This window comes from Lepidothrix coronata, unplaced genomic scaffold, assembly GCF_001604755.1.
Source record: "Lepidothrix coronata isolate B3197 unplaced genomic scaffold, Lepidothrix_coronata-1.0 Scaffold21, whole genome shotgun sequence".
Taxonomy (NCBI): Eukaryota; Metazoa; Chordata; class Aves; order Passeriformes; family Pipridae; genus Lepidothrix; species Lepidothrix coronata.
This window is the reverse complement of record NW_016690201.1, coordinates 6860447-7004625: the sequence shown is the minus strand read 5'-3', so window position 1 is coordinate 7004625 and position 144179 is coordinate 6860447. Positions and strand designations below refer to the sequence as shown.

At 37.4% G+C, this 144179-nt stretch overlaps 2 protein-coding genes across 2 annotated transcripts; one reads left to right on the top strand and one right to left on the bottom strand.

Moving 5' to 3' along the window:
* The first annotated feature begins 39046 nt into the window (after window positions 1-39046).
* On the top strand, window positions 39047-66708 carry CHODL (chondrolectin). The gene is made up of 7 exons (XM_017807879.1): window positions 39047-39095; window positions 54710-55022; window positions 55761-55918; window positions 59965-60012; window positions 60392-60475; window positions 62036-62138; window positions 66168-66708. The coding sequence occupies exons 1-7, from the start codon at window positions 39047-39049 to the stop codon at window positions 66250-66252; spliced, it is 840 nt and encodes a 279-aa protein (XP_017663368.1). The 3' UTR covers window positions 66253-66708.
* A 3815-nt stretch (window positions 66709-70523) lies between these two features.
* On the bottom strand, window positions 70524-124052 carry TMPRSS15 (transmembrane protease, serine 15). The gene is made up of 28 exons (XM_017807883.1): window positions 123908-124052; window positions 121657-121787; window positions 121297-121364; window positions 120408-120452; window positions 118067-118209; window positions 116284-116325; window positions 113965-114006; window positions 113561-113596; window positions 111512-111631; window positions 104374-104482; window positions 101737-101846; window positions 100761-100898; window positions 99526-99675; window positions 97171-97273; window positions 96548-96698; window positions 95327-95468; window positions 91427-91516; window positions 90030-90155; window positions 89423-89554; window positions 86934-87044; window positions 83894-84026; window positions 79498-79593; window positions 76446-76495; window positions 75862-76036; window positions 73756-73937; window positions 73430-73525; window positions 72402-72541; window positions 70524-70679 (listed from the first exon to the last, which is right to left on the bottom strand). The coding sequence occupies exons 1-28, from the start codon at window positions 124050-124052 to the stop codon at window positions 70524-70526; spliced, it is 3162 nt and encodes a 1053-aa protein (XP_017663372.1).
* Between the last annotated feature and the right edge of the window lie 20127 nt (window positions 124053-144179).

The following is a 144179-nucleotide window of genomic DNA, read 5'->3' as shown; positions in this document are numbered from 1 at the left end:
ACCTTCTTTCCTGTAGCAGCACAATCCTCCTGACCTGTATTTTGACTACATACCTCCCATGGTTTTGAAATACATTCACTAAGAAAGTAGATGCTTGAGCTGTGACTTTCACCTGGTTGCTGCCACCCCCTGTGTCAGAGGGTACACCCAGTGCAGGATTGTCTGGAGAGAGAATGAGACAATCACAGAATGCCTTGTGTCAGAAAGGACCTCAGAGATCATCTCTTCCAACTCCTCTGCTGTGAGCAGGGATACCCTCCAGTAGACCATGTTGCTCAAAGCCCCATCCAGCCTGGCCTTGAACACTGCCAGGGATGGGCCATCCACATCTTCTCTGGGCAACCTGTTCCTGTGCCTCATCGCCCTCACAGTAAAGAATTTCTTCCTAATATCCAGTCTAAACCCTCTGTCAGTTTGAAGCCATTCCCCCTTGCCCTGTCACTACATGCTCTTGTAAATAGTCCATAAAATGAGTTTTCAGCTGCTTTTTCTGGGACAGTTTAAACTAGGCAAGCGGAGCATATAATGAAAGAGTATAGAGAGAGAGCTAATGTTCACCCATTTTACATGAACTCACATAAATGACCACAGCAGGAAAGAAACCAACTTTTTCTTTTGGGTTCAAAAGCCTAGAGTTCAAAAGTTTCAGACTACTCTGAAGTGTACTGCCTCTATTCAAGTCAGCATGGAGACTCAGGAGCAAGGATATATGGGGAAGACAAATCCTCTTGGATCTGTCTTTCAGCCACATACACTTTCCCTGGCATTTCAGCTCTCAGGACAACCCGGCCCTTGACAAAGTTATACACTGATCTGCAGACTGACAAGTTTTCCTTACTGCTTCTAAAACTGCATGTGAAGCAGTGGTAATAAGCTGTAGATTTGCTCAAGTCCTTATCCCATATGGGCAGTAAATGAAAGAATTCTTTCAGTCCCATCAGTAAGAGAGAAATGATGCGAAAAGTAATTTCTTGTGTACTCTTCAAGAGTTGTCTGAGCTGTGACCTATTCTGCTATTCTATCTTGAAACTTGTAAATAAACCAAAGCCTTCCCAAGCAATTAACATTGCAGCGTATTCTGTACATTCTCCTTAACTTATCCCTCTGTGGATCAAGTGTCTAAAATGGGACATTTTAATTGATGGAATCACAGAGTGGACACGACCGTCTGTTCTGAAATAATTTTTTTACCTTCTTTTTTCTTGTGGTTGTGGTGGATCTTGTGGAACTTCATTTCATCTGAAAAATGTTTTGGTTTAGTCCTATTAACATTAACTTGACATCCCAAGTTTCTTCATTATCAATACACTCTGGTTCTTACTTATAAGTGAACTTGTAAGGTACGACCACTATAAGGTTTCTAAAGATGAATTTAAATGTGTAATTAAAATTCAGCTTTACTAAGCTGAAGAGCTGGAAAAGAGGATGCTGGACTTTATGCTTCTAATGGTTTTCAGGGAAATCCATACTGAACAAAGAATTCAGAAAACAGTACAGAATAATCATCTAGTGCAGACTGATGTTATCCAGAGGCACATCCTTCCCTAAGCATGCATTCCTATGGTCTTGGATGGACTTAGTAACTATGGCTCTGTGCTCTACCGATTCAACTATATTACTTCTGGCTCTGCTGCAAGATGGAAATGCTCCCACCTCCTTTCATTTTAATTTCTGTCAAATTGCCAGTCCCTTTTTTTGCTGCACTAAATTGCTATCCCAATCTCTGTTGAAAGACAGTGAAACTAGGACTTGTGGGAATCCACAGCAACATTTATGAAAAGCAGGATGCAGAAATTCTTATAATTGATACATGAGAAAGTTCCCTGAAAATATGCAGTAAATGGTGCAAAAGTAAGCAATATGGGCATTGTCATGCTTATGCTAAAGCTCATGTAACTCATTCAGTCAGGAATTCAAGAATTTGTGAACTTTTAAAAAAGTGTATTCTCTTTCTGCTTAAATCATTAGCATAGATCATGCTATTCTAATCACCTATGGTAGAATGCAAATAAAATATGCAGTTTCCTATTCTCTTTCTCATATTCCACCAATACAGATTTGCAAATTCACTCTGGCAGAATACCAGGTGTCCCATTGTGTAAAGATGCTTTTAGTCATAAGGTGAACGAAAAGTTCAATTTCCCATTGCTATTTTTCCCATTATTTGTTTGTAGTATCATATTTTGCTTTATGCTGCTCTTTCCCACAGCATGCTTACACAATAGCCCATCTGCAATGCATAACTAATGACAGGCAAGGTGTTTCATTAGAGTGGGCCTTAGTTATAATATCATTACTTAGCAAACAGAAATGCCCTATTTTATCAGTTTATTTACTGATACTGATTTCTTCCTTACTAGGTTACAATTAATGGAAAATAGAATCTCTTGTATCCCTCTTACAGGAGACACCAATCCTGTGACATCTGAAAGACTGCTTGATACTACACAGTAAAATGTACAGTAACCAGTGATTTTACTCCCTTCCAAACTCTTAGATAGCCACTTCTTGTCACAAGTTGATGTGGCCTCTGGTGGCAAGTCCTGAATTTCCTCTATATGAATCTTATTTTTCTATCCACTGTCCCCCTCCAGAAATGCTTCCCCTCTATGAACAGCTTTGTTACCAATAACAATGTTATTACCAAGTTAATGACATTGTTAACCAGGTTAACTAACAACAATTGTTACCAAGTTAACCAGCCTTTAAGATATAATTTTTAAAAAAAAACTTTGCAGCAAAAATCTGCAGTGCAAAAGCTCTCGCAGTCAACCACAGCCAAAATAAGCTGTTACTTTCTGTCTCTTGCTCTTGCTGTGCTCAACCACACCACGTGAAGGAAGGGGATAGATTTTTAAATTTTTTAATTTCTAATTTTTAGAACTCAACACTTCTTTTTGAGATAGAGATGCCCAAGGCTTTAGTTAAAATATTTTCATTCACTTTGCAGTTATGTCAGACTGAAAAGAATGGCTTGGGCCCTCAACTTGAGCTCGTTACATTTACAGAGGGAAAAAAAAAGGGATGTGAAGTACAGATAGAGCCACAAGGTGCCATTTAGCACTCCTGTAATTTTTTCACCTTCTGCAAGTATGCTAGGAATCACAAAAGACTAAAACCTTATTACAAACTTAAATATAATATCTAAAGTGGGAATATCTAAGATATCTGTCACTGTCAAAGGTTTTAAGAATGCTGTAATAGGAATTCCATTCAGAGCAAGTATTTCATATTCCTAGGAAGTGAACCTTGATCTGTTGTGGGACAGCAAATCCCCTGTTTTTGACCCAAACACTTGTGAAAAGTTCCCTTATAGTGCATTCATTGGTTGAAGAACACTGGAGAAAGAGGGCCACTGCCTGTAACTGTGCAGATGCTGCCTGTATCTACAGGATTGGTAAAGTGTTTGCACAGCTACAGTGTAATTTTATGGTGGAAGGAGACCTCACTACTCAAGTTTCCTCTAGGAGGGAAAGCTAGATGGATAGGCATGGAGGGGGCAAACACAGTTTTCCCAGGCTGCTTGATCCGGGAAGCAGGGTGTCTGGCTCCATCACATACCTGCCCTACAGACGACATGAATCATCCTCCTGGATGTCTTCCAGCACAGAAGTCGACATTTCTTTTCACTGACAGAGAAGAAAACAACCAGCAAACTAAACTGTGCTGTCACTCCTCTGTCTCCAATACTCTTTGTTTCCCTTTAGGCCCCTTGGTTGCTAAAGCTTCCTTTCCATTTCTCTACAATTTCTTAGACAGAAACGTCAATAGAAATCTGTGCTTATTTGTAAAGGCAAAATAAATAAATAAATATAAATAAAGCTTTATTGATCTCTGCTTGGGCAGTTCTAAGAAACTATTTAGGATTCAACTGGGAATGGTGCAACATTCTGGAAAATGCCATTTTGGCCTGCTCTGAACTGCCCACACCACCCAGCCAACATAAGGGAAAAAGGGAGACAGGGGGTACAGTGCCAAGTTCGCCCATCCAAGTCATATCTGCTGCTCAAAGACAGCAACCTGCCTTTTCTGTTATTCAGCATGAGGCATTATGCTTAGTGTATTTTAACATGACAGGTATCTCAAGAGACTGAAAACACACATCATCATCTTGCTCTGTGAATCCAACTACCTTACTCTTGCATCTGTAGGGGTAGGTGGATGACATTTCCAGCATTTTTCCCTGTGGAAAGAAGGCAAAAGATATTAGAAGTCTTAGGGACATTACAGGCAATCTGCAAGCTGAGGAATGTGTATAAAAATGAGTCTGGTTAGTAGTAACTCCAGGCAGCATCATTCCCATGGACCATCAGAACTAAATGACATAAAAACAGGATCAGGAAAGAGTTCTGGTCTTACATTATGTGTTATTACAATGCTGTCATTAGAAGGGCTCTTTAGTACTAGAAAACTTGTTCAAATTTACATGATTTATTGTGATTGTTGTTACAATCATTATTATTGGTACTGTCTTGCGTATTTTCTATCTGGCTTGGCTTGCTTATCCCCAATAATTAGCAAAGTAAGCTGGCTTCTACTTCATACTAACTAAGTACCAGAGAACCTTGACAGTCAATTTCTGAAGTGACTGAGTAACAAAATTGCACAGCAAGCATATATATTGAAATGGGGATGATTTGTGTAGCTTGTAAATCATACAGACAAAAAAAAAAAAAAAAAAAAGAAAAAGAAAAAGAAAGAAAAAGAGACTAACAGTCCATCATTTCTTCTATCAATTTAAGATGAAGAACTCAGATTTGACCTACAGCCTGCCTGAATTTACAGGCTTTTTCCTATAACTAAAATTTTGCAAGCACAAAGTGTTGAATGCATTTGGTACAAAACAATTAACTGTTTTCTGTTCTAGTAACTTTATGTTGTCAGTAGTTGCCTTTCAGGTGAGAGGTCAAAGAAGCAGGATGATTACCTCAAGAAAACTTAATTAATAAAAAGTGCTTGTCTTTAAGAGAGGCCATTTCTTACTTGGGAGCAGCAAACGATGTATTTCAGAGGCCAACAATTGAAAGAAACTGCCTGAACAATTAAAAGCACTTAAAAGTCCTTTGGGGCCAGTTAGAGTTCATTACATTTTTGTTTCAGATGTTGTTTACTTTGGCATATGACGCTATCCAGAATACTGCAGTAGCTTGAAAGTATGCCTCAGCAACCTCAACATCTTGCTTTTTGTCTGATCCACAGGGAGGCTGATGGTACTGCATATGGTAGTGCTCCAGAAATGGCACCATTCCTGCAACAAATGCTGCCAAAAAGAGCAGCAAACATCTACTCAGTCTTCAAGTACTGCTATCTTAAACAGTGCTGGATGAAGTAATTGGAGATTACGTTGGAGAGGATGGAGGTTACTATGCCAAATCCAGCTAACACTTTCATTTATAATATATTCTTGCAACCTGCTCTTGTCAGTGACATTACCCTCCATAGTTTACTGCAGTGCTTCAGTATGTGAAAAGAACATAACCCCTGGGTGAAACATTCTGCTGTTCATGTGGAAATCCATTTGAGAGTCAAAATCACCCTTTTCCAAACAGGGTTCATATTGTAGAGACGGAGTTCTCCCACACTCCATCCCATTGAGCAGGTACAGTCCTGTTGCATGGTGTCAGCACATCTTCCCAGGCTCAGACCTTGGCTAGAACAAAAACCATGTAAAGGATCCCATCCATAGCAAATGTGCAGAAGCAAACCTTACTTCCTGCATTTAAGAAAGTGTATTTTCTGCAGTCTTCACCATTTATCAGTATCAATGTGCAATTGTGGGTGTCATGTCACATGCCTTGTTTCAGTCAATATCAAGGCTTGTTTGTTAGGTAGGCTCAGTTCATAATTTTGGAAGCCTGATACTGAAAAGGCCTACTGTGGGATTAGAGTTAATTTAATACCTCTTGTGAGGAAAAAAAAAAAAGTTGGTCTTTAAGACTTCAAAAATTGCTCATCACTAAATATATTCCCTGCATAAAGGAGAAAAGACTCACCTGATTGAGCAAAGAGCATGACTGAGGGGAGGGAGGGAATAGATGCATGGGGCCAGAATGTGCCAGGGAAATTTAGATACTGTGAAGCAAAAGAGCAAATCAGTGCAATAGAGAAGAATAGAGGACTGGAGCAAAACAGCCACCCTGTTACCTTGGAGATCAGGTGGCTCTTTAGAAAGAATGAAAAAAAGACATAAATGATCCTCAAGAAGGAAGGAATATAGGGAACAGGTGTAACTGCAACACAAAATACCTGGATAGAATTGTAAGCAGACTAAAAACTGGAAAGGGCTATGAACTGGGAGATAAAGAACATGATTTTTGCACAGGAGACTAACAGCTAATAACAGATCTGTTAGCAGAAAAGCTACTCACAGAAAAGGTTTAGAGGAAGACAACTTTGATAACGAGTTTAATTGGAACAGAGGGAACTAAAGTTCAGTGACTTGAATTACTCCTTCTTGTGAAAGCTTTCATTTTGTATGTATGAATACAAAGAAAAACTTCTAGTCAGATCTTAGACAGGACACAGTGCCCATATCAATATCTATGGAATTGGAAACAATGTGTAACACCTATTCCTTTGTCTAAGAAATTAAAAATCATTTCTACTTATGAAAGATCTGCAGCATTTACCTTGGGACTACACAGAATTACTGCTCTTGTCAGTAAAATTGATGCTAACTAAGCATCATGCATCAAATCACCAAATGGATGCTAAAGTGAAAAAAACTAAGTCTCCTTCACTTTAATTTCAACAAGAATAGGACTGAGGAAAGAAAACTTGCAAATGGAAAAAAATTATAATTGCCAGTGAAAGAATTACCATCACAATGCTTCTGAAATAACCTTGTAAACAAAGCATGCTTAAAAAATGGAAGCCAAGATATTTAGCTCATGGAAGTAATGTTGATTTACACCACCTGAGAATCTGGCACTGACTGCAAGACAACAATCAGACTCTTTTTTCCAAACACTAAATAGTTCTTACTACAGTACTATTATATTATAATATGACTAGGAAATGCTGCAAATGGATCTAATTATTATTATAATCTTAACAATATAATCTTGAGTCCTTGTCAAATGTTATTTCCAAGACATAGAGAGATGTCCTACAGGCAGAAGAATTAAAATAAATAGATTAAATAATTTCCTACTGGTGAGAGATCCTAAAAAGCTAATAGGTTTAGATTCTAGATTGGATTCTGTAAGCAAAGATGTTTGATTTGCTTGTCAAAATTTAAAGACCTTACAGTGTTCCATCAGTCATTATGTATAAGATAGGTTAATTAGAAAAATCAAACTCAACAATTACAATTCAGATAAAGTTCTTGCAATGTGTATTAACTGCAGATCAAGTAGGATTGTGCCTTCAGTCTAATATTTTACGTGCATGTGCTCTGCTGTTTCAAATACAAAATTATTTTAAAAAAATAGTGTCTGAAATTGTCCAAAATTTGGATGACTGGATTTTACTTGTAGCTAGTTGAGTGAAAAGTACTGAAACCAAGAGAGGAAAAATAAGTGAATCAATGTCTGTACTGATAGGATTCTTCCAGCCCTGTCAGCTTGCTTTCACCTGATTTTAGAAAACCATCCTGATAATTCTTTATTAAACATCCACTCCCTCTGTAAGCAAGGGTTCAGAATTGCTTCAGCTGTGAAGGGATCCTATGGTTTGAAATATATCACTCTGGAAATAAGACCAGTCATTTAATTTGACCTCTGTGATATTTGAATAGTTTCCAGATGACTTCCAGACAATAATAGTGCCTCTTTGGAAGTAACTCTTGCCTGATTAAGGGAATCAAGTTATTAAAAAAGAAAAAAAATAGACCTCAAATGCATAAATATTATCCATCAGGTCACTGATGTTCCAGTATGAGCCATTGTCCCCTATCTTACATTATGTGGATAGTGCTGCCATATATTATACTTAAAAGCTTTCAAACCAAAAGAGAAGTAATATTATATTAGCAAATAATTTTTTCTAGTGTACCATATGTGGTTCTGCTTGTGAGGCCAGTAAAAAAATCACCTTTCATACCCCTTATCTTGCAGAGGTTTCTCTGGAGTCCTGTGTGGTGGTGCTAAAGGGATTGTTACTCCTGTGGAATCTGCTCACTTTCCTGCCAGAGCACCTCTCACTCTCAGAGGGAAGAAAAGGAAAACACCTGATTCTCTCAGTGCCATTGGGAGAGTGATATGGTGAAAAACGGATGAAGAGTGGGAGTGGGAGCTATGAAGTTGGATCATGTCAGCTGTGAAGTCATGCACAACCACCATGGATCTTGTGTGGGTCCTCAGAGTGAGGATGTTGTGTTTTCTTATCAACAGTGACATAACACTATTATGCATCCTAGACACCTTTTCATCTCCGTAGAGCTACAAAAACTGTCCTGTTTCCCAGAGGAAGATTCTTTGGACACAAACTATCTCACATCTGAGGTCCTGAAGACAAATCTTACGTTTGTAAATGATCTGGTACAATTCCAGATCATGAGCTCCTCTGAGCAACCAGCAATCCAAGAGCAAGATCCTTTTCAAGATCTGTGGCTGTCTCTGTTCCTCTCCATAACTTCTAGATGGTGTTATGTTCTAATGTTGTTAGAAATGAGTAGCACTACAGATGAGCTTTGCTGTTAGTGACAGTAGGTACTTGAACCTTGAGCCTTACAGTGTCAAGGTTTAACTCCCACTCTGCTACAAACCACTGTTAAATCACCATTTCTGTGTCTTAGGTGGTAAGCTATGCAGTAGTTTTCCTGTTTATCAAGCATTTAGCAAGGATACATGCCCTGGAGTCAGTGAGAAAATCAGGAATTTGAAATGCTGAAGAGAAATGTGTCCTGCTGCAGTTCAAAGGAAACAAGAGGACAGGCAGCAAATTACATCTGAAGAGCCCTTAATGCACAAATTAACTGAGGGACAAAGGTGCTTTAACTATTTTTCATCATACAAGGGAAAAAATCAATCACTCACGCACTTTCTGAAACACAGGTGCAATTTTTTAAACAAATTAATTATTAGTTATACTAACATAAATTAGATGTGTTCTCTGTGGAAAATACTCTTACACTCAAAATATGGGTTATGGGTGAAGGCCACACGCCCTTTATTGCTTGTCCAATTAACATTTTCACAGTCAAATGGTCCAAATTATCTAATGCAAAAAAGCCTCATTAATAATACAGTCAAAGTCGTTACATGTACAAACCCACCTTCCTGGTATTGACCCCTTGTCTGTGGTGGTGTCCAGAATCTTGTGTCCCATTCCACTTAATTACACAGCTTCTCAATCCAGCCTTTTCCCTTTCCCCTGCTCCCAGGGAAGAGGTGAAAGCTTCCACACAGCCCACCAGTATCGCCCAGGGACTGCCAGGGGCTGCCAGCCCCTTCCCTGGCAGCATTCCCAGAGCTGGAGCTCAGACAGGCTGGGCAATGGGAGCCCAGCTCAGTCCTGCTCAGGCCAAGGGCAGCCCAGACACCCCTTGGGACTCACCACCCAGGACACCTGCTCCCAGCAGTGGCAAGTGTAATATTATTAATTCTAAATAAAAGAAGGGCAGCTACCCTGAATATCACTGTTCTTAATTTAACACTTGGGAAAACTGACAAAACTGATGGAAAACAATTTTTTAAAAATAATATAGAGTCTGTTGAAATAATTGACTTCCTTCTAATTCCTTCTTTAAGAAAATTAACATTAAGCATATTCTCATAATGTATTTCATAAATGATGAGTGATTTATGAGAGACCTGCCTGTGATGAAGAATTAAAAACATGCAGCCACAGATTCAGACCTTAATTGTATGCTTTGTGTTTCCTAGTAATTCAATAATAAATCTTTCATCTTTTAATGGTATAGGCTAATGTTAACAGAAAAATAATTTGGTTTTCAATAAAGAGTTCAGCTACTCTTCTGCTTCATTTCACCACATCCTGTGTTAGACAAAATAGGTAGCAAACATGAATTTCTCTTCCGTTTTGTAAATTTAAGCCCTATTTTATTGGAGCTAACCATTCCCATCAATTTGACCACAAGGCACCTGTTAAAGGTAGCTCAGCCCAGGGCCCGTGGCCTATAATTGCAAGGAAAAAAATCATATTTATATGGTTACAGACTGCACTCACCTTTCTGACATCAGTGGGGTGCAGCCCAAGGGGTACAGCCCTGCCCAAGACAAGGAATGCAGCACTATGGAAACCAATGGGCACCCCAGTGCTGCACTGAGGCATGGCAGGGGGATTATTACAGAAACGCTCTCACATGCAGAAAGTAAAATATTTCTTTTCCTATCACATGGTTCCTGGTAGCTATACTGTGTCTTAAATATGCCTGCCACTCAGCATCCCAGTACTTTTCCCTAACAAAAGAAAGAAACCCCACTGATACAAACACCGTCTCCATCCCAAGGGAAATAGTAGCAAATCTTTGTTCTTGGAATTAAAACCCTCTCCTTTTGTTTAAATCTTTGAGCTGTTTTGCTTACTCCATGACAATTCAATAACTATTTGCATACCATTGATTTTCTTCTAAAGCTAAAGTCATTAGACCTTTGGCCCACAGCCAGTTTTGCCAAACCTAGATGGATAGAAACCATTGCACAATTTTTAATGGTAGTTAGATTCCAACTCTGAGATTTTCTTCAGGTTTTTGATTGTCAAAATAAAACGCTGAACATACATTCGTGTCTGGTATCATTAAACTTATTGTTGAAAATTACTGGTCGATATTTGCTTGCACATTAACTAATAGCACTGACTATTTCCCTGCCCATACAATATTCTAGATAATAGCGATTGAGAAGCCTCGCACCACAATAAAAATGGGCTTCAAAAAAATCAATGGATTCCTTGTTTTGTATCAAGGAAGACAAACAATAAATCATGATTTTTGAAGTGATTGTTTAGTCTGACAACATGGTATTCAGGATTAGTTTGAATGATAGGCATGATTTGCTGTAGAGTCAAATTCTAATACAAAATGCATCTCTGAGTGCCTTTGCTGCTTCTGTTTAGGGACAAGTCACTGAAATAATGCTTCAACAAATTTTTGGGGGCAAAATGTATAATACAAGTTTGGGGTTCACACCACGAATTTTGCCTGGTTGATGCCATTTTTAGGTTGTTCAAGTTCGAGCAACGTGAATTTGACTCATGGTAGATCACGAACATGACATCTAACTCTGCTTTGAGACAATAGAATATACATACAGAATAATAGTAGAAAAGTGATTTACCTAAATGAACATCCCTAAGTTTCAAATATAAGCATTCTGAAGTTCTTTCAGAGAGAAGACACAAAGGAAAAAAGACACTAGCACAAATCACCAAGCAGGTATGGCAATCTAACATAAACACATCAAAATGAAGTGGCTTTTTGGAGCCTATTTAGGCTGAAAACTAGTGCTGCTTTTAAGGGAAGAGTTCTCTCAGTTTTATCATAATGATCGAAATACAGGGGTTTTTTATAGTTTAAATCCATTTCTTTCAGAGCAGATATATTAAGGATGCAATACCAATGATGTTTCAGCATGACGAATTGTCTTCATTCATGCTCATGGCAGAAGAATCTCTTAGCTTTTGTTATCTGAACAAACAGTGGCTTGCCATAAGACTAAAACATTGGTTATATTGTGCAAGGGTTTAATACGTCACAAATTCAGCATGGATGATTACTGAATATTCATGACTGGTAATCCTCTCAGCACCTCCTCATCAAGGACAGTGTCTCTCCTGCCTGTGCACATTTTTTTTCTGCACTGGTGATTTGCTTCAATCTCACTCTCTCTTTGTCTGTACCAGAACCAGGTGCTGGAGTTTTGTATCAACAAACAATACCTGAAGGATAAATCTAGACCTGAAATATTAGTCTCTGCTTTGCTGCAAGTTTATTTGTTTCTGTGTTTTGTTTTTTTTTTTTTTTTCAATTGTGCAATTTGCATGCCATTTTTTTGCTACGTGGCCCTGAAACACTTGATTTTTGCATCCTTCTGTTCCTTTTATGGAGCAAAAATAACATACAGGAAGATCCAAAATTACAGCCCAAAATCCCAAAGACTAATACACATTATATTGACTAATGTATTGTGTTTGCATGACAAAGTTTTGGTAGCAGGGGGGCTTCTGTGAAAAGCTGCCAGAAGCTTCCCCCGTGTCTGACAGAGCCAAAGCCAGGCGGCTTCAAGAGGGACCCACTGCTGGCCAAGGCTGAGCATCAGCAATGGTGGGAGAACCTCTGGGATAATGTATTTAAGAAGGGAAAAATGTTAACTGTACAGGAACAAATTGCAGCCAGGGAAGAAAGGAGGGAGAACACGTGAGAAGAAGAGCTCTGCAGACCACCCAGGTCGGTGAAGAAGAAGGTGCTCCGGGCATTGGAGCAGAAATTCCTCTGAGGCCTGTGGTGGAGTCCATGGTGAGGCAGCTGTGCCCCTGCAGCCTATGGAGGTCCATGGGGGTGCAGAGATCCATCTGCAGCTTGTGGAGGACCCCACACTGGAGCAGGGGAAGAGCATGAGGAGTCCTTTCCCCTGAGGAGAAAGGAGCAGCAGAGATAATTTGTGATGCACTCATCACAGCCCCCATTCCTCATCCCACTGTGCTGCTCAGGGAGGGGAGGCAGGGAATCAGAAATAAAGTTAAGCCTGGGAAGTGTGAGAGGCTGGTAGGGAGGTGGGTTTAAGATTTGGTTTTACTTATTATCCTACTATGATTTGACTGGTAATACATTAAACTAGTTTCCCCACATCAAATCTGTTTTGCCCATGATGGCAATTGGCGAGTGATGCTCCCAATGTCCTTATCTCCATCCATCAGCCTTTTGTTATATTTTCTTTCCTCTGTCCAGCTGAGGAGGGGAGTGATAGAGTGGCTTTGGCATCCAGCTGGGGTCAAATCATCACAATTAGGTACATTATACAGCCTTTTTATCTTTTTATTTTTCTGTCAAATAGAAGACCATGGGTACCTTGAGGTGTCAAAGTAGCTTAAGAGAAATTACTTACACAATGCCATTAAGAAGGTATATATAATAAATATTTTCAAAAATCAAACACTAATAACATTTACCAATGTAAGTCAAAGGACTACACTGCTTTTATTCTAGGTGTTGAGAAGGTACTGATAGAAACAATCATCATGGCAGAAAGCAGACAACAAGAAGGAATTGAATGAAAGAGGTAGTTTTAATGGAGAATTGTTAAAACAAGAAAATTAGGACAAAGGAGAAATCAGGTGCTAAAGTAGTCTTTGTGCAAAGGTCTTAGGTTAGTTGGAGATTTGAATGTGGAGAGAGAGAGAAAAAAAAAGTGGAGTCATGGATATAGAGATTATACAAGGGAAGAAATACTAAGTATCTAGGAGAATGCAGTTCTAGGATACCGAGAAAGGGTAAAGAATCTGATGAAAAAAAAGGAACAAAGAAATGACTGATCCCTTTTCTGCCTGTTGGATTTCCTGACAACCACAGCACTGTGTGCCTGCAGACCAGTCTCAGCTCCACAGCAGTTGTTGAAGGCACTGGAGTACAGTAACTTGAGGACAGAAATAAAACAGATTCTCATCACTGTAGTGGAACAGCTTTTGGTGAAAGCTCGAATCACTTTGCCACATCAGTTTCACTGCTACCATTTAGTCAACATTTCAAACATTTTGCCTCATCATTATTTCTTTAATAGTATTGCCAGACTCACTAGTTGGATGCTTTGAATATGCCTTTACTTTACCCATAGGTCATTTTATCATACATTTATATTTTTCATCATGACTGATGAAAGCGAGCAGAATTTTAAAATCTTTATTCTTTTCATGGTATTTCTTTTGCACTGGTATCAATAACTTCATAATTTTGAATTACAGAAGAGTTTGGAAGATGATTTCTTATTAATTTTCTTAACCACAAAATACCGAATTGTCAATTGCAATTGTTCAAATTGTAATCAGATAAAGACTTGCTTTATTTTGCTGTTTCATCCTCTCACAAAAACAAATAAAATAAGAAATGATTTGCAGGAAACCCAGTGTGGACCCTCCTATCACTTCTTACTAAATAGACCCTGAAATAAAAGCCACTTCCCTGATGATATTCTCCAGATTTTTCACTTTATCCCCAGGGTCCAGAATCTGGAACTACTAGGAAACAGCTGTGCTATCAAAGCATTCCTGTACAGAGGTCTCAAACACATCAAAAATACCAAAGTGGAACTCAATGTTCAGGAAAATTATTCTGAGCAAGTACACCTCAAGTGACAGTTCAAACTGCATTTTTTATAGAAATGGGGGGATATTCCTATTTTAAAGGACCAAAAAAACTACTGAGAAGTCAGTTGCAAATTGGGAATAGGTAGCAGCAAGTCCATAAGAAGGCACTGCATAGTACTTTGAGTAGCAACTGGACTTAAATGGAATGAAAATAAATAAAAATAAAAAATGAAAAATGCATTCTGGTTATTACGGACATCAGTTTTATTTTAATGATTTTAATTTTTACCATAGGCTTCTAGTGATGATGATTAGCAGCAACTCCTTTTATCCTGGCACGCAGGAAAATGTGTATTTTTTCTGGAAAGCAAATTGTGCAGCGTTAAGGAATCTGGCTTAAAAGAGTCAAATAGATCTTTTGTTTTTTTTCTTAATTTCAAAACACTAAGTAATCAGAAAAAAAAAAGGAACTGGAATTGAATCAACTTTTTGAGAATGCATCAGTGTATTTGCCACATCTTTCTATCCTTATGTTATTTCCACCATGTTCTAAGGAGATATGCAATTTGCAATTAATAAAATTAATAAAACTAAATAAAGATCACAGAAAAGGAGATGATCCCATGGACTTGAACTGGTCAAGTTATCCCTGACTCAACCTTCACCCACTGCTGGTAGCTCTCCCCCTTGAACCCTGCCACTAAGTGCAGGGGCCTGGGAAACATGGTGATGTAGCAGTAGAAACACTTCATGTTGCCCTTCGTGTCACTCATAGTTCTTGACTCTAGATGACCTTTGGTTTTCCTGGCATCATCCCTTTCTGCCTGGACAACTTTTCTTTTCAAAATTCCTCCTTTGTAGCCTGTCCCCGCTTGCCTCCTCAATGCACAGTCTATTTGCACTGGGGCTCTGTCATGAGTTCCCTGCCTTGGTCAAAAGTTTGTAGCTGAGTTGCACAGCTGCAGGATGATAATTCTATTGCACTTAAGTCTCCCTGGATTTCAATGGGACACATGCAACAACTCATCCTTCAACACTCCTGCATTTCATGTGTCTTCCTCTTGTAGCACAGTTAGCCATCTGAAAAGGTACCCCCAGAATCCCTGAGCTGTGAGAAGACAGGGACAGAGTTTAACTACACATGCCATTAGAAACCTGATAAAGTTTTTAAAATAACAGAATCTATGGGGGAAAAAAAGTGGTAGAATGTCCTTCACAAGAACATGTTGCTTTTAAGCAGGGTTTCAGAAAGCAAGCACCCCAAATGCCAAGAATTCCTACTAAACAATATGTGCGCACAAACTCTGCAATAAATGAAAAAGAAGAGAAATAATTGTTCAGTTCTGTTCCATGATAGGAAGAACAATATGAGCAATTTACTGCCAAATTAGATACTAGGAGAACCTAGTAGCTAATTCCTTAGGCAGCAAACGAGAGGCGGGATGTGGCAATTATTCTGTTGAGTCATCTTTAAATAGATCTGAAAAACATTACTAATGTAAGCTGACTGTTTTTTTCATTTTGTGTAAAGAAATGTTGTGTAAAAAATTCTATTTCTCAGCTGGCTGAGATGCATTATAGAGTCTTAAAGAACGTTAGGACAGAATTTTTATACCACTAAGCACAAGCACAAGTACAATAGAATCTGGCAACCTTCAGAGCCCTCTGACATACACTACTGTCTCAGATTCTGGAGCTAAGTCAGGAAGATCCTCCTTTATTCTTCATATGGCACAATGATCCCAATATTTCCACTCTGCTCAACACTTCAGACGATGCATTTTTGTCTAGAATAAAGTTAAAAATATTGAACATTACACAAATAAAGTGAAAAAAGTTTCTTTTAATGCCATGTTAAATTTAATACTTCTATACCCTTCCTGGAACATTAATCTGCTTGAATTATTATGATAGGGAAGACAAATTCAGAGAAATGGAAAGGAATCCTAACAGCAAATCCGTGCTAAGTCCACTGTTATCATAAAAAGACAACAGGTTTTTCTAAGGAGGTTGTCTACAGCAAGATAGGTTTACTCTAAAATTTAATATCAGCTTTTATGACTGAAAGAGAAAACTGAAATAAAACATGAGCATAAATGAAAGAAATTATACAAAAATTACTATAATTATGAACATCAAAGTTACTTATCAAAACTCCATCTTCTTTATGCTAATTATTTTCCCAACAGATTATTCTGAATAGGATGAAGCCATCTCAGTCATGAAAGAAAACTAGTGTTTTCCTGTTCCCTGATAATTAGTCATTCATATTTAGATGGTCTTCATTCACTGTTGCACAGGTGCCTCAACCTTTGCCACACAACGTTGAGCTGTATTTAAAGAAATACTCTTTGAATACTTCTATAGGAATAATAAAAAAAGCTGTATTAACAGCTTAATCACCCTGCTCTCTCCAAACAAGAGATCTGTCATGAGAAATTCATCCTTTTTTTTTTTGTCAGAAACATGCACAAAACTGTTCTGACACTAAAATATGACAACGTTGTTTCAGCAAGCCTGCTTCAGCAGCCCTGCTAATTTAACGCCCTATTCAGCAGATATTCAATTTCCGTGGCTGTTGGCCATGAAGTTTCAGTGAACTTCTATGGGTTGACACCTGCAAAGCTTAATTCCAATTCCATAAACATAAATTCCAGCCTTCCTCATTGCAGATATGTTAACTGCTGACTATGGCCATGACTCTCTAGCAAGTCCTATTCACACCACTATATATAGCAGTCAGCATTATACGTCCATCAGACTTGCTAACTTACATTTGGATAGACCACAGGTAATGACACATGAGTGGGAGGAAAGTCGATTAAGAATGATGGAAATACAGGTGTGCTCAGAGATGTCAGAACGAAAAAGGTTCCCAATGCATTCCCATCTGAAAAAGTTACTGACTGAAAGAAATGCTCCTCTCCCCAGTGTCTTCTGAGCTACTTCATAACCTCATGGTTAGAGGAATTCACCTGCATAACCTATTCCCTGTGCAATCTCACGAGGTTTAACAAGACCTCAAGGGCAAGGGGTAGGGCTTGGGTTGGGGCAACCCCTGGTACCAATCCAGGCTGGGGGATGAACAGATCCAGAGCAGCCCTGCTGAGAAGGACTTGGGGGTGCTGGTGGGTCAGAGGCTGGACATGACCCAGCACTGGGAGCCAGAACCCCCCTGTGTCCTGGGCTGCATCCAAAGCAGTGTGGGCAGTAGGGCAGGGAGGGGATTCTGTCCCTCTGCTCTGCTCTGCTGACACCCCACCTGCAGTGCTGCCTCCAGCTCTGGGGTCCCCAGCACAGGAAGGACATGGACCTGTTGGAGCGAGTCCAGAGGAGGCCACCAAGATGATTAGAGGGGTCTAGTGGAAGGTGTCCCTGCCCACAGCAGAATGTTGGAACTGCATGATTTTTAAGGTCCCTTCTAACCCAGGCCATTCTATGATTACGATTCTATGGTTGTCCCATGAGCCAGAATCTTCCAATGGTGAACTACAGCTGGGATGTTACACCGCCTCAACCATAATGCACTTTACTCTCCCACTGTCACTGATTGGTGCACCAAGACTGATTTAGGCTAGATAGAGAGTTTACATAACATTCAACAAGGGAAGAATGCTTTTTAAGGTCAGGATGTCTGGTTTTGCCATCTCAGCCAAAAAACAACTCAAAATCTCAGATCTGAGTGATTTTAATCAGAAATAGCTAAACAGCACAATTCAATGTTCCCATGGAAAACTATCATAAAGTATCTGAGCATAAGATAAAAATGTCATTATTTTCAGTATTTCATCTGACTCAGGATTAAAAGCTAATGAAAAAAACAGTGAGATAGAAGTCTGCTATTTTAATAAGCTTCTTACTTAAATGAGCATCATCCATTAATAGAAAGAGCAATTGTCAATCGTCATCACGGATGACAATTGATAATTGTCATCACTACTTGTAGTAAAAAAAAAACATTAGCTGTGTCACTGTAAATACATAATGTGAAAGAGCAGATCAGGCCAATTTACAAGGCTACAGGAAGAGTTATATAAGATTATCACCAGATCACATTGACTGATCTATGGTGGTTCTCCCAGCTCAATGCTGCTGGTTCTTTGCAGTTTCAAAGGCCATTGTAAAATATTAAAAATTGTTAAAACAATAAAATAATTATAATTGGTTTGTTGCTGGAATGGGTAGGAGGAATTTCTGCTGTTTATCGAATCTGGGTTCTTGAATTGTTAGGTCTGTTCAAGAGTGTTTGCATAATACAGGTTTTATGGTAGTAGAGATGCCTAACAGAGCTCTAAAACAAGCTGATGTGAAACCTAGAAACTACCTCACTAAAGCAGGAAATAGGGCATTGTCTCATTAAACATGTAGAAATAAAAACTGACACATGGCACTTATCAATTTATGTAGCCAAACTTTCACAAAGACCATAATGAAACATCACTGCAAGCATTTCTACTTCAGATGACCCAAATTAGCACCCTTCTGGGTGGTCAGAGAAGTCTCAAATGATGAAACTTTCCCAGACTTAAAGCCAGGATAATAAAGAACTGTATGAATTACTGCCCTTGCTAGTAAATATTAAAAGAGACGAGAGATTTATGTGCTGTTACTGAATTGATCTGGTTTTATCTCCTTAAAGAAAAGATATAGTTTTTGAATATAGTTATTTTTATTATGCCTTCAAACATAAGGACCATTTGTATTTGATTCAAAAAGATGATTGCTACACACAAAAGATCTGCACTTCCTTCTTTACCATCACCCAGTGTCACACACCTGGCTGCTGAAAGAAAAACGACAAGCAGAACAGAAGTGGAAGTGCAGAGAGCAGTACACCGGGAATGCTGACTCGTTGTGGTCCTCTAGAAGTTGCCTATCCATCCATTTTGGCCAAGATCTGTTGCCTTGCCCAAAGCTGTTTGTCCATCTGAAACCTTTCACTGACTAGTTCTGTGGTGGCTTGATCTTGGCTGGCTGCCAGGTGCCCACCAAGGCTGTTCTATCACTCCTCTTCCTCAACTGCACGGGGTAGAGAACTGGGAGAGAAGTTTGAGGGTCAAGATAAAGGACAGGTAGACATGACTCAGCAGTTACCATCAGGTGCAAAATAGACTTGGGGAAATCAGTTTAATTTATTACCAATCAGATCAGAATAGGGTAACAAGAAATATAATAGAATCTCAAAGAAGCAGCTTCTCCCCCTTCCTTCTGGGCTCAATTTCATTTCTGATTTTCTCTGCATCTTCCCCTGCAGTGGCACAGGAGGACGGGGAATGGGGGCTGTGGTCAGTTCATCACAGGTTGTCTCTGCTGCTCCTTCCTCTGCAGGGTGATGATTCCCACACTCTTCCCCTGCTGCAGTTTGGGGTCCCTCCCACAGGAGAAAGTCCTCCATGAACTTCTCCAGCTGAAGCCCTTCCTATGGGCTTCAGGTCTTCATGAACTGCTCCAATGTGGGTCCTCACGGAGTCACAAATCCTGCCACCAAACCTCCTTGATCACGGGCTTCTCTCCTCACAGGACCACAGTTCCTGACAGGAGCCTGCTCCAGTATGGGCTTCCCAAGGGGTCACAGCCTCCTTCGGGCATCCACCTGCTGCAGAGGGGCATCCTCCATGGGCTGCAGGTGGATCTCTGCTCCACCATGGACCTCCATGGGCTGCAGGGGCGCAGCTGCCTCACCATGGGCTGCACCACGGGCTGCAGGGGAATCTCAGCTCTGGCACCTGGAGCACCTCCTTTCCCTCCTTCTGCACTGACCTTGGTGTCTGCAGAGTAGAACCTCTCACATTCTCTCACTCATACCTTTGGCTGCGGTTACCTAGGGTTTATTTTTTTTTTCCCATCCTAAATAATGTTGTCAGCAGGGTGCTATCACCATTGCTGATGGGCTCGGCCTTCGCCAGTGGCAGGTCCATCTTGGAACCATCTGGCATTGGCTCTGCCAGATGTGGGGAAAGCTTCTGGCAGCTTCTCACAGCAGCCACTCCTGTAGTCCTATCGCTACCAAAACTTTGTCACACAAAGCAAATACAGGTTCATATAATTTTAAACTAGAAATACTTAATAGGAATTTCCTGGGACAACAAGAATAAAGAGAAGGACTTGAGGATAAGAATGGAGCTAGAAGAGACTATAAGGAGAATGACACAACACTGTCAGCTCTCAAATGTAAGGTGTTGACAGAGCAGTAGAAGGAAGAAGAGGAAAAAAAATTTGAGGGGAGGAAAATATAGGAAGTCAGTCTCTCAGATATCTTCTCTCTGTCATTTGACATGGACCACTAGTTCCTGTTGACTAATTTCTACTGACTTTAGGAGGCTTGCACAGTAGAATTCTAACACATTGAAGGAAGATAGAGCTAAATAAAGACGATGTGTAAGATATGGAGATGGCAATAAAGTTTAAAACAAAAAATTCAAGACTCTTCACAGATTTGCAGAATAAGATAGGTACCATTAATATAGATATTCCCAGATAAAATAAAATTTGAGATTCATTATCCTAAGTCATGAATGGCTAGAAATTGAAAACTGTAACCTTATCCCATATTAACTTTACCTGAAAATTTGAGTTTCCCCAAACCAGTCTATCTTCCTGTCTCTACACAGTGGCTTGCCTTTATTTCAGATCTCAGGAAGAAAGATCAAAGTGCCCTTCCTGTGGATAGCCTGGAAGAATATTGTAGAAGGACTCTTTGATCCACATAATAGCTAATGAAGGTGAATGCCTCTTTATCATGGATGTCATGTGATTGCTATTTATTCAATACCTACACAGCCAATTTATAGTTAGTAGATGTACCTGTAGTCAAAGTACATCAATCTTGAGTATATGTACAGTATATTGTCTTGTTCCATTGAAATATTATATGCACCTGTTCAGGAACTGCAGCTTTATTAATATTAGAGTGCATTTCCAAGGGACTCTTCAAAGCTAAGTCTGTATTCCACTCTTGACTGCTGTCACTGATTGAGAAATCTGGGTTTTTACCAAGACCCTCTGAGAATACTAGTGAATATCAGAAGCCCATGGTGAACCACACCATGGATGGGATCTCTTCACTGCCTTGACCATAGGTCCATCACATATCATCTCGTGGTTCCCAGCATCAGAAATAAGGATTTATAACTGGTTATCTCATTTTTATTGGCTATTAATGAATATTTATCTGCTTTGTGAGTGCGTTTTTTAGGGGATATGAAAAGAATTGGCATTTCCTCAGGGCAAAACAGCCCTTAAGCTTCTTGCTATGCATACAAGGAAGACCTGACCTCTGTCTCTGTGTTACCTGAACGAATCTAACTGCAACAAAAATGTGTTGCACTTTTTTTCAGCCCTCCAACACAGCATGATGAGCTCTTATGATGAATTGCACCTCCATAGCACACTTCTGAGTAGTACCTACAGGAATACTGAACTGTGGCAAGTAGCACAGGGGGATATTTTTGGAATCAGGAAACCCCTTCAATTTTCCAGAATGCAATAAAATATACCACAGCTTGTGCTTCAGTGAAAAATTCACAACCAAGCCTTCAGTCTTTCTTTCTTTTAAACTATTGGAAAATGAACAGCATGCTGAAGCTGCTTTTTAACTGCTTTTCCTCATTAATTTGGCCTCATTTCACAAATATAGACTGCTTGTGCCAAGTTTTTATACAGTGCATTTACTTTCTTTCTCCAGTGTGCCAATAAAATTGTTTTTCATTTGAAGTCTTATATTTATTACTTTTGGTGTCACTTAAAGGAATAAATCTATCATGGAGCAAAGTGCAAGTCAATAAAGTAATGTACATACATCAGGAAAACTTTTTACCAGCTAAGGTAGCTACTATGTTACAGAAAATAGAATTCTTTGAAATATACTGTAGGGTAATATTCTTAACTGTAGCTGTAAATTCTGCAGTGAGCCAATAAAAGTGTGCTTTTATGCTCTACTAAGTGTCAGTTTTAAATATCCTAGGATGCCTTAGCATGTTTGAACCTCAATCCTATAGAATTGCTCCTTTGGATTAAACGGAAGATACATATTATCTATTTTTCCTTCGAAAATAAATTTAAAAAAACCCTGTATTGTTAGTAGAGCTTCCACAGAAAATCTGCCATGAAGACCTCTACCTCCTAATGGCTGCAGAGTTACTGAAACTGTAAAATTATATAAAATAATGACCTGGAGGGTAGATATAGAAGTAAAATAAATACCCACAGCCACTTAAGCAATGTATCCTCTCCTATTCTTTTGGATGGCTCACTGTAAGCCAAAATGAGCTGTGCTCAGGTCAGAACCTCACCTTACCAGAATGATCCTTTGAGTACCTAATGCAGTTGGCAGGAAGGTTTCACTCTTTTTTTCAAATGCTTTGCTGGGAATTAAAAAAACCCAGACAGCAAAAGGATCCATTTGGTGGACTTAACTCTCAGTGTGTGGGCTGAGCAGTTGGCTAGACAATCTTCAGGCTGGCTCCTGTCAAAAATTATGACAGAACCATCAAGTTGTCCACAGGAACACAATACCATCTGTAATGGGCATTATGAGTGCATTAGAAAAATAAGCAGATGAATAGGCATACATGTATACTTCTGAATATTATGATCAGGCAGATTCCCCTCAATCCATTTCCATTGGCAGACAGGCATTTTCTGCTTGTTCATATAGAACCTCAGTCGTGGTTTAACCCCAGGTATCAACCAAGCCCTACATTTGCTCACTCCCCCACCAGCGGGATGAGGGAGAGAATCAGAAAGATAAATGCCATAAAACTTGTGGTCTGAGATAAAGACAGTTTAATAGGGAAAGTAAAAGCTGTGTGTGCAAACAAAGCAAAACAAGACAAGGAATTAATTCACTGTTTCCCATGAGCAGGCAGGTGTTCAGCCATCCCCAGGAGAGCAGGGCCCCATCACATGTAATAGTTACTTGGTAGACAAACGTCATCACTTTCAATGTCTCCCCCCTTCCTCCTCCCACTTTATATACTGACCGTGATGTCATATGGTCTGGAATATCCCTTTGCTCAGTTGGAGTCACCTGTCCTGGCTGTGTCTCCTCCCAGCTTCCCATGCACCCCCAACTTCCTCTCCAGCAAAGCAGAAAAGGCCTTGGCTCTGTGCCAGCTCTGCTCAGCAATAACAAAAACATCTCTATATCATCATCACTGTGTTCAGCACAAACCCAAAACACAGCCCCACATCAGCCACTGCAAAAAAAATAAACTGTACCCCAGTTGAAAACAACCTCTTAGAGTTTTCTTTAGGATAAGGAATAGCATGCAAAACTTGGGCATTGCAAATAGCTCCTCTCAGACAGACCATATGTCCATGCCACACCACACTGATTTCAGGCTTCTGGGTATGCTGTGAATCAGTAACTTTCAGATTAAATTTGCTCAGTGAACATTCAAAATGGTGTTTTGTTTGGATTTTATTACTACTGGTTCTGTCAGAGCATCCTTAAATCTGAAAGCCAAGCTACTTTTTCTTCCCAGCTCATGCATTTCCAGTAGAAATGAGGTCTCTGATGGTCTAATCTCACCCCTATTCAACTGGTAGTAATCTTGTCCCAAATAAGGGCTTCAATCTGTGCAGTTCTACAGAAGATGTGAGAGATGAGGAGATTATATACATAAAGGCAAATATATTATGGCAAAAGAACTGACTATCACATGTAAACTATCCTCCTTTTGGATTGGTACAAAGACAGGAAAAAAAAAAGAAACAACATACCTTACAACATTTGTTCCCTTTAGATGTGCAACAGGAACACTAAAATAAAGCAAAATCAGAAGTCTTTTTCTCCAGTCAATTTTCTGACAATTTCAGAATTACACCGATTTTGTGCAGCTTGACCACGATCTGTGATCGTTCATCAGTTTTTTTTCTAGAGTGTTTAACAAAGCACCTCTTTTAGTACACACTCTATTTTTTGCTGGTATCATTTCTTGTTCTTCTGAATCCTCCATTCTTTTCAGACTGAGTTTAGTGTGCAAATGACATGCTTGCCGCCCAAGGTCTGCCAGTACAGTATACAATTTTTTAAAAAAACAACATAAAATTCTTTTCACTGGTTAGCATTATGGTAAGAGTTGAGGTAGGGAAGTGACTACAGATGTGTAAATATTTAGTAGTTAACCTACAAATGTTGTAAATATTGAGATTTTGCAATATTGAAGACAATAGAAAAGCAGAACTGTTTTTACTGCCTTACTTGACAGCTGAAGAGGTTGCCAAAACTTCCAAGTGCCTGATGATGTCCAGTGATACAGTCAGAAGATTGATTACCACCCAACCCAAATGGCAGAAGAAAGCAGACATTTTTCTCTTAGAGGAGAAATGAGGCTGAATAATTTGAAGAAGAAATTTATCAAAAGAGAGTATTCTGCTCTAATGTTCTGCTTCAACTATGGTAGTGAAGCACAATGCCTTAACAAAGAGAATAGAGACAAATCACTGTGATAAAAAAGAAGCAAAAAAGATCCTCAGAGTTGCTATGAGAGCAGATACTGATCAGCTCTTCACTGGAATGATTTGTTCTCAGCATTATTATTTGTGCTGCTCAGCTGCCCAGAAGCTCCAATTGTTATTGTTATCACCTTTGCTAGTATGATCCAGAAGGAATTCATTCCTGCCTCAAAGACAATTCTTCTTTTAAAAGAAAACTCAGACAACTCGTATAAGAGCAGTACTGTCAACCTTATGAGATCTGAAGTACTAGTAGATACATCCCAGGATGTTGGAAAAGTTAGAAATGAAGCCCATGTCAAAGCTAGGGCTTGGTCACAGAGCTACCCTTTCTCATCATTGTAGTGACAGGACAAGGGGGAATGGCTTCAAACTGAAAGGGAGTAGGTTTAGATTAGAAATTAGGAAAAAATTCTTTACTGTGAGGGTGGTGAGGCACTGGAACAGGTTTCCCAGAGAAGCTGTGGATCCCTCATCCCTGGAAGTGTTCAGGGCCAGGCAGGATGGGGCTCTGAGCAACCTGGGATAGTGGAAAGTGTCCCTGTCCATGGAATTAGATGATCTTTAAGGTCCTTTCCAACTCGGGCTGCTATCAGTAATTATGGTGGGTTGAAATGAAATATACACTTGGGACATTATTTTTGAGCAAATTTAAAACAAAAAAGAGAAGAGAAACTCAAATCTCTCTGCTGAGCACAAAAAAATTGTTCCAGAGCACACTTAAAAGGGAAATGTGAATGATAGTTCTGACCCATCACCAGCAATGGGCCATTCTGCCCTGTGGCTCAGGTGCTTCTGAAGAACTAGAGTACAGATTTATGAGAAGGAGAGAGACAGGCTGAAGAGAGCACAGTCCTCATCTTCATTTCAACCCCCCAGTTCCAAGCTGTGTTCCCTTAAAAACAAACCTAGGGCTAAAAGCCTTCCAGAAAATGGCTGTGTACACTATCTATCAATCCTAGGGTAATTTTAGTTTCTTACAGGATCTGTCTTTTCCCACTCTCCTGCAACTGTCTTTGTGTTTAGTCCTTGTCACAATGTTGATCCCTGAAATTGTCCAGTAGCTCAGAAATTGTCATTCAATCCTGGAAGGAAAAAGTTCACTCATATTGATTTTCTTAGTAGGCTCAGTACAGTGTCCAATTTCAGGTTAAATACTTTGCTTTTATTATGAACTAAAAGTAAAGTATTACTGTTCATACTTGAAATGAAAACAAACCTCTGTACATATACATTTAAAATGCTGTTATTGTAATTATTGGTCTCGAGTCATCTCATTTACATTTCATTTTAGGACTTGCAGGTAGAAAAATTAGGGTATTCCTCCAGAGGGAAAACTCTGCTTTCTGATCAAGTCTATTCCAAACTGTTAGAATTAAATCCACAGCATGCAGAAAAGCCTGTGTTCCAGAAAAGCACCTTCCCTAACTCAAGTACTTTTCATGACCATTTAGTTCACCTTTGTTCTCTTCCTCCACTTCATGAAGATGACGTGAGTAATGATTATTATATTAGCTCTGGTACCATGAATGCTACAGCAGACTTGCAGCATAATTCTCTTCCTCCCCAGGGAATTGATATTTTTATTCACAACACAAGAAAACCTAGTTTATGGACAGAGTATTTTTTTTCCCATTTCTGTTTCTTTATTGTTTTTTTTTTTTATGCAATAAATTGATTAGATAGACTAGCCAGTAGTTTCATAATCCTGTTCTGAGCCTACCAGAATTAATTACTGTTCGCATAATACTATTCAGGAAGTATGTTTTAAAAAGCAGAATACTCATTATGGTATAATTTTCAAGGATGCCATCCACATGGAATAATTGCCAACTGTTATGGGGACAGATGGTTGCATATTGCAAAAGGACAGGATAGCTTGCAGGTGAGGAGGTACCCAGAAATGCCAGTTGGTGCAATGTGTGGTCCTGTGTGAGGTTCTTCTCCCTCATTAGATCAGATTTCACCTGCCCTGGCTGCAAGTATCAGTTATATCAGAGTGCAGAGGATCTTAAATAGCTACAGAATGGCTCAGGGTCCAGTGAAATGAGTACTAGCATTTACTGGCTTCATGACACCAGGTGTCAGGTGTGGTCAGTGTCTGGTCCCAGCATAGTCTGGTCTTCAACATAGTCCTTTGCACAAGACTTCAGACAGTTTTGATCCAATTGCCTTGTCTCATGTAATCCAAAGTTAATAAAAAAGGCACAAGAAAATATATCTATTTAGAGATCTCTTTAGCAGCATATCTGCTGTTTAGCAAACATTTCTCAGCATCCAAAACTGAAGTAGCTGCACTTAAAACTGGGTCTTTCCTAGTCATCTTGTTCAGCTTACTTTTAAAACTGCACTTTTACCTGGTCAGTCCCTTCACTAAAGAAGAGGAAAACCTCAGATCTTGTTAATGAACAAACACAAGCAGCTTTGATAAAGAACTTACTAGCACACTCAAAAATTCTTTAGGATGGCTAAATTTATTGCCTAGATCAATGGTGAAGGGTTTTCTCTCCCTAAAAGCTCACTGTGCCCTAAAAGTCAGCCAGTGAGGACTTGAGTCCTTTCTATTACAACAGCCTCACTCAGCTTCTCAAGTGTAGCAGTGAATCAAAAGGGCATCTGAGGTACTTAAATAGTACAAAAATTCTGAACGCGGCATCCCAGGCATTCCTATGAATGATTCTTTAGGATGATCCTTAAACAGAGATTTCTGAGTTAAGAAAACCATTTCAGCCAGTTACAGCAGTAAACATTCTAGAGCTTGAGCTAGAAGCTTGAGGAATCCTTTTTTAGATCTTACAAAATTATAACTGCTTCCTTTGCTATTTCTTATACAGAGAAGCAATCACACCTATCCATATACAGACCTTGTCACTGTCATTGGGATCTTATTTTATTTTTTTCACTAAACAAACATTTAAGATGCTTCTTCTGGCTCTGGGGTCTCCAGCACAGGAAGGACATGGACCTGTTGGAGAGAGTTCAGAGGAGGCTACCAAGGTGGTCAGAGGGATGAAGCACCTCTGCTATGAGAAAAGGCTGAGAGAATTGGGATTGTTCAGCCTGGAGGAGAGGCGGCTTTGGGGTGACCTAATTGTGGCCTTCCAGTACCTGAAGGGAGTTTACAGGAAAGATGGAGAAGGACTATTTACAAGGGCCTGTAGTGACAGGACAAGGGGGAATGGCTTTAAACTGAAAGAGAGTAGGTTGACACTAGATACTAGGAAAAAATTCTTTCCTGTGAGAGTGGTGAGGCACCAGCACAGCTTGTCAGTGAAGCTGTGGATGCTGCATCCCTGGAGGTGTTCAAGACCAGTTTGGATGGGGCTTGGAGCAATCTGTTCTAGTGAAAGGTGTTCCTGCCCATGACAGGAGGATTGGGACTAAGTGATCTTTAGAGTTCCTTCCAAACCTGGCCATTCTATGACTCTGTGATGATTCCGTGAAATCAGGGTAACTTCTGGAGAAGGATATTCTCTTTTTGTCAAAATTCAGACAAAGTCTTGAAGTAAACCAACAGTTATACTCCTATGTCACTTCTGTTTTGCACCTTGCATCTGTAGTGATACACCAGAATACTGCACACCTGAAGAGCTCCATAGCTATTAATGACTCAAACACATTAATAGGATTGAAAGGGGAAAGACACAAATCACTGCTAAAGGAGAAGTGGTTGCCACAGCACTGGGATATAGCTAAATGTGACAAGATCTTCAGAGGCTATTAAGTTAATGCTGTATCATATCGAACAAAGTATAGTTAGCCAGTGATGATTCATGTCTTTCCCATGGCAACTTAATAAATGGATGCAGAAGTTATATTGATTTTCATGGATGAGCAAGTAGATCTGAAATCTGAAAACTGGATGAAATATAAATTATGAAACATGGACCACATGTGATGATCTCATAACAGGGTGAGAAGTCTGTCACTTGAAGAAAGTGTACTAAACCACAAAGGTTTGTTTTGACACACTATCACAATAGGTTTGTTTTCTTTTTTCTTTTTTTTTAAATACAGTTTGTCAAACTTCTCTTTGTGCCCTTAGGATTCTCTGAATCCTCGACTCTAACTGTAGAAAGCTCTAATATAGAATACTTTCTTTGTCATAAAGTGGAAAGTATTAACAGGAAAGTAGCAATGTAAAAAGGGCAGCTTCACTCAATAGCACAGAATGAAGAAACATATAGAAAAACTAAGGTTTTTTGCTTGTTTGTTTGTTGTTTGTTTTTTTTTTTTAATGAGAGCTTGACAATCAGCGTTCAGATTCATTGTAATTAGAAACATTAGGTAAAAATTCATTTTTCCAAAAGAGATTTTCTAGATAATAGTTTCCTCTCAATTTACGTTGTGGGGGATTTCAGCCACTCTCCTTCCACAGATTGACATTTCCAACAGAGATTTGTTTCTATAAAACCAATTTTCTTTTTCATAAAGCAGAAGGGAGACATCTCAAACTTGTAACTCAAATTGATTTTTAACCTAAAACTAAGATCTTTTCCACAGTAACTTTGGCCATCTTCTATTGGAACTATGAAAATATTCTACTAGTAAGGGCCTGAAGATGGAAACAGCCTCTCTTGGTTATTTTTCTGTGTTCTGCATGGTCAGATCAAAAGTATTAAACAGAGTAGTACTGAATCATAAGAAATGTAAGTGTATGGGTTATTTAGAGGTCAAGAAGATGCAAATGGGAGTTCAGCGGTCCCCTTGTTTTCTGATCTCTGCAAATTTCTTTGAGAAGTCAATAAGAAGCTTTTTGAGCCTTTGAAAATAGAGTGTGTTCCCCTTAAGCTCCCTACTGCTCACTGGTTTAGTTCTTTTCTCTTTTCTCTTCATGCCCATGGAGGATGGCACTGTAGAGACCCTTTACAAATTGTTCATGAGGCAACAATTTCTGAATAATTTTTATCAGCAAGGCTATTTATTATTATTATTATTATTATTATTATTATTATTGTTATTATTATTTCCATGAACTTATTCACATTGACTATAGAGGAATCCATCCCTTTCCAGAGGTCTTCCTCCCATTCCCCAATGCCTTGGACATTTCAGCTACCCCAGCACGCAATGTGCATTCACATTGGTGGAGCACCAGCAAAGATATTTGTGGAACATCACTTCTAGTACTTCATATCTCTCAGATACTCCCCCCAAATTAAAGCAGACCACATAATTAAGTCCTGGCTTTCCTGCAAAATTACCAGCAATTTTGAACAGATTGTGTGGCTCTAAAAAATCCCAGATATGACATGACCCATGAGGTCACATCAGCCTGGGAAAGTATCTTAAATGTTTGTGATCAGTTCTGTGACACCACATCAATCAAGACCAATAAAAACCCTGAAGAGATACTGAGTTTGAATTATTTACTGAAAGAGAATTCCAAAGTCTTCAGTCATTCAAACCAGCAGCAGGTCTCTCGTGGACCTTGAGGCAAGAAGGGAAAGGTCTGTGACACACTTGAGATCAAAACAGGATGCTTTGAGATTTTTCATTTTTTTATTTCTAGTAAAAACTACCTTTATGGTGTTCAGATACTCAAAACTTTTGAAATACAGCTCCTATAACACAAAGCAGATGCTCTCATTCCTAGCTTCTGTGTTTCAAGATGGAAAAAAATTTGATGTGAATTCTCTCTTAAGGAGAGACCGGAAAACTAAAATTTAAAGTAAAAATTCATTTTCACTCATATATTCCAGCAGCACTATTTGTAAACAGTTACAAGTTCTCAAAGATACTTTGCAGTTATTTTATTTTCCTTAGCATGCTTAGAAAAATGCTAGAAACAAAGCACCTTGCTGCATATTTAATTCACACCTTTTTCTGTTTTTAACAACTAGACAAGAAGAATTCCTTCCTGAGTTAACCAGCACCACAACACACCCATAGCCAATTCTGCCAACTCAGATCACTACTTGTATTACAGTTCACATTCTTTAGCCCATTTTACTAAGAAACACTTTCAGGTTTTGTATATTAGGCAGCTGGAACAGCCACAAAAACTAAGATGTTTTGTATTTAATGATTTAATCAATTTTTCTCCCTGTTCTCTCTCTACAGGGAGGAAAGAGGACCATGTGCACAGAACTGCACACAACAAACATTGGTGGAATAGAAGTTGTGAGAATAAAGAGGGGTAAAAGGAAGATAAAGCAGTATCCAAATGAAAAGATTCAACTAGTGAGAGATCATGATGTATTGAAAGGGAGTTATCCCCTTGAGTGAGAAATTTACTCCTAACTTGAAGAACAACAAATATTTAAACAACATGCATGAAAGAAAGAAAGAAGAGATTTTGTCCATAACGTGATCTTTCAAAAATGAATGAAAAGGTTGCTGCTTTTAAGTATAACTTCAGTTCTCATGAGTAGTTCTCCTAGTCTGATGCTTGCAAATTGCTAACCTAAATGAAGGTAATAGACACCAAAGGCTGACTCTATAGCAATTTTTAGCCTTTTTCCTTCTATTTTACTATAATTGTTTATTTCATTTTATTTCACCGATCTATGAAAAGAAACCAGCTTTTATTGTTAGTTAAGTAATATACTTACCTCATCAAAGTCCTTGTTAGCAGGATTTTGGTAAAGAAGAGAATCCAAACATAATCAGAGACTTATCCAAGTGGCCTTCATTTGGGTAGATGATCCAAAAAGGTTAAGAGTAATCCTTAACTATCTCACCTGTGCACTTGCCATATGGTGGAAGCTCTGCTGCTAATATTAACTCTGCAGTTTCACTACATCCATTCCCTAATATCTGAGTTTTTCTACAACCTCTTTACAAAACTGAAGGTAAGAGTTTACACCACATACAGAAGAATGGCCTGGTGACTTCAAAAGAACCAACAAACATTCAAATCAGATTTCTGCAGTGAGTTTCCTCCAAGAGGACATGAAGCAATTTCCATCCCATCCCCTCATAGATACTGCCTGTCATTTGACATTCAACTCAGGAGAGCTGAAGGCCTTCCAAGTTTGGAAACTCGTAAAGCCGTGGGTCAGGTTGCACAATATAGCGTTTGACAAGAATCATTTTAATGAGCAGATATCCTTAAGGTATGCTACATATTTAAAGTCAGAGTATGTGTTGCACAAGCTTATTACGTAGAGCTTTCATTGCAGCAAGTGCAACCGGCATTCTTGGAGTGCCAGTGTTTGCTTTTACTTAGGCTTAGCTAAGACAAAATCCCACAGATATTTGTTTTTGAAGTACTGTCCTCGATAGTATATTCTCTTGCAATAAAAATAACCTTTGTCAAATGTTCTAAAGGAACAGAATCACCTCTTCTATAAAGCTATGCACTTTTTTCAGGCTATAACCAACCAAACTTTTAATATATGAATTCTTATTTCTCTGATGTCTAGATTTCTTTCTGTGATGCAGGTGCCATCAGTTCTCTTTCTTCGAAAAAACCTTCCACCTTCAAAACAATTGAACAATGTAGTCTCATAAGATTATTCAGTATTCTCTGTAGACAGGAAGTAAAAACTACTGATTACACTTTCTAGAGAGGATGACTTTTATTTCATAAATATTATCCATTAAACTAGCTGATGTGGGATATTTTGTGTGTGGATTAACTTCCCCCCTCCCCAAGTCCACTTCAAGAAGTTACAGGGACAAGGGAATGCAAAGAAAGAAGGAAACCAGAACAATTTAGGAGCAGTAGCATGTTCAGGTGGTGTCAGTTGCCAAAGTTCAGTTTTAAACAGTAGCATGAGAGCCAAGTCTTCAGAGTTCCTGGCACACCTAACATTGATTAAACCTCATTGGGAATGCAAGGCCAGTAGCTATAACTGGCATTCCTGCTTCTGCAAGGTAGGGAGGATCACAAATAGCTTAGTTCATGAAAAGAGATACCAGTATGTGTCCAGAAGAAAATGAATTCTCTTTCCTGCTGAATCAGCCACCTTATCGCTGCAGAGCTGAATTAGCAACAATTGACTTCTGCAACTGAATTAATCCCAGCTCTCCAGGAATTAGAATCATGAAACAGTGAGGAGTCACTGCCACTCTGTTACCACCATCTGAGTTACTGGAAGTTATGAGACCATGGTAGTTCTTATTGCAGGCAGATCTATGATGAAGCTCCTCCTCACTAGAGAAGTAATCCCCTGAGATGTAGGTAGCCTTGCATCTGGAAAACCTCACCAGAACAAAAACAAGGGAACCCAGTCCTTCCCAGAGAAGAAAAGACACACTCACAGCTGCCCAAGTACTGTCACTTCTTCACCTGATGTTAGATCCTGTGTCTCAGCATCAGGAAGCAGCAGAACCTGAAAAGTAAAACTGTCATATTGGTGAACTGAGGTGAAAAAGAACAGTGTGGTAGGGAACAAAGACGGTTCTACATGTGGCCATATCCTTGCTGTTTAGGAGATCAGGACTAAGCAGCACTGCAGAGTTGCTTTCATGGCATTATGGGACTTACAGAACATGATTCAGACTTATCAAGAGGAGCAAGAATAAGCTGCAGTTGCTGTATCAGTGTCAGCAGAGTTCAGGAAACCTAGTCCTGAATAAAGAGGGTCAAGATAGGGTAACATTGCAGGATTCCTGCAGTAACACCCAAAGAATTATCAAATTAAGGTAACAGGGTAAGGAGTAGAGGAATAGAATAAGTGTTTTTAGAGTTGAGTAAAACTGAGAGACGCATTGCAAAGAAGTGCTTAAAAGGAAACACCACTACATCCCTCCAAGTAATGCCTCTTTTTTTCTGCAACAGCCTAGTCAACCTCCTTCTGTTGGTAAGTAAAATTGCTTCTTGCAGAAAGAAGAAACAGCAAAACACAATCCACAGCTCAGGTTCCACAGGGAATCTCTAGTGCTGAGCAGACCTTACAGTCATCAATCCTTATTGGCCACCAATATCTCCTTTGAATCACAATTCTTTTCAAATGCCTGAAAGCAGCTGAGAAGGAAAGAATGGATGTGCCAGCCTGGTAGTCATGCTTCAAGAAACAGAGAAAGTTTTCAGGAGAAAATTAGAACAAAATCAGATTAAACAATCAAACAAAGGTCACAGCCAGAAAGAAATGTGCAGAGCATCTTTCATGCAGGGTACAGTGACAAGGCTGTAAATATGTAAATATGTAAATACTGTTACTGGTATCTGTAATACACAGAGACACTATCAGGCAAACAAGGTCCTGTCATCATCTCTGGCACACAGGAAAAACAGGGCAACACTGTGAAAGAGGAATATTAGTCTTCATACTTCTACTCTCACAAATGTACTACATGTTATTTGACAAATACCAATAACCAAGACTTAAGTTCTCATTCAGGCAAATCTAGTAAAGATATACAGTTGCTTGTTCTCACTCAAATATAGAACTTAATCTCCTCCAACAGAGGTCAACTGGACTTTGCAGCAGGGCAGAAGTAGTAAGAGAATAATGCTGCACACTTGTTGCTTCCTCTGAGAGGACAGAGAAAGAAAGGGCTAGAAATTTGACTCAGCTGTGAATTATGGTGAACCACTACTTTTACTCAGAAAGGTGAATTTTCTAACAAGAATTGTTTGCAATTACCTCCTTACCTTGAATGAGTTCTCATGATAAAGCTTTAAAGTTGTCAAAATGCTCATCTTGGCAGTTTGAAACACAATCCATTATCTTAGTTTGGGACAGAACTGCTGCTCACTTAGTGTTTTGCATCTGGTTTGAGAATCAGGTTTAATTAACATGCATAGAATTCCATTTTACTGATTAATCTCATCCAAACCCAAGAAATATTAATAAGTTGGGTCTGTAGCCATGAAGATTTTGCTGAAGAACCAGATTTAATGGGATTTTAAGGGGGAAAGAAATCATGTTATTTTAGTAGATGCAAGATAATCACAGTTTAAGAATGCTCAAGATAATCTGTGAATTTACAGGTTTTGTGCTGATACTTGAAAAAAAAAGTCCTATGGCCTTTAAGAAATCCCGTTTAACTAAACTGTTTTGTTAATCTTTATATATTTATTTATTCATTTTAAAGCTACTTCTGCTATATGTTACATCTAAATGGATTATAATAGAAGGAAATTCAATTACTTTGGTCCTCCTTGGCAGGACGTGGTGTAACTGTCAGTCCCGCTGCACCGCACGTACGGCCACAGCGGCGCTTTGTGCTGTGCAATGCAGCACTCTGCAGAAATCCCTGATTCAGTGCTGAATTAGCTGGCTCCAGGGCTGCACACGCCGAGGTGGGAAGGCTGCCACGATAACTGGAGTGTCGCTGGCCCCAGCTATGCAGACCCTAATCCACAGGTAGTTCGGGAATTTCTAAGCAGCACCATACTGTGCTGGTTTGCAAACATTTCAAGACGCTTGAATACCAAATAATGGTCCATTTCTTTTCTTTTGTTCTGCTCCTTTGGTTTTTTTTGTTTGTTTGTTTTGACCCGCATTAAATTTATGGGTGGATGGCACCTCAGATACTGCTAAAAGGAGTGAAGAAGACGTAAAATTTTTCTAGCACTTCTTTTATTTTCTCAAATGTTTTTAGTGTCAGCACTGAATTCTTTTCCATAACTACAGAATAAAAAAACCCATTAAAAATATAATGCCATTATAGTCCCAAGAAAATTGGCAGGAGAAGCTAAGTAGCATTTTTGGAAGACAGTGAGATACCAAATTGATAGAGCTCTAGAAAAGTTATTTAATAAATTATCCATGTGCAAGCTATTGCTTTCTTCTCCTACTTTCAGTTGTGTACTAAAGCAGCTTCAAAGACTAAGATCATGGGCAAATGACTGAAGAATTTTAGATAAGAGTGCGAAAACTAAAATGAAAACAGTCTTTGCAGAGAAATGAACTGAGCAAACATCTGTAACTCAGATTTTTAACAACACTGCATGAAAACAAAGTACAGAGCACTAGTACTTTGGGGAAACACAAAGCAGAGAGGCTCTGAAGTCCTCTGAAGTCCAAAAGGCAACTAACTTAATTTATTTTTTTTTCCTTCCAGGCTTGATTGAAAATTGATTAGTGATACTGAATAGTAACCATCTTTTAAAATTAGCCAAATCTGGTCTCTAAGGTGTCCAAAAAGTAACAAGAAGAAACAAATCAGCATTTAATTATCATATTTATTCAAAAACTGGTAGGCTAAGTACCACTAAGTTATCAAATGCTTTAGGTAACTTATGGAAAAACATTGCTGGAGTTTACCTATTTTCTTCTTTGATTTGTTAAATAATTTGACTTCAACTAAAAGTTACTTTAGTAAAGTATTTAGCCCTGATTTGGAGATAGCAACATTTTGAAAGCTTTATGTTCAGCTAAGCTATTCTCCTTCTAATTTTATGTTCTCAAGGTTAGGAAACAAATCTTTGAAATGTGGCAAATTAATTATGCCGGAGAAAACACAGTTTGCCTTCAAAGAGTTGTTTCACTGACATACAAGTTACCGGGATTCAGCTATAATGATTATAAACTTGAAATATGCATTGCTAGGCTTTTGAGTTAGAGTACAATTACTGTATTTGTTAAGATTCTAGGCTGCCCAGCCGCTTCACAGTGCTGCCACATCTTATGTTCATACATTGTGGATGAAACCACAGAGGGAATGGGTCATAAAAAACATAAACCTGGCCCCAGAAACAAGCCCTCTTTCCATCCTTCAGAAGGCCCAGGCAAACAATTACAAATTATGCAGTTGCAATGTCTGGGAAGCAATTATTTTTAACTGAAAGTGAAAAATTCACCATTTCACCATTTCCTGAAAAAAAGAAACCAACTTCATCTGTGAAAGGGATAGGAAGAAGGAGAGAGATTAATAAGCAGTTTCTTAACTGGTGTGAATTGGCACAGCAGTGATGTGCACATCCCCTGATGCAGCATCACAGGGCTCTGTGTTTTCTTTCTGCAGGAAAGAAAGCAGCAAGTGGCTGCAAGTAAGATGAACATAAGCCTGGAAAGTTTCAGTAGACAATTATGAAAATGTAGTTTGGTCACAAAATAACTGAAATTACTCCTTTTTTTTCCTTTTTTTTTTTTCCCTCCAAGAGACTTACGTGATGAGCTGTGCAGCAAAGATCAGCAGAATGCCAAGAACAGTCACTGTATATCCAAATTTGGCTAATAAACCAGTATAAAGCATGTCAGAAAGGTGATGCATAATTTACTAAAGACAGAATTTGTTCAGTTTCCCTCTGCATGGTGTTAATTCCATTGGAAGAGATGGTGTGGATGCCTGGAGACTTTCTTTAGCTGTGCAAATATACAACTATTTCATTTTGCAGTGGCTTTAGGGGCTGGCAAGCTAACAAAGTTTGCAAAGGTGTAAGGAAAAGAAAGAAGATTTTTTCAGTATCTATGCCTGCTCTTCAATATAGGATTTAGAGGGTTTCATCCCTTACTATCCATATGTCATTACTGAGACAGTAGGAGACTTTACACTCTGGAAAACTTGTAATATCTTTCTAATTTTTCCCAGCTCCAGGGCTGGACATGACTTGAGATTCAAGATGATTTGAAGAAACCTGAACCCTGATATTATCCATTATAGGTTTTGATCATGTTCTTCTCTTTCTGCAAACCATCAGCTTTACATAAAGGAAAGGTTGCATCTCAGATGCCATGGAGATTCAAGGTAACTTCTCCATTTCAGAATGTATTGTTCAGTAGGATCACAGCTCAACTTACCTATAGATGGAGTGAAAAATTAGTTATTAACTGGAAGCATAAATCCACCTGGAAAAAAAAAATCTGTATCAGTCAAACAAACAAATAACTCTGATATTAAATGGAAAAAGTTGGTAGCAAAACATAGCAGTGCTTGAAATAATTTTCCATTGTTACTTATAAACTTCAAGTTTGGGTTTTTTTTTTCAGTAAAAAACTGATCCCAGGTAGCTTTAAGGCAGCTGAGAATCCATCAAGTATTTTAAAATCCATAGTAATCTGAGATGTATTGACTTCAAAACCTGGCTATAAACATCCAAAGGGAAAATTACTTACCAATATGCCACATAAATATATGTGATCTCTAGTTGAGGTCTGAGAAAGATGAAGTTGACTGGTAAACCATTAAATAATTAGCATACAAGGTGTCCTTTAAGTACATCTGTTATGATCTATCCCATTTAAAAGCAAAGCATTCACAAGTAATTAGAGAAATCTACGAAGTATATTTGTACAAAAAACCTCAACATGACTCTGAAGAGTGGACAAGTCTTTAAGGTGGTCCTTTGAAGAGGTCCAGAGAATTGTCAGTGTATTTTCAGAGTGACAGCAATGTGAATTTGACTATGGTATCTTCTAGGGCAGTGAGAAAAGGGGACTTTACAGTATGTATGCTGTATATTCCAGTGTATGTACACACTTTCCAGGAATATACCTGTACATGTGGATATACATTTCCCCATTTCCAAGTTGGCAATAGGACATTTTTACTCTTGCTACAGAAAACGCAGACCAGGAAGGTCTATAAAGCCTTCAACAGTATCCAGACAGACCTGGCTCTGGATCACACTCACCCAGTGTGACTGGGGACAGCGACTACCCCCGGGTGACCCGGCAGCGGGGGCTTTGGGAGGCACCCGCCGCCCCGACAGCCTCCAGCCCGTAGAGCATCGGGCCGCACATCGGGCACCTGCGCTGCGCTCTGGGTACCTGGCTGCGCTCTGGGTACCTGTGCGGTACCGCTCCGGCGGGCAGGGATGGGGCAGGAGGGAATGCAGCTGGGGCTGGGGCTGGAGCTGAGGGGGCTGGGGAAGGGGCTATGGCTGGCGGGGCTTGGGCTGGGGAAGGCACTGGGGCTGGCGGAGCTGGGGAAGGGTCTGGGGCAGGGTCTGGGTCTGGGGGCGGCGCGGGGGCGGTCCCTGGGCGAGGGGAGCAGATAAAGGCAGGGCGGCGGGCGGAGTGGAGGCGGGCAGCGGCACAGCCGGGCGTGCGGACCAGCTCCTCCGGCGGGCATCCCCTGCCCCGAGCGCTTCCACGGACGGCAGCGGCAGCGGGGCAGCGCCATGGGGGCCGCAGCGGGGCTGGGGCTGGCGGCCGTGCTGGCGGCGGCCGCGCTGTGCGGGCCCGGGGCGCTCGCCGGGCGCGTCCTCAGCGGTGAGTGCCGTGCGGGGGCCGGTGCGGGAGTGCGGCGCTCGCAGGACCGGGAAGCAGAGGGGGAGAGCTGGGAGCAGAGCCCGCTGCTTGAAGGACCTGCGTGTACTCGGCGAGCGCTGGAAGCGCCTCCCGGGCGCTCCTACCCCGCTGCGGGAGCGCCGCCGTCCCGGCGGGGCCATCCCGGGGCTGCGCGCCCGGCAGAGCTGCGAACAGCTCCAGGTCTGGGTCCGCAGGCTCCCGCGGCAGCCTGGAGTCAGTTCCTGCCCCGTGTTGTTGGAGCTGGCTGATTGCGGGCGCGCTCCGGCTCCGTCAGAGTTGTTTAAAAAAGGTCGAGCATGTGCTCGCTGCAGCGTCTTCCCGAGGGACAGCTGTGGGTTGAGATGTGTTGGCATCTGTATAGCGATATTTCTTCTTTGTTTGTAATGTTGTCAGGAGGAAAAAAGCAAACTTCTAAGAACAGGTGACATAAATAGTTTTATTACGTGTAGGTGCGTCCACAACTCTCAGAGCAGAAAGGAAGACAGTACTTCAGAAATCTCTATGTTAGGTTTAATTTAAGAGCTGTAAGCTCACGCTGTGTGTTTCCAGTCTACGGGTGCATATGCTCAGAAGCTGCTGAATTTAATGAAAAGGCTATTTTTAATTGTACTTTGGCTCAGACCTTTCAAGCTAAAGCTAAGAGGCTCTCGGAGGCACGTTACGTGTGCAGCACAACCATGCATTTGCCTGGAACAAAGATTTTACATGGTCGACTGTGCTTGTTAACAAGTTGTGTAAATGTTTGTATATGCAGGTAGAAACACTTCTCTTTATGCATATTGTTTGTATACAATTGTTTCAGAGGCTGTAACAGTAGCATGTCAAGAAAACTTTTCTTGCATTTTTTTGTGGGAGACATTTGATTTCTGAATTTGGATAACTTTCTTAGTTGCTGGTGGAGTGCAGACACTGACCATTTTGATCATGTTTTATTTGAAGCATGTTCATGTGCAGAACTCAGAGGTGCTGTTGGGCTTTTGGTGAAACAATATCTTCAGGAAACAGTAGCTAAGTAACAGTACTTCCAGCACTTTGAAAAAGCTTGTTTGCCTGAAGAGTACCCTGAAATACTTCATCTACCTTCATTATAATGTGGATTGTACTGGCTGATATGATACATCAAAGCTCTTTGTATAACAATTTATATGAATCCTATGTAACAGTTGATTTTTAAGGAACAGTGAAGATTATTCATCGATGAGATGTATTTTGCATTAGTAGTCTCACTGCTGGAGTCCATGTGTGACAGAGGAAACCCAGTCCCTTAATCTTCTAGCTGAAGCTTCTGTGTTTGAGATGCAGCAAACTGAGTAGAGTTCCAGCTTTTAAAAATGATATATGATATGTGTGTACTGCTTAGTCAAATTGTTCCTAGATGGGGAACAATTTTTGGGGCTTTGAAAGAATACAGGCTCTGCCCTATATTTCCCTGAAACATTTCAAAGTGTATAATGAGCCTCATATCAATGTATTATGCAGCTGATACTTGGCTGGTAGAATACAGGGAGAATTTGAAGACACTTATAGAAGAACCATTTATGTACTATTAATTAATTAGCTGAAGTTGTATTCATTAGTTAAATAACAGCCAAATATTTATTATGCTTCTGCCAGATACTCTGATGTACTGGCAGAAGAACTCTTTTTATTTTATTTCTTCTTCTCTTCTCTCAAGGACCACACCCCTATCCTGGCACATGTTCAGGGATAGGTCTAATACTAGTGGTAGTCAACACTTTTTCAGACAAGAAATAGTGCTATTGAATAATTGGGCAGTGTGTGCTGTCCACCTGACTCCCATCTAGCTTATCTCCCTCTTGTATAAGAACCAACAATTTGGGCTTTAAAAAGTTTGTATGAATTCATAAGTCTATATCTTAAATAGACCTGAATTCCTGAGAAATTGCTAATTCATGCTTCAGTCATGATAAATAATCTTGAATGATTGGAAGTGTCACTGTTCTCATTCCAAATAAATATATAATTCCTACCACTCACATAGAAGCTGTTTGTGAAACTGCCTTGAGTGCTGGTTGCACCTTGTGGAAAGAGTCCCATTTACTGCAGTAAGTTTGCACCAAACCTAGCAATAATTTCAAATTTGCAACCATTTTGACCACAGTGTCAAAATGGCAGAGAAGAAAGGGCCTGCCTTTTCAAAATGACATTTCCTTAAGTAAAGGCTTTCTGTTACTCTTTCCAAGTATGTTCATTTTCCTGGGATATAATTAAAACTATTGCTAGCATCAAATAATTCACATTCAGGTGTTATTTCTTTGTCATCTTTGATTTGGGAAGTTTTGAAGAGCAGCAATACAAATGTTTTGTAATTTTTAGTGTAGTTAGACAGATGGTTTGTGAGCAGTGCTCACAGCCTCCATGTCAGGCTATCTAGTGTTGCCAGAGAATTGATTCTTGAAGACAAAAAAAATCCAAGCAGGCTCAGAAGAAAGTGCTGAGTCTGCCTTGCTGTCCCATGACATCATAAAGAACCTGAAGTGATGATAATGCAGTTTGCAAAGATGCAATTACTTTAAGTATCTGTTGGGCAGGAGAGATGCCAGCTAATCTTATTACTAATCATTTAACAGCCTATGTATTAATCATAGATGTTATAGTTTAATGACTGCTGTTTGCTGTCTACTTGTATTTCTGTGGCTTTTTAAATTTTGCTCTTTGCTATGGCTATGCATCAATAGCAGATTAAATAGTGATGCAGTATTTTAAAGCAGTATGTATCTATTTTGGTGTAGAAGTATTTGGATATGTAAAACACTAAACGAGGAAAAACATTTAGTGGGTCTTGAAAGCACAAGAATTGCCCCTAAAGTATAGACTTATCTGCTTCATATGCCTTTAAGGAAGTGGATATGCTCATTCACACAGCTTATGATCAGATTTGAGTTGTGCATAAAGTACTGCAAAGTAAGATAATTGAAGTATCTTCATGGGTACTGAATTGAATAGACCCTTTCTCAAAAGGGTTTAACTTAGTTGAATTGGCTTGACCTGCTTATTACAGTTTTGTCTGTCAAACTGTTAAGTTTTTTCTGTAGATGAAACCTTCTACTGTAAAGTTGTGTTTTTTGTTTTTTGTTTTTTTTTTGCATGAACAGTTCATTTTAAGATACACTTGTAGCTTAAAATTTGAAAGTATAACCTGAAAAAACCCACTGCCTCTCTTGTCTACAGGACACATGTGCAACAGGTGTGTATTGAACACATTTTAAATACCCAGCATTCAGCTCCATAGTAGAAAAGCTTTTAATGCACATGCATGTCCACATAGGACAACATCTTTTTGCTCAGTTTTAGGTCTCAGTACTCATTAAACCTGGGACTTGGAGAAGTGCAGGAGAAGCTAAGCATTTAATCCCCTTAGACTTCTTTATGAATTCCTTTCCTTATCTACCTATTCTGAGCAATGTCTTCTTGGAGACAAATCAATGATCTGGGCTCTTAAAGTGAAATGATGTGATGACTCTTGGATATAATACATATTTCTATTAAACACGCCTTACTCCTCACCAAGAAATTCCACAATACCCTGTGGAATGAGAACACAGTTTTGATAATGGGAGTTGTGTGATGGTGGATGAGTCCTTATAAAGCAGAGTAGAAATACCAGACTACTTGAACCAGTTTTAGGAGTCATATTTTAGTATTAGAGGTGATGCCCCCTTGATCAACCCTCTTAAGCTTACCCTGCCTATGGAGGAGAGCTGTGCAGGTTGGCAAGATTGTAGTTCTGCTCAGGGGCTAAGGGGAGTGATGGAAATTTCTAGTGCTGTGCCTCAGGTGAGCATGCACTAGGAATGCAACTTTTCCCTCACAACATCTTGTTCAAAAATAGAGGAAGGCATTGCAATTCTCAAACTCAGGATTGTCAAGCCTCTGTACTCCACTTGTCTGAAGAGCCCAAGAGGAAATTTTTACCACGAAGGGAGCTGTGGTGGAACAGTATGGATTTTCTTTTTTTCCTTTCACATGGCTTTTCTTGCTCCAAGTGAGACAAGGCTGGTGTGCTGTCCCAGTACAGCAGCCCCGTGCAAAAAAGTCTCTTTCCTTGTTGAACTCATGTTCTGTACCTTGACTTGAATTCTATATAGTTAAGGTCTGATCCTGTGTAGATCAAACTTGTTGATTATAAGATCTTCGCAGGAGAACATGCTTTGGTTCATAAGGGCTCTATACAGCACTATTTTTCTGAAACTAATTCTCATAATGGCTTTCTCTTTGGAAATCTCTGCATCAGAAAAGACTGTACAGTACTAATGTAAAATAAGTAAGATGAAACAATGATTTGCTAGTAATTGCTGCACTCTAATCCCATACTCATACCTGTCACTCACAAGCTGGGAATTATTTTAGACTCTTGCTGAAGCAGTCCCTACTCCCACCACTGACAAACAGGAGGACCTTCGGTTCCAAGCAATTTTAAGAAATGAGTCCTAACTAAAGAGTTGGCAGAGCTACAACTAAATCTAAATGTAGCTGCAACTAAATCAAAGTAGCTCCAGCTAATGACTCTTTATCCGTCACTTTATGGGTGACGGATAAAAGTGGTATTTTTAGAGTGGGATTAGTTTCATTTTGCTTTAGATCTTGAAAATACCACGGATACACCCTAAAAATGCCTGTTTCATTCAATTGTCTAGACAGTGAGGTCAGTGAGCCAGCTTAGATGTGGACAGGTACATTGGGAATAACTAAAGTTTGGGGAGATGAATCCCACTCTGCGTCTCAACAGTTTCTTCCCCTACAGCGATGTACATGTAATGAGAACTAACCTGTCATGCTGTATCTCTATTTGACTATTTTTCTCTTAGTGTATTGTAGTACCAACTGTACTACCAATTTTAAGATTCAATGTGGATTGGCTTTTCCCAGTTTCTTAAGAGAATGCGAATGAGCAAGGACTTGCCTGTTGATTTGTCTTAATTGTGGAACTGCTGCAAAAAGAAGGCACTCTACATTCTTGTACTGAGATGCATGTAGGGTGTTCCACCCCAGGAAACTCTTGAGTCCATAAATCAAGGAAATTAATGTAATTTTGCATCCATATATATATATATATATATAAATTAAATCTATGGCAAATACAGGTATTTTGGCAATGAATCCATGAAAATACATTTATTTGGAAAAAGACATTCAAATTTTACTGAAAAAGGGTGAGAATGGATGATGCTTGCTCTTAAAAATAATTGGGAAGTTTTCTCTTTTCTCCTCTTTTTCTTAATTTAATTGGCATAGGACATATTTATTGACCATGGGAGATTTAGGTTGAATATTAGGAAAATGTTCTTCACCCAGGTGGTGGTTAGGCACTGGAACAGGTTTCCCAGGGAAGTGGTCACAACACCAATTCTGCCAGAGCTCAAGAATCATTTGGACATCAATCTCAGGCACATTGTGTGATTCTTGGGGTATCCTGTGCAGGGCCAGGATTGAGACCTGATGATCCTTGAGGGTTCCTTTCAACTGAGGGATATTCTATGACTAGAGATTTATGAACTATTTCCTTCAAGAGGCAAAAATAAGAAATGAGCCATCAACAGAGGTTCTCAGAAGTGCTTAAATTTATGCTTAGGGGAAAACCTGTAGAGGGAACATACTGATTTATATAAAATTGGGTATTTGTGAAAATGCCTGCTGTTTTGGGACAGGAGAGTATTACTTTTCCCTGCTCCCTAGGCTGGAACAAATTATACTTAAGCCATTCAAACAGTTCTTGTCATGTCTATTCCACAACATTTTAACAACTTCTTAGCTGCCATGTCTGTCTTTAAAGTTTCTGGGAAATCTGATCTGGGTTTGACTTCACAGAAAACTATTGATGAAGGGACTTAATTCGAACCACAGGATGGCCTGGGTTGGAAGAGACCTTAAAGATCATCTTGTTCCAACACCCCTACCATGGACAGGGACACCTTCCATTAGACCAGGTTGCTCAGAGTCCCATCCAACCAGGCCTTGAACACTTCCAGGGATGGGGCAGCCACAGCTTCCCTGGGCCCGTCTTGTGAGTGTTTGTGCTGCTTTTTATATAACAGCTGACAGGATGGAACACTTGGTGTGCCTTCAGGCAATGGTATATAAAAAAATTTATTGTATTAGTGGGTGTTTGTAGGACTTTTAAGAAAAAAAGAAAATAAAGTAAAAGTGCTGCTAAGAGCATCAGCAGTATTTTTTAAGTTCTGGGTAAATAATCCACATCCTGGAGCAGACTTGTAGATGTGTAGATCTTTCCAACACACCACATTTCCTCTTATTTTGAATAGATTCAAATAGATTCCATTGACACTCGGGTGTCATCATTGGTCTGCTTGTGTCCATGGAAGTGAACAGTTATTTGTACCCATGAAGAGTGTTATTCTCTGGGTAGAATTGTAATTTTTAACAAACACAATCCACTGCTAAGGAAACTGAGGTCCAGAGTATATGTCACAGAACAAAATGCATATGCTCCATGTCCTATGCTCATGGTGACATTTTTCTTACTGCCAGTTGATCAGATGCAGACTGTACCACGTTGAAGTGCAAGCTGATCCTCTCTGGGTGCCAACACTAAGTTTCTAAGTGCATTGTCCTCATCGTGCCTGGTGGTGCCAAAGAGGCTCTGTTGTTCCAAGTGGCAGTGTTTCTAGATCTCTCCAAGGCAGACAAGGGAAAAATATAGGTCTCACATCAATCTCTATTCCTTCTTAACATGGGAATAGAGAAAGCAACTTGCAAGTGGTTGTCTTAGCAGCTATGTTGGCACTTAGGGTGAACCCCCAGGAGTGTAGTGGCCCCTTACAGAAGTAAGCGGCTGTCTGCCATGATCAGCCCTGTGATATATACCTGTAAAGTTCACACGATCAGAAGAGAGGAAAACTCTTATTACAGGAAAATCTAAATGGATCACATGCTTTAAATTTATGATGAGTTATATATCTGAAACAGAGCTGATGCCAAAACGAAGGTATGTTTCACTTAGAAGAAAGGAAAGCTGTCATGGCTTTAATGATTTGACTGTGAGGGGAAAAAAAAGAAATACCTTTTGGGAAATATAGATTTTTTTTTTTTTTCTTTTTGATAATGACTTATGACTTGAATCAGTGACTAAAACCTTTTAATAAAAATGGATATTTATTTTCCAGTTGAAGACACTTACCTTGTATTGATTTACATAATTGTAATCGTGTGTTTTCCTGCAAGGGTAGTTATGGAGGGTGAAGTGTTGATTAGCTTCTAATGAGATTTAGACATCAAGCTACTTCTTTACAGCTTCTTTATCAGTGACCTGAGATCCCTGCTGTGTGTGCCAGAGTTGAGAAGCTAACTAAACGAAATAAGTGTTATTTTCTTTTTGAAATGAATGAATAAACCTATCACTGCTTTGTGAAGATGGCAGCTTTCATTCCAGTTCCCAGTATAACAAGAGCAAGCCTGTGTCTGAAACACCACAACATTGATTTTGAAAATCCAGGCAAACTTTTAGTCTACTCTGGGAAAGACAAATCCTCACAGTGTTTCTTCAACACAATGAAAAACATTTTGCAGGACAAGGGATCCTAGCTTGTGTCTTCCCAAGACCTAGAAGAGTGCAGGTTCTGAGCACATAGAGGCTTTGACAAACCTCCCCAAATGTAATATTTAGATCAATACTTGTCATAAGTGTTCATTTTTATATTTTTAGCAACCAGCAATCTTGCTGCAATATCCAGGGAAGCTATCAGATTGAATTTTAATTGCATTTGTATTCAGCCAGATGGCAAAATCCAGGTGTTAATGATAAGTAATATTTAATATTTAAATCAGCACTGCCTAATGTTCCTTTACAAATGGACTGTCTCCTTTTGATTTCTTGGTTTTGTAAAAGTGTAGTTGTTATGGGTCTATTGAGAACAGTTGTTATTCAGAAATAACAAGTCAACTCCTTGTCCCCAAAAGTGCTTAGAAACACAATAGCTTAACTAGTTAACAGCTGAAAACCCAATTTCAGCAATAAATGAACTATAAAAAGAGAAAATAAAGAAGACAGAAAATGGATTGGGACAAATGCTCCTTGTGTAATTTCATATTCTGCATAACTACTAACTCTCTGTCTGAATGGTATAATGCAGTACTTTCTTTTTACTTAAAATTTCCATTGTCCCTGTTTTGTCACTTTGCAAGATTTGCATTAATCCTAGAGAAGGCTGTTTGGCTGGTGTCTGAGGACCTCTAGCACCATCTTTGCTACGTCACAAGATATGGAGTGGTTAATGGCTAAAGATAGATTTGGCCTGTGTCTGAGAAAGAATAGAAAGAATTTGCCTTTTAGTGATCATTTTATACATGCTGTCTATACATCTATAACTTTTAAGGTTAATAACCAAGAATTTAGCAAAAAAGGGACTCCATTATAGGAGTCCCTTATAATATATATATTGTTGGAAGTCTGGCTAATAGATGAGTTTTGCTTGAGAGCTTGGGGCCAACCTCCAATAAGCCACCTCAGACATTGTCTACATGCTCATGACTGATATGATGCATACAAAGTGTCTCCCTGTACACATATCTACTTGAAGTACAGCTACTAGATAGGCAAATATGGCCCTGTGATATTTTATATAAGCCATTAAAAATGACTTGGAACCTTTGAAAATTTTTCCCATTAGAAAAATCACTTAAGAAAAAATGTATGATGACAATTATGCATAACCCCTAATCCAGAAGAAGTATAAATCAGTAATGGATGTCTCTTCTCTTTGCAGACTTGGTTATTAGGAGGGTTGGAGGAAAAAATACCTAGTAAGGTATGGAAGAGATAGCTATGAAGATATTAATATGGATACAGGCTGGTGTGTGATCTGTACAGGAGCTGGTATTTGAATGGCAAATTTGAGAGCACACAGAATTGCTTAAGCAGCTCAGAAGTGTTAGCTGAGAAAACATCAATGGTCTGAATAATGACTCAGCTAGAGAATGTGTCTTAGTGTTACAAACTTTGTGAGAGAAGATGGCAGTTTGCTTTTATCCTAAATGAAGACAGAATGTAATTATGAAATGTTATCACAGTATTTTTTTAAAAAAAGTAATATGAATCATCAATTAAATTCAATGAATGGCCACAAATATGAGTAAAACATCAACAGCAAAACATGACCATTAGCTGAATCCAGTCAAAATCTGAGTGGATGATACAAAGATCATTTGACAAGATGCATCAGCTTTGAACCAAAATGTGATTAGGGAAATTTAATATCTTTTAGGCTCTTACTGGTCACATTTGAAATGCATTACTAGGACTTAGCATGGAGTGCCCTGTGACTCGGGGACAGGTGAAAACAAATTGTGCCCAGTGCTACCCAGACCCTGAGGTCACTGTGCTCATGCAAGCTTGAGACCAAGACTGGTCTTCATAACACAAGCAAAAAAATATATTTCTAGCCAGTGGAATATTTTAGTTAATTTATGTAGAATTCTGTTTTTGCTATTTCATTATTACTCTCACTTAAGTTCTTGTGTCTTTATTTCGTCACTTTATTTTCAGAATTCTCCATCAGCATCATGCTGTTTTGGTTAGCATTAAATAATTCACCTTCCTTTCTACCAAGTATTATTCTATGTTCTCTGCTGAATCCATTATCTTGTGAAGAAAAAGTCACAATATGAAAACATAATGGACTTTACTACCTCAGACTTTGTGTATTCCATTTTGTCTCTCCTCACGTGTGCTATGCACATGCAGTGGCTGTTCCCCACTAATCTCGGTGGATACTAATGGTAGGGGACCCTGGATTGTAGGTTAGTTTGTGAGATTCAAGAGGAGGGAAGAGTGGGATTTGCTATCAGGGAGCTTGCCTTCTACCTGATATCTTCAAAGACTCCAGCAAGCAATGTGTGTTACTCAAAATAATCTTTGTGTCCCTCATGGGCCCATGGAGGTTTAGTTAGTACAAATCTTGGTGCTCTTAGGGAAGAGGAGTCTTTGACCTGGGTATTTTATCAGCAATTTAGCTTCTAAATGACACTTTGTCATGACACTATAACTTCTGTCATGACAGAAATCAAGGAATCTATTATTTCTGTTTAATGAAACATAATTATTAAAACTTAATGGAGACATAATTGATTGAAATACCAGCTAAGAATTTGTTTGTTTCTCCTTTTCTCTAAGGACACTTTTTTCCTTCCATAAATGTTTTAATGAGTAGTTTAATTAAAAACTTTGTTCTAATGTTGAGATCAAAACATTCTGCTATGGAACTGCTATGTGACACCCAAGGATGAAAATTGGTCCTTATGGATGGGATATTAGGAAGACATTTTTTACGGACAGACATTGGAATGGGCTGCCCAAGGAGGTGGTGGACTCATGGTCCCTGGAGGTTTTTAAGGTGAGACTGGATGTTCCACTTAGTGCCATGGTCTGGTAACCACGGTGCTGTTGGATCAAGGGTTGGACTTGATGATCTTGGAGGTCTTTTCCAACCTGGTTGATTCTATGAATGGTAGCTGGTTTTTCTTAGAGCAAGTACTGTACACTTGCTTTCATCAGCTAATGAGATGGTGAGACAGAGTGCAAGGAAAGTCCAACCAGTTCAGGTTCTCTGCAGTAGGTGAACCAGAGCTGCTGAGGCTGAGGGAACAGGGCCAGGGCTGTGTTGTATGGCTGATGTCTGCGGGAGGGGTAGAAAGAACAAACCAGGAGATATTCCCATAAGGAAACTGGGGACACCTACTCTTGCACTTTTGTAACTGTGGAAGAAAGTGAAAACCAGTCTTTTGTCTGTCAGTTGTTGCTTCAACATAATGCTCTTCCCTCAAGAGGTGAGAAAGCAATTATTGATGGAAAGGTGTGGAATGGGTTCATGACACCAAGCCAAGGGTGTGTTTTGCTTGTTTCTGTTTCTGCTTCTGACCAGGATCTGGACTGTTCTGCTTGGGTGAGGGAAGGCTTTTCTGATACGCTTCATGAAAGGAAGGATATAACCACCCCACCTTCACATCAGCAGATAGTCAGATAGGGTTGGTTGAAACCTTAATTTGCCTGGGTGTTTGTAGGGGAAAAGAGTAAAAATGAGTTCTTAGGTTTTCTTAAATTATTCTTATTAAATTAGTTAGATCTTCAATCTCACACTGAAGGAAGGATCAAACACAATAACATGCTTTTCTTTTTTTTCTTTCTGGATACCATGTGGTGGCGCAATGTTTTCCTTCATGTTTTCTTTATTCCCCCAAGTATCACAGGGCAGATCTTTTGGAGAGGTTGTAAATGCCTAACTTGCCTCCATTTATTCATATTGCGTAGTGTCTTAATGTGATTCATTCCAACAGTCTTGCTTACAAATCTATTTTCTATTCAATTGTGACAGAAAAATTGGAATTGAATTTATACAGCTGAAATAGCAAAAATGTTGCTTTAAAATTAACTGTGGAGTCTTGTCTGCTGCAAAGATGTTAGTGTAAGGTAAAATAACACATAGTTAATGTTTCCATACTTATCTTGTCTGCTGTACAATGTGGTCCATTCTGTCGGTTTTCACTGGAAAATTATTTTTGCTTTGTAGTTGAGAAATTAGTAGAGAGAGAAAGTGGTAAAAAATGAGGCTTAAAAACCTGACATCTCAGTGCATTCCAAGAAGAGCACTAAAATGTCAACTGATTTGCCAGCTATTAAGGCAAACCTGCAGATTTCCATTAACACATTTATCTGCCATAGTGATGCTAGTTCGAAGTCCCCTTCAAAAGAAGAAAGAAAAGATTCAGAGTCGGTCACTGCCTAAATGCAGGGATTAAATTAACTAGAACAAGAGAAAATCACAGCTTCTTCCAGAAAGCTTACTACTCTGCCTCACATACTTCATTCACATTGTGTGGGTCTATGGATCTTAATGCCAATTATTTCTTGGTTCCTTGCTGTTTTCTCTGTTGGTTTCTAGGGGTATATTCTTGCAGAAATGATCAGCCTTTAAGGGGGAAGTTATTTCTTTTGCCAGAGGTGTAGAGAACAACAAATGAAAGAGCAGGAATTTAGGAGTTGGATTGCGTGCAAATTTTCACTTGTTCAATTCCTTCATTTTGTAAGACTTGATTTTAGAGTTATTTAACACTGCATAAACATCTGCAACAACAGTGGTATTCTTATAGCAACTCAGGCACAGCACTTGCCAGGACTCCATGACCCAATGATCTTAAAGGTCCTTTCTGACCTAAATGATTCTATCAAGGAGCATGAGTCTCTGTGCAGAAGCTGACTGGAGATGAATACCCTGAAGGAGCTTGGTCAGGTAGCCAGCAAGGACCCATTTGTCCTGCTAGGAAGGTCATTTAAATCAGGTTTTTGGAGAGCCACAGAAGAGCACAGACTGTGCATGAGAGCAGAGAGTGAGGGGAGGCGCTTCAACCACCTGAGAAACTTGCAGGGGACTGGATGTGTGTGTTATAGATGGAAAGCTAACTATTTTCCCATGAAAGGGAGGCACAGCATGGGAATTGAGATCTACAGTCGTCGGCCCACTCATCTAGGTTGAACATTCCTGCATGACTGAAACTGTGACTGGAATATTTTGGTAGCTGAATTTGCTCGTTACTTACTACTTGGTGTCAAGGGGGAGTATGTGCACAGTATGAAAGCAACCATGGAAGAACTTCTTTCTAAAAATTGTCTGGGAAAATAAAAAAAGGCAAGACAGTGAACAAAGGACTCTCCCTAAATTTACATATACATCTTGAATTAATGCTTTGAGTCCACTCTTGAGCTAAAGGGAAAGGTGTGGTCACTTTTCCTTGTAAGTGATTCTTGTCCCACATGATTCAGTGCTAACCTTTGGATGTTTGAGCTGTTATATCCATATGTGTACTCTGGCAATAAGCCATTGTCACTCACTCAGTGGTGAGGGTCAAAATGTTGCTCAGCTCCTCCTTCCCTGTGCACTTGACCCTGTCAGTGAGACAGAGCTGCTGGGGAAAATTGATCATGTTAACAAAATTTGAATTGCAGTATTATAGATGAAGGGAATGAGCTGGGATTTCACATGCAGCTTTCATTCTTGCACTTCCCACTTCTGAGCAGTTAGAGTTATCATTGTACTTAGGTAACAGGGGCATTTTTTTCTTCTATTCAAAGAAGTCTTAGAAAGAAGCCCATTATTTTATATGCTTCTGTATCTAAGGGTCTGTGCTTTGGTTCTTCAGCACCATTGGCCAGCCAGCACTGTGGCTCTCACTACATGGATTGATAGCAAGGTTCTTAACTTGCATGAATAAAGGGAAATGGCAGGAAAGAAACTGGGACATACATTGTTGTCAGGACGTTATCAGACGAAGTCCAAATAGGTGCTCTCTTCCTGATCTTGGAGCCTGGATTTTTCCATGGATATCTGTGGAACAAGCTTGTCCTTTTTATTGAACTGTTCTTGTATTATTTTTGTAGATTAACTATTGATAAATAACTGAATTTTCAAAAATCTGTCTGCCAAATAAGAATGAGACTGCAAAGATACATATCTTACTGACAGTCCTTCTCCCAGATGAACTTTATTAGGGTTTCATGAAGAGAAACCTCTTTTTAGAGTTTTTTTTGGGTTTTTTTTTTTTTTTTTTTTTTTGGGAAAGAGTTTTAGGAAACTCTAGAAAGCTAAGCATAGAAATACCCTACTGCCCCCATAATTTAGCTTTCCACAACAAAAATGATCCCCAAAAATAAGAGTTATTTTCAGATTTAGCTAAAAGTCAAGAGCTATTCCTGTTTTTATGTTGCATTATTAATGCAGCTTTGATACAGTCTGCTTGTTCTCTACAAATTCTGGAAATTGTCCACTCTGCAAATACAGAGAAGTCTTCAGTCAGCTCTTGTGCTGTTTGCAATCTGTTATGGGAATTATGCTACTTATTTAATAAAAAAATGAAACAATACTAAAGCAAGAAGAATGAACTAGCTTTTAGGCTTTTCTGTTTCCTTCTGTGTTTCTTCTTTGTGTTTAGAAAAACACTGGCTTAAAAAGTTGTGGTACAACTTAGTTTATAGGATGATGTTGCTGTTTTCCAGTGACAAATTACAGTGGTTTTTTTTAAGGTAAAACAGGATAAATCCTGTTCAAAGGTAAAGCCAAAGGATTTGCTTAAGAATGGGACTAAATACAAAATTTTCTAATGCAAATCTGACATGGTACAATCAAATAATATCCTTGCCAAATTATCCAGTCAAATTAAGAAATTTGTTGATTTCTAAACAATCTAGATAATGTCTGGTAGTTTTTATTGCTTTGGTATCCTTCAGTAATTTTTACTTATCAAAATAACCTCTCCCGCTTTTCTTCTTCAATGATAAATTTCCATACTGGAAGAAATTGATTTTTTTTTTTCCTAAAAGATGGTTGTATTTAGAAGCCTTCTCCTGTCCTGAAATGAACATACTGGAGTTCAGTTGCAGCTGATATGGGACTCTGTTAATCTTGTTATATAATCTCTAGAGAATCTCAGTAATGGAAGATTAATTATTTTTCCTTTTCTGGAAAAAAAGCATGTGTCTTTCTCAGCCACAGAACTGGAAGGAATAAGTATTGTTTCTTCATTTGGCTTTTGATTCTTTCCACAGACATACCTCTGAAGGGCAAAGGAAAAGTGGTGTGAATGTAGCAGATCTAGTGCTTTCTGAAAGCATCACAAGGTTTCTTTGTGAGATCTGGATTGTGTTGAGATATCTGCTAATATCTGGAGTTTCTGTTGGGTGTTGCAAAGCATGTTTAGAGAGTGGTCACCTCCTCTAGCACCTCCAGTCCCTGGACCCCCTCCTGCCTGGCTGCTGGTGCCTACCCTGGTACTCAGGGCTTCTCTCTGAGCTGAAGGATGTGGCTGCAGCTTTTGCCCTTGATGGTTCAACCAGTCGGAAAGCTGAGCAGGTATTCCAGTGCTGTGCAGGCAGGACACGGCTGTCACACAGGTTGACACAGGCAAGGTGCTGCCTTCAACAGCACCCAAGTGCATCACCCATGTAAACATGGACAGTCAAGTCCCCTCTTTCTCCTCAGCTGACAGAAATAGATGGTCACTAGGGAAGGAACAGGTTCAGTCACACACACCGTTTTACATGTGACTGACCCCTTTAATACCCTTTTCTGTCAGTTCCCTCTTTGTTCCTCCCCATTCCCTACCCCTGCTGGTGCCTCATGAGATTGCATAGTCCCCTCAACATTCTTATCAAGTTGCAAAGCCCTGTTTGCCTGCAGTTTCTTGATAGCTCACCAATCTGTGTGCCTGACAAGTTTTCTTTATTTCCTTCCTGTTTTTCTCCATTACATTTTCCTGTCAAGTCTGTGTTTGTGTATTTGGTTCCTTTTATTATTATTCCTTTTTGCACCAAAAATTTTGTTGACCAGATAACCCTAAAGCAGATACTCTCCTTCCACACACCCTTACATGTTGTACTTTGTCACATTATAGTGAAGAGTAGCTTCACATCATGAGTTCCTTGTGAATACAGCCTCTCAGGGTTATATAGCAGGATTCAAAAACTGCTAGCTGCTTCTTGCCACTAAAATGGAGAATTTTAAACATTTTTTTTTTAAATCAAATAGCTTTGATTGCAAAATAAAAGTGGAGTTGGTCCATTAGTATGAAATAGTTAAGAAAATACCCTCCAAACAGATCTTAGCTTTAACAGAGTACAGTCATGCACAGCCTGATGGTACAGTCATTAGAGTAGGGAGTATTTTTCTAGAAGTTAGTGGGAACCTTTAGTGTTTTGGAGAGTTTTACAGGCCTTGGCAAGAAAGCCATAGATTCCCATGAACTGTGCAGTATTTGCAATTTAAATTAGACCGAAGTATTTCAGTGGTGCCAGTGTATCCCCATGAATCCTTTCAGACAGGGGAAAAAAAAATTTTCTGGCCTCCATCAGCATATGCATCATGTGCTCTATTTCTTTTTGGTGGTTTTGCCGTTCATTACTGTACCCTAAATACTCTCATGTTTTTATTTTTCAGGTCAAAAGGTGTGCTATGGTGCCTTCAAGCGCTCATGTTACAAGTTAGCCTATTTCCAGGACTTGTCTAGACGTGTGGGCTTTCAGGAGGCCCGCCAGGCTTGTGAGATGGATGGTGGGGCTTTACTGAGCTTGGAAAGCGAAGCTGAGCAGCAACTGATAGAAAACATGTTACAAAACCTCACTAAATCAGGCTCCGGGATTTCTGATGGTGATTTCTGGATCGGGCTCTGGAGGAGTGGTGATGGACTGGCCACGTCAAGTGTTTGCCCCGACCTCTACCAGTGGGCTGATGGAAGTATTTCACCCTTCAGGTAAGTCTGTAAAACTGCTTATAGAGAAGGTTCCGTGGAAAGAAATGGGGATTGAAATGCCCAGCAAGCCAAGTGTTCTAGAAAGAAGCTTGAAGACTTGCTGCCCCATGAAGTTTCTAGTGTCCCTCCTTAACTTCTCCAGATGAAGTGGATCAGGTGTTTTGAATCTGGAGCTGTGAAAGGGTGGCATAGTGTGGCTTCAGCCTACAATTTTCCTTGCTCCCATCTAATGAGTTTGTCCCTCTATGGCTCTTGGAGGTTGTTCTACCACACATAGAATCTTTTAGGATGTGGCCTGATGTGGCAGGCAAATTCTCCAAGACTCTGGCCACTTCAAGTCAAGGAGCCAGCCACTAAGTAAATTAATGCATATTAGTGTGAATTTTTCTGTTTCTACTTTTTTTGAAAAGCCTTTCATTTCCTGATTAAGCCAAAGGCCAGAGTAGCAGCAACTCACAGAACTCAGGACAAGGGGACACTTAAAAGTTGAATAGTCAGGAAAGCAGAGCAGTAGGATTTTATTTCTGCAGAGGTGCTTTGACTCATCAGATTTTTAAGATCCAGAGATGTGGAGCTTGGGACTTAAACTCTTTTCACAGAGAAGTTGTGGGAAATGCAGCATATCTTTGAAGATGGAAGTGTTGGGGTTGATGTGTCTTCATTGATGTAAACTCTTTTTAGTACCCTGATGAACATTACCTTCAAAAGTTGAAAACTTGTCTTTATGTGTACCACTAGAAATTGGTATACAGATGAGCCTTCCTGTGGAAGTGAAGCCTGTGTGGTGATGTATCATCAGCCAACTGCAAACCCTGGTCTGGGAGGGCCATACCTTTATCAATGGAATGATGATAGATGCAACATGAAGCACAATTTTATCTGCAAATACGCCCCAGGTAGGTGAAACTAAAGTTATATTTCACAGGTGGGACGTTACCTTAGAAAAAGAATTGCCTCAGTTTTGTGAGGGAACCTGCAAGTGTCTTGTGGCCTGTAGTAGTGGTTCCTTTGGTGTATGCTTAGCTGGCATTAACAGGAATGTAATATGTCAATAATAATTACTTATTTTAATAAATTTAGATAAACCTGCTTGTATCTAATAAGAATGTTTTCAAGGTTATCTTCACTATCATGCATTCCCAGGTTTGCTTTGATATAATTAATTCCCTGGTTATTTTATTCTCCACAAAGTGTTTTAAGTGGCCATTTTCTACTTTCCTTGTTCACTATGAAGTAGAATGACCAAGACATCTCTTGATCCTACTGGAAAAAATACACTGTCCTTTTAGTTGCAGACCCACCATTTTATATTAAGTTATTTTGTGATGGCTGTTTCAAAAAATTTTGGCTTGAAGATTGAAGTCCAGAACAGTAGGAAAAAAATTCTGCATTCATGCATGTAAACTTTAGATATGAAAAGCAGATGCATGCTAGTTGAGATGGTGACAGAAAAAGCTAGATCTTAGGCAATTTGGCTGTACTTCCAGACATGACATAAGTTCTGTATATGTCAGTAGAGGAAACATGAACTATAAACTAGAACATCATGAAAAAACAGAAAAGACGTGAAAAATAAACTTTCAAGATTGAGCCTGTAACACTTTCTACTCTTGGTGGTACTTACAATAAATGAAAACATGGTTTCCAGCAGGATCATACAAATATTTTCAAATAATCTATGCTGTGTCCGTTTCTCAAAAACTAAGCCGAAAGTCAGAATGCATATGAAATTATGCATTAATTTCATTAATTAATTAATAAAATCTTGAAAAGTGGACCAGTAGGAATGCCATGAGGTTTAACAGTGCCAAGTCCAAGGTGCTGCAACTGGGTTAGGGCAACCCCCAGCATGAATCCAGGCTGGGGGATGAACAGATCCAGAGCAGCCCTACTGAGAGGACTTGGGGGTGCTGGTGGGTGAGAGGCTGGACATGACCATAACTGCATCCAAAGCAGTGTGGGCAGCAGGGGAGGGAGGGGATTCTGCCCCTCTGCTCTGCTCTGGTGAGACCCCACCTGCAGTGCTGCCTCCAGCTCTGGGGTCCCCAGCACAGGAAGGACATGGACCTGTTGGAGTGAGTCCAGAGGAGGCATCAAGATGATCAGAGAGATAGAGCACCTCTGCTATGAGGAAAGGCTGAGAGAACTGGGATTGTTCAGCCTGGAAAAGAGAAAGGTCTGGGATGATCTAATTATGGCCTTGCAGTATCTGAAAGGAGCCTACAGGAAAGATGGAGAGAGACTATTTACAAGGGCCTGTAGTGACAGGATGGGGGGAATGGCTTCAAACTGAAAGAGAGTGGGTTTAGATTAGAAATTAACAGGAAGTTCTTTGCTTTGAGGGTGGTGAGGCTCTGGCACAGGTTTCCCAGAGAAGCTGTGGATGTCCCATCCCTGGAAGTGTTCAAGGCAAGGTTGGATGGAGCTCTGAGCAACCTGTCCCTGGAATGAGATGATCTTTAAGGTCCCTTCCAACCCAAGCCATTCTGTGATTCTGTGAAATCCTACTCTTAACAGCTATTTGTCCTACCTCATTCTGTGGTTTTCTATCTGTTTTCTCGATGCTCACAATCAAACCATAATCACTCTTTGTACAGATCTGTCTGTCTGTAGAGATTCAGGCTATTTTCTTCCTCTGACTTTGGGAGATAGCTTTTTCACTCTCTAGTCTCTTAATGAGTATATTAATGGCAATTGATATTGGAAGAAAATATTAAATATTTGGAAGGCTTGGTATACCCACACATTTTAGCCCCACCCTCAAAATCTGTTTCTGCTTTTAAAGTTATTAGTTTATGATAATCATTATCTATCATAGGCCCTTCAAGGAAATGTGACATATACATTTTTATCACTTTTACAACTGAGCACAATTATTTTAAATAAGATAATAAAAAGACTTTATGTCATTAAAATAACATTTTTATGTCAGAAAGTTCACATTTGATTAAAAAGGTTCAATTTCAAGTATATTTCATGTCCTTAAAAAAACCAAATTGAAGTGAAATAATGATTCTCTAATAGTGAACTACTTACCATTCTTCTTGAGATGTGATAAAGAGTTGTTTTTTCTCTTGCTTTCACCATTGGAAAAAATGTCAGGTGTTTTGGATTGGCAGAAAACAAAGCAATAACAGTGAAATTGCTTAACAATGAAAATGCATTTATATTCCTTTCACCATGTAGAAATAGGTTACTAGTGTATAATGAGGCATATAAGGCAAATAATATGTAGGTAGATAATTGTTAGGACTGACATCGTTGTGCAGCTAAATACAGTACTACTGAATTGTAGCTATTTATTTTTCAAGCTCTTGGAACTGTGCTCTTTAGCAAACCAGACTGTTCTCCAGAAATGCATTTTTCTGTCACATGGAGGAAAGGAGTGGATGTATAAATGTATATAAATAGGTATATGACATTCCTTTCACTGCCTGAAGAAAGTGCTGCAATGTCTGTAAGAAAATTACATTTGCCATCTCAAACTGAGATCTTACAAATGACCTTTTTTCCCCCCAAATCACCGTAAAAGCTTCAAAGTCAGCTATTTGCAATACAAAATACATCCATTTTAGCAGAAGTATTCAAGTGCCACATGCATATTGAATTTCAGTTTGTTATCCAAGTATGTTGTTTTTCCACAACTTTTCTGTCTGTATGGTTTATAGGGTGTAGGATACCAGACACAGGCCAAAACAGGTTGTAGGTGACTGTGATGCAGTTGAATCTAATTGTATCAGCAGCAAATTCAGGGCAGTGCTCGTTAGGCAGTCTTGATCAAGCTGCAACTACGTTTCTGGTGGTCACTTTAATTTTTCTAAGCCCTTTCTACAGTGCTTTCCTTGACAGCATTTACTGGCTTTAGATCATATTGATCATTCAGCAATCTTAAATTTAATTACAGGTTGGTAATTGCAACCACATTCCAGCTCCTGTATGTTTGATTATGCAATCAAATTAAAAACTGCTCTTCTGCTGTCTAGGGACAGAACTCAGTTCTTTGGGGTATTTTGCTATATTTCTTTATATATGGTCAGATGTAGCTATTTTTTGTCAGAGTAGGTAAAATAATTGCCTTTTTCTGGTGAGCTTTATTGCTGCTTTGGTTTCTCCCAACAGTTTGTGTATATCAAGACACTCAGAACTGCAGGTTTATAGCACTATTTAGTATAATCTTATGAAGGAATGGTGTTCAGTCATGCAGATTCCACCTCTGTCCTCTATATGAGGTAATCAATTCTGTGATCTTTGTGAACTTTTAGTTATAACAGTAACCATAAGTAAATTTAGAAGCCTCTGCAATGCAGCTCAAAGCCATGAATTTGTCCTCCAGTTTCTGGTACGTTACAAGAAGTGAGATATCATTCCTCTTTTAGTGATTTCAGTTCCTTATGAAATTTATTAGAAGCCACTGCCCATGATTTGGATTTTAGGGCTGCCTGATGCAAACCCAAACTACATGAAACTGGCATCTAACCTCACAAACTTGTGCTGCTTTGTTTTGTTTCATAGCCAATATTCTGTATGCATTATTTTGAAAATGTGGATAAAATTTAAGTGCTAATCATGAACACTTAGTTTTTTGTATTGTTTTAGGATTGTCTGCACAAATAAAACTTTGAGGATGTTAGGAGTTTTATTGAGCAAAGGAAATTAAGATGTTTAGTGGTTTATTCAGTAATATAGCAGTGGCCACCAAGAATTGGAACTAGAATAAACTATAGCCCTTTTCTAAGGAGCAAAAAGTATGAAGTAGAAGTGATTTGAAGCTAGTTTGCAAATAGTCTTTGGTAAGAAGATGAAATGCTGAAGAGTTAAGCAATTACTGTTTGGGGGAAATGTATCTATTTCTATGATACTGCATGCAAAACAATGAAAACATCTGTTTTATTGCACACTTATTTAATTCTTCAACAATTGATTTCAAATATTGGTTTAACAGATTATGTCTTAGAAAAAGAATTAGGAGACAGAGCGGAGCCAGATTACGGTAAGAAATTTTAAACATTAAACTGATTTGCAATGGTAAATACAGAATTATAAGGATAGCTTACAAAATCCTCCAAAATTATTTAAGTGTAACAGGCACAGTTTAAAACTGGAACATAGGAGAAATGAATCCTTTAGAGAGCAATAGCTACAAATATATGGCTATTCAGAATAGCACTGCTCGTAATTCTTGTTCCAGATGTAATCCCAATTTTGTAATAAAATCTTGTTTACATGTATATATCCAGCCATTTAGTCAGTCATAAAAACTTTCATTTTTCCAATATAAATTAAGATGTAATTATTATTAATTTATTTAACAACATAACAGCCGTATTTTTTACTCACTGTTTTCCTAAGACATCTGATATCCTTTTCAGATACTATTCCAACAGTGCCAGCAGGAAATCCTTATGACACAAGTAAACCAGAAGATCAGTATCACATTATTGCTACTGAAACAGGTAATGTGTTCATATTAATTTAGTGTTCTGGTAAAAATATTAACAGTGGACTCTGTTAATAATGGAAACTGTTAAATATTAATTTGTCAACGGGAGGAAGCAGTCTGTTTCCACAGGAACTGCCCTGAAAACGTATACATTTGAATAACACATAAAGAGTTTTAGTCATTCTTCTTTTTAACTGTGGAAACAAATAATTTCCTTGTCTCCCAAAACTTTGGTCTGAATCTACAATCTACACTGTTTCTCCTGAGATGTAAGATTTCACCAGTGCTCACCCAGCTGTGGAGCATCTCCTTCTAGGCTGTGGTAACCAGTGCCTTGCCTCTCTCCATCTCCTCCCCAAGACATATTGGTTATATCTGATACCTTTGACTTATTAAAAAAAAAGGCACAAATGAATCTTTCCTAACAGACATGACATGAATTCTCCAGTTATCTACAGAATAAGCACTGTGCCATACACAAGTATGCTGTGTTTTAAGGAATACCACATGCTTAGGGGAGTTGAGTGCTTTGCCGAGATTTCTAGCAGAAATGACACTTGGTATTTTGGAAATGGATACCTACTGCCTAGGTGCTTCCTGTAGTGCCCCAGCTACTTCATTTAGCAATTTATGTCCTGAATGGAGTCTTGAGGTTCATGAAAATAGGTAGTATGGCCTTAGATCAAGGAACTGAACATCTCCAAGGAACAACTCTGGATTTTACAGGATTGTACCATGGGATTGTTGAAAGTTGGTGCTCTGTTTCCACACTGGTTGTCTGGATTTAAGTCAGCTTCCTAACTGATATTTCCTTGTTTATAACTCCAGAGGAATTGATATATTGATGAACTGTGTTTTAAAATCAATACTACCACTTATAGAAACTATGCAAAGACTGTTTAAAACTCCTAAACAGAGCCAACCTGAACATTCACATTTATTTTTGCTAATAAAAAAATATTTTCAAAAGAGGTGGGTAAGAAACTCTCCTCTCTTTGTACATTAAACACACACTGGTATAAACCATGGGCATATAATTACTGAAAAACAGTTGGATCCTTCTGGAAGTTGCAGACCACATCCTTTATTGTAGACAGATAATAGTCTCGGCTTTTACCATTTCCTACTCCTTTTGTCTGCAGGAGAGGACCTTTAGCTCTCCTGACTAGTCAAGAACAGTGTGTATCTGTCTTTTAAGGGGGAAGAGGAGATGCTCTTCCTGTGGTCCTGCATGGGTGAGAGTCCAACATACAAGGGCAACTGAGTCTACAGGTTGTGTGGACTGTAAAAATAATAGGCTGTGAAATGTGCTTTGTTAGAATACTTGAATTTTCAAATACAAAATCAGAAAATGTCAGAATTTAAGACCTTAACATATCCTGCACATCACTCAGTAAATGCTGCTTTATTGATACTGCTGAGTTATCTCTTTGGAGCTTTTCCTGTAGAAGGAATGTATAAGTGTTCTTTTGAGTAAGTTAATGTATTTCTGATATTTTACTCCAGATTTTTGCTCACATGGTTAAGGGTATTTTCAGCATGGGAGACATTAATGAGAACTTTTGTCTTGTAGGTATAATTCCGAATCTAATTTACGTTGTAATACCCACTATACCACTACTGCTGTTGATACTGGTGGCTTTTGGGACTTGCTGTTTCCAGATGCTTCATAAAAGGTAAAATATATTCATCCATAAAGGTCTTAAAATGCAGAATTCATATTTCCATTGGCAAGCTATTCATGCTGAAAGACTGCTTACATCTGTCCCCAAATATGCAAATAAGCATCTTTTCATCTATTAAAATCCAAGTAGTTTACAGCTGTTACAGCTGAACATTCACCTTCGGGCTTCTCCACAACATGTTAAAATAATTCCAGGTGTCAAAGTACATTGCTGTTAGGACTTCACCTCTTTATGAAAAAGGTATCTCTGCAGACCGTTTGGTAGGCTGAGCTGTTGTCAGCACTTTTATTTCACCTCTTCCATCATGATAACCACCTATGCAGCATCTGGGCTGTAGGAAGGAATAGTGGGGTCCTTATAAATACAGGGTGAACTCAAGGACTTGCCTCACTTTCTGACTTAAAGTGCAGTTTTTTCCAAGGATAGACCTAAGGGTCAGCAGCTGTTTAATGCTGTTTCACTGCACATACCCTACAAGCAACAGATAGATCACTGGAGCAGAGAAATTGAAAACAAAGACCAAACCTGTGCTTTGAGCCATGCACCAGGGTGACATCCTTTGTATGTCAGGTATCTGCTAAAGAAAATGCATAAAGTAAACAGATATTTGTACATAGATGCAGTGTCAAACAGATGAATTATTATACAAAGAGGAAACATTTCAGTCTATGAAACAGGATATATTTTGATTCATGCTTTAAAATTCTTTGGACTTTTAATTTTTCTCGAAATATGATACATTAAGAAATGACAACTTTTTTTTTTTTTTTCTGAACTAATACTTCTGAAACTTTTTTACAGGATCCTTTTCATCCTTTTTTTCAGAAAGTGCTCTCAAGGCAATGTAATCCAGAAAGGTTTAAACTGAAATAGATAATTGCTATTTTAGTGAAACATCAAGAGTAATAAACAGATTCACAAGCTGTTATCCCTCTTGAAGAGCAGAAATAATAGTAAGGAATATGATACCACTGTTTTAAGAAATTAGAAAAAAATTCCTCCTTATTTTTAGTCTTTATTTTTATTTTGTGGTTTTTCTTTAATTTTTCCTGCCAATAGCTGAAACACCTTATTTCAGGTGAGAAAACTTTTCAAATATGAAACCTGTTTCTGTCTGTATGAGTGAATCTACAGTAATATTTGCAGTACTTCTTAGTTATGTACCTCATTAAAGCAAGTAATCGTAAAGATATTATGAGGTCTTCATCATAAATTGATTGTCTTTTTTATGCACTTTCCTATAAAGAAAAGGAAAATGTGCACTTTTCAACATGTCTTATGACAGGCAAATACATGCTTGTGAAAGATTATATCCAAGCATCAGCACTAGGGCTGTAGAAGTTTGGAAGCTCAAAGCAAAAAGGGTAATAAAGAAATAATATAGATAACAATAGCAATTATATAGTAGTTGAAATCTGGAACCCTTATTACAATAGCCCTGGATTTTCTGGTAAGTATGACATATGTGTTCATACCTTTCCTGGCAGGTCTTTCTCTCCCCAGAAAGGTTTCAGCCCTCAAATACTCCTGGGAAAGCAATGAGAGATTCATGGCCCACTGAAATCAATGGAATTAGTGGTGTTGACTTCAGTGGGCTTTGATCAGGCCTTTGATGCTATAGCAGTTCATCCAGAAGTAATTCATCTGAACTTCCAAGACTTCAAAATTGCATGACACAGATACTGGAAATTCACCTTGGAAGATTGTCCCTTTCCTGTTAGCTGATTAGTTTGATAGACTAAATGATACAAAAATCAGTGAGAAAGTGGTTTTGAATCAAAATAGCAGTTTTGGCTCTTTGGTTTTGGGATTTTTTTTTTCCTCCCAGAATGCTCATTTGGGTTTCATCAAAACTTTTAATTTAAGAAATTACACCAATTTTTAAAAATTACTTTAATCAAAATGCTATCACCAAGAACAAGGTATTTTCTTTATCTGTTGAAACAGAACTTTATTTTTTAAAAAAATATTTCCCCATCTGTTTTCAATTATATTTCCACTTATTTCCACCTTGCAAATCATTTTGTTTCATTACAAATGTGCAGTTCTTGGGCAAAAGGCAAATTAAAAAAAGAGGCACTTGAACTGATCATCTGAACATTGTAGAGCTTTAGGAAAGGGATTCTATCCTGCTGGGGAAGGAGGGATCCCCAACTTTCCACATGAACCTGACTTCTCATTCTTTTTTAGGCTTCCACAACATGGTGACCTTTCCTCTGAAACCCACAATCCATGGCCAACCAGGACATGCCTAGCTTGAAAGGTCATGACTAATTTTGCCTGGCATTGGGCTCTTAAAGGGTACTAATAAGGAAAACAAAACCTCATCCCTGTAGCTGGCAGAACTGATCAGCTCATTCATGCTTAGATGCTCTCCCTTTCATTTCTTCCAGGGAAGCAAGGAGAAACTGCTTCAAAGACCCATCTCCATTATCATCTGAATGCCTTGCAGAAAGTTTAAATTCCAACCTGGTATATTTCTCAGTTTCTATGATTGCATTTGATGGTCAAAACAGCAATATGCTCAAGCTATTTATTGCATCTTCCTTACCTTTCTTACTAAAATATATTTCCTGAACAAGATGTGTAGGTGGTGAAAATCAGCATAGGTTTGCTGAAGATAAACTCCTTTTATACAGCTCAAGTTCTGATCCAAGGTATTTAGAAATTATTCCTGCTGTGTGGCAAGGACTCTCCATTCAAAGCATTTCGTCATTAATTTACCAAATATGCCTGCATTTGCTGTATCAATCTGGAAGGAAGTAGGGAATCAGTCTCTTTAAGAAAGGAGTGCCGAAGCTCCTTAATTCATTGCAATTGCTTTGTTTATAGCATTGTGGCCTGATCTAAAGTCCACTGAAGCCAATGGGAGTCTTTTCAATAACTCCAATGGGCTCAGGTACATAATGCATTGCTTTGTAGGACTACAGAGGTAAGTCTGGAGGGACTAAAACTACTGTACCATTCAGCTCCCTCAAAGTACATTTTAAATCAACTCAGACTTGCTTGCTTTTACAAACCAGGAAAGGAGTAAACTGAAAATTCAGAAAACTGAATGTATAGGACTGTTGGGACTCTGAAGTTGCCAGCTCACAGAGTAATGTAGGGCTACTTCTCCTCCTCTGGTAATTACTTAATTGAAAAAGAACCTGTCAGTGTGAAATATTCTAGCCAGAGAGTAAAACATTTTGATTGAAATGCAGCTGCAGTGGCTCATGAAATGCCTCTTTCCAGTAGACTGCAGTGCACTGTTACTTGCCAGTGTACGTGAGGGAAGGTGGTGCATGCTCCCTATAAAAACTAGAGTGAACACTTTTTTAAAATATTGCAGAGCACCTACTTTTAGAACCAGTTTTATTCCCTCCCCCCCATCCAAACCACAATTGAAGGAAAACCAGCCCTAGTGAAGCTTTCTACCAGTCATTCATTGTTAGGAGTCTGACTCATGCACCATCACTTCATTAGATGCCAGGTCAAGCCCTGAAGGGAAGAAGCTTTCTGGCACTGACACCCATTAGTGTTCTGGGGTCCCAGGGGTGCAGGTGCAGGGTGCACGTGGGCAGGGTTGGGGTACCTCCCCTGGGGTGGGTGGGCTTCACCCTGAGCCTCTTGGGCAGTGCTGAGTGTGTGTCTGGTCCCCCCTACAAGGGAAGCACTTGGCTCCCGCCAACCCTGGTCAAATTGTGTCCACACCTATCCCAAAGACCACTCTGTAAGAGAAGGTGTGGCTAAATGGGAACTGGAAAAAAAAACCACCAAAAACCAAAAATGAATGAAATACAGGCCAAATTATCACAGTTCTTGGGAGTAGCACTGCTAAGCAGGGTGGTCTGGTAACTTTGGTAACAGTTGCTTACCTAAACCCACCATGTGCCACTGTGGATGGGGAACCTCCTCTGTGAAAGCAACAAAAATGGCCTTCAGATATGGGGGTGAAACAATCAGGTCTGATCACGAACCTGAATCGGGGCTGCAAAGGCACATGTGGCACTGAAAATAGTTTATATTTTTATTTTTCAGTAAAGGAAGAACAAAAACCAGTCCAAACCAGTCCACACTATGGATTTCAAAGACGCCTAGGAAGGACAGTGGCATGGAGGTATAATGATTTACTGACTGAAAAGAAAGCAAAAATAACATTTTGCAGTGAGGCTGTATTTATAATGTCGTCGAAGAACATTAGCTTGGAATGGCTTGAAAATGCAAAGGATCTACAAGAATGAACTGTAAGCTCCCCCTTGAGGCAAATGTTCAGATCATTTTTATATAACGTTTGTTTATTAATTCAGTAACAAAATATGCCATGCTAAATAAAGGGTATGTGTTTATTTTGCTAAGAGATGTAAGTTAGCTAGTTGTGAGCAATGAAATGAAGAGAGCATTTGAAGTTTTTATGGGGAACTATCCACAATGTATATCAGTTTTAAGACTGTTTGTAGTTAAACAAACCCTCTTTGTTTTCTTTAGTCTCTCATGCATTGTAACCTAGTTGATGTACTGTAAATGGAACTGACAATTTTACAGTGTAACAATTATTTATCTTTGCATAAAAGTTTGATACAAAATATTTGTTTAGTGTTTATTTGTACACAACACAGTTTTTGGTCCTCAGGTATAAATATTATTTTATTAAATATTAACAGAGTTGCTGACAGAGACAGCCACCATGCTGTGACATCAACCTGATGTGGCAAAATTCAAGGATTCATCAATTTGTTGTCATAGAATGAATTCACTTTGCCAGGGAATGACCATAACTTTTTTGACATATTGCCCCAAGCTCAACAGAAATAACTTGGCAAGTGATACCTCATTAATGAGGTGTCCTTTGAAGGCAGCTACTAGTTGTTAGTCAAGTAAAATATTTTTTACTTTTTCTGATGGAAAAAAATTCACAGTGGGCCAGATTTAGATTACTGTTTCAGTAAGTCTATGTAAAAAAGACATTAAAGATCATTTAAATATAGCTAATACTTTGTTAGGAATAATGTAATGTTGGAACTAAGAGAAGACAAATGGCATTTCTTGGAAGCGGCACTAATAGATTGATCCCAAAGTTACTCAGACTATTATCTAGAAAAGCATTAATTATGTTAATTGGTGGACAGATTTAGAGGTAACTGTGGTACATTTAAAGTCTGCTTTTAGAGTTATGATTAACATCATTAATGTCCATTCTCTCTGGTTCCTTAAGAGCTTTCTGTGCCTTAAGAATGGTTTTACCAGCCATTAGGAGCGGCCCTGGGGTGATGGCAGTAGCACTCTGGCTGATTTGTTGGTGACAGCCTGGTGCTGGAGCAGAAAGTTAAGGGGTTTTACTGCAGTTCCAGCAAGAGTTCAAGAGCATGAGTTCAACCTTGTTGGTTTTAACACAGATTCCAAACTACCACTGGGTGGGTGTTGGGGAGAGACCGACTGAAGCAAAACTGTTGGGTTGTCTGCATTGTGCTGGCTGATGTTAAACACATGAGTTCAGAGACAAATGTGCATCAATTTTTTCTGAGTAAAGAAAAAAATATTTGAGAGTTCAATGCCGTTAATACTAATTGTGTAATTAGTTGCTGAAGCACTTTTGGAGACATCTTAAAGTTGCTGTTATGGTATGTTTTTACTTCCTCTTCAAAGAAGCCTTCTTCTGTGGTTCATGTTAGGTATTGTTATTCCTACTGAAAATATTCTGTAGTTTTTCCAATCAGTCACAACTTTTTTCTCTGTTCAATCCCCAACTTCAATTTCCTCTGTGGTGAGAAAATACTTTGATCCTGTGTGATCAGAAAGACTGGAATTGATTTTTCTCCTAACGTAATTATTGCTCAATTCAGCTGAGGGCAAGAGAGACCTCTTTCTTGGCAACAGTTGCAGTAAAAGGAACTTAGTTATTTTTATGGTATTGAATGATTAACTCCCTTTAACTCAATGTAAGGATTAACTATTTCTTCATGTTTCTTGCATCTAGAGGATATGTTGAGGTGTAGCAATTGATATTATGGTTAACACAGCAGAAGTGATTTCCATGCAGCAATTAGGCTAATGCAAATACCTTCAGATGTGTTTCTTAAGGAGTGAAAGCAATTTCTGGGCAGTCATCAGCATGGACCACTCAAACTCTGTGTAAAGGGAGGAAAGTGGCATGCAGTGTTTTTATTATAGTGTACTCAGCTTTTGTGTATGAGTAAGAAATATTGGCTATTGGGTCAAAATAATTCTGTGTCATATCGCCATATCTGTCCTCTGTTTCAAAGCATCTTGGAACTGTGACTCAGTTGCAAATAATCCATGCTGCTCAAGTGTTTCAACATAGTATTGAATGATTTCTCCACAGGCAGTTGAAGCCATGGATGCTGACTGAAGGCTAGAATGGGATTGACTAAGTTTTATAGAGATATAAATTAGTTGAAATAAAATGGCTTTTTAAAATTATAATAATTTATATAACATCTACATTTCTATGACAGAATTTATAATGGGAAATTTTATAATGCGATGGGATGGTTTATCAATATATACCTCAAAATATATCTATGCTTTGCATTTTGTGAAGCAAAAAAATACACACAAATAAAAGTATGTTCCTTTATTTCTGGGAAGCACATTTTTCTAGTGATTGGATCTGTTTTGAGCTGGCTTTTGTGTTTTGTTAACAAACTGAAGCAAAATGTACTGTGGTGGTGTAGGGTAAATAATACAGAAATCACGTCTCATTTTAATTAAGCATTTTAATGTAATTGCTTCATCCAAGTCAGCTTCTACTGCTAGCAGAATGCAGTTTATTTTCAGTGGTTGCTTTCAAGTGAAGGAGAGTAACAGAAGAAGTGGTCCACTATGAAAAATAGAATTTGCACCTTTAACATTTTAATGTTAAAAACTGTGTGTTTTATATGAGGGAATGTGTCTAATATACCTTCATACCTTCTCTCTGGCTTAATTACATTTGTATGTGTTCCTTGTGGTCACAGGTGTCTTGATAATGATACATATTTTGTTCTGGACATAGTTCTCAAATGCTTATGAAGACCTGGAAGCAGTTTGCGACTTGATGCTTTTTTTATCAGTGACCACCAGCCTGTGTTTGCAAATGAGCCTTGTATTTTTAGCACTTCATATCTGCATTTAGCATTGTAAGCACCAAATCTGTGAGCTTCTTACAGAACCATACATTGGTATGTATATGTGAAGATACACATACACAGTAAATGAAAAGGCAGTTTGTACTTTTGGCACTGTGGAATTAAAAATGCATTAAATTCCTACACTAGGGTGAAAACAGAAAGAAAGAAGTTCATCATTTTACACTAACATTAAGGAACCATGGAATTTAAGGCATTGCAACATATTTTAATAGAAACCTATTTATAAAAGAGCTCAAGAAGATACACCCTCCCCTTTTTTGTTCTTCATATTCTTTCCCTTTAGAATAGCGTAATGGGATATCCTGATAGTTTTTATACCAAGCACAAAATCTGTACTAAAAAAGTACAGAAAAAGCATGTAATATAGGAACCCTATTACTTTTTATTTACCAGGAGGAGTAGATGTAAGATGCTTTTGAAAAAGCATCATTACTGTAAGATGCTTTTAAAAAAACATAACTTTTCATGAGAGGAAGTTGCAGTATTGTGAGTCTGCGCTTGGGTGTGCACAAGCCCATATCGATAATTGCTTGAGTAATTGCCAAAACACTTGCCTGGAAAGAAAACTAAAAAGCTATATTCAATCTTTATTTAACTCTATTAATTCCAAATGAATTACACAAGAGAGAACTTTCAGCTAACATTCAGTTTATTCATTAGAAAGGAGCATGATACATGATCAGCCCTTATGCACAATCCATAAACCTCATTCCAGAACTTTTTGTAATAGGCAATGCAGAGGGACTCCCATGAGCCCAGTTTAAACAAACCTTTATTTTGATATTCAGACAGATCACCGGGAAAGAGTTGACTATGCATTAAATCAAATTGCACATTGAAAAACACAGTATAAAAACATAAAACCAGGTGTTTTTTTCACCTGATATTAATAATTTTGATTCTTTTTCACTAAAGCATTTGCAGTTTGGAAACTTTTTATATTTTTCTTTTTTACTGCCCATGCTTTGTAAAACCCTCCACTGTGCATTTAATGGACTGGTGTTCAAAGAAACTGTTTTCCCACACCCTCACATAAAAAAAAAAAAGTAAAATGAGAAAACTATTTATTAATAAACCCACAACATCTATTTTGAAATATTGCTCTCAATTGGAAATGGAGTTTTCAGTTACTAATATTTTCCTCCTCAAAATTTAAATATTTATTCAGTTTTTCTGTGAGATTAACATGCCAGTCTGGCTTACTTTCAACATTTCAATTATATCTCTATAATTAAAAAATACCCAGCTAATAGATGACATTTTTGATCCAGTCCACAAACTTGGTGACTCGAACATACACTCCTGGTCGTTCAGGAAGTGCACACTTGTAGCCAAATGATGTTACACCAACCAAAAAACACTTGTCCCCATCTTCAAATGTCAGAGGACCACCTGAATCTCCCTGCAATAAGAAATTCAAAAGTTAAAAGTGAACTGTTCATCTCTGAAGAAGAGCCTGCTTATGATGTTTTGTTTTGATGCTTTAAAAATGATGTTTTGTTTTGATGCTTTAATAATAGATGTTGCATCCCTATATGACTTGGGCACCAAGAAGTGAGATCAATATGAATATTTCCATGTGAAAAAAATTTTTGAAATTATAGATTTCCTTTTTTTCTTCCTTTTTTTTTTAATGACATGATCTTCAACTCTTACCAGTCTTTCAGTACAGAACTGAGTTTCAAGTTATTTTCTTTTTGCTTATTACATTTACCTTCAGCCCTTCATCTTTCACAAAGTCTGGGTAAATGTGTAGATTTTTTTTTGTTGTTGAATATATTCAACCAAAACACAGTTCTATTTTCAGTCACCTCAGAGTTTCTTCAGTTTCAAATTTAGAGAAGAAGGCCACAAGATTTCCAAAAGAGAAGGTGTCCTTTTCTCACACCTCCTTCTCAGTAGTTTAGCAGATGTAGCATTGCAATAGGGACAGAATTTAATTCATCCCACAGCCTGACTGGGGGATGAGTCAGACATGAGTGTCTTGTTTTGATGAGAAAGAAAACAATGACTATTTTTCATTGTCTATCCAGTTAGTTGAACCAATATTAATTGGTTCTTCTAATAGCCCTGTGAATAGATCTTTACTGGAGAGTTCTGCAAGGAGCTGGCCATTAAAATACTTCTGCCCATAACTCTAGGGCATCCCAGAATGTTCAAAGGCTGTGACAGCAGCCTAAAGGGGGAAGTGCTCACAGGACTCACTTGTTCATCTTTGCTTATGGCTGAATGGTCATGATCACAGCACTGGTCACTTGTGCTCTGTATCAGCCCGTGGTGCTGAACTTTTTTTCTCTCTCTCTTTTTTTTTTTTCCCCCTCCAATATGAGATTCAGAAAACAAAAAGGAAAAAGAAAGGCCACAGAAGGAAGGGGCATTATGCTTGCACACACTCCTCCTTCTGGACTAAACTAACCAAAGTCGCTGCACCTGGTGAAGGCTTAAATTGGGAGAGCTAGGCAGGAACAATTGTGTGAGTGTGCTCCTTATCAGGTTTGAGGAGAACCAGCCAGTCTCCATGCCATAGACTCCATATTGCTGGACGAAAAATTATGTGACAGCCAGTTCTGGGTACACCCTCAAAGAGAAGCAGTGTGTTTATAAGCAGAGCTGGAATGGATAAAAACTAACCCTCTTAGGAAGCAACGTAGGAGATCAATGCAGAAAGGCAGCCTCTCTGAAATACTATGGCATCCACTGACAAAAGGTCTCCAAAGTCTACAGTTTCTGGGGAAAAGCAGCGTTGTTTTCTCCCTTTCCCTTCATGAAGCATTCCTGAGACTTCAATCTATTTGGTGTTTATTTCTCTGTTCTCTGCTTTTCCCTAAACATGTCCCTCTCTCCTTCATAGAATTACTCAGCAGTAATTATTCAAAGCTAAGTGCAGAAAATTTCCAGTCTTATTTAACTCCCTCCATGTTTATGCCAAGATGACATGAAAAAAAAAAATTATTTTTTCAACTTGTATCCTGACAAAGTATTCAATGGGCAGAATGCTGTGGGTAGAAATTACATTCATGGACAGTGTTTGTCCTAGTTTTATTGACTGGAGGATCAGGGAGCATTTTATTCAGTAACTAGATTTGGTATATGTTAGCAGTGGAAGTGAGTTGCTTGTATTTACCTGACAGGAATCTATTCCTCCCATGTCATATCCTGCACAGAGCATATTCTCAGTGATACTGTATTCTGGCATCCATTGTTGGCATTTCTCGTTTGAAATGAGGGGCACCTCTGCTTCTTTCAATATATTCGAAGTGGGACCTGATGAAAATACAAATTACGTTTACCTGCAGCAATAAATATGTACATCCTGCTTGGAACACTGATGGTTTTGTTCCTTTTCCAGCATGCTAGGCATGCTCCCAAGCAGCAGGAATCCCTAGTTCACTGCTGTACCATTTCAGGCTTATGCCCCTGTAACACAGGCACTGATTAAAAGGTGCTCGTTGCATGAATTCTGTCTTTCATTTGTGTAATGGGACTGAATTTGGTTATAATTAAATCAAGATTACTAAAATCAATGAGTATAAACTCACTACTTGGATTGTGGAGTGTTTCCTCACTATTCATTGTGCAACTTGGATTGAATATTTGCAGTTTTAATAAAAGATTATTTTACTAATTCCTACCCAAAATTTTAAAAGAAATTTTATTCTGAAATGTAGAAGGCAGTGCATCCAAGCAACTGCAGAAGTGAAATGGCATGTTTATTGTTTCATAGAGACTCCAAATCTGGAGCATTTGACATACAAACAGCACATACATTTCACACAGCAGTCAGTTTGCTTGACTTCTGGGGAAAATAATTTTCACATTGTCAGAAAGACTAATCTTCCCCTTCCCCCACCCAATGTCTGGATACAAGATGTACATATTTCATGTTGAGAAAGTAGTCATCATAACTTCTAAGGGGATGTAATAAGGTTACTTCATAGTTTAATGATCTTAGATATGTATGTTTTTTCCAATAAATATGTTAACACTCTGTCACTTTGCTTTAGAGAAGGAATGGTGGAGTGGGATAGTTCCCAAATTTTCTTATGGAGGAGTAACTCTAAACTATTTGACCTTAGCAACTCCTGTGGAGTGAGAAACAAGTTTTCCCTCACAGCTGCATGCCTGTCATAATTTTCCAAGCAGATGACCCACCTGCATTCTCAATGTTACCCCAGCCAGCAATGGAGCAGTTAATTCCTGGTAAAAACTGTTGGTTTTCTTCTGGTAAGCAGATAGGTTGTATGTAATCTGTGAATGAGAAACAAACAGTGCATTTCAACCTCTTCCCCGTGTTCAGGTTTTTGTGAAGTCTCATAGGAAGATGTGCATTAATTCAAACCCACTTTTTGGGCAAGATATCCAGGAAGCACTGGGCTGACTCCAGGATGTAAAAAATGTACAGCCACCCGACCACCCTCACACTTAGCACAGTTTTGCATGACAGAGTAAATCTGCTTTATGGGAGAACAACAGCTCACCTGTATATTGCACTTTGTGCTGTAGGTGCATTAGAGCAATATCACTGTCTTTTGTTTGCTTCGTGTAATGAGGGTTCATAATTATTCGATCGATGTTTCGAATTGCTGTTGAAGGCTGAGTCAGATCTGATTGAGCATAGAGGCCAAGGACTGCTTGCCATCGAGATGGTTTTAATTGCCTCCTAGAAGTTGCAAGGAGTACTCACAATTAAGAATGATTAATGAAAATTTTGAAAAATATGTGTTAGATAGAAGGCTGATGTGTAGCCTCATGGTAATTCGTAGCATTTGCACATTTTGTCAAAATAAATAGGTGTGCTCACAATTTTGTGATGGTAATACTATCTTAAACATCCACACTGCAGATATGTGTTGTTGATTTTTTTATGGTAAGCTTATAATGCATTATTTATAATGAATTAATCAGACAGTGGCTCAGGGGAGGAAAATACATTAACTAAATTACTATGGTTTCTTAAACACTATGAAGGATACTGCTGACTGCCCACCAGGCAATTGATATTGGTCCCAGTTAGAAAATTGGAATGGAATATCTAAAGAATAATAGATCTAAGATGTCATTGAAAACGCTGCAGCTCATAGACTCAGAAAACTGTTCTCTTTTTTTTTTAAATCTAAATAGATATGCAAAGACAAAATAATAATCTGCATTTTTTTCCCCTGAGCTACACATGCTGGTTTGAGGCTGTATTCATCAAAGAACTTAATTATTTGCTATTTTTTAACCAACCAGTTTATAGTTTCAGAAATATGTTTTCAGCCTAGTTGTTGTACTGAATTGGTTTCTGCTGATTTTTTATTTTGACATCAGGGCTTATTTTGTTCTAAACTAGGAGTGTTTAAGTAAATGTTCAGAATTAAGGTGTGAAATGGCAAGCTCTGATTTAGGAAAATTCTAGCAAAGTCAAGATGATAAAATTAAATTTAAGTGAAAATAAAAGGGTGATTCAAGTAAAAAGGAAGTATTAAGGCAGTTGTAGGTTTATTGTGTGGAAACTAAGAGGATTTGATCCTTCTCATTTCAGTGTCTTTGTGTGGGATGCAGCTCCTGCCGTGCAATGAGGCAACATTAATATTTTGGCACAGTCTCCACTGCCTTACTATTTAGCTATTTATAATGAAAATTCTACTATAATTTTCAATATTGATATTTCTTTTTTTTTTTACCATTCCAGTTCCTAAGTGTCTTCTACATTTGTTTTTATTATAGATGAAAGCAAACCCTGGAAAATATACATCACTTATTTGAATGGTACAAATAACACCATCTAGAGGATATCCAATACTGCCTAATCAATGCACATAAATCAAGATTCATTCTAGTGATGCACAGTAAATCCTGATCAATCTATGATAGTATACAGTGGGAGCAGGCAACGTTGAGTTTACCTTTATGGGGTATGATGTCATCCTTTATACCACTGGCAGGGATTCAACTAATTTATGGAGGCCCACATTAATTACTGATTAAGTACCAATGCTCAGAACTGATACCATATATTTAAAGTGCAATTCTTTATTGTGCAGAAAATGCTGCTTAGTTTCCATGATTCTCTGCACTAAAGGACTGAGGATTTACCAGAAAGTAAAGGAGCTTTTAGCTGAGCCCACAAGTGATTCAAAGCAGTCATTAAACAGTGAGCTTGTTGTTAATTTTTTATATCAGTGTCACAATTTATTCATAGTCTGATACCTCCTTAGTGAACTTGCACATGAAACAAGTGTTCCACTATCTTTAAAATAAAAAAGATGTGGCATGTATGTCATATGGCCACTTCAGCTAGTTGGAAAGATGCCCTGGAGCCAGAGGAGAGAAAGAGGCACTTGTGAATTTATTCTAAAGTAAATTTTTTTGAAAATAAATTTTCTAATTTATTCTAAAGTCAACATCTGGAAGCACTCTAAAAAGTGCTGCTTCCCAGGGATTTCAGTAGGATCTTTTGAAAGTGTGTTTTGCTCTGTACAGGACTGGTAAATCTCTCAGGTCATACTTCAACAGAGCTTTAGTGGTGACTACCCACTGTTTGGGTAGTTGATGTTGGGAGGGTGTCAGAATATGTTAGTTCTGAGTGCCATGAACTTTACCCATATACACAATGTGCTGCTGTCACCAGCCACTCGTCACTGACAAGGGAAGCTCCACAAACAGGTAGTAAATTAAAATGGAGTGAAACTATCCAAGGCCAAGCCTCTCTTCTGGCGTCACTTCCACCTATAATCCTTGTGGCGTTGGTCTGAGTTACCAGGTGTTTTCCACAAGCTAAAATAAAGGAAAAAAAAAACAGATTAAGGGGATATAGTAAATTTTATTAGACTACTCAATATTTTTGGAAAAGATAGGCTTTGTAGAATCTGAACTGCTATTCAAAAATGGCAGAAAAAAGTTTGGTGTTTTATAGCTGAAATCAAGATGCAACTTTATAACTTGGATTTAGATGTATTTTTTCCTCAGATCTTCTGGATTTTTTATATATGTTTTTGGTATAGATCCATCTCTAGTGAATACTTAATACTGAAAACAAGTGAAGACTGTAAATTTTCCTGTGCTTATATCATTATGACTATAGCTTTTATAGTCCAATCCGTAACCTTTCCATTCAAGCTGTAAACATTAGGCTTTATGGTCTGAACAATTTGATCTCCCTGGGAAATATTCCTGAAGTACTTACATTGAATGTTACATTGCAGATGAACCACCAGGTTGTTCAAACAGTGTTCTCTAGAAGGAAAGTGCAATTAAATCACAAGTATCTGCACACCAGATAGCTCTAAATGACTGTCAAATACATAAACATACACGCATACATAAATGTATATAATCATACATATATGTACATTAGTCCATTAGTTTATCAGTATCCAGCTGTTAAAGAAAATAATTTATCCCACATGCTTAAATTATTTTTAGCTATAAATACACAACATTAAGCAATATATAAGATTAAATTTACATATTCCCCTCCAATGAACACTTAATTGGTTTATGTTATGGAAATAAATGTAGACATCCTTGTGTTTTAGGGAAATGAGTCATCTGTCTGTGACAGACTCTCAGTAAAATTGTAACTGCCTATGGCATTTTTTTCTTATCTTTTGAGATGTTTTCAATACCTTACCACTAGAGATCAGTGTGACCAAAGAATTTAAAAGGATAGTTTGATACCACTGTATCATTTTACTAAGATAATAATGCACTGTAAAATACATAGCTGCATCTGCAAGGTTAGAAATTATTTAGCAGAGATATAAAGCCAGAGGCTGAGGAGCACGAGATCACAGATCAAAACTACTCAAGCATTTCTGACACCCAGAGGTTTTAAGATTGTGTTCATAGCTTGTAATGAATCTGAAACACTTGAGACAGTGTGTGTGCTAGCAATTTCTATCTGATACACACAGAAATACATCAGAGAGAGAGAAAAAAAAAGTCTGCCAATGGTTTGTTTACAGTGTGCATTTCCACATAATTTTTAAATAGGAAAAGGGAAGGTTACTTTAAACATATGATGTATCCCTCACTATGTTTGCTCTAAAATCTGATGTCTCTTGTGGGGGAAATATTGCCTGACATGACATTTTCCTGATGGCACAGTGGTACAAGGAGGAAAGCGGGAACTGTAACCACCCAGCACCTGCTTAGTTAAACCTTCACTACAGAGGGGTAAGAACAAGATATCCCTTCACCTCTGAACGGTCTCCCATCACCATCTTTTAAAGCTGTAATTTAAAAGTTGGAAACCAAATTCTGTAATTTGTATTCAAATCTACATTGGCTTCATAAGGGTGTCCCTTTCTAGCGAGGTGAACATCAAGGAGAACAACAAGAAATGCACAAACCCACTGGAAACCAAGACCATCTTCTGCATAAACATAGCAATTAGATACTCTTGACCAAGCTCCCTCCATAGGCTTTAAGAGGGTGATCAGTGGGGTTGTATATTAGCTCCTTTATTTATCTGGTCCTATGCTTTCTTATAGGTAGATGAATAAACCAGCCAAATGAATGCCCAACATGTCAGATTTGTCCCTATAATTTTACATAAAAGCAAGGAGTCACATGTACCAAGGGTCTTTGTCCCCTCACCAGTACCTACTGGTTGCTTTAGCAGAAATTACTTCATGGACCTCTGCTTTTTCTTCTTCCTGAAGCTTTCTCCCAGCCGGAAAAGCACTTCCTTGCCTGCACTTCAGCCCAACAGTCCTCAGTTGCCTCTTGGTCAGCACAGGAGAGGCCAAAAGGCAGCAGAGGCATTGGGTGTGCTGAATACCCAACCCCTGTGCCTCCCTGAGTGTCAGCTACCAAACAGCATGCCAGGCAGACATCTGGAGTGGTTGGAGATATCTCTGAGCATGATCCGCACTTAGAACTGGCAAAAGCAATTATCCCTGTGGAATCTGCTCACATATATCTACCAGGCAGGATTCTGCACTGTTACAAAGCTATCCTGCCAAAAATCACATTACCTAAGGGCATCAGAGAACACTTTTGCTGTCTCTGTCACTGCAGCCTTCAAGTCCTATTATGTGTGCCCTCCTTTGTTTCAGTGGTGGATGCACTTGAGTAAAGACCAAAGGCAATGTGAGAAATACATTTTGTAATTAGATTACCAGTTAATGAATTCGGTTGTTTGAATTATCTAGTCTGTGTGATCTTTCTATCATTCATGATATGTACAAAAACAGTGTGTCAATCTGTAATGGTGTCACCCTGTAAAATGATTCCTATCAGCTGTCCATGTGAAACATGGTAGGAGACACCTATTTCTGCAATAGAAATACAACTAAGATAAATGAATTTATTCCATTTCCTCCTGCATTAATCACTTTCTAGTGTTTAATTGATATTAACAGAAGAAATCTTTAAATCATTACTACTCTTCAAGATGTCTTGTGGCAATTCTGGTTTAGACATCGATTCAAGAAAAAAAGAAAAATAGCTTGCAGTAACATTTCATTAGTTTAAGATACTTTCACCACCAGTGAGAATAATAAATAAATGTTTGGGAGTATAATTGGGACATAAAACGTATGTTTTATTTTTTTTCCCCGGAGATAAAATAGAGCATAGAAAAATAATAATTCTCTCCTGCTTTATTACTATGTGGTGTGTTTATAAAGGAAAACTGAAAGAACATGGACTCTTGCCATCCTCAACACGATTTCAGCATTTTAGCAATTAGACAGTAATTTTCTGCCTCAATGCTTTTGGTAAGATTCCAGAAAAATGTGCACAGTAAACCCTCTTATAAGCAGAAAAACAGCAATTGAAGTCATTATATATATCTATATTTTTAAAATTGATGATGAATTATAATTATGGGTGAATGTCACTCCATCTAAATTCTACTATATCATATATTCATAATTTAGAGATTTCTAGATAAGAAATGTTTTGCTAAAATATCAGTATTTATTGTTCCCATAGTAAATGGATAAAGACTTCACTTAAGATTTTACTGAATGCTACCTAAAAATGTAGCAAGCATCTTTTTGCCTTTTAATTTACAATAGGTGGAGAAGAATAGAAGGGGAAGAGTTGCCCAGTGTTACCCAGAACCCATCAGTAGACAGAGAATAAAACCTAGATATATTTATAGTCCAGACAATATACAGAATCTTGTTACCTCTCAGATAAATTTGAGCTAGAAATTAGTGTATAAATGATCACCACCATACTTTCAAGTTATCATTTGTATGAGGAAGAAACCTCACTCTACCCACCTTTTTGTAAATATTAGGCTGTGGTTCACTCCTTCTGTGATGTTGACAAATGGGCCGTTTCCAGTGAATAATACAGTTGATGACATATTTGCATTCCTGGGAGGAAAAGATGTGTATATTTTTAGATATTTACCCTGTTCCACTAGTAGAGTAATATTTGGGAAATGACTATGCTAGTGGAATAAACAGCATGACTTTTTTTTGTTTTTTTTTCCCCCCCTGAAATAATGACTATTTAGCAGGAGATTCTTGAGGCTTGAAACTCATATGGATTAAAATGTGACTCACTTACTTCCACTCTTACATCTTACTCCAAGATTTCTAATGCTACAGTAATATTGAAAGAGACAGAAATTAATAGTTTTAACAGCAGTAAATATAATTTTTTTTCTTTTCTGTGCCACAATGAAGAGTTTGCAATACCAATTCTTAAATACGTAGAGCTAAAACTTAGTATGCAAAACAGAGCAGTAATAGCTGAGCTTTGGAGTATCACAGTCTTGGTTTTTGGGGGGAGTATAATTACATTGATACAATACTGTCTAGAAAAGAACTGAAACTGTATTTTATATCATGAAGAATGTAATGCAATAAATGTTACCTTCCTTAAAAGTCAAGTTTCACCTTGCAGATCTGTTGATATCAAAATAACTGTGGAGTACGCCAAGGGTGTTGTCTTTGCTATTGATCACGGTAGTTCCTCTGAAGTGGGGTATAGTCATAGAATCATGGAATAATTTGGGTTGGAAGGGACCTTTAAAAGTCATCTAATCAGTTTAAAGGTCACCAATTAGTCTGTTCCTCAGCCTACTTATTCTTTTGCAGCAATGGCTTTTTGAACACTAAGAATTCTGTGTAAAGATAAATTGTTTTGATGTTTCTAAACCATATCCAGATTTACTTCATAGCTCATTCTGCATCATATACCTTGTGATACTTCGTATGACCAGCTTGGAACATATACCCATGAGTCATATTTGTTCACTTGAGGAAATATGGGGAAAAAAGCTAGCTGTGGCTAAACTACATAACTTTTGGGGGGATGACAGCCTAGTCCCACCTGACCCTTTAGCCATACATATCTCAGGAGCAAGAGGAGAACCACTTGTGCAGCTTTGACACACAGGGAGCAAAGTGTGTGTGAAAGAAGTATCATCTCTCCTCTTCAAGTGCAGGGAAGCATGAAGTTTAGACTCTGCCTGCAATTCTGGTGTGTATGGAAACTAAGGCTAGGTACAAGGGAAGGGAGGTGTTCAACAGCCCTGCTGTGCCACTAGGAGAGCTGCATGACCCACCTGCTGCAAAAGTCACTACTGCCACATTTCTCAGCCTGGAAGTGACAAAATCCACTTAATTTTGTCTTTCTCTCTCTAAATATATGAAGAATGTCTGTACACTCTAGCCTAGTGTACAGAATTTTTCTAGTGTAAACATTAGTACACTAATATGTACTTCAGAGATTACCCCAGAACAGTGACTTGACCTTTTAGACAGTCTGGGAAAATAGTAAAGTGCCAACCCAGGTAGGCCTAAAAAAAACCCCTGTATTTACATATGGACTCATATGAAGAGCTGTTATTTTCTAACTGCTTGCATTCACGTAATATTTAATATGAAAATTTTAAAACTATAAATAAAACTAACCTCTCTATACTTTCTGCATCTGAAATGAAGGTTCCTAAGCAATTGGTTTAAGCCAAGCTTCCTAATGTCTGATCCTAAATGAAGCTGTGGGCCTACAAATCCCAAAAAATCATTGACATTCCTCCTATACCTTTAAGGTCAAAGAACACATTATTAGTTGTTGACAACTGACATGAAATTAAGTCTATCACCAAATTATGAGGACTGTCCTAATTCTGGTCATCAATGCTGCAAACACAGTCTAAACACACCTGAGAACTACATTCTCTCTTACACTGAGCCCATGACTCTTTGATGGATGACATTTGGAAATGGTGAGGATGAAAACCTCACTGACCTGGAAATCTCAGACAAGACATCGTATTCCAGTGAAATAAATTTCTGCTCAAGACTTTTCTGAGAATTTTACAGTTCAGTAAAGACCCAGCTGGCTCTGGTCCCAGAGAAACAAGCATGTTTCACACCAGACCAGTGGAATGGTGAGAAGTTCAATGTATGATTTTCTTCATTCCAGGAAATATGATGCTGATAATACTCAGAATTTAACTGTGCTGTCAGATGCATACAGCTACAAGCACAAGCTGAGCAAAGGATCATTTTCAGATGTCCCAAGAGCATCAATTTGTTCACCTTCTATCCCAGGATCATTAAGAATATTTGTAAATGATTTGCCTAAGTTGTGTTTTGTAGATGAACATACAGACATGCCTCCAGATTTGCTTCCTATTTGGCACATATTACAACAGTCATATATTTGAAAAATGGAGACAAAAGGATTCACACGTGTGGTTTATTAGAATCTGTGTGGAACATGGCACTTTCTAACCCAGCTACATGAATAATCAGTATATGCTACAGGACTCCTATCATTTCAGTCCTTTTGATAAATTAAACAGCAAATGAGATTATCGAATTATCAATTAACAGTAAAGGCAAATTGTCCTAGATGAACCTTAGCCTTCTTTCTCTAATAAAGCATGATTCTAGGTTGTAACTCAGTACAGCAGCATGAGCTATAGCCTACTCAGGACCTGTTATTACAAACATTAATTTAGCAACAAATATGGTGAGATTTATTAACAAATATGCTGCTACAGTGGGATTCAGGGAAGGTAGAAATAGTGTGTTTTATATATATATATATGTATTATCTCTCCCTCTCTCTCTCTCTCTATATATATATACACATATATACACCCCCCCCATATATATATATATATATATACACACACTTGAGAATTTTATCCTATTCTGTAGCATCAGTAACAGCAGTAGCAGTAGCCCCCAGGTCACAAAAAATATGATACAATTTATGTTTAAAAATAATTTTTCTTGACAATGGGAATATCTAATAGACAGAAATGGAATTAAAAAGAAATAACTAGGAAACTTAAAAGGAAATTTTTTAGCAAGTGCTTCTGACTAATTGATAGAGAACCTGAAACATACTGCCACAGAACGTTATGAGGGCAAAAACATAAGTAATTTTTAAAAGGGAATAGAAAGCACCATGGAAGACAAAGTTCATTGAAGCCTATCAAATGTAAAAATGTAATTTAAATCAATAGACCAAAAAATTACTCCTTTCCAGAAGTTGCAGAGGGAAAAGAGGCAAGGGAGGGGGAGAAAGAATCAGAGAAAGAAGGCTACTGGCCACTCTAAAGAGGGTGGTATTTACCTAGAAATATATTTAAACATGGTTTGTTTGTTCTTATATGCATGCTTAAGAGATAACTACATACCTAAATTACAATCAGCATTTGTGTGTGTAACTATCAGATATTTATGTAAATGCAGTACCTACTCAAAGGGAAAAAAGTAAAGAATCCAACAAACATTCATCCAGTGATTAAAAGTATTTTTGAGACAACACTTGGATATTTTTCTAAATCCTTCTAACTCTGTGATTGCTACAATTAATTTATCAGAAGGGCATTTGCAGGCATCTTTCTGTGGTCAGAGACTAAAATAATGAACTGTAAGCTTAGAATTTAATTTAGTTATTACTTGGATGAGTGACATTCCCTAAAAACTTCAGCACTGCACTAAAGCTAGTTATTATTCAGTGGATGGCAGTGAAGTTTCTTGCAGTGTAAGTAGGGCCAGAGTTTAGGCCATGAATCTTACCACAGACTGAAAAATGCAACACCCCTGTGCTCAACCCTCCCCACCACCTTTCCTGGAAAATTCTTCTGAACAGTGACTGAAGCCAAATCTATTTTTCAGTCACTTACTTCCCTCCTCCCTCCCTACTCTAAATACACCTCAAGAGAAATGCAGTTTCTGCTCCCAACAGCTCAGATCTAATGATAGGTATGAAATGTCTTGGGAACCCAGTAGCCGAATATCCAAGGGATTATCTTGAATTTACTTGAAATGAACAGCAGCAGGATAAAACCAAGGCTGCTGTTTGCTCCAGCTTTGCTCTTCAGTCATCCTTATAAAAGTGAATGATTGACACAAATGATGACATAAAATGATAAAAGACTAATGCCTCCACATCATTCTCCTAATGTTCTCCAACATGTGTCCTCATGCCCAATCTGCCATGTTCAGAGTCACCAATCCTGTGGAGAATGCCATCAAAACAGAGTTTGCGACACTTACAAATACACTGGCGCACCAAGCCCCTTCACTTGACAGAGGAAGATACATTTTTTTGGATAATAAAGTCACAGTAAAATGAGGGGGAAGACGCCAACATACACTCAAAAAATCTGCGAACAAGTGACAGTGAATATTTCTCACTCACCCGAACCCCAACAGCTGGCAAACACTGTCTGAAATCTCTTCATTCCAATCATCTGCACATGCCAGGTGCCACGTCTTCCCAATCCTGGCCTGCACCAGTCCTTCGGTGATTAGGGAGCCATTAAGTAATCTCACTGTAGAAAAACGTGGACAGAAGCATTTTAGATAGGTGGTAAACCATGTTCCTCCCCCCCGCCAAGCAGACAGAAATGTAATATAAACAGATTTATTACTGCCAACAAAGAACACAACAAAAGTTAAAATGCATTACAGAGGTAATAAACCCAGCGTCTCCAGGATGTTGTGTTCCCACAGGAAGGAAATGTTATTGTTATCTCCTTTTATATTTCTGCCACAGGAGAATACTCAGTGTTGTGCAAATGTCTCAGAAATAGACAATAAACAGTACATTTTCCATCAACTTTAACCAGTTTTTTTTTTCCTTAAGCAGCATTATATAATTTCCAAATAGCATGTGAATACATGATGCTCAGTAACACTGGTTGGAAAGAAGGTTAAAATGAGAGTTGACAGAAAAAAATGGACTTTCCAGTTCCAATTGCTACGAGTTTTCACTGTTTCCATTGCAGTTTTAGTTAAAACACTCACACAAATAATAAAAGCTCACCAAAAGCCAGTCTTTCTGTCAAAACTTTTCCCAAAACAAAATATTTGGAACAAAAGTTTTTGGTGAAAAATTTCACACTATAGGCACAGTGCAAAGGCAGTTGGACAATAAGGCCAAGGGAATCTCATAGATGCATACAAATGTATAAAATAAGAATATTAATATATAACATTAAAAAGAATAAAATATGTATTATAAGGAGGTCAACAGAATCTCATATACGCCTTAGGAGCTACAGTTGCATTTCAGGTAGATGGTAGTTATTGCCATCATGAAGTAGTGAAAAGCATGCAATGCACTGAAATTTACTGGTTACTAAATTTTTTTAAAAAATCTTAATTGAGCAGAAAACCTTTTTCCACCAAAAACCTTTCACAAATAGTACCCACTCTAGTAAATAAAAAAAATAGATATTTAGGAATGCCTCTGACACCCAGAGTACATAAATGAAAGAAGTGATATACAACTATTAATTAGTGGTAAATCTTAGTGATGAGAAATTTCTGAGCAGTCTTGAAAAATTTCATAATTGCACATACTGCAAGATTTCTCCAATTTACTTTTGACACCTCTCTTCTACTTGAACTGTAATTCCTTTTCCTCCCTCCTTATCTGATCCACGTTCTTCTCCAAATTGCTGGTAAGGAATAAGACAGTCATTGAGCATTCAACAACTGATTAATTCAAATATCATATATTTTAGAATTCTGCCTTTTCTTTGCAGTCCCTGGGAAGTTTCAAAGGTTGGGGTATTTGAAAAGACAGTTTGTCTAGTTCAAATTGCCACTTCTGATAATAAATTGAAATTGGTTTCAGGAAAATGAGCAAGACTTTTAGACACTGAAAAGGCTCAATGTGAGGATTTCTAATTGAATTTTCATTTTGTTTTAAGATGTAGATTGATTCAGCCAAAGTTTGGATTAAATGGATTTTTGGAAACAATTCTCCCAGTCTTTTCATGTGAGCCAATTTGTTACAGAGTAGCAGACAATTGGTGGCAAAATAAATCTTTTGGAAAACGTACATCATGTTACTGTAGATGATAGTTGCCTTGTTCAGATCTTTTTTAGCAGTGACTGGAAAAACCCAGTCAAGTACTCTTTGTTTAAGAAGAAACTGAAGTGAATTTTACTCCATACATTTTAAAAGAAGAATATGTTTGCAATGAAATAGCTAATTGCACCAATGCAAAGAGGGAATCTGTGTCTTCAGATGTATATATATACACACATGGATTTATATATGCCATATATACGAAAATATATATGTATGTATATATATATGTATATATACATGTAAAAGATGTTGAAATCAATGAAGACTGTCAGCACAAATCCTAGGATGTATCTGATCTTTAAAACAAAAGAAGATGATGTTGTCCTGAGTTTAAAGACCACTTTTAAAACTTGCATTAGTGCTCCATAGTAGATTGTCAGAATAGCACTTCATCAGAAACAGCAGTTTAACTTCTGTGCTAGGCCCAACATGATTTTAATATTAACTTTACATTTGAGTTGTTGTTTAGAGAATGGTGTTTCCCTATTTTGTGAAATGAAAGAGTATACTGTACACCTACATTTTGGAAAAAGCCACCTTACCAGAGGACTAAGAAATATCAGCTATTGGTCTCCTTTTTGTAGGAAAAAGCACATTCATTGTCAACTATGGATGCTGAAGCTGTGCCATGCCTTCAGTCTATAGCAATGCATCCACAAAGCAGAGTCCAGGTGGGCTGGAGGGTGCCATGTGTTATGATTTGGCTTCACAGCCACAAAACTGTTTGGGAATTTCCATCAAGAAGGCTCTTATTCTCTACCCTGCACTACAAAATTTGTACTGCTGTGAAACTCAAATTAATTACAGCAAAACCTGGTGGAATTTGGTAATACAAAATGGATACAGAAGAAATGGATATATTGAGTTTTCATCTAATTTTAAGAACATTGTAAGCAGCTATAATTTTCATCACAGAGGAACTTCCTACCTTTTCCAGAGATCTTCACCATATTAGATATATTATCTCAGAAAAGTGACTTTGATTTTCTTGCCCTGACAAACTGAATGAGACACTGCTGTGTAAACTGGCATGGCCTGCATGCATCTGCAGCATTCTAGATTTGCTGAGGTTTGGTATCTGTTCTCCCAGGCAATTCCTGCCAAATATGCATGGCTTATATTGGATACTAGGAAAAACTTCTTCACCAAAAGGGTTGTCGAGCACTGGAACAGGCTGCCTAGGGAAGTGGTGGAGTCACCATCCCTGGAGGTATTTAAAAGACGTGTAGATGTGGCACTTAGGGATGTGGTTTAGTGGTGGCCTTGGCAGTGCTGAATTAATGATTGGACTGGATGATCTCAAGGGTCTTTTCCAATCTAAACAGTTCTATTATTCTTTGTATGAAGGAAACCTTACTGCACTTTGCTTCGTCCGAGCCATCTTCACAGTCAGGTACGTTGTCACAGAGGTTACTCAGTGGTATACATTTCCCATTACCACACTGATGCTCATCAACTGGGCAAGCTCCTAAAGGAAAGAGAGGAAAATTAGTCCTTAATTATGAGGAAGGTTGATGTTCGCTGGAGATCTTAATGGTTCACCTGAAAGAAAAACTGAGGGCACAGCATACAGAACCTTTGATTTCCTTTTCTTTCCATTTCCATCTGCCTCTCTTTCAAAATAAAGACAATTTTTAGATAAATACATGCTAATTAAAAATAAAATCTATGGTATCATACCTTGTAGTTTCTGCCATAGTTAGCATTGCTCAGTTACTAATGTTCTACTACGTGGAATAATTCTTGGAGTAAAAAGTCAAATCCTGTCAAAAGTGACTAATGAATTTAAGTTTCAAATGTTCATCACTTATAAAAAAGTTTAGAGGCCTTAAAGTATGTCAAGCCAATCATACAAGCAAAGAGGCACTGAGAACCAAGAGTCTCCTGAAACCTGTTTGTGAGGAAATGGAAGGGACAAAAGTAGCAGAAATGAATGAGGAAAGCATGCACAAAAGTAACATTAAGCTACTTCAGTATCAGATATACAATAAAAGCAGATGAGACAGAGAGTAAATATAAAGTTATAATCCTCTCTACAGCCAAAGTGTGTTTTTAATGGCTCCATTCAATATATTTACAGGAAATATGCAGTCAAATTCTATTGAAAAATTGTTTATTTTCTTTATTTTACCTTCTTGGTCTTAATGACTGAAATATTTAATTATTTTGAAGCCATATTTAAGGCAAGATAATTGCTTTATTTCTGAATTTTTAAAATATTTTTATAAAATTATTAATTCATCTATCAGCATGGCCTGTACCAAATGGAAGCAAAAGAATGTTTCATAAAAGGCCTGAGCCAGATTTTCACACATTCAATGTCCATAACTAATGATAGATATTTCTTAGAACTTAGTTCTCACTTATGTAGACTTTTTTATTATATTGCATACTGTGAAAAACATTTCTGTTCAAATTCTGCTTCCTTTTCAAACCCCTAATATTTAATGGAAAAATAAAATACAAAGAAAAATCTATGTTCTTCTAAAATTAATTTATTTGCTGACCATCCTTTTATCCTTAGGCCTCCATGCTAATGATATTGCTCTCCATCCTTTGGCTGTGAAGAACATGAATAAGCATAATTCTTTTCCAAATGGAACCTTTTTAATATATTTAACAAGAACTGGCAATGGCCATTTAGAGAACTCTGCCTTACTAAGCTTAATTTTTATTTTACAAAAAAACGTGGGCAAAGCTGGCTCAGCAAAGGTGCTGAACCAGCTAAAAAAAAAAAAAAGAGTGTTGTTGGACTGAAAAGACGTGATAGAGAAGGCAGAATAAGAAGCAGCAAAATGGTCCTAAGTACATATAAACCAACCTCTCAATCTTGGACAATGAGATGAAACTGAGTTACTTTTACAAATGTAAATCAATAGTGAAGACTTTTAAATATTAAGAAAATTATAGAATTATTATTACTCAATCTGTAAAAAATCTCCAGCTATCTAAACATGCAGGGACACATTTGCCTTTTCTAATATTTAAAGCAAGAAAAAGAGTGTAGATTGTTGTTGACTTTCTGTCCATGTAAACGAACAGTCCTTCACACATCCCTCAATACCTATTGCTTTTTATTTCTCTGTTTTTCTTCTGTCAGACTGCCACAGAAGTAATACAAAGCCTCTAAATAATTCTGTCAAGATTTGGCCCTAGAGTTAGTGTAATTATTTGTCCTGGTAAGCATATTGCTGTTCCATATAATTTGCATTTGGCTCCATTTTGCATGATTTTGGAGAGTTGATTGCTGAATGATGAGTAACAAATCTAATTGCGGTCCCCAACAAAATCAAGGGTCTTTCAGAAAGGGACTGGCTGGGACCAGGAATGCTGCTGTCCAAATATTCAATAAACCAGCTCTTCCCAGATTATTCGCATGCTAGAGACATTTTTTTTTAAAGACACAAGAAGGACCATATTACAAATATTGATCAGAGTTACCATATAAAATTTTCTCATCAAGTGGATATGATCAATAATAAACACTTTACAAAAGCATTTAAACACACATTAATGACACTCTCAAATAAGTCACAAAGTGATGCTCTTTTCTGGAGCTTGTATAGGGAATAGCTAGTATTTGCCCTTTATACTTGAATAGATTTTGGTCAAAACACTAGCTAAGTGAGTTGTAGGCAATACAGACAATTACACTGAAGAAACAAACCCATCACTTTTCATGCTAGAAAACATAAAGTCCAGATGAATACCCACTAGGTTTTCCCTCTTTAACTTTTGCATATTTCTATTGAGCAGGGGCTGAGAGTCGCCTTCCACTCTCCACTTTTTCTCAAAGGTATTTGACCAGTGGTATAACCTCTTAAATATAAAGGTTCAGCTGCTTACTTAGATTGTAGCCAGTAGTAAAGTTTGCAAGAAATCCCTTCCTGGCTCCAGACTCGTCCGTGCGGAGGATCACTGTCATCTCGTTTCTTGTGGAGAAGACATCTGGCAACAGGTCTCGTTCTGTGTAGGCAGCTGTTCACCAGGAGAACAGGGACACATTTCAGCTGTTTTGTTCACGTGTATTTCAGAATATTTTGGGTTTGAAAGCAAACACTGCCACCCCGTGAGTGCAGTTAATCCCCCAAACCAAAGCGCTATCAGACTCCAGCGGTCAAAGCCCAACCCCAAATCTAACTTATCAGTATAGAAAAATAAGGTTCAACTAAGAGATTATGCTTCTGCTTGTCCACATATAAACAGTTTGATTTATTGAGAAGTTAATTTCATACAGATTGCGGGAAAGCTGAGTGTGTGCAAAGATTTTGGAAATGTGATGTCCCACAGAGTATGCTTTCTCAAATTTTCCTCCTAATTTCTGAGCCACAAAATATGTAAATAAATGTAGAATAAAACAAGAGAGCTTTAATTTCCTTTATATTTATATCCATCATATATTTGCTCCAGCTGTCTGATTAAATTCATTTTTGTACCCAGTACTGCTACTTGCCCAAAAGTAAGGAATCTGGTCCTCTGCCATCTCTGATTTCAACCACATCATCAACACTATCCAGATCAAAAACCTGAAAGTGTAGTTGAATGTTTTTTCCACTTTCGGCATTTAAGTACCACACACCTAGAAAATAGTAACACAAACACACAAATCACCTTTTCAGTAGTTACCTTTACAGTGTCATTTTCATGTTGAAGGGCTTTGGGGAAAATAATTCTCTGCTAAACTATTAAGAATCACCCAAGAGACTTACAAGTCTAAATTTTATTTTTAAAAGTAACTTACAGTGTCAAGATCTAAAATTCCATAGACTCTCATTTTTAAAACACTTTTGTAAACTAATTTAAGGCTTCTATGACATACACACATGTATTTTTAATCATTCATGTCAACTCTGAATTTCCCTAAAGTAGTAAAACTCACTCTTTTCTGACTGTGACAATGTGACAATTAGTTTTGTCACTTTAGTCTTATTTGATAGTAAGATAATTTTTATAATCAGTCATAGAAGCCTGTCTTTCAAGTTAGATAGCTTTTTGCTTGTGTTTAGCATATTTAATCTAAGTGTTAATACTATGGAAATCTTGAAAAGAAAGTAGAAAGAAAAAAAAGCAACCCTCTTAAGATATTTTCATAGAATGAAAAGTATTTTCTCACTGGTAGGAATTTCATTTGCGAACTTGTGAAATGAATGCTGGAAACGCAAGCCATTTCTCAGCAAACAGAAACACAAAATGACAACTCTTATGACTACCATCCCAGCACAATTCCCCAGTTAAAGGTGAAGTAATAAATAATTAAAATTTCATTAAGAAGCAATGACAAGGTTCTCTTCCTTGCTTTATCAATCAACAGCACATAGGGGACCACCTTGAAGCTTTCACTTCTGCCAGCTGTAGTTTAATCTAAACTAAATAACATCAGTAGGACAGCAATGTCTTTTCACTAGTATGTTAAGAAACAATCAATAAAGAGAGGATTCCTTGTAAAATACATGCACACATTCTTTGCCTCTAAAAGACTTTAGCTATTTAACAGAAGAACTTGGTAAAGTTAACTTGGCAAATACATGGAGGTGTAATGGTAAAATGGTGTCTTTCTGCACCTATTGTGTTGTTACATCGACAGAAATGCATTTGACATAATAGGCATGATGGGATTGGCCTGTCTGAACCCCTTTCATGGAGTTATGCCCATCTTCATCACTTTTTAATCAACTGGCACATGTTTCCTTAGCTTCTGATAAGTGCCATGTAGAATTTAGTTAAAAGATCCCACTGTATGCAGCTTATATCTTTTTTTGTTTGACAGCAACTGACTTGGAAAAGCAGATTTTGTATCTCTATTTTCATATGGCTAAACTTCTCCCGAAGATTTGGAAAAGAGTGACTTACAAGTAGCTCGATTAGGGTAATTGTTTGGGAAGTTTTCAGAGCTGAATGTACTGTTTGGCTCCCAGAGTTCAACTGGCCCTCCACAGTCAGCTGAAAAAGAAAACATTTCAAAAACATAGTTAGCTTATTGTGTCACTTTTTCAATCTGCTGTAACAACAATCATTTTTTAAAAGTAATTTTATTCAGAGAGCATTCAAACTAACTTCATTGCTGTAAGGATTAAGTTATGGTGCCATTGGTATAAAGCTTGAACAATGGGTTGTGAGAAGCCAACACCCTGATAAGGACACACTGAACATTGAAGAAATAAGGTGTGTAAGGAATTCCCTGTTACAATGACTGACCACACTTTCAGTGAAGAAATTATTCTTACAACATTAGCAGAGATGTTCAAGTAAAAAGTTCATTTTGTCATCTAGCCAGTAAACTTATGGTAAAACCAAACCAAACCCAAAAAATCATTATGGTGTTATTTTGTTTTCATCAAGATCCTAAAAACTTTTACAGATAGACCTTGTGTGTGGTAAAAACAGACATTTGCTTTTTCCTTGAAACAACTGTTCTAATAAGGAAGGTCTTTATTATACACATGTATATGCACTTGTAAAAATTAAAAAAATATATTTAAAAGCAAATATTATAGATATATTTATATACACACATACATGCACTCACACACATGGACATAGATAACTGTACTTCATATACTCAATATTCTATTTAAATATGTAGTTTTGGTAATGGTTTGCACCCAAAAAGTCAGCTTCATGTTCCAAAGCTTTTTTTATTCTCAGAAATACTATTTATTTTCATTCCAGTCATCAGAATGGCTGAATGAACCATTAGAATGAACTTTAGTGTTTTCCCACTTGCGTTGTGTGCAATTAATTTATTAAAAAATGAACAGTTCTCCTTCACTTGCTTCAGAAAACCGTAGTTAAGGCAGAACAGCCCTACCTTTTTTATTTTGTTTTTTGACTTTTTTTAACTTTCAGATTTTGGCTAAGCTCTAACTCTCTCCTCCCCATTCCTTATGGCTCAAACTTTGCATTTCTTGATGTCTGTCAGTGTGTATCATACTCTGACCCACTTGTTTGGGGACTGCATAATCTACAAGTCCTACTAAGTCTGACTATTGAATCCCACTGGGAGAAGGCTCTACTAAATACCAGAAAGCTTTGAGCTTCCCCACAGATGCCTTATAGGACTTTCTATTCCACTAAATCACTCCTGGAAAGAAAAGCTAAACTCTGTGAAAGGAAAAGGAACTCTTAACAACCACAGTCCAACTAAAAAGTATATTATGTTTCAGCCCTATGGCTCACAACGAGGATTATTTTCTATAAATAGCTTGAACAACAGATACAGATTGCATTAGCTTCTTTATGGAACACTACTGCATGTGCAGACACACCTTGTAAAGCTGCTTGAAGAATATATGATTCTTAGCCAGTATCATATGATAATTTGAGCAGAGCAAAAATAACTTTTTTAATAGCAGAACAGGGGCAACTTATGATGCAATCTGATCTGGTGTTGACTACACGTAAGGCACACTAGTAATAATCTTCTTTCTTTGCACAGAAAAATGAAAGAAGTAATTGAAGTTACTGATGTCTGGAAAAAATATTTTAAAAATTTCCAGTCATCTTAAATAGAAATTCATATGGAGTTATTCATACAGCTGTTACTCATTAGGGAACCAAATAATAATCAGTATCAACAATCTTGGTCCTTCTATTGAGCATAACAGACAATTTTCTCAAAACCTTAGAAAATTATATATGACCTATTCATAAATTCCTCTGTGCTTTGGCCAAAACTTCAATTTATATTGACACCCATATTTTAAGTGTGGAATCTACACTGTAATTTCCACACTGTTGTTGGTGTTAAAAGACAGGTCATAAATGAACATGCAGATGAAAGCAATCTTTGTTTTAGATGAAAGTGTAAGCTGACAGTCTTGTGCAAAAGACAAAAGCAAATCCAGCTTCCCTATTCCACCACCAAAAATATTTTTTCATGTTTCAATGAGCTTTTTTGGCACTGTCAGTGATGCCAGTGACTCTTGTTGAAGCTCTAATTCTAGTAAAAGTAATTGACTCGGCTCAAATTCTTTTATCTCTTGTTTACAGACATGACATTTGTAGTGAAACCATTAATGTTAGGAAACTTGCACCACACCCATCAAAGGAATTTCATAATTCTTTGAAGATGATTGATAATATTAGTTTTTTCATCAGATTAGAGATAGCATGTCCATAGCATGTCTCCACAAAGTTATGAGAACAAGATAGTTTTTCCCCAGCAACAGCTTTTGTATCATATTGAAGGACAGTGTGGATCCTCTCTAATCTCTTTCCTAAGGAAGTAGGTGCCATATGATGACATCCTTTTTTTGAATATTAAAATTTTATTACCATATTTTAGGTAGAGATCTATAGGTTGAACAACATTTGTTTAGTGTTTTGACAGCAGCACTCAGCTCCTATTTACCACAGAGTTGTTCTACCACTAATTGTTAGATCGATGCTAACTTGTGAGGTGTGTTTACCTGAAAGGTGGCTGGAGGTGACAGACATCAGCATCTCTCCACAGAATTGCTTTAATAAAAACTGCAATTAAAATTCCAAAACTCATTTTGGTAAATTATGACTGAAATGACTACCTCTATTAAAATTTAATTTTGCTGACAGAGACATCTCACAGAGCTTTACCTCTCTGCGTCTTATGATGGAGCTCCAAAACTGCATTTTGCTCTTATATTTAGAAGAGATTTTGTTTTCTTACCTGTCCTGATGCAGTAGATTTTTAGGTGACAGATTTGATACAATGACAATATTAGTACACAGTGTTTCAACATGAATACAATGCAGTCTTTTTCTGTTATTTTAACTTTAGATGATTTTCATGTACTATATCTTGTCGAGAGAACAACTAGTTCTGCTTTGCAAGTGACAGTTGATCTAATAAGAGGCAGTCCTGGAACATTATCACTATTTGTTTTAGTGATTTGCAGCCATCTGTGAATAGGACTTTTGTAGAAATATCTTATTTTTTTTTTTACAAATTTTCATCTCCTTTCACAATAAATTATAAAGCTCTATCAGATATTTTAATGATTTTTTTCCACAAAATCTGTTTATAATTGTATTAGTTTTTGCTTGGAATGTGCTTGGACTTGGTTAACATCATGTGCAACCTTTCTTCATTGTTTTATATACATTCTCCATTTATTTTTATTTTTTCAAAGCAAATGTTGCCTTTTCCCTTTTTAATGTAATCATATATAGTAGTACTAACAATACAACTAAATGCATGTTGGAAAGAACTATTTAATTATGAGCCTTGTTTTGGATAATACCTCCATTTTGGGTATCAGACATTCACATAGTTTGTGCTCCACTCTGAAACCATTCTGGAACTATTATAAATTCATTTACTTAAATATGAGAGTTTTCAGTGCACGTGTGCTCTCAGACTTTTCACTATTGAGACCTCTAGTGATACTATTACATGACTTTGCTCATTCTCTTATTCCCCTGCTACATCGTTTATAATTTCAAATATAGAGGTAATCTTCCTTCTCTTTCTTCTTCTTTCCCTGGTGTTCTGGAAGCTTTACTAATTAAAGTTTTTTGAGGCAAATTCTAAATTTTTTAATTATCCTCCACTCTTCAAGTTTTGGAAGATAGTGTAGTGATAGCTTAAGATGTGATTCTACGTGTTGCTGTCAGTGGAGTCACGGGCAGGGAACTTGATCCATAGTGTGTTATCCTGAAGGTAATTTTATGGAGCTGAAGAGAGCTTTTTATAAAACTGAAGTGTGAAAATTCTGAATCACTCATGCACAAGTAGAATAACAGGAAATCAACTGCAATTTAGTGTTTACTTACTAGGAACTGAAGGGGTAGTAGCAGTAGTTGGCATCGCAGTTGGCTCTATGTAACCGCTATCGTTGCACTTTCCCTTTGTCAGGCCAATGTCATCCACGGCAATGTCACTGGGGCCAGGCTTTTTAAAGGCATCAAAAATAACCTGAAGTTCAGGGGGACGAAAAAAATGGGATTTTAAAATTTAATGAACCATTTTTTCTGCTTCCCATGCTGTATTGTTCTGCATTCTTTCTTGAATGCTCTTATTTCCAGTGTAACCTACACTGGTGCTCCACTCCATTGAGGACGTCAGGGATGGGACAGAATTCCTGGCAAAACAAAATAACACTGTGCAAACTGAGGGGATCATTCTAAGGAATGCAGCAGTTTCTCCTTACAAATGATGAACATGATTTAAAAATATTCAATGCCTTTGCTTTTTATATATAAATCCATGCAATATTCAAAACAAATTCTGCATTGCTCATCAGGCCAAAACTTCTTCTCAGCTAATGGCATACCTGCATGAAAAACTGAAATTAATCTAATTTGCTCGTTATTTTCCTTTAAAGTAATCCTGCAACCAAGGAATTAGTGCTGGTTAAATACAATTAGGTATAGCAATCTTGCTGAATTCGTAAATCACACATTTGCTGGAAATCTGATGCAGCCAGGTCACAAATGCATCAGATGGTAAATGCATTTTTCTGGCAGAGTTTTTGCATCAATCAAAACTGCTATAGCATGGCAAACTATTCCAAATACCTAAAAAAAGGGAACTGTTTTCAAAAGAGAGGTGCTGAAGGAATTGTCTAGAACAAGTCTCCTCTTTGTGTTTACAGATAAGATAGGTTAACCATGTGGTGCCAAAAAACACTTTCATTTGCAACACACTTTCAGTGTATTACTCTGTAAGTAATTAGTGAAAATACCGATTTGGAATCTGAAGTTATTTAATTCACATCTCCTCATGGCTAAGGAGCTCTAAACACACTGGTCTAGTGCAAGATGTCCCTGCCCAAACAGGGAGGTTGGACGTAGGTGATCTTTAAGGTCTCTTCCAACCCAAACCAGTCTGTAATTCTATGATTCCACATGCTAAACATTTATTTGATGACATGCATTAGTAAATAATGCTAGATAATATCTTTGCAGCTGTGGATCATTGGGTTCATTTCACAGGAAACTCTGATATCAGTTTAGCTAAAACAAATTTTTAAAAGAACTGGCAGTGTAACAAACCTTAAAATCGGATGTTTCATTTAAAGTTACTTGTCCATAATTCCATTTGTCTCCATAGTTTCCTTCTTTCTCGAAAATGACCTTTTCCAAATCATGCTCATTGCTTATGCTGACTCTCAAACGATAGACATTAGGACTGTACATGAAATACCTGAAGAGGGAAAAGCAATTTTGTTATTATCAGAAAAAAGTGAAATTGAAAAAATGTCAGTCTTTTTATTTTATAGCCAGTTTCATGGAATTAGGAGTAATTTACAGCTAGCATGAAAATAAATTATATATTTAAATTGCACTAGGAATTTACTCAGTGCTTTGTTATATTTTCTGCAGAAGTCTAGGTAAGCTTCACGACAAAAAAATGTTTCAGGGATACTTAATGTCACTTTTGTATGGAAATAAATATTGGATACAGGGTGAAAAAGAAAATACATTAAAGCTAACTGCAAGAATCAGAGTTACAAGAGTTAAAGTTTCAGGTCTGGAGTTGAGACTGATTGTGGAAAATCAAGCAGAAGCAGGTTTGTATTGCTGGCCCACCAATGTGGATTAATATTCTATATAAACAAAAACTTCTTAGTTATGTTCTTAAACAAAGTATAGGTTTAGGAATTACATAACAGTACCAAAAGCTTAGGCAATATATATCTGAAGAGACCAAAGGCAAACTAACAATCCGGACTTGGTCTTCAAAGAATCCCATTCCAGCGGGTGTTGAGATATAAAATCCTGCAAGGGAATGAGCACTTTTTAGCCAGTACAGAATTTTTTTCTTAGCTATTAGTGTTTTCAAATTTAAAATGATATCAAGCACAGATAGTGTTGCATGATTTGGAAGATTCCTGACACAGTAAATGTGAATGATTCTCCCAAGTCATTCAGCAGTCAATGACATATTAAAGTGGGCTTTTAAGCTTGTTGGATATTCCCCAGAACCAGAGAAGAAATGGGAAACTAGTCCTTTTCAAGTCAGTGGGAACTCTGCCTTATATTTAGTGAAGGCAGCAATTCTACTTGACTTATAAAATGTCTTCCTGTTTGATATGGCTTGTGATTTTGCAGGAGAATTTCCTAACATTTTCACAGTTTTTATCCACATAACAATGAGAAATATGGATTGTATTTTGAGAGGGTGAGAGAATGACTACATGAATATTTTATAGCAAGGTGAAGCATTGTAAACAAAAAAACAAGCAAAAGTTATTTGTGGAATTGAGTTTGTAGCTTTGTCTGAATTAATTTATTGTAGGTGGGAATTTGGACCTCTTTTTGCCATATGAGGCCAGTTCACAGAAACACTGTGATTTGTCATGAGAAAAGCAAACTTTAGCAGTTCTAAAATAAAATTCTTGCTTAAGTTTTTAAAATCTATCTATCTATCTATCTATCTAACACACATATATGCAAATATTATATTCAGAGAATCTACATATAAATATAATTACAATTATATAATTTAAATTATACACTGCTCTGTTATTTTTAATTCTGGATTACCTAGGTTTTTTCATGTGGGAGGTTAAAATGCCTGAAAATTAAGCTGAAATATGAATCAGGCATTTCATTTCCTCTGTTGACTTAGAAAGCATGCATTACAATATATATGGTGTCTAGCTTTAAGAAAAAGGTCTTCATATAGTCAAAGTGACAGCCTTGTGTCTTAGTTTCATCAATTCTCTTAGCATTCAGAATCAACTGTTGAGTGTTAAGTTCTTTGCTTTTCAAAAGCAGAAAACCAAAAATAGAGTTTCTCTCAGTGTATGGAATAGCTAGATATTGATGATGAAACTCACATTTTTGCTCCAAATACAGGTCATAGAAATCTAATTATGTAATATAATAGCAGCATTACATATGGGAATATTACATGTGTCAGCTTAGATTTAGCACAGAGAGACAGAGAGCACCTAAAATAAATTACAATTTTCTAGAGAGTTAGAAATCATTGTCAAGGGTTTTATTAAACAAATTTTAAATTCTTTCATATGATTTGTATTCTAGAAGTCAAGTGGGAAGATAAAACAGCGTTCTGAAGATTGTTTAGAAAATGTGCATTTACTCAGAGAGAGGTGAATAATTTCTACCCAATAAAATGGAAAATACTATTTTTCTTTTCCCAGCAGTAACTTCCAGAATAATTTGCTATTTTCCCAGTCACTTATCAATGAATGAGTTTTATATAAGTCTCACATAGAATATATATGACCATTGTAAAATCAGAAGTCTCTTAGTTTTAGCTGGAGTAACAAATCAACAGAGGAAGGGATTGTTTGGTTTTACTGTTGAAACAGAAAAAAAAAACACACTTTTGGAGTCTAATTCTAGGATAAGCATCCATGCTAGACACTCAAAATCCAATTTCTATCAGTATTATCTCTTAAATTAAACTCCACTTTTGATATGATCACTCAATTAAGTTATTTAACTGTAACAGTTCCTGGAGTGTTTGTGTGTTTGGCACAAGTTCTGGCAATTATTGTGATTGGTGTGAGGTAACTCGGGATACAGATGCCCCTTGTACACTGCAGGCTGACTCCATGTGAAATCAAAATTATTCTGTGACAACCATGAGGATATCAGCAGTAGATACAAATGAAATAGAAGTTATTTCCCTAAAATGTAATTATACTTTTTTTTCCGTTAAGGTAAACATGAGGGGTTTTGACCTATAACACTGTTGGATGATAGAAATTTGTTTCTCAGATAATGCTCTTTGCATAATAATAGCATTGAAACATTTCAGTACCTCACACTTTATCCACTTTACATATTCCTTTATTTCTTCCTCCAGTTTTGCTCTATTTCCATAAGACCCAATCAGTGACATAAAATGTTTTGCCTGGTAGCCCTGACTCATTTTTATGGCATAATAAAATGACATCCTAGTAACATCACTATGAAGAACCCATTGTACAGTGATATAACATAAGCTAAATCAAGTTTTTCCTTTAATCTGCAAGCAAATTTTCTTTTGATCTTACCTGAGATGTTGCCAAATGTGTGATCAAACTCAGGACCACTCATCACGGGAAAGGTAGGACCCTGAAGTCTTTCCCAGACTGAATCATCATTTAAATCTTGTATCCAGTAACAAAAGCCCTCTTCAAAAGTGCAATTGATTTTCTCATAATCTGTGAATAAGAACCTCTAGTAAATAAAAATGACAGAGATGTTGAGTATTTTCTCAGAATTAGGTAAGAAAGAGAGACGAAAAACATAAACTTTTAGTTATGATTGTAAACTGGAGCCCACAATGACTCAATTTCCTCCTCTATGCAATGCAACATAATTACTCAAATAAATGTGTCATTTGTACTTGTTAACAAGACATTATCACTGAAGGGTGGCCCTAAACACTCTTGGAGTCACCAATCTTCATTTCTGATCCTTCACCGGCAACGTGGTGAGGGAATAAGAGAGAGCTCCTTACAAAGGTAACTCTAAAGGCCAACCCTGCTCCTCTCTTTTCTTTGCCAAGTCCTGGATTGCTCCAGCTGAAAGGGCTCACCACCAGAGCTGGACGCTGTGCTCCATGCACCTGGGGTGCCCCTTTCCTTCTCCTCATTTGCTCCTTTTCTCCTTCTTTGCTCACATGCATTTGCTGCAGCATCCTCACCGCTTTTCTTCCCATGATATTTCCATGTCTTTCCCTTTAAGTGCGGGTCAACAGGGGCTTCCACATGACAGGAGTTTGCTGGTACTCTGGATGCTTCCTGCAGTATATTCCTTCCCTGTCACATCCCCTATTCACATCCTGTTCAAAATTTAGCAGCTGAAAAAGCTACCATTTTTCCAGTTACCAAGGAATCCCAAAGCATGAGTCATATTGCTGCATTTTGTTGTCACTGTAGATTTACTGCATTCTGAACTTTCCCCAGTGCCTATTTGCATGATTGTTGTCAGTGGTTCCACAGTGTTCATTACTGAACAAACTGGTTGAGAGGAATCTGATGAAGGTATGGGCACAGTTTCACTTTGATGAGCTTTGTAAGACATCACCCCACTGCTAGACACAAGCAAACAGGATGATCTTATTGAAATCAATCATTTGATCTTTAAAGCAGTATGAAATTTTCCAAACAAGGTCTAGTTAGTGGACTGAGGTCAGAAAATACTGCTTCCCTTCTACATATTGTCGGATTGAAAACATGGATACATCAAACTTCTGGGGTAACAAACACACACACACACACACACACACACAGAGAACACTTACTGTTTAGTTCACTTGCATTAAATGTAGTGTATGTTGCATTAAAGCCACTGTAATTTTCATCATAATCTGTTGTGAACTGTGCTGTAGCCTCATGAGAAAAAATGTAAATTGTTTCAGTATTTGTCCCTGACAGAGAAGCTGAAAACAAATAAAGAATAATATAGTCAGAGAGAAAATAATCCCATGCACATTAGAATCTCCAGTGCTGTCACAAAAATGCAGTGGATTGGTTTACTGAGTCTTAAGGAATGCTTTCCCTCTTGTACTGTGATCCTGTTACAATAGCTTCAAACCCCTGATGAATTTAGCTGTTTGGCTGCCATATGAATATTCTGCATACCCCATCTCTCATATTCACTAATATGGATACCAGCTAGTCTTTTACTATTTCACATTCCCATTTTCTACTTGCTTCCAAAAATAAGGATAAATAATAATACTTTCTTTATATATTTATATATGTTTTCCACCTCTGGTGGAATTCAGCTGTATAGACTGAGTCTTGTAAAAAATGGGCAAAATCTCAGTTTTCCAGAGTAGAGACAGAGAAAAGGTATCATCAGTATTTCAAGGAAACCAATGCCATGCTTATAATGATTTTCAGGGAGTATCATAGTACTTCTCCCAACAGTCCAGTTTAGATACTTTTATTTTATGTTATTGTGTGTGATGTTACAGGATCTTCTGACAACATATTTCCAATGAAACATGGACCCCACAAGACTATGACTCTGATCAAGTTATCAAGATTGTTTAAATAAGAGCTTAAAAACCAAGTAGATATTTCTTAGTATATAAGAGAAGCAACTTTTAAGAGCAGATACGTAGATTGAGATAATTGTCTAACAGGGTAATTCTACACAGCTCCAGTCTTCCTCTCAAAAATATGCATGCAACTTTTTTCACCTCAAAATGTATAATTTACCACTCAAATTTTATGAATGGAAAAGTAATAATATCTGAAAAATAAACTTACCTTTTAAAATCTTGTTTTGTCCTACACCTTCAAAAATATCCAATGTGTCTGCATATTGTTGTGTTTCAAAGGAAGTGAAGTTCAGCTTAATGGACAAACCTTGAGGAACTCTAAAGTAGCAAGAGAAAAATAAACCTCAAAACCGAAAATCTCTTTTTGACTGTAGTAAATTCATTGAGTGCTTGAATGATTTTAAATTCAGAAGAAACATGAAATTATATTAATTGATGACCTATTTGTCTAACTTCTACCTTGTAATATTACTAAAAGAATAGGCCATAAACCTTTAGTGACAGTACAAATTCTCCTTTACTTGCTGGAGTTAAGTATGTTCTAGAAACAATGTTCTGAACTCTAGGATGTGATAATCAGTTCTGCAGGGTTTTTGGTTGTTTCTGATTGTCCTCTGCTTCTCACTGAATTACAATTACCTTTTCATGCATGTTGCTATTAGATATCATCTCACTGCTCAGGTAGACTTCCTAAGGCCAGAAGAATAGTATTGTGGTACCAATATGAATAGCAAAATATCAAAATCTCTCTCCTGAAAGTCCAAAACAATGTTTCTTATGACCAAAACAGGATTTTCATGAAGATTTGATGATCTCAAACCCCCTGTTTGGGAACTTGTTATACACCTTAACCATCACACAGTAAGTTTAATAACAAAAGTCACTTAAAATAAAGTGTAAAAAATGCTTTATTTTGCTGCAGTTATGTTCTCTCAGTAATCTATATCTAACTCACTATCCCACTTCCTTTCTGCAAAACATATATGGTAGTAAAAATTCTAAAACACTACTATCACAATCAACTTAGCTTCCTTTACCCCTATCTGTTGTTTTCTAGAATTGAAATACCCAGTAAAAATAGCTTTTCAACAGCAATCTGCTGGTGTTTATCAGTAATGATGGGTAGAGAAGTGTGAAGTACACATTTAAATCTTTGCCTTTTTTTATTATTATTATTATTATTGTTGTATATTTCTCCAGAGGGAAAAAATATCCTTGGTTTGGAAAGAATAAAAGATATGGTTGAAATGTAGTCTTTCAGAAAGTTAAAGTTTCAGGCATATATTGAGCATATTGGTTTTTTAGAAGGAGAGGAAATTACATCTTCATTTGGAGTTAAATGGGGTGAAAACGTGAAAGCTTTACCTAAAGGTAATGGGGAAATCTTTCTAAACAAAGGCAGGCAGAAGAGAAATCCAATCTCCGATGTATTAGAGGGTGACTTTTAACACATTTTTATAGGGATAATAAAAACAATAGAGAAGTGTCTCTCATTGTTTACTGAAAAACCCAAAAGGTTCCCCCGTAGAAACAATTCTGTTCTAAAGGCAGACAAAATTTGAGTGCCACATTAAATTTCCCAGGCCTTTACTGTCAGTGTTGCCAGATTTTTTTAAAGCAGGTAAGTGGAAGATAAATCCAGACGGTTGGTTTTGCCATTGATCAATCTGTAATTACACAGATCTGCAGAACCTCTACTATATTATTTGCAATTACTAATGATTCTTTCCAAAATGAAGCTTTTATTAGCCTCATACCTGGTATAGATATCTACTAATACAATGCTTCTGGCAGCTATAGCAGCACTTGAAGCAAAATTAACAGCTTAGAAGGAAATTGTGCACTTGAGTCACATTTATTTACTGTGCTTAAAATTCTGCAACAGCACGAAATGAGGAACAAGTCAGACTTATATTTGGAAGGACAAAATCTTGAGCTTTTCCTGGGACACATCTAGATTCTAAACTCCTGTGTAGCCAGTAGTTATTGATGAATAGTACTGCTGAAGATGAGAAGGAACAAATGTCCTTAACAAAATCAAAGGACTTTCAAAGGAGCCTTTGCAATGCGAAGACCAAAACTTTTCCAATTTTAAAGGCAATTCCTTAATCTCCTTTGAAACTCTTCTACCATACTAATATTTCTCAGAATCAAAGAACAGCCATTATTACAAAGCCATAATAAGAATTACTGCCTTTCAATTTTTTTCTCCCTGGTCTGTGAAGTGGATCTAGAGAGTCAAAGTCAAACAGATCTCTCCCAGCTGTGGGTGCATATCCTTGATAAAAAATTTCACTTCTTGTGCCTAGGGCTGAAAAGGCATTTGGTGCTATTATATCATGCAATTTTAAAACATATTACTCAATTGCTTAGGAGCACAGGTACTCTTAACTCCCAGAAGAAATCTGTACCCCTAAATGACAAGGGAATTCTTGAAAATTCCATCTGATAATAACAGTTATATCATATAAAATCATTACCTGAAGACTAGTATTTATTGCAATACTTTGAAAAGAAAACCCCTTGCAATTATTTTGAGTTATGTGATTTATTTTGAGCTTACACTTATGTTACTGTGTATGCATATAACCCACAAAATTTCTCAACGTCATACCTGAGAATTTTGGTAAGTGGGCAAATTATTGATATAGTTATGGGATTTAGGCATGCAAGTTTTAAAAGAAAAGTTACATAAATACAAAGGAAAAAAGTAATATTACATATTTTCCATGCGGAGTATTTGGAGTATAATCCAAACAAATGGCATAAGGTTGTTGTGCAGGAAACAATATCACTTCATAATCAAAAAAAATATTAGGTACAAAATTATTGGAAAATGACTTACAGTATTATCCATTGGCAAATGATATCTGCATTATATGGCTTTGGGTAATTCATAGAGTGAAAAAACCCAGAGGAATCAGTCAACATGAATTTTCCATCACAAACTGTAGCTGTAAAGATACAATGAAGATCATTTGTCAAAATGGCACTTGAAAAACAGAATTGGAGCCAAAATGAGGGCGACCTTGAATACTGGTTTACATGGATTACCTTGGAAATGCTTTGTAAACAACAATGGGAAGACAAAGTAAAACACACTATTAACTTATTCCTATTTCTAATTCCTATGACTTTTTGATTTCAAAGTACTGTATAGGAAGAAAAACGGTACAGAAGATTTATTTTTAAATTAGAGATAACCCAACTAATCCAAACTAGTCTAAACCAATCCAAATAATTAAAATCTAACACATGGATTTAACTAATCCAATTCTTTCTTTCATTTTATTTATAAGGAAACATGATCTTCCCTTAACAGTTCTTATCTACAGCTACTTTAAATCAGAAAACTGTTTGCACTACCAGAAATGATTCGATGTCATGTGAATAAAAGCAAGAACGGATATGGTTGACTATTGTTATCTCTACTTTTATGAGCTTCCTGGTTCCTTGCCTTATGTATTAGTGAGTACTCCAAGAGATAAGTGGATCTCCCAAGTTTCCTGCCAGCTATCAAGTTCATTCATCTGAGGTAAATGTCATCCATCATCATCTATTTTTTCAAAAATCTTTTATTAGTTTTGTTCCCTTGGTGCTGCTATTCCATTCTATGAAAGTTCTTGAGTTTAAGAAAACAGATACTAAAAAAAAATAATAAATGTCTTTTTAAATCTCAGCAAGATTAGAAATGGTAATTCATGTAGAGTTATTTTATTTCAGCAGACACTGAAGTACTGTTGAAGCTTTGGTTGCATCTCTTCAACATTAATTATCCTAGAAACCTGCTTAATGATGTTTTTTTTTCAGTTGTTCAGAAAGCATCATAGAGCTTTCAAATAAGGATAAAATCAGCACCACACATGATTTTCTGAAGATGTAAGGACAAGTTCACCAATTCAAGGCAGACAATCAGAAATTAGATAGAGCTTTTCATTAACATCAGAAATGAAATCGTACCTATAACCACTGTCCAAATTATGAATTATCAGTCATATTGAAATTTTATTGAGCATAGTCTTCTTCTAGGAAATGATATATAAAATGGTAAATCAGGGCTCCTGGTCTGTTCATTTTATAAATGTAAAATTATTTCTGACTACCACTGTAGCAAACACAACATGAAAATTAAGCTTTGCTTCAGTCAGGCTCAGGCACACACTTGTTAATAAAGATTGTGCAGAATGAACTTCACCAACAAATCTAATGCATGAGCTGGAATAGAATCATATTCGCTTTTGCAATCTTTGAGAGGAAAACAGAACACATGAGATTTTAAATACATAGAGAGAAAAGGTTCATGATTGAGGGTTGCTATATAACCTTTTTATCATAACAGGCTACAGCATTAGAGTTGGGAATTGGTATGCAAATACTTTTTCTGTTCACTTTAATACACTTTCCTCTCCTTCCCAAGGCGAAGAATAAAATCAGTGTAAGAAGAAGGAAAGTGCCCAGCTAGTTATTAATGAAGAGAAAAAAAAAAGGTACTGTTAACAAGCAAGAAATATGCTGATCTAAAAAAAATTTCATACCACTGGCAGTAATAAAAAGAGATATAGACACTGTTCTAATAAAATCAATGACAAATATTTGCTCATTAATTTCTGTTAGAATCACAGAATGGGTCAGGTTGGAGGGGACCACAGGGTGTCATCTGGTCCAACCTCCCTGCTCCAGCAGGGTCATCCCAGAGCACATGGCACAGGATTATTTCCAGATGGTTCTGGAATATCTCCAGTAAGGGAGGGGACACTTCACACTCTTTCTGGGTGATCTGTTCCAGTGGGTGGTCACTGCACAGGAAAGAAGTTCTTCCTCATATCCAGGTGGAACTTCCCGGGCATCAGTTTTTGCCTTTTGTCCCATTGCTCGGCAGCACCAAGTAGAGCCTGGTCCATCCCCTGACACCTCCCTGCAGACACTGACAGACATTGTTGAGGTCCCCTTTCAATTGTCTCTTCTTGAGGCTGAACAGGCCCAGTTCCCCCTCCTTTCCTCATAGGAGAGATGACCCAGTCCCCTATTGTTCTTATCATCTTATTTTTTTGTATTGTTTGCTTTTACTTGTTCCTTCTTACCTTTCAGGAGACAGTGAGAAAATTGAAATAAGACAGAACAATTAAGGAAAAAGTCCTTAGGCTGCTCATTCACAGCCCAGCAAAAGTGCTTAGTGTCTCAGGAATGAGCAGGAAGAGAACAAGGACTAGTCCTATTTCCCTGAAGAACTTCCCAGTGCTTCCTCCTTGCAGGGAGGAGGCAGCTGTGGTCAAAGGTGGGCAGGGGCACAGGAGTCATTACATTTCTGCCTCCTCCTGGAGCCCTCAGAAAAGCCTCAGTTGTTCCCCCAATGAGACAGGAGTCATCTTTTGTAGGAATCCCTTCCATTACTTCCCCAATGTGCACCTTGCTGTCCATTTCTATTTACTTAGGGCACTGAATGTACAGGGCACATTAAGAGGGCTTAGTCCTGTTACCCTAGAACTTCAGGGAGAAGCTCCCCAAACTGATCAGATCAAGCTCACATATTTCACTTTGACAGGACCTTTCTCTGCCAAGGGCAGCTCATTACTTTCTGTCTTACATATGATTGATCTCTCTCAGCCCTGTAGTGATGCTCTGAGGTGGGTAATCACAAAATGTTAGCCCAGACATGTAATAACTGCAAAGAGAGGCTGCAGAAACAGCTCCTGGGATGAGCCTCCAGTCTCCCTTTCCTTACACCTACATTCTCCACAGCTGCTTTACAGCAGTGCCAGTCATTATTAGTAGATGCTGTTCAGACTTCACATTTCTCTAGAGACCCTTTCACTGAAATTGCTAGCTGCACTTTTGTGATTCCTTTTGTTACTGTACTGCATTGCAGAGCCAGAAAGAAACCTTTCAAGATAATTTTAATCAATAAAACAAACAAAAAACGGTTGTTCAGTTGCCTGAATCTCTGCTGAGATTTTACTGAATTCTATCTAATGCAGGAAGAGACTACTAAAATTCACTTTTTATCCTATATTTTAAAACCATTAATGTATTCTAAAGTCTGAAATACTATGGAGAATAGCAATCAAGAGGAAAAAAACAAGTTATTTAAAGGACAGCAGCTCTTCTGTGTGCAAGAGCACTTGTAGCACAAATTATGAATTGGCTGTAAATCTCATTGTGAAACTCAGAGGCACTTCTGAAAATCTAGACAATTTTAGCTTTTATATGACCATATTAAGTTTCTCTAGAGGTGGGAAAATAAAAAATCAAAGAGGCAGTTGCCCCAAACATGCATCCAGCTTCTCAACACTCATTCCACTGTTTTTGCAAAGTCTGCTAAGAAACCTAAATATACAAATTTAGAAAAGCTATGACATTTTGGATGGAAAAGGCTGAAAAATTTAACATGAGAGACATGGAACAATATTTTGTCCTCCAGTCAGAATTGTATTTCTTTGAGGTTATGAGCTGAAACTGCTACAATAATGGTAACTGAACAAATTGCTTGGAAATACCAGGCATCAGTGAAGATGAACCAGGGAAAACCATCCAGCTCCCTGAAGTGGACTGTAACCGTAGCGAGTTTCCTTATGACATTCTGTCTATTTTTTCAGATTCCTGAAAGTTTCAGCTCAGTTTTGTGCATTCATTAGCGACTGTTAACATGATGAATAAAGAATAATATCCTCAGTTACAAAGGAGCAGGGAATTCACAGCTTATATTTGGTAGATATTCAGGGAGATATGTAAATCAGATCCAAAAGCCATGTGCATAAGAGTCTACACATCAGCTGCAAAACTCTACTCAAGCACAATTCATAACTTTAACCACTGTTTAGCCTCCAGGGCACAGCTGAGTCATTACTACACAGCTTTGATTGCAAGTATTTGAGGTTATTTTTGTCTGTATCTGCCAATGTACGAATATCAATTAAATTCTGTCCTGTATAACAGGTCTGACTGTAATATCTTAATAAAATGTGAATGAAGCTTGTACACTCAGACCTAGTAAGGACATTGACCTGTTGTAGCAAGTTTAGAGGAGGCCACTGAGTTGATCAGAGGGATGGAGCACATCTCCTATGAGGAAAGACTGAGAGAATTGGGATTGTTCAGCCTGGAGAGGAGAAGCCTTCAGGGGAACCTAATTGTGTCCCTTCCCTAAAGGGTCTCTACAAGAAAGATGAACAGAGACTATTTAGAAGGGCCTGGAGTGACAGGACAAGGGGGAATGGCTTCAAAATGAGGGTAGCTTTAGATTAGATATTAGGAAGAAATTCTTTACTGTGAGGGTGGTGAGGTTCTGGAACAGGTTTCTCAGAGAAGTTGGGGGGAAGTCACATACCAGGAAGTGTTCAAGGCCAGGTTGGATGGAGCTCTGAGTAACCTGGTCTAGTGGAAGGTGTCCCTGCCCATGGCTCAGGGATTGGAACTAGAGGATCTTTAAGATCCCTTCCAAGCTGGGCCATTCTACAACAGTAAGTGAAAAGCATTCATTTTATGAGATAATACTGCTTCATAACTATAAGGATCTGAATGATTTTTGTTCAACTATACCTGAAATAAAAATAATAAAATAAAATGACCCCCCAAAAAATACATGTCTCAAAACAAACGTATGATGGTAGAAACGAACGACTGACTAACGCTTCGGGGTTGTGCTACCTTAATGCTTGCAGTGGAACAAAGGTCTAGCTGAGGCTGCTTTAGGATCTTCTGATTTCCTCACCTGCGGAGGGACCTGCTCAGAGCTCACCATTGTTATGATCCAACTAGATGGATCTGTTAATTTTGCTGGATTGTAGTGGACATCCTGCTGGAATATTTTGATGTATATTTCCTCCAAAATGTTCAGCTAAGTCTCCCTTCTGAGCTGACTGCACTAAGGAAAAAGGCAGGTGATGGGCAGGGCTGCAATTCACCTTTTTGGTTGGTTTTTTTTGTGTGTGTTTGTTTGTTTGTTTTGCTTCGGGGTTTTTGTTTGTTTGTTTGGTTTGTTTTTTAAGAAAATCATACTTCTGACAGAAGGCGTCAACATGTCACCAGCCTTCACAGTCAAGCTTGCAGATTCTTTAAAAAGTAAATTTGTCTTTTACTTGCTTGTATGTTTCTGAGCCCAGCATTTTACATGTTTCTGAAAGCTCAGAGCAGACTTCCCCCACTGTTTTTCTCAGGAAAGCTCAGAGGGCTCTTCTCACAGCAGAGCGGAAAGAAGCATTCCAGATTTCTAACACCAAAGTCTATATTTAAACAACAAACAAGCAAACAAAACTCTCAGGGAGTTAATGGCTCCAGACTCTCCTAGAACATTTGCAATGTTCTCCTTGCAAGAAAACTTGACAGAGTTTTAACTGAGAGCTGGGGCTGCGAAGAGCAATGCAGACAGCATTAACACACATGCGTTCCCACCAAAATGCTGCACAGCCCTTTGGCAAACAGAAACACAGTCAGACTCCTTCCTAAAATCTACACAGATCAGTGCCTGCTCTGCACAAAAGGGTGCTCGGGGAAAGTAGGCAGTCAGATGGATTGTAGAATAGAAACATAGAATCATTTAGTTTAGAAGAGACTTCCAAGGTCATCAAGTCCAATCTTTGAGTGATCCCCACCTTGTCAACTAGACCACAGCACTGAGTGCCACTTCCAGTCGTTCCCTAAACACCTCCAGGGATAGTGACTCCACCACCTCCCTGGGCAGTCCATTCCAAATATTTAACCCTTTATGTGAAGAAATTCCTCCTAATATTCAACCTAAACCTCCCCTGGTGCAACCTGAGGCCATTTCCTCACATCCTGTCACTGGTTGCCTCGGAGAAGAGACCGACCCCCACCTGGCTACAACCTCCTTTGAGGCAGTTGTAGGGAGCAATAAGGTCCCCTTTGAGCCTCCTTTTCTCCAGGCTAAACACCCTCAGCTCTCTCAGTCGCTCTTCACGCGACTTGTGCTCGAGACCCTTCCCCAGCTCATTTGCTCTTCTCTGGAAACACTCCAGCACTTTAAATTCCTTCTTGTAGTGAGGGGCCCAGAACTGGACACAGCACTCGAAGATAAGATAAAGGCAAACAAAATGACTGATGCTGAAGGATATAACCTCTTGACATTAAAAACCATGGGGTTTCAGGTTTGTACGAGTTTCATAGAATCACAGAAGTTTGGATGGTACCATCTGGTCCAACCCCTTGCTCAACTAGGGACACTTAAAACCAGTGACTCAGATTTTCACATTTTTCACTATGGTGCCAGCAACTCAAACATTTGCATCAGAGTCATACAGTCACTCCCATGCAGACACTCCCGTTCCCTAGCACTCAGGGTAGTGAGATGCATGTGGGAGGCCAACAAACAAGTTTGGGCTCCTGCCAGGACTCCACCCACACTCACCTGGCCTGGCTGCAAAATGCTACCACTGCCCACCTCACATCCCTTGCCCCATCTGGAGTCTGCATGCACAGATTAATGTATCTGAGGGTACACAGTAACCCTGGAAAAGCTGTTCATAGCATTTTCTATAATGATGTTCTCAGTCCCGGAATCAAAGGATAAACTTTTCTTCTGACTCCGAGATCCCATCAGGTGGCTTCTGACACGAGGTAATATGAATTTATATCTGTGCAGGGTCATAACTTTAATTTATTTGGAAAGAACATTATTTGATTTTACTGGTGCACAACTTCATATAAAATTTCTACATTATTTTATAATTTACATAGTGTTTATTTATGCTATTAATATTTATGTAGTAAACAACAAATTCTATAATTTTATGTTTATATAACCAGATTGTAATATTTCATTATTTATTACACATATTCTTTATTAATGAGGATTTTAAAGAAAATTGTCTCCATTCACAAGATAAAGATTATAACAATCACTCGTTACTATTTTTACTAGAATTGATTTGGACTTCACCGTGCAGTTTATTGCCCATGAACTATTTGCAAACTAATGACAGTTTTAAGTATGTTTAAAGAGACTGATTTGCAGGGGTTTACATTCTTACCACATCTTTTTTCAGATTCGTCTGAACCATCCGGGCAGTTCAAGACTCCATCACAAAAGAAATCTTGGTTAATGCAGGTTACATTGTCATCACAGAGTTCAGCAAATGGCAAACACTCAGCTGGAATAACAAAGATGAGAGCAATAACAGCACAGCAGTAATGCAGTTTTGCTACAAAGGAAAATTGACTTACCTCTGGTTGCTTTACCACAAATTTAATCAACCACTCTATTGTGTTTCACAAAACTGCATTTTTAGAAGACTGAAATAAAGTATCACATACTAAAAAGATAAATTTGGCAGAGAATGGAGGAAGTTCTTGAAAGTGAAATATTTTTTGAAACTAAGCTTGAAGTAAGTCTGGAAGAAAATTTCCATTAATTCCCATCTCCTTCCTCTACACAAATAAACTATTTTATGCAATACAATAAATTACATTTTCCAATTTCTTATGTTTGAATAATGTGAGAAAACCATATTTTGATTTCAATAACGGTGAAAAATCTCTGGGTTTAGTTAAATACAATTTAATTTCTTCAACATATCACAATGTTTCACTTCATCATGCTAAAGGCTCTTGCTTTTTAACCATCATGTCTTAAAAACAAAAGCCTTTAAGACTAGATTTTGAAATACTAGAATTATCAGAAACCATATTCTTTTCAGATTTGCAAATTGAATTTACAAGAGCAAATTTCTGAAAAAAACCCCACCCGACAAGAAAATATGGACAGACCCTTAAAATTGTGGATTTCACTAATAGTGTTTTCCTAGAACATAAATGTTCATCTACCTCAAACATGCTTTTTTAGTCTTTAAATAGTTTGGTCTTAGACATCTGTCGAATTCAAGTAGGTCCTAACGTGAACAGAAACGCAGCTAAAATAACATTTGGATAACTACTAATTTCAAAATTATTAAAATTTTAATAAATTATATGTAAACTATTTATCTAGAACTACTCACACTCTCTCTTTCTTTAGTTCAGTAAATGCTTACAGGAAAAAGTCAAAATTTCTTACGCAAGAAGGAAAAATAGTAATTTGTAAAATTGCTTTTACAGCCTCTAACCATTATTGCTGGATTTATTTTTCTCATAAAACTGTTAGTTCTGTAATCAGAACTGTTAGTTCTGTAATCAGATTAAGTAAATGCCTGTATGATATTGTCTCGTATGTCAGTGTAAATGACAGAGAATGAAATTGGTTTGGATGTATTGTAGCACTTCAAAACACTGAATGTTTTACAAAGACACTCTCAGTGTTAGCAATGCAAATGCTATAAAGCAAAAAATATTGCCATTTTGCATCCATTTGATAATTAAAACAAATCAAACAAACTTCAGTCAGGTGTTGGAGGTGATACAGTGCCAAAAAATGAATTTTCACAGATAAGCAGAGACAAAACTATGCATTCTAGACCCAGAACAAAAAAATCCAACCAATAACGTAGGAATATGTTTTGCACAAGCCCAACACTCAGGAAAACATTGTTTACGTATGTCATGATCAATTCTGGGTTTACTCAACTCGGAAAACTAAACAGCAGTGCCACCTCCTGGATTGAAAGAAATCAGCGTTTCCTACTAAAATATTTTGACTTCTTTTTTAATGGAATTACAATTTATTTTAATGTAGTTATTATACTTAACTAAATAAGGGCAGTAAACACATCAGACTGCTTATAGATGTCATATACATTTCACCATATAGTAAGGCTAGAGGACCTTTCCAAAGATTCAAATGTCTTTGGCTTTCTGTCCATTGGTAGTCACGTGAGAGTTTGCTAAGGTTTTGTTATTTTTTTTTTTCCCCATCAAAAAGGTAAAGAAATAATAGGAAAGAGAAAAAAGTGCAGCCAGTATGAGTGTCAACATATACATGAACATACACAAAATACGTGTTATTTTTTAATAGAATGCAGAACCTTAGAAGTCCCCTCCCTTTGAAGAGCCCTCCTTAATCAAAGGTAAACCTGCATATCCTGCCTTTGGAGGAATGGGATGTGAGGATTGAACGGTGTGACAAGAGGCTGTACCCAGTTACTTACCAACAGTTGTTGAGGACTTGCTTGTGGTGAGTTGTGCTGAACCTGGACAAACACAGCCTGAGGTTAGAACTCTACTTGCTCTCTGAAAACACCTCTGCAGTTTCTTGGGCAGAACTAAGCAGCAGTTAAACTGAATTTATATCTACATTATTTACTATATCCCCAAACCCCATCTGAGGTGATGATATAGTAATGCCTGATTGAGTGGCTTGGTCCTGAAGATCAGGTGTCACAATAAACATAAGAAAAAAATTATGTTTATGAGATTTAAAAGTGTATTTTAAATCTCATTCTTTCATCTCTAGTCACATGTTTTTCAATAACTTCAAAAGACTTTTTTTTCATCCCCCATTAAAATAAGAGCAATGCTTTCTTGCCTTTCCCTGGTATGTAAAAGTTCTTACCTGAAGTTGGTGTCAAGGAACTTGTAATTGGACTCGTGGGATCTGTTGAAACAAAACAAGTTATGGCAACTTTAACATTAGTTAAAATGTGTATGTGCATTTTCTTACAAATAGCATTGATCAACAAATCAATTGCAAGCCTGAAATCTGTCTGTCTACTTACATATAGGCATACATACATGCGTCTGTGTGCACTTATTTACACACAAACAAAACCTAGGTACCAAGTAGATTTGGAAAATGGAATGCATGTTTGTGATTGCTCCAAGAGAACTTCAAACAGTGCTGTAAATAACAATCATTAGGATACACTTGGTATGTCCATCTCCCAAATGGTCTTATTTTCTTCTCTTCTTTGAGTTTGCACGAGCTATCCTGTTTACTATTTTTACTTTCTAAATTAAGACTCAAATATGCGAGTAGGATGTCAATGCCTTCAGCTGAAAACAATCCCCATGTCACCACAGTTAATGGACCTTGTACCTCAGTTTATAAAATGAAAGGCCAGAAGGAATAAAGTGAGAGATGTAGTAAGGCCTTCTCTATAGATCATCATCCACCAGTTTTGTGGGGAGAAGTTGTTGGGTGTTGGCCATCACAGATTTAATTTTGTCAGATATTCCTGCTCTCCCAGACCTATTAGTATACAAACTTGTGTGAGGATTCCCCACCAATTTTCTATCAAAACATGCTAATTTAGCAAACTCTATTGAGCTAAACTGGCCCATTCTGTGTTAAGTGGATTATGGAGTATTCTGTGTCAGCAAATTTGAGGACACAAATGGCAGAGAGAGAGGAGAGCAGGGAGGGTGCAGCTGGATGGACTGTTCTCACACAGGTATGTTCAGAGAAGGAAGCTTAATTCATACCTACACAGTAGTTTCCAAAGTGTTATGCACATATATATCTGCCTATACATTGACTAGAGGATAACTATTTTGAAAGGAATTAAATGTTCAAAGACCTAAAAAATGGATGCATGCCTGAGCAAGAAGTTCTAATAAAACAATTATCAGGAATCTATGACTTGAAGAGTGTTGAAAAAAAATTGGAGTTGTTACAAACATTTCCAAAAATGCATTCACAAGTTGACAGCAGACACCATAAAAGAAAACACTGGACAGTGACAGAGGCTTCAGTGGTATAAGCACAAATTACAAATGATCTGTTGCTGCAAAATGTCACTAAAGTAGCATGTGAGATGGATAAGGAGGGTTCTAGGGTCAACAGAGACATAATCCAAGCATCCAGCAGATGTAAATGTATCACATATGATAAAACCTGAGTATATTATGGCATTTGGACTAAAACAGAAAGAATAAGGGAGCAGACAATATTAACAAAACAACCTCAAGCAGACACAAGAAAAAGAGGGAAGAAATTCACACCAGGAATATTACAGCCATTCCAGCCTGGTGTGCTGACAACTCCCAGCTCCCTTCCCCCTTCTTCTGGCACCTTCCCCCATCTCCTATTTTCCTCATGAGGATGTTGAACTTAGGCCAGAGGGAAGCATTGAGATAGTGTACCAGAGGAATGGACAGATAGGAAAAAATCATATGTTAGCAGTTTTAACTGTATGTTTGGGAATAAGCTGTAGTAATTGTACACTTTGGACTATACACGTTAGTAAGCCTGTAACTAGACTAATAATTGTTTCATTGCTGTAATTAGACTATCAATAAATACTTGTCTCCTATATTCATAAATGCATTTCTTTAGATCATATACACTGCAGGAAGCTCCTGGTCTGATACCCTGACATGGAGAATTTCTATGTGATAATTTGTATGCAGTTTGTATGTGACACCTCTACCTGCCCCCAGTGCTACAAAGCACTTCCTGTATTATTCAGCAGTCTGGCTGACTTTTGGCAGGTTTGTGCTCACTGAATTTGTGAGACTAAGGAGTTTTGTCTGCTTCACACCTTATCATCATAAGATGTCCAGTGATAGTGAAAGAAAAGTCTGTCAATCAACATTGCTCAGTAAATCAGTAACCACAGCATGACCATGTCGCCTACCTGTCGAAATCTGAGAAAACTTCAACTTGTAACTCAGCTGGTTGAAGGAGATTCAGCTTTTGATTTGATCCACTAATTAAGCTCTTAGAGCTTCTGTACAGACTTCAGATCAGTCACTGCTTTCTCAAATTGTCAGAAAGAGTGAAGGCAGCTAATTAGCACTGGATGGACCCTGGCAGTCAAGCCCCAACATCCAAGGCAGCTTTATTAAGTAATACTGGCTGAACAGCAAGTCTTATGTTCCTTCATGTTGTATTGGCAACAAAAAGAGTTCCTGTTTTATGAAAGATACTGACCTGATGAAGGTAAAGGCGTCACTGTGGTAAGATTTTCATCAGCTATTGGAAGAAAACAAGTTCATTTTAAATTTCTATTATAGCAGGGTTTCTAGATTTATATGACAGAAATAAAAGTAAAAAAAAAATCATCATGACTATTTCTCACTGAATCACTAGCAGTGTCCTGCTTTCCTCCTTTTGCCTGTCTCAACCTGTTCCCAGTCTTTGCCCAAACTCCATAACCTTCCTAAGGAGGAAATGTCCAGAAAGTGAGTTGAGGTTATGAGGTTTCATGGCCACTGCAATTCCTTTGAATCCTCAATCCCTATTCATTGTATTGCATATAGAATGTCTTCATCTGGGAAATCTTTGTCTTGACACTTTATATTCTATAGAGATTTTCAGAGCACCTGTGTCTTATAGAACAGCATTTAGAATAGATAAATGAGTTAAAATTAACCTGGGATAATTTATAAGAGAGAAAGTTGCTTTTAATCACTGTGAAAACTTATTTAAAGCAAGCCACACCTGTGTTATAGTTCTCTCCCTCTCTGAAATAGGAATAATATTTCTCTTGCAGAACATATTGAGATACATGATGCAAAACTGCCATATACGATTATGATTATTAATTAGTTACAATTATTTTATTGAAGCACTCCTGATGGAATGGACAGGTGACATCACATGTGAAAAGAGGCATTTTAATGATCCACAGCAGTAAAAGTTTGACTACTTTAAGTTCATCAATGGATATAGAATCTTTTAAAAAGCTCTTCATTATTTTCTTTGGTGACATTTTTGAAGTATAATGAGCAATCACTTTCCACAGTTTTGTGCAGTTATTTAGAATAACTTCTCATATGTGGTGCAATAGTAAAGAGAATTAAAGAGTCCAAGACTCTAATTTAGCCTTTGAATAGCTGAAGTACTTAGCAAAAAATACATCTTTTAGAATAGAGACATGGTACACCAGATTCAAACTCTTAAAACACTCAGTTGCTACTTAATAGTAACTCCAGCAGGTCTTAAAATGTCAGCTAATCAACTTCCACTTCAAAGAATTCAAATTGTTTTTTATCCTCATCCTCAGTAAAAGTCTGCTTTGAAACTTTATTGAGGTAAAAATGAAGGTTCCCGTTGATCTTAATGGGCTTCCACTTAGGCTTTGATAAATTTTCTAGTACTTACATAAAATAACTATACTTGTATATGTGCAGAATTTAAAACTACCTAGTCTTTTAAGTCCTATTCCTTTTTTTTTCTCACCTGCACTTTACCTAAGCTTTACAGGAATACGAAGAAAGTTCCCTGGGTGCACTTCTCCAGAAGCCATGTTCAGCATTGGTTTGTTGTTCTTACTGACATCTTTCCAATAAATGGGTCTTCACCCTCTCTGAGTCTGAGCCCTTTCCTTATTTTTTCACAAAACAAAACTATAACTGCATTTACTTATGAAACAACATAGTCGGGGCTTAATTGCTTTAATTTGAGGGCTAAAAAAATTGCAAATATTATGCTGCATAAAAGAAATGAAATGGAGTGGTTTTCACTGGGAAATCACTGCTTTGCCCTCTACTCCTGCCTTAGTAAATGTACACGATGCTGGCACATACTTCTAGTAGACAAGGTTGTAAATGATTCTCTGAGCTGTTCCTGAAAGATCTGTAACAGGGAAGGAGGGCACCCAAGAGCAAAATAACAATCCTTCTGCTGTTTGGGAGCCAAAGTATGCATTCATGTTACTTGTAGTCCTCAAGGATTTATGGAGTTAAAAAAAAAACCAACTTACTGATGTTACCTGTGACTTGAATGCTGTTCACATCAATTTTCAAAGTCTGGATAGGATTAGGGTTACTCGTGTTGACACCCAAAACCAGCTCATTTTTTACTTTCTCAGCTGTTACCATCTGGGTAAAATAAAGTTTGAAGATCACAACAACACTAGCAATACAAAATAAAGAGGTTCATTAGTTATTCTAGATAATGAAATAAATCTGCTACATGATATCATCTAGACAATATTTAATTCTAACATTGGTTCCATTTGTAAAGTCAGATTGTCTTTAAGTGTTGACTTGCAAAGATGACACACAAAGAAACACCTCTTAACTATCTGGTAGGTTTGAATTTTGGAGAAACTTTGTTCTTTCTTTATCTGAACATATCTTCACTGGGGAAAAAACCTAAAAAAAGGTTTATATCAATTGCTACACCAGACCTGAATTTGAAGAAAACCAAAGAAGTAGGTTTATTGTCATTCAACAAGTTTCCTAATCTCAGCCCTAAAATATTGATGGTGACCTTGAAGTGTTATGAAAATTGTATAATATATTCATGTCACAAAAGTGATCCCTTCTATAAAGCAAAGACCATCTGTGGGTTCTGCATTTCTGAGGATCTCCTGTGCAATTGCCTGGATTCTCACAAGGAAACAGTAATGGCTGAAAAGAGAGATATTTTGAAATCATGGTTATACTGTATTTAACTTCTAGAGGGCCTGAGTTTTATCCAGAGTGTTTTCTGTTTGCTGCCTCCCATCCTTTCTGGACACTATTATGAAGTTTTATATCTGTAGCTAGAGTAAGGTAATGCCAAAGTATGATACTTGCCAAAGTTTTTCTCCTTTTACTTAAACTTAGGTGCAAACTTTTTTATTCTTAAGCACTTATATTACCCATTTGCAAGTGACTCAGTAGTGCTCTTTGTGATTAATCCTGCCATTTTGCTGAGTGTAGTTTGCAACATGTGGAAAAACTTCCCTTCTTGCATATTTCTGATAACCTCTAGGCCATGCTGAGCAAACAAAAGCTTTTATTGCTATCCTTGTGACTCAGCAGAGCTTCAAAGGTGAAATAACAAGCAGATTGCCTAAAGGGGTAAACACTTTTTAAATGAGAAGAAAATAATTTCTGAGACAAAGTACTATTCAAAGCAGAAATGAAGGCAGATCCTTACTGATGTATTAAAAGCCAGATCCAACTTTCACTAACATCAAATTTTCTGTGACTTCTGTAATTTTTGTGTCAAGACACAGGAGTGGAATTGTTATTGCCAAATACAACTATTTAACACACAGACACCTAGATTTCCATCGATGGAAAGAAATAAGCTGTTCTTTAGCATAACTGGTCTCCTCCTAAAAAAGGCATCTAAATTGACCAGGTGAGAAAACTAAAAACCCAGCACTTACAAAGACAATCTTGAGCAACCAGCTCAGAGATGTCTTCATCTCTGATGCCCAAATTTTGATGAGAATAGCCCCTTTCTATGTGCAGAAACTAAATTGTGCTGACTGGATCTACCTTCACAAGGACAAAAACCTGGAAGTGGCCCCCTACTGCGTACTCCATTCCCTTAAAGCTATAAAATTCTCCATGAAGTGATCATACTCCACTTATTACGATTATATCCTCACTATTCCAATCAAAAGATTGTTCTAATGAAAATGTAATTCCTATTACTTACAGGTATTCACAGTTGGTTAATATCCTAAAACACTTTTTTCTTATTTAAGCATGGTCATTCAAATAAACTATCTTCTCTACATATTTATCAACTTTGTATATTAACAGCAAACATTGATACCACAAGCACACCTGTTATCACAGAACTGCATCACCTGTTGTCCTGTAATCTGCACTTTGATTTTGTGGTCTTACCTATGAGACAGCTAATGATATCATTCATTTCTCAAGATCCTCCAGTTCTGCTTGTGTCTTAATCTTTTGTCCTTAATCAGTGTGTCATCGGACCTTTCTCTATTTAAAACTTGAGTTAGTAGTAATAACATAACTGCCCCCCAGTTAAAGAAGCATTTCACAAGCAAGCTCAGCACAAAATTGTATCCTTTCTCTTCCAGATAGTTTCTTATCTACTTGACTGTGACTTTTCCATTTCTCTTTCTAAATCAACAGTTCCAGGGACTATTACTTTTTTTTTTTTTTTTCCCACTTCTAATCCTAAAGGATGTTTTTGAAGGAAATATGTGTCTTGAAGCTTCATTCTTTTTAGAGATCCTCATGCAATCTGTAAAGATGGGGTTTTTTTCATCTATTCGCTGTCCACAGAAGAACTGTCTAAATCAATAGCATCATTGTCTCCTGCCCATATTTTAAGTAAACTTTGTCATAGGCAATTACCCAGTCTCTGACTTCTCGAATCTTTTCAGGCCATCTTCAGACTTCCTGTAGAAAAAAAAAAAGCAACAATAAAAAAAACCAAAATACAAAAGCATATTTCCCCTTGATTTTATAATGTGGATAGGATGAAAGCATGTTCTGAAATTGTTTAATAATGGAAGACAGTATTACATGTGTTTTGCTGAATCAGGACCTTATTAAGAATAGTGCAGATGGAATTAACAGTGCAGAACTCACTGTAATGAGGGACTTTTTTGTCAGTTGGTCTTTAGTAGGACAATCAACATAATAGGAGATTGAAAATGAGATCAAACAAGCTTTATTAAATGAAGCAGGTCTTCCTGTACATATTTTATGGAATCTTTAGGACACACAGGGTGCAGCTTTACCTGGTGCCAAATGACAGTCTCACTTGCTAACAACCTAAGGAATATGAGATACGTGGATCCATGTCCATAGGGACATATGAATCCATTTCCATACATCTGAATCTATTTCCATACATCTCATCTTATGCCAGAAGATCTCTAACCTGAAATTTCTTCTGGATGGCAAGGACCAGGAACCCTGCAAACACAACAGCTTGGGAAAATATAATTTAGCAGTTCTTTAAGATACAGAATTTTTTGAGTTGATCTTAGGGCTCAGCCTCACTGGTTTGGTCAAGGCACAGACACACAGGAGTCTGAGAAGGAAGTTTGCCTAACTAAGCACATCGCTGTCAAACTTACCAGAGTAGCACTTGGAAGATGGAAGATATGGAAAGAATAATATAGAATGTTTCCAAGGATGTCTTGAAAAGCAAGGTATTGATAAGTTTCTCCTGAGAGAAACAGCTAAGCGAGGACTTTAGTAATTTATTTTCAAAGTTTAATTAAGCTGTACCTACTTGAACTGGGAAATTTCACATCTCTCAAATGTGTTCTTCAGATCACTTTCTTGAAAGACCTTTTGTACCTATAGGAAAAGAAGAAATCTTGAACCAATACAGCATTTAAAAATACACCCAGTCAAATACTATATTTATGGTTTTAATACTAAATAATTTTTTTCTACACTACAGAAGCAAAGCTTTTTTTTGACAATTCACTGATTTTCACAGATAAGGGATATATTGAGTTCTGACCAGGCTTAGGACCTGAAATAACTCTTTTAGGAGAGAAGAAAGAGCCATCAACAGCAGCTCATGTTAGAGAATTAATGTACCTACAGATACTCTTGAATTAAATTGAGACTGATAGGTTCTTACCAATTGTTGAACATCAAAGGCAAGGACTTTGAAATCAGCTGATGAACTGTTTTGCAAAGCAGGAATGAATGATGTTCCAGAGATTATTTTAAATATTCCCATGTAGCCATGAGTATTCACATCTGCTTCAGCTAGACAATGAAAAATAAAATTCAGTATTTTGAATTATATGGAAATAAATTGAAAAAATTGCATTAGATTTCATTCTACAATACAATGACTTCTAGATTTTCATTTTACTTTGCAATCAAAGATGTTTTGCCTAGTGCTGGTTTCAAAAAAGTAAGAACATTTTTCAATGTTTACAATAGTTAAAACTGTAAACTTATTTTTGGAAATACTATTTGTCTTTGGTTCTCGTTACTTTAAATTCTGTTTCAAATGCTGTTCTCCAGCAACACTGTGAATGGATAAAAGGGACTGGTATGTCCAGTTATGTCTAAGAAAAGCAATAAAGATACATGGGGAGAATAATAGTGAATTATGAAGTTTTCGTGTGTTCTGAATTAAAAAATATTATGAGTTACTGCCTCACACTTTCAGTATTAGCACTGTACACTTTTTAATATGTGTTTTTGATGACAGTGCTGGAAACACCAGTGTCAGACCAGCTAAACCATTTTTGACCCAAACTTTCTTACCAGCACATACAGGAAATTCTGGGAGGATTTATAAGGAAACTGGATAACTGGTCCTTACTGCAAATTTGATCTAGATTTTAATATGTTACAGCATATGAGGTATCCATAAAACAATTTATTATACATTAAAAATATTTCCTCCCTGTGTGAAACACTGGAATTTTTCAGAAAAGACTTGTATTAATGTGGTTGACTGATAGGAAATGCCTTTTCTTACCAGTTACAATTCCAATGGTATTTTTAGGTTGCTTGAAGGCATTAACACCCCAAACAAGTTTTAAGACACAAGCAGATAAACAATAAATACTACAATTAAGAGCTTTTGTTGGAAACACAGCTCAGTGACACCAATTTAATATCAACTAACAACAGCAGACTGCTTTGAGCTTCTTTGAAAGCCATTTATCCTTACAACAATTGCAAATCTGTTTAGCAAATGTTTCTAAGTAGTAAAGGCCCTTTTTATTATATATGTTAATATATTTTTTTAAAAAGTGTTTTATAATTATTATTTGTGCGTGAACAAATTCTGGCCTATTCATCTTCTAAAACCAAAGCCATTAAATTAAAACCTGTCTCTAGATGCAATAATACACCAATTTGTACTACTGGAATTTGATAGCATTCTGGTGAGAGGGTAAGAAAGTCAGTAGAGGGAACAACTTTTAAAATCTGTAAAGAAAAACAATAGCAACTAGAGAAATGATCATGATATTCTACAAAAGAGATGTTTGTTGTTTTTTTTTTTTTTAACACACATAAAAAATTTAGTCCTCAAGGGCTTCAGTGTATTTTTTCATCTACAAAAGTTGCTGTGATATCTCTCCAGGAGCTCCCTATCTCTCCTGTACTGTGGAGCCCTGAACTGGACACAGTACTACAAGTGTGGCCTTACCAGGGCACAGTTAACACATATCCACAAGATCTCAACCAAAATTTCAGTTCCATTTGAAAATCTTCCTACATCAACATTTTAATTTAATTGACTTTGAGAATCGGTAATTTTATTCTATCACATTTTGAGAATTAGCTAAAGATTAAAAATGACTTTATGTTAATTATATATAAGGCTGACAGCTGACTGTCTAATGCAGGATCTCTCTCACACCAATACATTACTTTAAAATATATATATTTTTTAAAAATAAAAATTAAACAATTCCAAGAGATAGGGAACACTTAAGGACTTCAGTGGATTATCAATGTCTTCTGATTCAAACTTCATACATGGAGAAAAAACCTAAATATTTACAGTTTTCTAGATTATCTTCTCTAGTTCATAAAGATGGTTGAATTATCAAAGTTTTATAGCTTGGATTGCATTTCAGGGACCTCTCCCAAAGCCTAAACCATGAAAATTATTTTCTATGGCTTCAGAACATGATTCAAGTGCTTGTTTTTTTTCCCCCCTATTTTGTTGACATCAATTTTCAGGGGAGGAGAGGAGGAAAACACACATAAACCCCATAAAACACCACTTCTCCCTCACCAGCATTAAAAGCATAACACAAAATAAGAAATACAATTACAATGGAAACACCACTGGCTTCACAGTTTGAACATCTACTGAAGAACTCCTGAAGGTAATTAGCTAAAGGTTGGCTACTCACCCTGTTCCAACTCCTGGACTGATAACCAAGAAAGTACAAGCAGTCCAACAGAAACACACAAAAAAACTGCAATCAGAGAAGCAAACAAAATCTCATAGTTACTAACAGGAACATATTTCTTATGAGATGATTTTTTCTGCTTCATTTCTTGCTTGAAAGCTTGCGTGAATTAAGGACTGACAAAAGACACAGCCTGAAAAGGAGGGTAGTGATCCACACTGAACAGATCCACAATATGAACAGATATTTATGGGACACGTTCATAAATTAATTACATCATAAAACTTTGTTGACATATGTTTTTACAGCACTCCCAAGCAGTTATATTCGTGCACAAGATAAGTACATAGGAAGGAAAAAAAAAAATCCTTTCAGAAAGAAAGCACTGAAGATTATGTCTCAGATAAAGAACAGGCAAAACCACAGAAGTGTAAGGTCAGTCACTGGATTTGCACTATTTCTTGTCATTTGATATTTTTAAGACACAATATAAAATATTGCTGTCAGATTTACTGCTTATACAGGTTGTTTTTCTTAATTCTTCACAAGTGCGATTATGAGGACAACAGTGAAAGCCGTATCTTTCCTTATTCTGGTTAAAAAGTTCCTTTAAAAGTAATTTTATTTATATAGGAAATGCTGGGAAATGAGTTGCTTAGTAATGTGCCATAGTTCAGCAACATGTTCAGCACTGAATAGTAATTCAGCAGCACAAATTTAATCTGTGTAAGGCACGGTTCTTTGACCACTTAGCTGGAGAGCTAACCAGAGAAGACATTATGAAATGCATGCTTGCTTTGTATTTTTGTTGCCAGGCATAAATGTGCCATGGGATGCAAGTCCTTGATAAAGTGAGAGCATTGTGGATGGCCAGTGCTGCATCTTTAATAAAGCAATATTAAATTAAACAGGCAGTGTACCAACCAGTCCAAAACATTTGGTTATAAGTTTAATCTATCAAAACTTGTGAGCTCCAGAAAAATAAAGTCATACTGATTTTATGTTTTGTGCTCTGTGAGCTACTGATGTTGGCTCCAGATCAGAGGTCTTAAGTCCAGACTTATGATGCAAATTTCTTCAGCTCTCCTTTTCGTACTTGAGAATTTGAGCAAACCAGCCATACTCCTGCCTGTCAATGAAGAGGGAAACATGTCTAAGTCAATCTTTGGAGGAAAGAAGCTCTATCTATCTGTAAATTGACAGAAATGGAGATAATATAAATTGGGAAGAAATTAGAAAGACTTGAAATTATGTCATTTGAGATGACATAGCAGTTCTCTTCCTAGTCTTAGAGAACTGGGGTATTTGAAAGGATCTGCAACACAACTGATTGGATTTAAAGCATTCTAAACCACAATCAAGATCTTGACCTGACAGTAGGATCTTAATTTAGTTTACTGTTGTAAGACAATGAAAGAAATATGGTAATATTTCCCATTACTAAAAATAAAAGATGACTTACTTAAACTCAAAGTTTTTAAAACCAAATTCAGGGCAGCTAAATCATATTGCCCTTTCAGAGCAAGAGCTCTGTATCCCCAGTCTGTATCCTGCAAATGGATGACATCTTTGAGTCATCAGGTGACATATTGTGTATGACACACACACACAGGGTAAAAATTGCTTTTGTATATATTGTGTATGACACTCACACACATATATATAATATAAATGTGTGTGTAGATATATATGTATACTTATGAGTGGATTAAATTTGTGCCCTGAAGGCTGCTGAACTGTGGCACAGTAGTGTCTCTGAGTTTTCAGCAATAATTTTAATAATCTTCATTACAAGGGGTTTAAGTTTCTATACTTTTCTGAATATTGAATCTATCACACAGGTTCAGGATGCCTCTAAATAGCTCAGTTGTACATGTCAGAGTTATGCAATAACAGTACCCAAGCTGGAGCAGGGGAAGAATGTGAAAAGGAGGGAGTGACAGAGAAGCTTTTATGGACTGACCACAACTCCAGTCCCCATCCCCCTGCAACACTTGGGGGTGGAAATAAATTAAATTACTTTTCCCCAAGCTAAGTGTGTTTTATCCGTGATAGTAAATCAGTGAGTGACCTCCCCATCTTCATCTTGATCCAGGATATTTTCTCTCCTCTCCTGCACTGTTGCAAAAGTGGCTGGGTGGGCATATGGCAGCCAGTCAACATTAACTCACTGAAGTTGTCTGTGCTGCATGAAATAATACCAGTTTATTCCTGTTTTATTCCTTATCCGACCTTTTTTATCATAAATCTGAAGAGTTTTGCGCAGATGGACTTTGGACTCCTCTGTCATATTTTGCATAATTTAACTGTTTGTATCATTAGCATGGTATATCACCAGTAAAACATAAAAACTATTACCCAAAGATGACACTGCATTTTAAATTCTGAATTTATGCCCTAATGGTGAAATGATTAAGTGGAGAAGTAAATCTGTGGCCATTTACAGTTCACACACATTGATTACAGTCTGGTTGAGGACATGGATACTCTCAGGCTGGAGTTGTGACTAGTTGTGACTCCTGCAAATGAACTCATTTGCTAAACAATTCTAGCTGGTGATAAGGTCATGGTAGCAATAATTAATAGGCAAGCCTTGGACACTGAGTTGATAGTAAGTAAAACTGAGATCTTTCATTAATTTTTTTGTAACCTGCACTAGTGTGATATGGTTGTAAAAGAGTGTAGGAACTCATGATTTCAGATTTCATTTGTAAGCCTTCAAAATGAGGGAGACAGACTTCAGCAGTGTGCCAATCCCAACTTACCATCAGTCAGGGGTCACAGAAGCAAGGCAGTTTATGCTGGAAGGGACCTATGATGGTCGTCTGGTCCAACCTCCTGCTCAAGCCAAATTAGATCAGGCTGTTCAGGACCATGTCCAGGCAAGATCTGAATACCTTCAAGGTGGAAGACCACAAAAACACTATGGAAAAACTACCTGTGCCAGCACTGACTACCTGCATAGTGATTCCCACCTGCTCCCTACCCCTGGCATCTCACTGACATGTCAATTGGTGTAATTTGTGTTCATTGCCTCTTGGGCTTTCACTTTGCAATTCTGAGAAGAGTCCATCTCTGTCTTCTCTGCAATCATCCCTTAGGTATCTGAAGGCAGCAATTAGACACTCCAATCAGCACGTCAGCCCCAGCCAGTACTGCTGTATCGGGTTATTCCATCCCAGATTCTGGACTTTGCACTTCTTGAACTTGGTTGAACATTACGAGGTTTCTGCCAGGCCATTTCTATGCCTCTTAATGACAAGTACACCTCGTAACTGCAGACTTCCCTCTAGCCACGGACTTCACTTGTTTCTACTTTTACTCCTCCTTTAATTACTTGCCTTCTTGTAAATTCTCCTACAGGCTTAGTTTTATATTTTTTTTAATCTTTATCATAATTCTAAAGTTTATTTTTCACTTTAATTTCCTCTATGAACTAATAGGACCCTTGTAAGTTGGATTTGGTTGGCTTACTACATGTCTAAACTGATGAAACAGTATGATCCATTCAGGAGCAGAGGGAGCATTAACCACTTACTACCAAATTATTACCATCTACTGCAAGTTGTGAGTATTGACAGGTCATGAACAGCCTGTAGTGAAGAAATTAATCACTGTAGGAAATAATGTAAAATTCAAAATAACAAACCAGATTATTCAGTTCTATTGGAAAACAAATTGCAAATAGGAAACTAATGAAATCAGTTGCATGTTATTTCCTAAACTCTAGTTTTATGACACCATTTGTAAACTATATGATAAAACAATATAAGATGATTTTAAAATACTTTGAATGGTACAAAGGCAAATACTCTTAATTTAATAAACACCAGAGAAATATCACAACTTACTTAATATTAATTGCTTTTAAAAAAAATTGTTACTATAGTCATACTAGTGAAACATCAAGTTAAGTAGTTTTTAAAGAAATAGGTCATTGCCATGGTAGAAATCTAACAGATTCACAATTCAGGTAATTTATATTTCTTCCACATCTGCAGCTCCACAGGTTTTATAGCCTTATTGGGCTGTTTTTATTTTCTTGTTCAATCAGTCTCCAGCACAGGGTGAAAAGATTGCTGACACAGGAAGGAGGGAATATTGTGTTCAGATAATTCCTCTAATACCCAGTCTATCACAACACACTTTAAGCCTGACATTCTATTAATAGCTAGCTATCTGTGGGAAAATGCTTTGGTTATCCCCCCCCCACCCCGACTTGCCCTCTATCAAAATGAAATGAAAATCAGCTTTCTTATGGCAGCTGTTTTGAGATGTCTAAGTGCTTTGGACATTTTGCTTCCAGAGAGGGAGGCAGAAAACCAAAGCAAAGGATCTGCAGTGAAAATGCAGAAACAGACTAAGCTTATTTTTAATACTATGTCAGAAGGAGAGGTTTCAAAAGGAGATCATACAGAAACGCAACTTCTTGGTGATCAACGAAACACAAAATCATAGAATAGCCTGAGTTGGAAGGTATCTTAAAGATCATCCAGTTCCAACACTCCTGCTGTGGGCAGGGACACCTTCTACTACAACAGGTTGCTCAGAGCTCCATCCAACCTGGCCTTAAACATTTGCAGGGATGGGAACTTCTCTGGGAAACCTGTGCCTCACCACCCTCACAGGAAAGAATTTCCTCCTAAAATCTGACCTAAAGCTACTGTCTTTCAGTTTGAAGCCATTCCCCTTGTCCTGCCAGTCCAGGTCCCTGCAAAAAGTCTCTCTCTATCTTTTCTGTCAGCTCCCTTCAGGTACTGGAAGGCCACAATTAGGTCACCTTGAAGCCTTCTCTTTTCTAGGCTGAACAATCCCAATTATCTCAGCCTTTCCTTGCAGGAGAGGTGCTCCATCCCTCTAATCAACTTGGTGGCCTCCTCTAAATTCAGTCCAACAGGTCCATGTCCTTCCTGTGCTGGGGACCCCAGAGCTGGAGGCAGTAATATCACCTTAAAAAAATAAAAACAAAAGAGAGTGAAAAAGATATGTGGTAGTGATCATCCAGCTCTCAAAGTTTATATGAAATTAAAATGTGGCTCTCATTTACTAAGTATGTTGTGACAATTTTTAGTAGTTAAAAATATATGATTCCTTGTGTAATCCACTATTTAATGTTGTTTGAACTATGAATGATGTAATATACATCACTAAGGTTCTATCCTCTCTTCAAACATATTCTCATGCATATTTGACCCAACAGGGTGTAGTCATGGCAGCAAAGGATTACATAGTCTTTGTGCACACCCTATTTTCACCTACTTTCAGGATAATCCGACTTGGAGAACTTGCTGAATCTTCAGTTTTCTAGGATGCTATTTCTTGCCCTGAGATTCTTAGACAAAATCATAACATTTTGAAAGTGTATACAGTATTAGAGGTATCAGTAATGAGTAATATTCTTTTCTTTAAACTGGACTAGAGATGAGGGGAAAACTATGCTTTAGAACACAAAAATATTGAACAAATTTGGAAATACCTGTGTTTTAATCAAGTGAAAGTTAGGAAGGAACATAATCTCTCTCTTTCCACAGAAGCCATATAGTTTGAGATAATTAAAAAACCAACTAACCAACCCAAGCTGTCCAAAACCAAACTAAAAAAAACAAGCTACCTTTAGGGTCATGTAACAAGTATAAGTGCTCGGAGGCCTAGGTCATGTAGGTCTTCATTTGGCTAAGGTGTGTTGAAGGTGGGAAGATAGAGAAGGGAAGTGGAGTCTGCCTCCAGCCCCTAAACATTCCCTAAATCCTGGGTCTAAGTATGTATTGAGATAACAGATGTTGAAAACTGAGTTCATGTCTGGGATGTCTCTTCTCGTTGCAAGACTTACTGGGAGTGGGAAGATCTGCTCATGGAGTCATCTGAAAAGGGTGTTTGTTCTAAGACACTACTCCAAGAACTTTCACATGCACACCTGACAAGAAATTGGTTTCCTAGAGGTGATCTCTAAACAGATGGGATGTTTAATGTGCAAATTAACATAGTAATTGGTATGTGAATGCAATTAAGTAATGATATATTTACTTTCTATGGCAGACCATACTGAAACTCTGACAAAGGGTTCCCAGAAGTTTCAGATTCTTATCACATGAGCTAATGTCTATGCTGGTTTGTGCATTCACAATTTAAATTCTGACTCCCAATAAACCTATAACAAAAAGGAAAAGCCACAACAGATTTTATACATCCCTTGAAGAATGTTCAGAAACAGGGATTGACCTGTTCAATGAAGTGAACCAAATAGATTTCCAGGAACTAATCTATCTTCATGTTAGCTGATCCATCAGGAAAATAATTAAAAATGCACTGCTGTCATTAGCAATAATTCTTCAGACAGTCTTGATAAAAAATAAAAAAAACTGCGTAGAAAGTAAAGGTGGAATATATTACCTTTCCCACAATTTGGAGGAAAACTTCTTTTAAAAACAAACAACAACAACAAAAAGACCCTACCCCAAAAAAAGCAAACCCAGCACCAACAAAGTCATGACTTTCCTTGTTTAAGCACATCCCAAAAGATCTCACAGGACAGCAATGAGGTTCTTTCCTGGATTAATCAATTAGTTGTCTGACTTTGGATAGTGGCAGCTTAACACTCCTTTACTTTTTCCTTCTGTTCCCAACACAGAATCGAAGAATCCTATTTTAAGCTAGAATCAGAGAGTTCTGTTTCTGAATAGATTACAACAAAAAGTGGGGCAAATTAAGAGTATCCAGAAAGGAGTTCTGTGGTGAATTCAGTTTGCTTCAGCTGAAGTGATCACAGAGCCAGCAGTTAGCACTGAAAATTGAGGAGGACTTTCACCTAACTTTAAAAAACTGTTGGGGGGGTGGGTAAGAGTTTTCTTCTGGAGGCAATCAATCCTTCTTCATAGACTAAAGAAACATCATAAATAAGTATTTTATCATAAATGTCTAACTTTTAGGTAGCTAAAATAAGGAAAATTGAGTAAAACACTATGCCTTGCATTCAGAAAATAAATTACTAGACCATAATGAATTAACCAGCTGAGTTTACACCACTAGATGCACATAATTCCATATATTCCCCCTTACTATTGGGAGTAAAAAGGTGTGGATCATGGGAAGAAAGTGAAGATAATGGCAATCAATAAGAAAAGAGAAAATAGCATGAACCATCTGAGTAATGAAAAGAGCATGCCTATGCAAAGTTCTCTGTGACAAGTAAATGGGATGAGGCAGGAACAGATATGGCACACAAGGGAAAGAATCAGAGTCTTAACTCAGCCGATAACACCAAACGGCAAAATAAATAGGTAAAAGACAAAGGTCAGAAGGAAGTAACAACATTATTGCTTCTCTGATTAATTACTGTAAAAGCCAGTGTGGAGCAGTCACTGAAAAGAGAAGTAAATTTAGTGCAGTGTAATAGTTTCTATGAATAAAAGCAATTGCAGTAACACTGCTGTATATATAGATTTGTGCCTTGGAGGCTAATATGGAGGCATTGAAAAGGAAATTAAAGTGGCAGGGGAATGGTTCTCCTCTTTCATCCTTAGCTTTTATTCAGAATGATAAAATAAATGCAAACTATTTTTTTTTTCTATGTTAAACACCACAGGGCTTTGTCAGTATATATTTTTTCTAAAGAAGCTTTGGAATAAAAACTTCGTATCTGTTTGCATATTAAAGGGATGCAAGACACAAAAAAGAAAAGAGTCTGAAGCAAAAACTTAGCTATGAGCTAGACTAGCCTCTCTCCATCTTATGAAAACCATTTCAGGATATCTATAAACTCTGCAAAATATGGTGACAAATACTGGGGAAATATTTTACGATCATTTAAATGCATTTTCATCATTTTGTGTAGTTTCCGGCAATCTTTTCCAAGGTTGTCCATGCTAGTTAGCAAACTTATTCTTGATATATATTCAGAAATTTGTGTCTCAAAAGATATTAAAACTGGGAAATTTCATGTTAAAATCTTAACTAAAACATTATTGTTGGTATATCGTGAGTGTTATTTCAATTGTTCAATGAACACTGTTGACTGCAGACCTTGGAAGTTGATAAGCATTACTATCCCCTGTTCTACAGATCACCTATCTGAAGGTACTTAAAAGGTCATTAAATTTTAACTATAAAAAATGTGAGTAGCACCTGTTTCTCTGAAATTTAAGTGAAATTTAAAACTCCCAGGTAATTTTGTTAAATATCCGTCTTGTTTAGGCAAACACATATTTAAACTGAACTCTTCTCTTACAACCCTGAAAAACCCTAACCGTAGGGATCTCCATAATAGGAGGAGTAAGAAATGCCTAAGGAGCAATAATTATCTCTATTTTTAATCTATATAATCAGTAACACAAAGAGCAAGATCGCTTGCGCATCAACCTTTGGAATTTGGGAAATCTGTCTGTGGAATCCAATTTGATTCCATGAAACATTTGTACTCCTGTGTAGCTATATCATGGGTGTGACATTCTTAACTGACTGAGATTCTGAAGGGCAGACCATAAGAAATAACCCCCCAAATTTCTCCATTATAGAACCATTTGTTTTCACCTCATGTAGGTTACTTTTCTGTTGACCACATCAACCAGAGCAAAGGAAAATCAGATACTCAGGTCAGAAAGAGAATACTCAAATAAAAGGAGAAGATAGGAAGAATAAATCTGAAATCCTTGCAGTTCACTCATAAAGAGCACACAAAGTGAGGTGCAAGTTGAGGCCACACAAGCTGCAAAAGAGAACTGATAAGCTTTTACCTTGTGCTCAGTGTGTCAAATATAAGCATAAGCTTGTTCTCTCTAAATACATATATTACAAAGTATTTTGACAGCATGACTTTTTTTTTTTTGATGTTAAAAATAATCTGCACATCCTTCCAAAAACATTTGGCCTCAGCTTTGCTCCTTTCTTTTAGAAATTTGTGGTACAGCTTTCCATAAAAGCTGATCCTGACTTGTAAAACAAGGATTGCATCAGTGCAGAATCCTTTGAAAAATCCCATTTTACACCTAACAGAACAGCAGGACAACAATTACGTGTTGGTTTTGGAACAAAGAGAAGATAAGTAAACTATTGTACTCCATCTTTCAAGATCCTAAAGCAGGTAACACAGATCAAAAGTTCTGGTCACCAAATGATCTGGCCACTCTTATTTTCTTGTCCTCTATATTTCACCCTCGAAATAAGTACTGAAAAAAAAACACTTATATTCTTTGAAATACATGTGAAAGACATTCAAGTTAGAGCTCTGTGATAATCCATTTAGCTTCTTGCACCAAATTAACTTTTCACTCTAGACATTTGACAAGATGATAAATAAACCAAATAATGTACAATGGGTTTCTTATTTTTATTTTTATCATGGTAATTATTTTAACAGTAGCTGACAGATAACACAGAAGGATGAGGAAAATGCTCCTGGATTTTGAAAATGAGGTCAACTAAGCATGTAATTACTTTCTCAAAGATTCATATAACTGGACTCATCTATTTGAACAGAAGTTCAAATCTTGGTCATTGTGTTCATATAGTTCCTCATTACCCATTGTGACTGCCACAAAGAGAACATCCTCTCTTTAAAAACTGTCTAAATGCTCCCAAGATGCTGAATGGTAAACTTTCTGTTGTTAAAAATATCAGTGACTTCTTTACTTTAATGCCTATCTAAATTGGGAAAAAATACCTGATATCAAACACAGTAGAACACATTAAATAGTAACAATGATATTTGAAATTGTATAGTTTTTTTTTTTTCTATTAGGAGCTTTAAGCCTCTATTTGTCTTCATTTAAAAATCAAAACTGCCACTCAAAAACCAATGAATACTAGACAACTGAGACACAAGACTAGTCTGCATAAAAGGGTTTACACCCAAATGTAAATCAAGATGCTTTGGAGGAAAACAAACAAACAAAACCAAACAAAACAAAAAAGAGAAAAACAGTTGTTCTTTTAAGTCAGTGTGAAACATGGCAAAAAGTAAAACAAAAAATATTAGAAACTGACAAAATGGCAATGCTGCCAAAAATTAGACCTTAAAAAAAGCCCTATATATGATTTCATAAAATAGTCTTTCCCTTGTAGGAAGGGAGCAACAGGAAATAGGAAGGGAATGCTTCAGTGTAATTCTACAACAGTGTATTTTAAAACTTGCAAATATATCTGCATTTTAGCTTGTATTTATCCATCTTACACTATATAACTATGCAATAGTTTCAGCATTTCCAGCTAAGAGATATGTCAATTATTTCAATAGAAATGTCAAAACCCTGTAATCATTATACTGCCCATAAATCCCCTGACTTTTTCCAAACTTTGCAGAAACAACTCATTTCAAATCAATTTACCTTTAAAAATTTGTCTTGTTAAGCACTAGCCCTGCAGATGGGTTTGAGATCCCCATTCTTTTTCATTTGCATATAGAAATGATGAAAGACTACGGAAGTGGAACCAAGTTGAAAATTCTGTTGTTAAAAAGGAATGCAATTCCCTCTCTCATACCTCTGTCAATTCTTTAAACTATAAATGGAAAATTAAACTGTTTTCAACCACAAAAGCATAATATTTAACTTAAAATTAGAACATTAGGCTGAGCTGCACATATACTCTAAGGCATCATTGTTAGTGTACAGCTATATTGCAAGATTTTCCTGTTACTACCAACCGAAAAAAATCCATATATATTTAGAGTTACAAGAGTTATTGTCTTGGGGACAAAAGATTTTAGCACAGTCTGCTATAAAATGGCCTCCAAGTCTCTGCTCTGGAGGAATAAGGACTCATAGGTCTAATAAGTTTTCAGAGATCTAAGTAGACAGAGCAACACAGACATAACATCCAGCATCTGTAAATGCTGAATTAGCAGAGTCCCCCTTATTTTATAACAAACATTAAGATCCTATGTTTTCCCAGAAGTAATAAAGAATAATCATGATAGATGACTGCTTCTAAAAGAACACGACAAATAAAGCTGGTTTATTTAAATGTGTTCAAATATTTTTTCTTATTTCTTAAGTAAAATCTTTCTCTACACTGTAGCACACATCTGTCTTTCTTCCATGAGTTTACAGTTTCATTTGGGAGCACTAATGTCCTGCATTTCCCTTTTTTTCCACCCCCAGTAGTGTTTGTTCTTGCTGGTTGTCTTTGAGACTTTATCTTTGGGGTCAAGTTTATCCAAGAGAAAAAGGAGGTTGTAAATTATAAAGGTAAATTGTCATTATATGCATTTTTGTGGCATTTTCAAAAAAAAAAAAAAAAAAAAAAGAAAGAAGTATTTGGAGACTGAAAGCAGAATAATATACCAGAAAAATGATTTTCAAGGCAGTCACATGTGAACACATAAACAGTCAAACACAAAGAAAATGGGTAACATTTCAGGGTAAATCAGGCCTGTAAAATGCCTATTAAATGGTGTAATAATACACTGTACAAACAATAATATTTATACAAACTGTAAATTTTGAGAAATAGAAGGATAATGGAATTATAAATTCTTGCCATTATATAATTTCAGATTTTTTTTTTCTGGGAATTATGTGAAGCAAATTAAAATATTTAGAGATATTTTTGCTTAAAAATATTTTTAAGCTGTTTTTAAAATATTTTTAAACTTTCTAAAAAGATATGAAAAACATGACACTTTTGAAACAGATGAGATAGTTAATAGCATTTGCATCACCCTTGCAAAATCAACAAAATACACCTGCTCATTCAAAAGTCACAGAGATGGAGGCAAACCATTTGTTAAATAAAGTACAAAAGCTGAATTTTCATCTAATTTCTAATAACTATCATCCTCTGAAATGATCAATCTTCAATGAAAAAATAGAAATACCAAGAATGAAGAAATATTCTGTCCAAAGGGGGATTTAGATTTACAAAGATGAAAGTTAAAGAGGGAACATGTTGGAAGGACATGTTGGAAATCTAGAAGAAAAATAAAATCCAGGTGAAAAATACCAGATTTCTGGTATAAAATATTAAAAGAGGTAAAATTAAAAAAAAAGTAAAAAAAAAATTAGTTCATTTTGAAAAACACTCAAATTCATAGACAAAGCTATGACATAATGTGTAAAAAAAATAATTCTGTAAACTATGAGGAATTCAAGCATTATTAAATTTTTTCTTTTTTAAAGAACTTGTTTACTCTATAGTAATATGAAATTTTGCATGTAACAGTGAAGAACTTATTTGCTAAACACTATTTTAAAAATAATGAAAGAAAGCAACTATGAGTATAAAGTCAAGTTGTTGCAAAATCAAGGATAAAAATGTAGGATTTTTGATTTGAATGTCTATATTTTTGGATGAACAAACTGTATGTGTCATTTTGAAATTATTGGGCATAATATTTAAGTCAGAATTTTGGAAGCATGAGTGGGCTGTGAGGGTGTCAATATGTATTTCAATAAAGGGATATGGGGCAAATATTTCAATTCTTAAAATAATTTAACAAGATTCCACATAAAGAAGTATTAAAGAAACTAAAGACCAGAGGTCTGGTGGATAGGTCCCTTAATGGGGACACATAAAGCTGGTTTACATAGAGAAAGCTTTATTCACACTTTTCAGGGTAGAGAAAAGTCTGTGATAAAGTCTATCAAGGGCTGGTGCTGGGATTTTTTTTTTAACCAGCTTCTTCAGCGATGATGTAAAGAAAGGAGGAATCAGGGAAATCTCCAACTTTGCTGCTGACGTTAAGCTTTGGGTAATTGCCAGAGGAGCACTCAGAGGAACTCTCATACCTGAGGTAATGGGTAAAGAAGGTGGAACATGACCTTCAGTGTAGATAAATGCATGATCATACACCTAGGAAAAAAAAAATAAAATATTGCTACATAATGTTAACACTGGGAGCAGCAGTTATAGCTCGGGAAAAAAAAGATCCTGGGGGAATTGTTAGCAGTTGTTTGAAATCTTCAATTCGGTGCAAGCTGGCAGCCAGGGGAGCTAAGAAAATATTGAGAGCATCATTAGGAGGGTTAATGGTAACAATAAAGAGGACATCATTAAAATTTACTTAAAGTGCTACTTAAAACCCCCGGGGCACTCTCACCTTGAGTGCAGTTCTGCTGAACGGGCAGTTTCCACGCTCTGCATCTGAGGAACAACAGAGTATACTCAGAGAGGGTACAGAAGAAGAAGGCACCTCAAGCTGGCAGGTCTGGGTGTAAACAGGTTTCTTTATGCTTCCTAAGTGGTATCTCCCATGGGGAGACAGAGCATCCTGCTGGGATTAGCTGGATAGATGGACCATTGATCTGACAAAGTTGTTCATGCACTGAGTTTTCTAAAAGCTTGCTTTACATACATATATTGTTCTGCTTTAGTTTTAAATGCAAGTCCAGTGTGATCTCAAGCTTCTGTCTTTGACAGAATTTGAATTATCTTGACTTGTTGAAGAATGAGGAACAAGTTCACCTTTAAAATATTGTATGGAAAGCCTGATACAGCCACTAAACGTCTCAGAGCACTACATTTGTCTGCAATGCTTGAGCCGGGTTCCAGTGATCTGGTCCCTTCCTAGTTCAGGAATAATCAGCTTATGAAAAGGTGCTCTACATTTCCTTTTTGAATGTGACTTTCTTGAAATGAATACTGTCTCTGCAGGACAGTTGGATATGGACAAACACAGTCACACCTAGTGACCCACACAGAGGTGCCATAGCTCTTGTGTTGACACCCCCACTTCCAAACAGTAGCAAGGAATTACAAAGGTTCAACGATATCTCCCTGACAAGATTAGGTACAAGTACTTACAGTGGTTTTTTATTGCTAAGCATGCTAAGTCGTTTTTTTTATTGCATTCCATATCATATGGCATGGAATATCCCTCTGACCTGGGTTTGTCCCAGTCTAATTTCTTGCCAACCTTCACCCTGCTCACTGGGGGAGTCAGCATGGGAAAGAGAGAAAACTTTGGCACTGCTCAGCAGCAACAAAAATATTAGTGAGTTAAAAACACTTTTTTACACATAAATACTAAACACAGAAACATACAGACTCTTATGAAGAAAATTAACTCCACCTCAGCAGACCCAGAACAACAGATAAAAAGAATGTTACTTAATCTAGTGATGTAAAGTACTGAGTAAATAAATAACAACAAAGTAGATACGATAACCATTAAATTGAATTCAATGGTGTAAGCATGCACATTGGTGACAGTAGATGATACTGTGGGGGGTACTAAATAACGAGGAAAAAAGAGGAAAAAAAAGAAAATATGAAGGTGATTATTTTAACACTTATTTAGGTAGTAGGAAATTTTGATCTCCTAGGGAGGAAAATCTAAACGCAGAGCTCAGTTCTGAAAAGTTTCAAGAAATATGAATCCCTGCAATAACAAATGCCACAGCGAAGCCAATGCTGTTAAAAATCACACTCTGCTTGATTTGCCACACTTTGGGAAAAATATATTTGATATCAGGAGGCAGCCACTTTGTTTATTGTTGAATCTTATTCTTTTCGCGTTATTCCAATTTTAAATCAAACAAATAAAATATGGTTTTCCCCTTGCATGGCAAGAAAACAAGATTTTTGCTTCTCACTGACGAGTCTTCATACTACCGTGTGAACCACTGGGATTTCTGCACTGTGCTACAGTAGTTGCACTGACCATCTCTTCTGTTTAACCTTCACAGTGATGCTCCACTGTGCTTTGAAGTCAATATTACAAATATTAAAAAGACATTTGTCTGTAGCATGTACACTGTGTTTACTGAACACCATTTCAGCAGTGATGGACAGCAGTATATTTTCAGGCACCTTAAGATATATCTTTCTAAAAGCCCTCCTTTATAAGGTGTGGTTAATATACCCATAGTTCAGGCTCCTGGTATGCCAAAGGAACTTTCCAAAGAAGTCCTAAAGGTTTCTCTGTGTTTCTCTTCATTATAAGGTATATTATAAATTAAGAGATTTTTACCAGGAAGATATACACCAGAAACCTTCATTGTTTCCCTTAATGTTTTCTGCTTGTAGTTTTGCTCTCTAATTTTCTGTAATTTCTTATTCACACACTAATTACTTCAGTCCACTTAACAGTCACGTTCCCTTCAGTGATATTATGCTTTTGTCTCTAATATCAATTCAAAATTAGAGATGTTACAAAATGTTATCACTTTCTAATCAACATGTGTATTTTTCATAGTACTTTATATATGCTGTGATTATAATTAGACTTAAAAAAATCTTTAGTAAGTAGAAAATATTGAAAATTATGAAGATAAAATTAAAAGTTAATAATAAATTTTCCCTTATTTTATTTTGCAAATCTTCTTGTCTCCAAAAAATTATCGATTGGTTTCGTCTCACTTTTCTTGTCATAATTTTTCATTCTATAACATAACCCAAAGATAACAGAGGGACTTTTTGCAAGAACCTTAGTGACAGGACAAGGGGGAATGGCTTTAAACTGAAAGAAAGATGGTTTAGGTTAGATATTAGGAAAAAATTCTTTACTGTGAGGGTGGTGAGGCACTGGAACAGGTTTCCCAGAGAAGCTGTACGTGCCCCACTCCTGGAGGTGTTTAAGGTCAGGTTGTATGGACCTCTGAGCAATCTGGTCGAGTGGAAGGTGTCCCTGTCCATGGCAAGGGGTGGGAACTGGGTGATCTTTAAGATCCCTTCCAATACAGGCCATTCTGTGATTCTGTGGTAATGTATACCAGAATATTAATCTGCCTTTCAATGTAAATAGGAGATAACCTAGTTTTAGTTGTACTCAGACCATGTACAACATCCTTCTGTTGGTTAAGTGCAGATTCAGGTAAAACCCACATAAACTGCACCCCCAACAAATTCCTCTGAGTCACACAACCTTTTATCATTTCTAAGTACTTTCTGGAGTCTTTAAAGGGACTCCCCCTCCCCCCAAAATGGTCTGTATCAGATTAAAATTGTGCTCCTTGTGTTGGCTCAGCTAAGCCAGGCACAACTGAAGAGGGGTCAGAGAGCATTAATCCTTCACTCCTTACCACTGAACTGCTTGCAGAACACAGCACGTGGCCTCCTCATGCTTCCTAACAACATCAAAGCAATGATGATCCAGGCAGATGATCCAGGGGATTCTGGTGCTGATGAACAGATACAGAGGTTAAGTAGCATGGATAAAGGAGACAAATTCGGGATCTATATTCAGGATCAATTCAGTGTATTATACAGGGAATCAGAGTCTGGGAGCCCTGTGAGCATCCCGAGTCATTCACTGCTCCCTTGATCTTAGACATCACAGTATACAAAGTGACCCAACTAATTAGAGAGTTTGTCTTCCAACTGCAGTAAAAGAGGGCTTTAACCTTTCAGTTCCTAAATAAAGGTGTTTTGCAGAGAGTCAGTCCTTTCTGCTTTTTTGAGTCAATATGAAATTGTAGCTAAACGAAAAGTTAAGGGAAACAACCCCCCATATTGTTGGATTTTTTTGGTCTTTCCGTTGATCTCATTTGGACTTGGCTTTTTGCCTGGTCATTTCTTGGTGCCCAGTGGGAAGAAATGAGGAGGCTGATGCATCAGCTTTTGCTGTCTGCAAACTAAGAAGGAAAAAAAAAGGACCAATTTCATGGCACAAAGAGTCTAAAGTGATAGTGAAGGCAAAAGGTTTCAAATGCCGTTACCTGCTGTCAGAAATGGATCTTTAATGGCAGATAAAAGCTGATCATATCCCTAAAGTAAAATAAACCAGGGGATGACAGCAAAAGATGTTCATAAGGAATGAAAAGAAAGTGCTTTGCTTTGGAATGAGGCCATAAGGAAAAGTGCAGCTCAGGATAATTCATTTTACAATCTTCCCCAGGCTGTATTAGTCCTGTTGCAATTTTGCAGAATAATAGAACTAAAATGTTCTTTCCTGGAGCTGTGAGTTCAGCTTCATTAGGTCTTTTTTTTTTATATATATTGTCATTTAGATAGCAGGGAGATATGTCCCTTTTATCACCCAAAATGGACAGACACAGATAATTAAGTTGCCTGTTCTAATATCTGGGAGGATCAACTAAGCTTAGGGGTGTAGTGCATGTTTCTTTAGAAATAGCCCACTGCTTTTGTAGGAATTATGTCAGGTAACTCTAATAAATCCAGTTGATCATAGCTGGAAATTGGCCTGATCCAAAGCCCACTAGAAGAGGGAAACTATCCCTGATATCACCATGGCTGCTGTGGTGATGAACCCAGCCCCAGGAGATCAGAGAATGGTGATTACACTTTAAAAAAAAATCACATTTATGTTTGCATCTTACTGCACTATGTATTTATACTGGTTAATTAAAATTGAAATTCACTGTGAATATCTCAGATTTCAGTGGTGTTTTAAATCTATATCCAAATACAGCTTCTTAAATACATATTTAATTAAGAAACGATGTTTGAAAGTAATTTTGTAACAAACTGTAGTGCATCTCCTTCAGTTCCTGTATCTATAAAAGTTTCAGCTTAGTTTTCAACTCTTGTCAGCATATAAAAAGAAGCTAAGCCACATTAAAAGTCTCAACATTATTTTGACTAATCAGTCTACTTAAAAACCAGGGATGCTTAGTCCCAGTTTTTAACAAGTGTTTAGGTGAGATGAGATGGTGATCAACTTGAGAATAGTTCTAAAACAACTTGCATGTTCATGAATACTAAACAAATTAGTTGCTCAGGAAAGCATATTGCCACAACAGTTGGAAAATCAACAAGAGAAAATTAAACCTGATTCATAATTTCAGCTTTGATTCAGTAAAGCATGGAAACACATGCTTAAATCTGAGCATATTATATCATATACCTTCCTTCTGGCATGGAGCTGGCACAATCAAGTCAGTCTGTAAATGAAGAAAAAGGAGAGTAAGAAGTCCTCCCTCTGAGAAATTTCTGTTGAGCCAGAGAAACTATACGAGGGTAAAGAATTAATTAGAGCATGAAAAATACACTTGTAAGGGAAGACGTGCCAATAAAAACAGGAAAGAAGCAGATACTACTTTTTTATTAGTAATTTCAGCCATGTTCATGTGAAGAACACATGTAAAGAAGTGAATATTATCAAGAGTGGGTCAAGGCTTCTGCCTGAAATATGGGCAAAAAAAAAAAAAATTGTTAGTGAGAAGTTATTATTAAGCAGAGGTTTTCAGCTGGCTGGATCTGAGAAAATTTTTCTCAAGGTATTTAAAATCCTCCAAACATCTCTCCAAATGAATAATAAAATACAAGTGTTAAATGGCTTCAGAAAGACTTCATAAAAAGGAAGAATGAACTGGCTGAAAACCCCAAATCTACCAGTGCAGGTTCAACTCCAAGGACAAATATCTGAAAAACAATGGAAAAAATACTCCAACTGAACATCCCAAATGAAACAGAGATGTTAGGAAAACAGGGAATTTAGAACATGGACCTTTCAAGAACAATTCACTCAGAACAATTTCAGTCAATTTTTTTTTTTTTTTCCAAGGAAAGAAAGAGCACAGGTTTAGGTTAGTTACTAGGAAAAAATACTTTACTGTGAGCGTTGTGAAGGTACTGGAACGGGTTGCTCAAAAAAGTTGTGGATGTCCCATGCCTGGAAGTGTTCAAGGCCAGATTGGATGGAGTTCTGAGCAACCTGGTTGAATGGAAGCAGGGTTGGAACTAGATGAGCTTTAAGGTCCCTTCCAAATGAAACCATTCTATGATTCTGTCATGGCAAAGATTTTAGATTGGGTCAGTCAGACATTGTGACCCTTGAGAGCCTTAAGTAGGTTCATTTTTCTTTATATGAACATTTATTGTAACAAAACTTTGCAAAGTGGATGCAAAGCTTTTGAAAAGCCATTCTCGGAAGGTTGCCATCAGTGGTCTGGTATCTGCAGCCTGTGAAAGGCTTATTTAAGCAGAAACAATTGAATAACAACAATATTTCTGTATAAACATAGTGGTATACACACAAAATTAAAATATACACATTTTATTTCTCTGCTTCTTTCTGATTAGCTTCTATTGATCTGAGCTAGTCTTTATTGTGCTTTGTCCAGCGACCAAAAGATTAAGATCTCAAAAAGTTGAATATTTTATTCCAATCAGATTAATGGCAAGTCCTCATTAAATGTTTCATTGTGGGCTTGAAAACTTGTGACCCAGTGAATGGGACATCAAGGAAGTGAAACTCACCTTTACTGACACTGCAGTGTTTATAGGCTACCAAAGAGAAATGTACTCCACTTCTATTTTGCAGTGATTTCTCATCTTGCATAGAAATATTCTACAGATTTATGGAAAAAAAAAAAAAAGAAAAAACTCCCCAAAGCATCAAAAAAACCCAAAAAGACCCACCCCAAAAGCCCCAACAATAAAGGGTTTTCGTTATTCATATTAAAACCTTTTTAATCCAAGCACATACGTTTTGCCGGCAGTACAGTCCTAGGCACAGCTTTTCAAATAAACCTCTCCCAAGCGTCAAAGGGAAAATTAAGGCTTCCCTCTGTGAAGGATCAATCTGCCCACCGGAGGGCAGTGCTGCTCTTCACCAACCTCATATTTTCCCTCCGCTATTTGAAAGGAAAAAAGGACAAGGAAATTTGAGCTTCAGGATGCAGCTCTGCGAAGTGCACCTTTCCTGCTGCTCCTACGATTGCACTGACAGCTTAGAATGGGGAAAACACACAAAAACGTTCCCAAAGAAAGTTCTGTTCTGGATGTAGTTAACCAGCGTGTACATGTGTACATACAGGCAGCTGCATATACACATGTATACATTAATTCCTTTTGGGGATGCTTTACTACAACTCACTACAATTTACTACAGTTTCACTCTGGTTTTGACAATGCTCAGCTTTTGTAACTTTGATAGAAATAATAGATCTCAGTTTGAGCTACACAAAAAAAGAAAGAATTCAACAATAAGCTCTGTTTCTGAAAGTGACAGCCTTAATTTCCTGCTCCAGAGTCACGTTGTGGCTGTTTTGTTATTATTGCTACAGTTATGAAATTTTAGAAAACTGCTGCAAACAAACTTTGTTTCTGAGAAAAACTGCTTTTATCAGAAAATGTTCTACTTATCCTTTAAGCATCACATTTTGGTCTCTGAGTAGTTAGCAAAATTATTTGGTTCTTTCTTTCACTTGGAAACTGATGATTACATACAGTATGCTAGAACAATTCTGCTTCTTGATAAAAAGATTGCCTCTTCCTAAAAAGATCAGGAAAAGCAATGCATTCCAGATGGCTGCATGAAGTCCTTGGACATGAATCTTTCAGCAACACATGTGCCTATGTATCTGCAACGTTCACTTTTTAATCGTATGCTCAAAAAAAAAAGTAACTTTCAGTTTAAGAAAGATAAAATGAAGTA

Coding starts and splice junctions, on each gene's coding strand:
- CHODL (XM_017807879.1), top strand. CDS start 39,047: ATGTGCTCGCTGCAGCGTCTTCCCGAGGGACAGCTGTGGGTTGAGATG. Junction 39,096..54,709: donor ACAGCTGTGGGTTGAGATGT/GTTGGCATCTGT, acceptor TTTATTTTTCAG/GTCAAAAGGTGTGCTATGGT. Junction 55,919..59,964: donor TATCTGCAAATACGCCCCAG/GTAGGTGAAACT, acceptor TTGGTTTAACAG/ATTATGTCTTAGAAAAAGAA.
- TMPRSS15 (XM_017807883.1), bottom strand. CDS start 124,052: ATGAAGCAGAAAAAATCATCTCATAAGAAATATGTTCCTGTTAGTAAC. Junction 116,326..118,066: donor GAACAGCATTCAAGTCACAG/GTAACATCAGTA, acceptor TTCTTCCAATAG/CTGATGAAAATCTTACCACA. Junction 111,632..113,560: donor CAAGTCCTCAACAACTGTTG/GTAAGTAACTGG, acceptor TTGTTATTCCAG/CTGAGTGTTTGCCATTTGCT.